At 52.9% G+C, this 142,295-nt stretch overlaps 1 long non-coding RNA gene and 6 other non-coding genes across 7 annotated transcripts; 2 read left to right on the plus strand and 5 right to left on the minus strand.

The window, feature by feature from the left end:
• Window positions 1-1,359: 1,359 nt before the first annotated feature.
• Window positions 1,360-1,433, minus strand: TRNAT-UGU (transfer RNA threonine (anticodon UGU)). The gene has a single exon. It is a non-coding gene; the product is annotated as a tRNA-Thr (tRNA).
• Window positions 1,434-5,841: 4,408 nt separating this feature from the next.
• Window positions 5,842-5,914, minus strand: TRNAF-GAA (transfer RNA phenylalanine (anticodon GAA)). Its single transcript has one exon. It is a non-coding gene; the product is annotated as a tRNA-Phe (tRNA).
• Window positions 5,915-8,726: 2,812 nt separating this feature from the next.
• On the plus strand, window positions 8,727-8,798 carry TRNAQ-CUG (transfer RNA glutamine (anticodon CUG)). The gene has a single exon. It is a non-coding gene; the product is annotated as a tRNA-Gln (tRNA).
• Window positions 8,799-24,548: 15,750 nt separating this feature from the next.
• LOC127041948 (uncharacterized) lies at window positions 24,549-96,569 on the minus strand. The gene is made up of 3 exons (XR_007771788.1): window positions 96,441-96,569; window positions 24,963-25,240; window positions 24,549-24,753 (listed from the first exon to the last, which is right to left on the minus strand). It is a non-coding gene; the product is annotated as an uncharacterized LOC127041948 (long non-coding RNA).
• Window positions 33,780-33,861, plus strand: TRNAS-CGA (transfer RNA serine (anticodon CGA)). The gene has a single exon. It is a non-coding gene; the product is annotated as a tRNA-Ser (tRNA).
• A 14,275-nt stretch (window positions 96,570-110,844) lies between the features above and the next one.
• Window positions 110,845-110,917, minus strand: TRNAK-UUU (transfer RNA lysine (anticodon UUU)). Its single transcript has one exon. It is a non-coding gene; the product is annotated as a tRNA-Lys (tRNA).
• A 3,567-nt stretch (window positions 110,918-114,484) lies between these two features.
• TRNAC-GCA (transfer RNA cysteine (anticodon GCA)) lies at window positions 114,485-114,556 on the minus strand. Its single transcript has one exon. It is a non-coding gene; the product is annotated as a tRNA-Cys (tRNA).
• Between the last annotated feature and the right edge of the window lie 27,739 nt (window positions 114,557-142,295).

Genomic DNA, 142,295 nt, shown 5'->3' on the forward strand with positions numbered 1-142,295 from the left:
CCTCCTTCCCTCCAGCAGCAGGTGCCTCAGACTCCCTCAGGAAGATTTTCTTGCAAGGTTTCGTGTATGAGTCCGCATGTGGATTTTACAGTGCATTGGAAATATGTTGCGTTGCTTGCCAAAATGATCACTTTTGGCTTGTGTTGGATTCCCAGTCTCCTTGTTATTGGGACAGGAGAAATAAAGGGTTGTTATCCTTGTTGTGTGAATCAAGGGCAGCACAACTGTGCTTGGCAGACCCCGACTGAGGGACTCACCTTCAATTCAATAGCACTTGCTAGGCAGGGGACAAGGGTTCCAAGACCAAGTGCGCTGGGGTCCCAATACTAAAATTTAGGTGTTAAACCAGCTTTAGGACAGAGTGGCAGTGGAGGGATGAGTGAGTTCCTAGACAACACAGTGAGTACGGTGCTTTCTTATTTTCCCCCTTTTCCACTCAGGATGGCAGGTGAACTCTACAGAGGCACCTCTGGGCTTGCACTGACTAAGGACAACAGCTGTGAGTGGAGTGCTGGGGGGGGGCTCATGTTTAAGGACTTTTGGTTGCTGGATTTACAAACCGTAGGGAAAAGGACACTGCCCAGTTTATTTGGGGGTGGGTCTTTTCCTCGTGGTTTATGTTTATGTGTTGGGGCTGCTGACATGATTTCTGCTAACCTTGGGCTTACATTGCAATGTAGACATATCCTAAGAGGGCATCTATACTGTGATAAAATCCCGCTGGCCTGGATGATCTGATTTGGGCTCCTGGGAATGGAACTGGAGCCCAGGCTTGGAAACCCTCACTCCTCGTGGGGTCATGGAGGCTGGGCTCCCGAGGCTTTGGCCGTGGGGTGGTAAATTTGCACTGTAGATATCTCAGCTCAAGCTCAATATTGGGCTCTGGGAGCCCTCAAGGTTGGGAGGGAGTTTAGCAAGCAAAAAATGTAAAATGGCAGTTTGGAGTAATGCCCTGGACTCAATGGCATTTCTCCATTGGTCTGTCTGCTTTGGGGCAGGGACAATAACACATCCTGCTGCATTCGTTATTTCAAAGGGTGGTTTAGGATTTTCATTCTCACACATGGTGCATGAAGCAGGGCTCAACCCTTGGTGCAAACTAAATGAGCTGCTCACAGATTCTGGCAGCCACAATGAGCAATTGGTGTGAGAGCCCAGACCTACCCCTGTCCCAGAGGGAGGGGGGTCATCTGTGAGAGGCTGGAACAGCTCTTAACTCCCAAACTTTCAATAATTCTGTTATCAGTGCCTGTGAGTATAATTAAAACTGCCATACTGGGCTGGACCAAAGGCCCATCTAGCTCTGTGTTTTGTCCACTGACAGCAGCCAATACCAGGTGCCCCAAGAGTTAATCAACAAGGCACCACTGGGAGTTGAACCCAGGATCTCCTGTTTACAGGACAGGTGCTTTAACCAGCTAAGCCCTGGTGCCCACCTGTGCCTTAAACACAGTGTCTGCCCACACCTGACTCCCTGCCATCCTCACTGGGGCCTGAAAAGCTTTGCTTGTGTTTGGAGTCTGCAAAGCAAAGAAGCAGGTGAGCTTTTCCTTGCAAGCTGTGTGTGTGTGATTCTTTGGCCAGGTCTGCATTACAAAGTTATTTCAGCATCATTATATCGCTCAGGTGTGTGAAAAACACACAATGCTCCCTCGGTCAGCAGTGTAACCCTTCTGCCCCTCTGAGTTGGCAGCAACAAGGGCCGGGTTCAGTATCCAGGGGTTCCGTTTCAGTAACACAATGCATAACCGGCTCGAGCCCCCACCCAGTGACCTGGGACACTCATACAACACACCCCCCTGGGCGCCTCTAGGAGGCAATACTTTCCCTCTCGCAAGCACGGAGTCTGAGTGTAGCAAAATCCTTTTAATAAAGGAAGGAATCAATGTGGCATCCCATTGGAGAAACACCACAAACAGGGTTATAACACAAACCATAAACAAAAAAAACCCACCTCCAAGTACGTTTGGCACTGTCCTTTTTCCCCTTAGGGTTTTAAGTCCAATCACCCCAAAGTACAGCAACCCAAAAGTCTCTGGTCAATGCCACCCCAGAGTTCGAGAGTTTATCTGTAGAGGTCCCGCCCCCCAGCCTGGATAGAAAGGGGCACCTTACGTGGTCCGGGGCCAACTGCCCTGCCTCTCCGTGGGTTCTGCTTCTGCCTTCTCCACGAACTGCTCCACTTTACCAGCTGCTCCACTCTGCTCCTCCAGCCATCCTCAGAAACTGCTCCGCTCCACCAGCTGCTCTGCTCCATGAGCTGCTCTGCAGACTGCTCGGCTCCGCTCGCTCTGTGGGCTGCTCCTCCCGTCCCACAGCTACTCCGCTCTGCCAGCCGCACTGCTGCATCAGCTGTCCCGTGATCCGCTCCAGCCGTCCCCACAACTGCTCCACTCCGCCAGCTGCTCTGTTCCACAGTATAACTTCAGGATCCCCCACTGGTTAGCACAGTACTCAGTGCTCTCAGCTCAGTTATTTCAGCTCTTTAGTGATCTCAGGTCTTAGTGGGGGAGCCCCAGTGCTAGTGCATCATTAGCCCAAAGTGCGTTCAGCTCAGTAACCTGTATTTAGATTCTTGAGGAAATAAAAAAAAATCAACTCTGACATTCCACAGTGGAGAGAGGAGGGGGTGGAACTGGTGCTTCTGGCTCTACAAGGAAACTGCACCACCAGACACAGATACCTGTCCCCAACCTCTCTCAATTCACTGGGTTTTGGAACCCATGTCCCTTGTCTAGCAAGTACCACCCAACTGAGGGTGAGTCATTTGTCACCAAGCAGTCCCACAGCTCAGCAGTCTGGGATAGGGTAGGCGTGCCTATGCAAATACATTCTCTGAAATTCTTTCCACCAGATGTCAGGGTAGAGCTTATCCTGACTCTGCTTACAGCAGCTTTTGGCTGGTGCACACACTGCAATACCATGTCTGGCGACAAAACTGCCCTGTTTTGGTGACAAAATAAAACCACCTCGACGAGAGGCCTAGAGATTTGTGCAGCAAACTTAAAGTGACAAATTGTCAGTGTAAATGTTAATGGTCATTATATCACCATAACTGGCCTCTACCAATATCCCATAATGCCCGCCATGAACTCACCTGCCCTGCATTCCTGCAACAGAGGCTGAGCCCCTCCTCTTTCATAGTTCCAGAAAGTTCTGAGAGCTGAGCCGCTATCTGCCCTGGGATTAGGTTGATAGAACTGCATTGCCAGCCTAAGTAACGTAATTACACCAACCTAATTTTATAGTGTAGACTTGTCCAAAGAATCACACACACACACCTTGGGAGCAAAACTTCACCTGCTCCTCTGCTTTACAGAAGCCAAACACGATCAACGTTTGTCAGGGCCCAGTGGGGATTGGCAGACAGTCGGGTGTGGGCAGACACGATGCTTTAAGTAACAGCAGGTACTATGGCTCAGATGGTTAAAGCACCTGTTTTGTAAACAGGAGATCCTGGATTCAACTCCCAATGGTGGCCTTTGGGGCACCTGGCATTGGCTACTGTCAGAAGACAAGATTCAGAACTAGATGGACCTATGGTTTAAATTACACTCACAGGCACTGATAATAGAGTTATTGAAAGTTTGGGTGTTAAGAGCTGATAGGTCAGTGGTCCAGTCCCCTCAATGTGGTTTTACCATTTCCACTTGCTAAACTCCCTCCCAACCTCTATAAAATTACAGTGCAGACATATGGGCTCGAGCCCAACCTCTGAGGCCCCACGAAGGGTGAGGGTTTTTTAACCCAGGCTTCAGTGTGAACACAAATATCTGCAGCACAGTTTTTACCCCCTCAGCTTTATGTCTATAAGCCCAAGTCAGATGACCCAGGGCAGCCCTGCTGCCATCTTTATCCCAGGAGAGATGGACTCTAAGGGTACGTCTCCATTGCAATGGAAGCCCAGGTGTGGCACGCTGTGCTCAAAGCAGCACCCTGGAAGCCCCACATTCACCACTCTCATATAATGATCATATGGTTTGTACAAGTCTGCCTTGTGAGGATGGACACTGCTTGATTCACATCCTAGCAAAGGAGCTTCCTAACAAGATGGAGAAACTATGAAAGAAGGGTAGAGATACCATGACTTGGCCTCTCTCCCCCATAACTCAACAGCTGGAAACACACCTGGAGGACAAAGACTGAGCGGAACTGATTCAGAAATCAGAAGAGAATACTAATCATACATTCAAACCAAATTCCCCAACCAGACTAGTATTGGTTTTTCAGCAGAATTCCTGGGCCCAGCCTTGTTGGGGTTACAAGGACTCTGCCACACATGAGAGCAGAAAGAGCGTCTTTGGGGTCAGGCAGGCCTCTGGTAAGGGGATGGGGACTCAGATCCTTTCTCTGGCCAATTGCACCAGGGTCATGTATAAACCAGGGAAGTTTCCCACAATAGCCAGACCAGAACCCCCTGTACACTTGCCCTCTGTACTCACAGCTTCTCTGTCTCTCTTCCCCTCATCTCTGCTGGTCTCCCTCTGAGCTTTCTTAGGACCTGGCCCCACAGCGCTTCCTGCCAGCCAGAGACTGCTTGTTCTAGGCCTGTTCCTGTGGATGTGGCCTCTCTCCTGATTCCTGAGGAAAGGAACCTTTCCAGGAAATGGCCATGGATTCTGGGAATCAGCATGTGGCTGGTGGACAGCACCAGGAATCATTTGGCTCCTGGCACACAAGGCAACTTAAAAGCTGAGCACCCAGACAAGGGCTTGAATCCTGGACCTTCAGAGTAAGAGCCTGATGCTCTACCAACTGAGTTATCTGGGCTTGTTAAAACCATCTTCACCATTCACCACGAGAGCGAGCAGGTAGGCAAAAGAGAGGCAAAAAAACGTTCTAGGAACCCCTCATGTGGCCTAATGGATAAGGTGTCTGAGTGTGAATCAAAAGATTGAAGGTTCATGTCCCTTGGTGGTTGTGTTGCTGCAGTTTTACCTTTGTGCTTAAAGTTCTGCTCCCTTTAGGGCTGGAACCTCTTCTTGGCTGCTCAGGCCAATGCTTTGGCTTCAGCTAGAGCCCCGGGAAGGAGTTGGGGGTTGGGTGTCACAAAGGCTGGGGCATGAGCCCCAAGTGCTTCCAGTCTAGCCTTTGCTGTTCCTGACTTGCCAAAGAAAGTGGGCAGCTGCCCAGGCTGGCATGTGCACCTGTCCCTGTGCTGGAGGGTACTTGCTACATAGAGTCTTCGGAGCCTGGGTGTTTCTCTGCTTCTTGCCAGCTCGGGAAAAGCCTCTTGGGGTAAAATCTCCTGTCCCACTGCAAAAGTGAGCACCTTGAGTGGGAACAGACAGAGGCCAGCCCTGTTTTCCTACCATCTTGTGATGTTGGCCACAGAACATCAGCAGCTGCCCTTCAGTGGATGTTTGGCATGGCAGGGAGCAGCCTGGCTGGATGTTTTTGTGCCTCTCTGAAGGCCACACCTACACATGGTCCTGCCCTCCTCTAGCCCTGACCTCAGTTGCTCTGGGGCTTTTAAGCCTTCCCTTGGAGCTATCAGCACCAGCTGCCTCTGCTCTAGGTGCCCAGAGGAGGAGAGGTGTGCTGGGTCACTTTTACAGATGCACCTTCCCTGGTACTGCCATTGCTCAGCTGCACAGAGGAGTTTTCATCCCCACTCCCTGCCTAGCAGCCCTCTGGCACCATTCCTAAGGGCTGCCCTGCCTCACTTTCTTCCTACCATATTGGGAAAGACAGCTCCCATCATTAAAGGTCAGGTGGGCCAACTAGGGGCAGAAGCCAATTCTATGTTTTCCTACTGTAAAGCCCAAGCTCAGGAACTCACCTTGAGTGCAGATATTGTTATGTTCCCAGAGAACAAGCCAGCCCCACACAAACAGGGGCTGCCAAAGCCCAGGATTGAACCAGGGACCTTTAGATATTCAATCTAACGCTCTCCCAACTGAGCTACTTTGACACCTGCATGAGAGCATTTTGGCCTGTTTCTTCTCTGTCTGGGATGTTTTTGTCAGCAGTTTCACACAGAAAGGACAGGAAAATGAACAGCTGCTTCACACCCCCACTGGAGGAACCCGGCACCCTTAGCTGTGGTGAGTAAGAAGTGTCTGTTGGCTGGCAGGACCTGTCCCCCAGGAGCTGGAACAGCAGCTGCCGCCTCTCCCTTGGCTCCAGGCTGTGGGAAAAACTCATTGCCTGGATGCATGCTGCTCCGTGCTCTGGAGAGCGTCTGTATGGTCTGTCAACCCCCCGTCTTCACTGAGCCAGTCTGGTAATGTCCCAAGTGCCCCCTCCAGCTTGGCAGCTGAGAGTCTGTGCAGACATCAGGCCCCCTGCCAGCCCCACAGGAAGAAGCAGCGCCAGCCCCCCCAGCACCACAGGGGCACTCAACGCACTTCCTGTGGGGAAATGGCTCCTTGACATCCAGCTGCTAGAGTGAGAGCCAGGAGAGAGCAGTGTCTGGCTCACCGTGCGAGAGAGAAGAGACCTCATGAGTGTGGATCTCCCTCAGTCTCCCCCGCAATGCTGGTCAGTTGTATTGTCACTGTAATAGTCAGTGCTTCCCTTCAGGGCCAGCCATAGAGGGGTCTGGGATCCGGGACAAATCCCCACTTTCGTCCCCAGGCCCTGCCCCCACCCCACCCCTGTCCCATCTCTTCCCATCCTGCACGTTCCTGCCCCATTCCTCTCCCATCCCCACCTCTTCCCGTCCCTGCTCCTCCCCCTCCCCACCCAGCGCCTCCTGCACCCCACTGAACAGCTGATCACTGGCAAGTGGGAGGTGCTGAAGGGGAAGAGGAGGAGCTTGTCAGCAAGGCCTGTAGTGGGCTGGGGGGGAGCTGGCTGCCAGTGGGCGCTGAGCACGTATTTTTTCTCTGTTGGTTCTGCAGCCCCGCAGCTCCCGTGGAGTCGCTGACTTGGCTTCTTTTGCACTCTAGAGAGAGGAGCAGAACCAGGACTATGGCTGATCCATGGGGCACCAGGTGAGTGGCAGAGGCTTCAGGTGCTGAGAGTTTGCCTGACCCCTCAGGGACACAGTGTGAGGTGGTGCCACAGGGATCTCTATGAAAGGAGCAGAACAGGATTTACTTGGGGTGGGGAGAGAATTGAGAGTGTCTCAGGGGGGTGTACAGAGGTGTTGCCCGAGTTAGAGATTGGCTAAAACACAGGCCTCACTGTGAGCAGATTCAAACCTGCACAGGGAAACCCTATTAGACTTGAACTCCCACATCTTAACCACTCAGCCATCACAGCTGTGAGTGAAAAACTACCCTAATGCCAGAGAAACTGAAAGAATCACAATGACCAGGTGTGAAGTCATCTGAACTACAGAATTCCCACCGCAAACCTAGCTCCCAAAGCACGGGGGGCGGGGGATTTGGGGTTTGTTCTCTTTGCCTAACCATGTGCAGTCGCACAGAGAGCGCGTTTAAAAGTCTCCCCTCCCACAGAGCGGGAATGGGAAATGATTCTCAACTTGAAGCTTGATGTAGGGTGACCAGACGTCCCGATTTTATCGGGACTGTCCTGATATTTTCTTGTTTGTCCCGCATCCCGACCGATGTTTGGTCGGGACCCTGGAGAAACAAATAACTTTGTCCTCTTCTCCAGCACACAGGCATAGTCTGGAGGGATACTTGCCCTCCCTCCAACTCCGCCCCCTCATTCCCCCATTGGATCCCTCCCCAAATCCCAGCCCTGGCCCTGCCCCCAGCCCCACTCCCTCACTGCCCCATTGGATTCCTCCCCAAATCCTCGCCCTGGCACTGCCTCTTCCCCAAGCACGTGGCATTCTTCCTCCCTCCCAGGTTTGCACATGGGCCATGGCCATGGCCGGGAGAGCAGCGCGGAAGCTGCTCCAGCCCTGCAGCCTGCGGGGCAGCGCAGTGGGGCTGGGGGCAGCATGGAGCAGGCAGGGCCCAGGTGGGCGGGGGACAAAGACACACGTGGGGCGGACACACTCCTGTTGGGAGCTGCCTGGTTCATCCCTTGCCCAGGGGGCTGCAGAAGAGGCCCGGATCATGGCTCGGCTGCAGTGCTCGGAGCCCAGGCTGGGCCCAGGAGTGACAGGATCGGGGAGCTGGGGGTGCAGCGGGGGTTGGCGCCGAGAGTTGGTTGGAGATGGGGCTGTGCCACTGCCGCTTGGCGGCGGGGGTGCCCTCTGGCTTATTTTTTTGCTCCACCCCCCGCGTCCCAATATTTCATTTTTGACATCTGGTCACCCTAGCCTGATATGAAGGAGGATGTCTGGACCAAGGGGCCAGGGACTGGCCTTTGCTAGAGAAACCACTGTCAAGTTTTAGCCAATTAGGACCAGTCAGCAAATAAGAACAACCTCAGGTATCAATAACTGTTACAAGTTGCAAATTCCTACATGCAACAATTTCTGGCACTACACCTGCACAGCTCTGCTCCCCGGCTCTTCTCGGGCTCCTGCTCTCTCCTTAGCTCTGCCCCACTCTCGCCCAGGCAGTTCCAGCTCACATGGAGGATGGGACCCCCTGGCCTGGTGACTCCCTCATTACACTGCCTGGCCTGTCAGTGCAGCTAACTTGGAGCTTTGGCCAATCCCCATTGTCCCTGGGGACTGTCAGTCTCAGGGTCCTGATTTCCTATTGATCCTTCCCCCTTCTATTGGTGCTGGGAACTAGCCAACCAACCCCCCCGCACACACACACACACACACACTAAGTTTTAGTAAAGGGCCAAGAGCCCCCTTACACAAGCAGCCCCATGAGGGTCACCGATGTGCAGAGAAGGCAGCACAAGCTGCTCCCATGGTGTAATGGGCAGCACTCAGGACTCTGAATCCTGTAATCTGAGTTCAAATCTCAGTGGGACCTTGTGTTGGCTTGTGGTCATAGGCAGCAGGTTATATACATTTGCAGTGCTCGGGCTCCAGCAATATTTGGAGCTGAGTCTCTTCCCCTGGCCCCTGCATGTCCCCCCCTGCCGTGCTGTGTCCCTGCCTGACAAAAAGCAGCGTGCGCCTGTCCCCTGCCTGTTCCTGCTGCTGGAGTAGAGGGATATTGGGCAGAACTGCTGTCTGATTCCCCCTGGGTAATAGTGCCCACCGACCACAAATGGCAAGGCAGACTGCCCTGAGCCTCATCCCTCTGCCCCAGTCCTGAGCCCCCTCCTGCATCATGAATCCCTCATCCTCAGCCCTGCACTCTCTCCCAGAGTCTGCACTTCTCACCCCTTCCTACAACCCGAGCCTGCACCCAAACTCCATCCCAAAGCCTGCACCCTAATCCCCAGCCCAGGATCAGCACCCCAGACCTCCCCCTCAAACCCCTTCCCAGAGCCTTAGGCAGGTGGGGGTGGAGTTTGGGGAGCGGAGTTGGTGGGCGGGTTCTGGGCACCACCAAAATTTCTACAAAAGGTCCACCCACGTTTGTGGTAAAGCCCCAGAGCTCAACCTGCCTGTCTCCAGCTGTGTAAGAGTGAATCTTTCCCCTCCTGCTGGGTGACTCACACCTCCTAGAGCCAGGTCTTTGGCTGGGGTGGCCACAATGGGTTAGGGCTCTAGAATTTGCTACCCTGATAGTTGGGATTCTTGCTGCTGCACCTAATGTTCACAAGCTTGGCCCTTGTGCTTCCTACCACACTTTTCCTCTGGCCCACATGGCGCTTGAAGAAAGGAGTGCCAGGGCTGGGATTAATAGTCAGGCCTTGGCAGGAGGGAGGAAGAGTCCCAGGCTGGAGCCCCACACACCTTCCCTCCTCCGGGCACCTAGAGCAGAGGCAGCCCAGCTCTGTCCGCTGGATACCTCAGCAGAGTAGGTGAGTTCATGTAAATACAGTCTGGTCCCAAAACCTCCACCCAACCCTGGTCATCACTAGCTGTCAGGGGAGAGCTCATTCACACCTCGCTTACAAATCATCATTTGAAATTCTAAGGTTGGCCAACACTGCCGAAGCCAATGCACCGACATTGTCAGCAAACACAACAGCTGGGTGAGGAAACCCGGCTTTGTCCAGACTTTCCAAACCTATTTTACTTTCTCAGGTACAAGTAGTTTTCATACGTTGTATCTACTTTTAAAGTGTGTGTTAACGTTTCAATTTCCATTCAAATTTGCAACCAATGACAACATTGGCAGCGCTGCATGTAACTACCTGACCACTGAGGGAGGGGGTGTTGGGGAAATTCAGGGAAGGGGGTGCACAGCCCCCTGACTGGGGGGCATATAGGGAACGCCCAGTTTCACTGAATTGAGTCTCCTACTGCAGCACCTCAGTAGGTTACATCAGAGAGGAGCTGCAGTGTCTAGGCAGTGGGATGCCTGTGCCTTTAAGAGCCCAGCCCTGGGAAGTCCAGGCTAAGAGGTGCTGCCTGTGAAAGGGGAAATAAAAAAGCCCTCTGCTCCCCCGCACCCATTTTTGCAAACACTGGAGTTTCAGCCCACCGAGATAACTGTTACCCCTTGGTCCCTGCCTGTGCCGGGGTTTAACCCTCTGGCAGCGCCTCCCTCTGGGCTTAACTCCGGTTCCTTTCCCCCTCCCTGACTTTGCCTTCAGCCCCTCTCCTAACTCTGCCTCCAGCTGCTTGACCCCCCGACCAGTCAATTTCCACCCCCTGCTCAGACCCTGGCCACCCCCTCCTCTGATTTGCCCCCCTATGCCCCTTTTTAATCCGTGTAAAAAGTAGGGGGTGCTGGGTCCCATTCTCTGAAGGGAGGGCTGGGCGCCTGGCCCCTGCCTGCCCAGTGCTCAAAGTGCCCCATGATCTTGTGGATGTTTGCGGAGTGCTGCAGGGTCACCCGAAGGGGGAGAGAAATGCAGTTAGGAGGTGATGCAGCCAAGGGTGCCTCACCCAACACTGAGATGCAGCCACCTCTGGGGTGAGTTACACAAGTCAGCAAATGAATATGGAAGAAGAAACACATTGAAAGGACCAAGGCAGCTGCAGGAGGTGGAGAAAACCAGAAAAAGCAGTATCCTTGGATCCAAGCCCTGCCTCTCTCCCACTCTACCCCCTAATCTCCACTCCTCTCCCACATTTGACGGGAGAACCCAGGAGTCCTGGTCCCCAGCCTTGCCCACCCCCATATTTTGATATGGCTCCATCCAACAGCTGCCCCCACAATTGCAGGGTAGTGCCATGGGGCACACCGGGGCCTGCCTGTTTGCACAGGATGGGCAATGTCAGTGCTCCAGGATGGGGAGAGATGATGCTAAGGGAGAAGCAGGCAGCAGACAGCTCCCATGACAGAGAAAGAAATGCTGGGGGGGTGCTGTGCTGCAAAGAGTGAAGGGGGTTGGCAGGGAATGGGAGGATCTTCCCTCACACCAGGTGTGTCTGTCTCCCTCCCAATTCCTCCCCAGCCCAGGCAAATCCTGGCCCAGCTACCAGGGTTAAATTTGGCCTGGATTCCCCAGCTGCTGGGGGTGGGGCATGGGTCTGGGAAGCATGAGCCTCTACTCCCCCTTCCCCAGACACAGTTGCATGGGCACAGACCAAAGGAGCCTGCAGCACTGCTGCCTAGAGGAAACTGAGGCACCACCACTGACAGACACATCATGGCTCTCCTCATCCTCATCCTCTATTCCATATACAACCTGGCCAGGGGAGGGGGGGGTAAACTCAGGGCAGTTGCATAGTTAACCTGTGGAACTCCTTGCAAGAGGATGTTGTGAAGGCCAAGACTATAACAGGGTTCAAAAAAGAACTAGATAAGTTTATGGTGGATAGATCCATCAAGGACTATTAGCCAGGGTGGGCAGGGATGGTGCCTGTAGCCTCTGTTTGCCAGAAGCTGGGAATGGGCAATAGGGGATGGATCACTTGATGATTCCCTGCTCTGTTCATTCCCTCTGGGGCACCTGGCAGTGGCCACTGTCAGAAGACAGGAGGATACTGGGCTAGATGGACTTTGCGGCTGAACCAGTCTGGCCGCTCTTATGTCTCCCTTGGAGCAGCAGTGACACCCAGTGGTCAGTCAGAGTAATGCACAGAAGGTGTTTTGATTGGCGCAGCAGTGACACCCAGTGGCCAATCAGGGTAACACACAGAGTATGTTTTCCTTGGAGCAGCAGTGACACCTTGTGGTCATTCAGGGTAATGCACAGAAGGTGTTTCCCTTGATACAGCAGTGATACCCACTGGTCACGTGGTGTAATGCAAGCATGTGTCTGCCCTCTACGAGCAGTGACACCCACGGACCAGTCACGGTAAGGCACAGAGTGTGTTTCCCACCAATCTGGGTAAGGCACAGAGCATGTTTCCCATGGAGCAGCAGTGACACTCAGTGACCTGCAGGGGTGGCATCAGACTCTTCTCCTTTAGTGGGGGACTGAGGCTACATCTACGCTACAGGATAAATTCGAATTAGCTTAAACCGATTTTATAAAACAGATATTTTTAAAGTCGATTGTGCGCATCCACCCTAGGCACATTAATTCGGTGGTGTGCATCCATGGTCCGAGGCTAGCATTGATTTCTGGAGCTGTGCACTGTGGGTAGCTACTGTAAAATAATGAGGCCAATAACGTCAATTTGCGTCCACACTAATCCTAATCTGATATAGTAATATTGATTTTAGCGTTACTCCTCTCGTTTTGTAGGAGTACAGAAATCGATTTAAAGAGAACTTTAAATCGATATAAAGAGCAGTGTAGTGTGGACGGGTGCAGCGTTAAATCGATTTAACGCTGTTAAAATCGGTTTAACAGCGTAGCGTAGACCAGGCCTGAGATGGGTTAGACAAAAAAAAATTGGGGGGCTGTGCCCCCCATCACCTGGCCTCACCCTTCAGGGGGGCCATGCCTCTGTTCCTTCTCAGTTAAAGGCCAGGCTCATCTCCTCTCCCCCCAGCTAGGGTTTAAAGCAATACAAACTTTATTAAAATAAAATAGTAAACAGGGTTTACTTAAAATATTCTAAATCTGTCCAAATTTTAGTACTGAATCCAAGGTTCTCTTAAAGATCCCATCAGTAACCAAAACCTAAATGAAAAATTGAAACCAAAAACAAGGCTTAATTAAAACCCAAACATTAAGAAAAACTTTGTTTGTAAAAATAAAAACTAACAAATGCTGTAAATTAATAATTTCAACATTTTATCAAAAAAGTGTGCTACAGCAGAATGATAAAATAACATCAAATAAATAAGCATGACCACTAAAACCTCCTCTAAAGGAATTGAATCCTTGAATACTGGTCAAATCGTAATAAAATATGCAGAACTATGTCAAAACTGGTGTTGCAAGTCAGCCATTTGAATCCAGCAAATGTCAATTAAAAGCTCCATTCCAATTAAAAACAACAAAACAACCCAATAAATGAAAATGGTCACAGCCTGAAACAAACCTACACAGAAGCAAAATTAAACCTGTACCAACATTGGAACAAATGATGCAAATTTCTAATTCTAACTTCTTGTTTCTCCCAGGAGGAAGGTGTTTTGCATCTCAGAAACCAGGCTGTCACTGCAGCTTTCCTTTCACTAAATAAGATTTGTACCAAATATAAATTGCCCTTCAATTTCTCTAAGAGAATTGTATCTTTGCACTAATATCCCAAGTGTGCAAATCCATCCCCTCAGAGCAGCCCCACACCCCGAGGCCAGGGGAGAATCCCAACTGGTTTGTGCATTTGTAACCCTGGGGCCTGAAGCTGATGAGAGAAAGGGAAGTGAGCCATCTTGGAGCTTTCTGATACCACCTGTGGGGAGCACAGGGATTTGACTGAGTGACATCCTGGCTAATTTTCACCTTGTTCTCTGCCAGCAGGCTCCGCTGGAGAGTTCGGGAGTGACTTGACCATGGCAGCACCCTATTTACATATTAAAAGCCGGCATTTTGGGGCCAATGGGGTGAAATGTGAGTACTTTTGGGGTTGGGACCCACATGAGAAGGGATGTGGACAAACTGGAGAGAGTCCAGAATAGGGCAATAAAAATGATTAGGGGACTGAGACACATGACTTACGAGAACCTACAGGCCATATCCTGTATGTTAAGCTAAGGCAAAGTTAGCATATCTATATTGTGACCTTTTACTCAGAGAGGAAAATCGACCTTTATCATGTTACTTAAATAGATAAGTACCCATGCCTGTCCAAGACCTTTACCTAGACCAATCAACAATGGAGAATGGCATAGGGTTTTAATCAGTGTTGTACCCACAGATTTAACAGGTACACCACAAGGTAACTTATGTGCATATGTACATGTCATCAAAAAGCACAAACATACTAGCCTATGAAGTAAATGTACCCTAATGTTTTGTGGGTGAGGAATGAAATTTGGGCATAGGAGGAAGGATTTCCAGCCCTTGTGCCCTATAAAAGAGGTAACCCACCTTGCTAGAGCACTTTGCTCTATCATTCTGACTTACATCCTCCACTCTCTCTGTATGTACTATCAGAAGGCTGTACTTGTTCTTAAACTTTAAGTTTCAAGGGAACTAGGCTAAGTTCGGTTTCCCTAAGTTTTTAGTCTTTATTAGGTTTTGATTTTAAGTTTAACATAGTCAAGTAAACCCTAAGTAACAGTAGCTTTTTCTAAGCACTGCATCTTTCACTTAAGAATTGAGAAACCTGAACTGCAAGGCTGGTCCTGTGTCTCTTACCACCAGGTTATCAAGGAAGGCTGTGAGTATATTAACCAAATCTTTGTTGCATATAATGCCATATGTATCTTTTGAATAGCAGTAATGCAAATGTAACTTTGTAACTCAATTAAATTAAATAACATGTAAGCTAATCAATTAAATTTTCATCAAATTATCCAAATTAATATTATTAGTACACCCTACATCAGGCTACATGGGACAGAGAGTTGGAGTGCAGAGGGATGAAGGCACTGGTTCTAGAGGTGCTAACTCTGAGGTGGGGTTAGAATGAGACATTCAGAGTACAGTAGAGAACTCAGGGTTAGGATAGAGTATTGGGCTGTGAATGCTCTGGAATGAGACCAAGGAATAGAAAACTGAGATGCAAGAGACAAATCAAGCTAGACCAAAAACCAGAGAAGAAATGTGCAATATGAGCTGCAGAGAGAAAAAAAAAAAACCTCTACTTGTCCCCTCTCACCAAAGCATCTAAGAAAAAGATGAGAGACATCTCTCCCCCACTGCAACAACAATTCCAATTGACCTGGACTGAAGAAGAAAATCTTCTCTTTTACAACACTAGCAAACCTGGACTGAGTCATGAACACCTCCCCCACTCCAACCTGGTGTTCCTGGCCTGGGACACGGGAGTGGCTCCTCTCTTCTCCATTTAGGACATGGTGGGATGAGAGAAGTGACAGGGCTTTACGGGAAATCATTATTTGCCTGATTCATGTGCAAGTCCTAGTCCTTGTTAACCCAAACAAATGGTTTATCCTGCATGCTGATGCCAGTTTGGAGGGTCTGGGAGCAGTCTCGTACCAGGAAGTGGAAGGAAATGTAAATCTGTAGGCTTTGCCAGCTGAGGACTGTCTGATAGCGAAACTTGCTATCCCATCCACCAGCAGCAGTTCTTGGTCTTGTAATGGGCCATCACTGAGAAATTTTGAGACTACTTGTGTGGTGCTCAGTTTCAGGTATGGACAGAGAACAGTCCACTGACTTATGTGTTAACAAGGACTAAGCTGGATGCTACAAGGCAGAGATGGGTGGCTACTTTTGCTAGCCACAACTTCGCATTCAATACCAATGAGTTGGTATAATAGGGAATGTGATTTATCAGGACCACCAATTCTTGGCTTGGGGGAGGATGTAAGCAGGGTGAGAATGAACTCTACCCTGCCATCTGTTGGTGATCTGTTGTAAAGGCCTTTTGAGGCTGATGTCATTTGTATGGTTCCACCCACCCCGGATTGCATGATGGGGATGCTTGTCCAAAGGGTCATTTCGGCTGCTGTGGGATCCCCAGTCTCTTTCTTATTAGGGCAGGGGTAATAAAGTGCAGTTATTCCAGTGATATGAATCAAAGACAGCAGAACGGAACTTAGCAGTTCATGGTTTTGGGACTCACCCGAACCTACATAAAACTCATTAGGCAAGGGACATTGGTTCCCAAGCATAGTGAAATAAGAAAGATTGAAAAGGAATATTTGTATTTAGTACAATGGATTGTTTGTGCAATCTCTAAATGCACATTTTATGTTGTTTGTATTTTTCTAGTTTAAAAACAGAGCTTTTAATATTTCTAATACATGTTTGGTTCTATGCCGCAGGTGTAAAATCTTTAATAACTAAATACAATTTTTAGACATATATAAGCTGTTGAGTTCTGATCTCATTTCCACACTGCAAGTTATAAACAATTCCATAGTTGGGGAAAATGTTCTATACCACTCAGACAGCAAGAAAATTTAGCAGATTGGACTCTGGGAGATCAGCTGTGGGACACAGCTTTTGTGACACACGAATGATTTCTGAAATCAGATTAGCAGCAAAGAATCCTGTGGCACCTTATAGACTAACAGACGTTTTGGAGCATGAGCTTTCATGGGTGAATACCCACTTCTTCAGATGCATGTCTGAAGAAGTGGGTATTCACCCACGAAAGCTCATGCTCCAAACCGTCTGTTAGTCTATAAGGTGCCACATGATTCTTTGCTGCTTTTACAGATCCAGACTAACACGGCTACCCCTCTGATACTTGAAACCAGATTCTTAGTCACAGGTCAGCAGGTGGGTTTATGCAAATTCTGGACTCTGGGACCAGAGCTGGGGTGGGGGCACAATTTTTGTGGCACATGCACCACCTCTGCAGCCAACCTTTGCTACCTCACTCCATAACACCCCCCACACACAGAGCAGCCTTTTACCTTTCAGAACCAAAGTACACCCTGAAAAATATCAAACAGCATAAGCTTAAGGCAAACAACTGAAGCACTAATAACAACTCAAAGAGATTCATAAACACTTTTGTTTTCACACACTAGGAACAGCAAGAAGGAAACCAGCAGGCACAAGCATGGGCCAGCAAGAACCAAACAAACATCTATTACCATCTTCCACAAGCTTTGGGGCTTTGGAATCCAGACCCCTTAATGGATGAGTACTTTTCAGGCGAGGGTGAAGCCCTCAGGCCTCAAATGCCAGGTACAGTTACACTCTCCTTGATCCAAAACGAACAGGAAAATACACTGCATTACTCCTGCCCCAATAACAAAGAGACTGGGGATCCCACAGCAGCTGAAATGACCCTCTGGACAAGCACTCCCATCATGCAATCCGGGGTGGGTGGCACCATGCAAATGACATCAGCCTCAAAAGGCCTTTACAACAGATCACCAACAGATAGCAGGGTAGAGTTCATAGCGACCCTGCTTAAACTAGATTGTGGCAAAGATTCAAAAACACTGAACTTTCAAACTCACCAAATGCGGGTCAATCCATCCTCATCCTCGTATCCGCTCGTTATACTCCACACCTGAACTTAGCCCTCACATGGACAACACACCCTCCTAACTCAGTGTCTGTACGTTAACCTTTTACCCCCAGTCGGGGCTATGGCAGATTAGGTATTCTTTATGCCACCCAATCTTAAACCGAACTTCGCACCCCCTGGGTAATCTGTACGTTGTTCCCTGATCACCAGAAACTTCGGCGCCTAAACGCTGTGCCATACACTTCTTTTTTTCTTTCAACGTCATCTTAATAAAATGTTGACATTTGTTCGAGATCCCGGCTCCTCTTCCTTTGCAAGGCGTGTGCGTTTGCTCCGGGTTTACGTCTGCTAAGACAGCAATGAGGGCCGATTGAGCCAGCGGCGCTTGCCTGCTGCAGACACGGATCCAAGGCTGAACCTCGTCCCCCACGAGCTGAAGGCTTAACTGAAAACAGTTTAAGAAGTGCTCCCGTCTCCGGCACTCAGCTACCCAGCTCCCAGTGGGGTCCAAACCCCAAATAGATCCCTTTTACCCTGTAGACGCTGTAAAATCCTGTGACCAGGGCAGCTGCCTAGTAGCCTGTGCATCTGTCTGCCAGCGCGAGCTCGTAAGGCACTAATCTGGATAGTGCCGGCTGGGTGGCAGGCCTGTGAAGAGCCAGCAGAGTGATGCAGTGGAAGCGTGCTGGGCCCATAACCCAGAGATCAATGGATCGAAACCATCCTCTGCTACGCGTGCGCTTGTTTCTTTTCCCTCTGGGCCTTCCAGCGAGGTGCAGAGCAGCAAGAGGTGGCTGAGGTGGCTGCCTGCCAGGGAACTCCCTGGTACCTCTGGCTGCCTGGGCTGAAGGCAAGAGGGAGGTCGGGGTGTGGCAAGGGCCTCCTGTCCCAGAATGAGGCTGCAGTGCTTCCTGCTCCCCTTTTCCCACCCACCCCGGCGGGCTGTGGGAGAACACCAGGGAGGCTCTCGGGGCACTGGGCAGCGCTGTGTGGCTGTCAGGGGAAAGAGCCGAGGCTACCGACTCGATCTGCCATTGGCTCACGTGGCTCTGCGCACTGTCAGCCGGGGCGGGCCAGATTGCGCACGTGACTCAGGCTTGGGCAGCATGGCCGCTCTTTCCTGACGAGGCATGAGGCAGGCCAAGAGCTTTGCACAGCCTACAGGGAAGTGGGAGGGAGGTGTCTTTCAGCTGGCATGTCTTGTCCGCTTCTCTCTTGCCACTTGGGCGGAGGCGGGAAGGGAGCAAAATGTTCCTGGCTGAAAGTTTTTGTGCTCGGCCTCGAGGATTAAGCCTGAGCCTCCGGCACGGCTGCTGGGAGATGGGTTTCTGAATGGCCTCCAGCATGCTCTTTGGGCCACCAGCTGAAAGCACTGAGGCCAAGAGGCAGCAAAATGGGACTTTGGAGGCTCCACACAGGCCTCAGAGAAGCAAAGAAGTAGCACGGGCTTATCACCGTCCCTGGGTGGGCTCAAACCACCATCCTTTCAGTTAACAGCCAAACACGCTGACCCATTGCGCCACAGGTGGGCAAAGCTGTATGGAGCCCAAAAGTTGGGAACCAGCTCTAGCATATGCATGCAGCTCTTAGACAAGCAACAGCAAGGAACTGGACTGGTATGCAGTGAAAGTTCTGTGGGAAGGAACCGAAAAGAGCACGGGGGCTGCGGTACAGCGATTGCACATACTTTCTTTGGCCTGTTTTGCTGCGAGATTTAGTAGGGCGAAATTCTTAGTCACAGGTCAGCAGGTGGGTTTATGCAAATTCTGGACTCTGGGGCCAGAGCTGGGGTGGGGGTGGGGGGCACAATTTTTGTGGCACGTGCACCACCTCTGCAACCAACCTTTGCTACCTCACCCCATAACAACACACACACACACACACACACACACAGCAGCCTTTTACTTCTCAGAACCAAAATATACCCTGAAAGAGATCGAATGGCATAACCCTAACCCTAAGGCAGTGGGACTCCTCATGGTTGTGTGTGTTCCACAGTTTGATTTTACCCACCATGTATCAAGTGTGAACTTCTCAGGCAGTAGAATAGCCTTAACATGGAGTCATAGACATTCTCCTTGGGCATCCTAACTTTATCTTGCCACCGAGGTGTTGAAGCAGCTGGGATTCTTTTCGTACGCTTGGAAGGCATGCTGTCTCCATGAAGTCCAAGCAGCATCTGGCGGGAGGGAAGTTTCTTCCTGACAGGGATTTTTATTCCATTCCCCCAGAGCTCAAGCTGATGGGGGCAAGTGTTTGTGGAGGTCTCTGCCTCCTGGTGGGTGCATGACGGGGAGCAACCAACCAGGTCTTTTGTCCACAGATGATCCACAGTGGCTTGTCTGATGTCTCAGTCAGGGCCTTCTCTTGTTGGAAAGGAGACGATGCCTCTTCTGGTAACCTAGCATTTTACACTTCATAATGATTCTCTCCTGACTGGTGGCAGCGTGGCGGCAAGGGGGTTTACAGCTGTAGTGCCAATGCTTATAGATCACCTTACAACATGGGCTACGGCTATTATAGGTGAAAATAATACATGCAGCAACTCACGAGCTTATCATAAACTCTAAACACTAAACACATTTTTATGAATCTAATACCTGTTTTAATAACACTAACAAACAGGTGAGCAAGACTAGTTTCCAGCCATGCATTTGTCACTTTTCAGTAAGGCCTAGGGGCCTTGGCATGAGCTGGCACCTGGTCTGCCATTGTCAGAAGAGGATTTTCCCTCTCTTATCCCCAGACATCTGTACTGGGAGCAGTACTGTTCAACTTATTCATAAATGATCTGGGGAAAGGGGTAAACAGTGAGGTGGCAAAATTGGCAGATGATACAAAATTGCTCAGGATAGTTAAGTCCCAGGCAGCCTGAGAAGAGCCACAAAGAGATCTCACAAAACTGGTTGACGGGACAACCAAATGGCAGATGAACGTCAGTGCTGTTAAGTGCAAAGTAATGCACATTGGAAAACATAATCCCAACTATCCCTATAAAACGATGGGGTCTAAATTAGCTGTTATCACTCGAGAAAGAGGTCTGGGAGTCGTTGTGGATATTTCTCTGAAAACATCCACTCAATGTGCAGCAGAGTGTTGGGAATCATTAAGAAAGAGATAGGTAAGAAGACAGAAACTATCATATCGCCTCAATATCAATCCATGGTACGCCCACATCTTGAATACTGCGTGCTGATGCAGTCTCCCCAATCTCAAAAAAGATCTATTGGAATGGGAAAGATTCAGAAAAGGACAATAAACATGATGAGGGGATATGGACCAGTTTCCATCTAAGAAGACATTCATAAGATTAGGACTTCTCATCTTGGAAAAGAGACGACTAAAGGGGGATACGACAGAGGTCTATAAAACCATGACCAGTGTGGAGAAAGTAAATAAGAAAGAAAAAAACGCTGTGGCTCTTTGGCGGCAGCTCAACCATACTGCTTCTTCTGCGGCAGTTTGGCGGCGAGTCCTCCCTCCCTTCCTCTTTGGTAGACATTTGGTGACAGCTCAAAGACTAAGACAGGGAATGGGGGACTCGCCGACGAATTTCTGCTGAAGACCCAGACGTGCTGCATCGATACCTGACGGGCCGTCCCTTTGAATTGGCTGCTCCAAGCACCTGCTTCCTATGCTGGTGCCTGGAGCCAGCCCTGCTCCCGTGACAAGCAGAGGCTGGTGCAGAGCGTGGAAGGGCAGGGAGATGACATCTCCTCTAATTGCGAGGCCCTTTCACAGCAAGGGCAGCACCTCCCTGGAGTAGTACAGACCCACCTACTCCTCCTGTTTTCTCCTGACACCAGCACCACCCTTCGCGGCACTGCCTCACGGCAGCACCTGCTTCCAGACTTGCACCAGAAATGGGAAGTCTGGGCCGGGCCTGGCAGCAGCTGTCAGGAAATGGAAGCAGGAGACACAACCACTCCCATGGTGCTGTGGGGTCTGTCCTGGCTCGTGGGAGATGGAGGCAGTGGACACTACCACCCCCATGGTGCCGTAGGGTTTTCAGGTGGGGTGCCCTCCCCAAGGTTCAGCTCCAGGGGAGGTTTGGCATCTTAAGGGACTTGGGGGGAGGCTTGGAGGAGGTTTGAAGACCAACAGTGAAGGGGAAGTTGGACACTGGCCAGAATACCAGAGAGACAAGGCAGGTGAGGTGATACCTGTTACTGGACCAGCTTTGGAGTCACACAGGGTCTTCTTCATGGAAGGAGAAAGGTGCTCAGAGCATCATAGTTCAATAAAAGGTGGAACGCTCTGCCCCGAACACCAGATTTTCCCCTACTTCCTGGAATGGGGTGGCTGTCCCCACTATCCTGTAAACAGCCCCACCACGTAACCCAGAGGTGGCTGCATTTTAGCACCAAGACACCAGTGGTCACTGCTCCAGAGGAGATGGTACATACAGGCCACTGCCCTACGTGGCCACCAGACGTCACAGACTGTGCACTGTCTTAGCTGGCCCCACACGTTACTGCCCCAAGAGGTGAGGTACACACAGGCTACTACTCAAACTGGGCACCTGGGGTCACTGCAGCAATGGTTGGGGAGGATACAGGCAGGGCACTGCCGCACATGGTCACCAGGTGGCACTGCTGCAATGGTGCTGGTGGGGGGGAGATGATAAACAGGCCACTACCTGACGTGGCCACTACCACAATGGCGTGGGGAGAGGGGGAGGGAGATACCAATAGGGCACTGCCACACCAGGGCACCACGGGGAGGTCACTGCTCCAATTAGTAGAGATACACATCGAGTAGTGCCCCAACTGGGGGCCCTACCCCAGAGACAGAGGGGGCTGGGGAGAGAAGAGGAAATCAAAGGCCACTGCCTCACTTAGCCATCGGGGTCACTACCTAAATAGGGGACACACACACACAGGGCACTGCCCCACCTGACCAGCAGGGTCACTGCCCCAATTGGGGGATATACAGAGGGTATTGCCCCACAGGGATGCCAGGGATTAGTGACTGCCATACCTGGCACAGGGGTAGAGGGGATAGGGTGACCAGATGTCCTGATTTTATAGGGACAGTCCCGATATTCGGGGCCTTTTTCTTATGTAGGTGCCTATTATCCTCCACCCTTTCCGAATTCTTCACACTTTCTATCTGATCACCCTGCAGGGGCGGGAGAAAGGGGGCTACATAAAGGGTACTGCCATACTTGGCCACCAGTGCACATTCCTAGTGGGGGAGTGATACACACCAGAAGCAGGGCTCACTGCCACAAAGGGGTTGGAAGATACCCAGGGCACTGCTTGACACAGCTACCCAGACACCCTGCCACCTTGGGAGAGGTGAAGAATACACCTTGGGTACTGACTCCTCTGGCTACCAGTGGTCACAGGCCCAATGCAGGGGTTGGGGGGAGTAAATACACACAGAGGACTGCCCCAACTGGGCAACACAAGTCACCGAGATGAGAGTGGGATACGCAGAGGGCTCTGCTCCAATGGCTGATATTCATACAAGGCCCTGCCTCATCTACCCACCAGCGCTCACAGGCACAATAACAGTAGTGGGATCACATAGACAACTGACCTCAGTTGCCACCAGGGGTCTCTGCAGCAATGCTAGGGGGGATACATGCCAGGCGTTGCTGCCCCTCGCCACCAGGAGTAACTGCTCCTACAAGAAGGCACCTACAGGACACTCCCATGCCTGGCCAGCAGGGGTCACTATCGCTGGGGAGAGGCTATGGGGAAGCAGAGAAAGAGCAACTAACTGCAGTGGGGAAAATCATAATCTACCGGGGAGAAAGAACGGACTCCACTAGGACATCACACCAACTCCAGCCAGGCTGGATACCAGCAACTCGGGGCTGGAGCAGCTCCAGCTAGAGGCTGGGTGGAGACAGGTGACCTCGGTTTCTGCGCTGAGCAGGCTGCTTTGGCACCGAGGAGGGACAGGGAACCCCCCGGCCAGGGTGTTGCTGCCCAAGGAGGGGGAGATCTGCGGCACTCTTTGGAGTAGCTGGTTAAGCAGCCGCGAGCCACATGCTTCTCCCTGCCTGAGCTCTCCAGCAGCACATTACGTACAGGTGTGCACTGGATGTAGGCACCAGTGTAACAACAGGGCCAGACACTGCTGAGTGCTGCCTGTGAGAGACAGGGGCAGAGTCAGACGGGCAGATGGAGGCAGGAGATGACAGAGTCAGCGGCCATGAGCTGAACCCATCACAAGTCCAGCCTGTGACACCACTATCCGTCCCTACTGCTCTCCATCTGTCCTGCTGTCTGTCCAATCCTCAACCCCCCATCCATCCCCAATGTATGCCACACCCCCCCCCTTCACTCATCTGCCTCACACACTCATCTATTTCCTCATGCATCCTGCTGTCCCTCTGATTGTCCCTGCAGTGCCCAGCACAAGGAAGCATAGTGGACCCTGAGTGAGGCTTTTGGGTGATGCAGTAATGGAGCTAGCGGGTGAAAGGGGCATCTCTAATCCCAGCCCCACTTCTCCTCTGCCCAAAGCCATGAACGTGAGCCCACTCCTCTCAGTCTCAGACCTCACAGCCCCAAAGACATGACTGGCCACTCACACTGTGACCCAGTTACAGCAATGAGGTCTTCCCGAAGATAGGGGGTGGGAGGAGCAACCCCCTTATCCTGGCAGGCAGGACACATCCTTCTCAGTATGGCAGAGATCCTGCCCTTGGGCAGATAGACCAAGATGAGCCCACAGGAGACTGGGGGAGGGGGAGCAGAGGAAGAGAATGCAGGCAACTGAACATGACAGGTGTCCATGAAAGGAGAGAGAGAGAGTTTGAGTGAAAGTTGGCCAACACAGAGAGAGAAACCTAGGAGGACGAAAGAAATTCACAACAGGGAGTCATCCTCATGGATCCAACTTTCTGCTAGGGAGCACATACCACTCCTGGCCAGAGAGATGATCAGCTCTCGCAAATGGCAACATCATCTCCCCTGAAGCCACAGCTAGTCCGGAAACCCACACCCAGGTAATGGGAAGTCCCTGCCTGGAGCCAGGAGGGCTGTGACCAGAGCCCTTCCCAAACCAGATACACATCTCACAGACAGAGATGGTTATTCTTGTCCCAGTTGGGCAGCTCTTGCCTGGCATCAACAGGATTCATGCTGTCACTGCTCTCGATCACTTTCCATCTCACTCAGGGCTGGACTCCATCCCCGCAACTTCTTTTCCCTTGCTATGAAACACAACACAAGAGGAAAAGAAAAAGCAGTGGTGGTGAGGTTCCTCTTCTTGCTACTCCCGCATACCAGGGCTTCGGCTTCAACCCTCCTCCCATTCTGTCATCACAGCTATAATTAGAAATCTGAGCCCGGGGCTCACACCTGCTTGTCTCCCCAATCCTAGGCCCTGTCCAGCATGTCTCCCTCCACAGAAGTTACCTGGCCTCATCTTACACTCCATCTTCATATTGCTCTTCTCCTTCCCAGAGCTCCTGCTCTGCTCCTCAGACCTGTCTGTCCTCAGCTCTGCAGGCAGAGGGGAAGGGGCATGATGGGAACACACATGCCTCATTCCAGACACCACACAGCATCCACAGGGCTACCAAAACACCTCATCTTCGGCCAAAACCACACCTCACCCCAAGGGAGTAAAAAGCCTTTGTGAGCACAGCATACACAAGACAGGAAAAGATTAACACCCACACCCAGCCCAGCCAAAGTGGGAGCTTCCTCACCTTCCCGGCCACAGGTCCATGGGGCTCATGGATGGAGAAGTTTGCTGGGCTGTGGGGGTCCCTGAAGAACTAGCTCAGCATGTGAATGACTGGGATGTATGTGGAGGCCTGACTGTGGGTTGGGGTGTCCAGGAGGACCTAAGGGAAGGGAATAGGGGGATTAGGGATAGAGGAGGGTGGGGTTACAAAGGAGCATTGTGGGAATGTGGGATTTAGAGAGCCCAGAGTGGATGGGTGGCGGCGGGTTGGACAACCCCACAGTGGTTGAAAAGGGGAACCTGGCAGGTTTGGGTGTAGCAGAGATTGAAGATGAGGAACCTCATACCCTGGGAATAGACTGGGGGAGTGGGAGGATGGGAAAGTGGGGCCCAGCAATGAGAAATGGATTGGAGGCAATTAGGGGTGGGGTGCTGAGGAGGAGGATGGGGGGGAGGAGGAGGGGGGCAGGGTGCTGAGGATGGGAAGGAGGATGTGGGAGATGAGGCAAGAGGAGATCGGTGTCAGGGTGCTGAGAGTGGGGGGGAGGAGGAGGTCGGGAGCGAAGGGAAAGGCCAGGTAGAGTGTACACGACGGGGGAGGGGATGCTGGGGGCTGAGGGATCCCCACAGATGGAGGTGAGGCTAGTGAGAGGGTCACAACAGATGAGGGGAGAGTCACAGTGGCTGGGAGGGACACTGGGGGGCAGGTTGCGGGGGGCTTGAAGGGGCTGCTGGGGCCCTACAGAGGGAGAGGAGGGGGTGGTGCTGGCAGGAGAGTCACAGCGGACGGGGGGGGATACCGGGGGGCAGGTTGGGGAAGGTTGAAGGCCCCGCGGCCCCAGGCTGCCGCTTGTGGGGCTGCTCCCAGACAGCTCAGCCCCCACCCCCGTTATCCCCCCAGGCCCAGCGGGGGGGTGAAGCCCTTTCACTCGTGCTGCCTCTGCCCTGTGCCCCCCCCCGCCCGGCTCCCACGGGCCCGGGGCTGCTCCCGGGGCAGGGGCTGGGCCTGGCGCCTGGAACTGGGTGTCTGAGCCCCCGGCCCCCCCCCCGTGGGGAGCCGCCTCTCCCTGTCCCGCCTCAGCGCCCCTCGGCCCCGCCCCGCCCCCCGGCTGCCCCCGAGCCTGCGTCCCCCCCTCAGCGCCAGGCGGGTCCCACTGGTGCCCCCCCCCCGGCTCCCCGTGGGGAGGGGGCGGGGGCAGCGAAGCCTCGGGGCGAGGGAACCAGGCCCGCACCCCATGTGCCGAGTCTCTGTCCCGCGCTCCCTCCACCAATCAGGGAGCGGGGAGGGGTGCGGCGAACTGACGAGATACGGCCCCTCCTCCAATAGAGGCCGCGTGCGAGAGGGAGAACTACGCTTCCCAGTGTGCACCGGGAGGGGGCGCGCTGCCTGTGCAACCTTGCGTCAGTTCCGCTCTGAGACGAGCCAGGAACTACAACTCCCAGCCTGCCCCGGGGCGCTTCCGTCCTCTCGAGCCCAGGAGAGGGCGGGTCCCTGGGTCAATCGCACACCTCCCGCCCCGCCCCCAGAGATCCCCGGCCCCGCCCTCCCCAAGCTCCGGCTCGTGACGCGAACTCTCGTGTCCCGGGGTCTCGCCCTGGCCCCGCCCCCGCAGCGCGGCGCCCCCCACTGCGGTGGGGGCTGCCGGGCGCCTGCTCCTCCCCTGAGCTCGTCTGTGCCCGCCCCGATGTGCCCCGCAGGGCTGCACCGCTCGGGGGGGGGGGGGCGTTGGGGTTAGAGTGGGGGAGGGGCAAGGCTGGGAGCCAGGACTCCTGGGTTCTCCCCCCAGCTCGGGGAGGGGCAGGACTGAGAGCCAGGACTCCTGGGTTCTCCCCCCAGCTCGGGGAGGGGCAGGACTGGGAGCCAGGACTCCTGGGTTCTTCCCCCAGCTCAGGGAAGGGGGGCTAGGGATTAGAGTGGGGGAGGGGCAGGACTGGGAGCCAGGACTCCTGGGTTCTCCCCCAGCTCGAGGAGGGGCGGGGCACGGCTGAGAGCCAGGACTCCTGGGTTCTCCCCCAGCTCGGGGAGGGGCGGGGCACGGCTGAGAGCCAGGACTCCTGGGTTCTCCCCCCAGCTCAGGGAAGGGGGGCGTTGGGGTTAGAGTGGGGGAGGGGCAGGGCTGGGAGCCAGGACTCCTGGGTTCTCCCCCCAGCTCGGGGAGGGGCAGGACTGAGAGCCAGGACTCCTGGGTTCTCCCCCAGCTCGGGGAGGGGAGTGGAGCTTAGGGGGTAGAGTGGGGGAGGGGCTGGGGTGTCTCCTGCCCAAGAGGCAAGTCCAGGAGCTGGTGTCGGGCAGCAGGTCACTTGTGGGCCCCGAGTGTTTGATCTGGAAACAGCTGCCTGTCCCCATGCCTGGGGCTGCGCGTGGCTGGCAACCGTCTCCTTGTACCTGAGAATTATCCATACACCCCAGGGGTGTGAGCCCTGCGCTCCCCTGTCAGTGCCTGGGGCACAGAGCCATGTGTACGAGTCACTCTCTGTGCGAGGATGTCAGTTCGTACAGACTTTGCTGGTGCTTTTTCTGTAGCCTGTGGTAAAATGAGGCAATTAACTAGATGCGTTGATGGAAGTTCTCTGCGTCCCCTCAGGGGTACACATACCCCTGCTTGAGAACCACTGACGTAGGGGAACCCAGGCCCACCCCATTATTCTGACTTCCAACCCCATACCCTGGGCAGCTGGTTCAGCTTTGCTTACCTTGCATCAGCCTCAAGTCAGCTTCACTGGGTCACCAGTTCCACCATGGCCAGACATCAGAGAGAGGAAGTTTCCTTTCAGCTGTAAAAGCAGCAAGGGCTCCATGAGGGGTCGGTGATGGTGGAGCAATTATTGACACTTTCTCTAGTCTCCTTTTCAGATTTTGCCCCATTTTCTCTTTAATTCTCCAATGTTAATTTAACAATTTCAGATTTGGGATATTTTCACACTCGTTTGACCTGCAGCAAATTTCCTTCCTTTCTTTGGGAAATTGTCCTGAATCATTCCCCAGATGAGAAGGGGCTTAATGGATGCAGTTTGCAGAGCCCTGAGACACAGCTGCCTCTGGGGTGGGCTGGGGGGGCCTTTCTCTGCTAGCAAGGAAGGGGACAGGAGGAAAAAGTCCCCAGTGGAGACTGTCCAGCACAAGTTACGCAGTCCTGGCTACTGCTACCCCCAACTGCCAGTCACCTACCTGCCCCTGCTTCTGCCTCCTTCCCACTGCCAGGAAGTTTTCCTGTTCCACGCTCCCCTCACATACCCTCTTAAAGCACCTCCTCAAAGGGCTCCCTGCTGCCGTGTGAATGGTGTGGGTGTGTGTGTGTGTGTGGGGGGGGAATTATTGCTGTCTGTTAATTGAACTTCCACTGTCCTATTACTCTCACTTAATATAAAATATCTTCATATTCGGGTGGTTTTCTCTCATTAGCAAATATTTCTTTTTAGACCCATTTCTTCCCCAGTTCTCAAAGATAGATATAAAATATCCTGTGTGCAGCGCAGTAGTAGGCAGAGTGGTCCCAGGGTACTGGAGGCTTCCCCCTTGGTTTGTATGCAAATGTTTGGTGTTATTCTCCAGCCCATTCCTTATGAATACTAACTTGATGTTAACTGTTTTGCTGACAGCTGTGAATTGAGGGGATCTTTTCACTGATCTGTCTACAGCAACATGCAGATCCCGTTCTTGGGTTGTGTAGCCGATAATCTGTTCTGCTGCCGTCGCTAGGTGTAATGCATGTTCAGTAGGGGTTTCTCCCCTCTTCCCTTTTTGTATTTCCTCTCCCTACTAGTGTTGGAGTGTCCTTCTCCTCAGGTTAGTGTATTAATGATCTCATCTTAGGGTCATATGTGTCAATTCGTTGCTACGACTTCAGAGAACTATCCATGATGACTCCAAGATCTCTTTCCTGATTAGTTGTAGCTAAATTAGCCCCCATCATATTGTATGTTTTCCCAATGTGACATTTATCCACGTTAAATTTCATTTGCCATTTTGTTGCCCAATCATCTAGTTTTGTGAGATCTTTTTGAAGTTCTTCGCAGTCTGCTTTGGCCTTAACTATCTTGAACAGTTTAGTATCGTCTGTGAACTTTGGCACCTCACTCTTTACCCCTTTCTGCAAATCATTTATGAATAAGTTGAATAGGATTGGTCCTAGGGCTGACCTAGGAAAATGACAGCAGCAAGATGGAGTCTGGAGTCACATGGGCAGGTCACATGTCCATGCATGATTCAATTTGCAGGCCTACGACATTGTTTACATGTTAGTTTGAATGTTCCCAGGAAAGCTCAGATGTGGATTGGCATTTTCCAAAGTCCATTGTCAGTGAAGCGTTTCTTGATTAGGCACTTACTGAGAATAGTCCTTTCTCAAGAAGCTGACCAAATGCGTCACTGAGGCTACTTGAAATCAAATACATTTGAGATACAAGTACATAGCCCATATTCATAATTTCAAATACAAAAATGGAACACACATACAGCTAGTATAATTATAACCAGCAAATCATAACCTTTTCATAGACACCTCACATTACAACTTTTGCACAATATTTGTTGCAAATATATAATAGTGGTGGCAGCAATGATCTATATGGTCCCAGTTGATATTAATAATGTCACAGCCTACAGAGAAGTGAGAGGGAGGTGTCTTCTAGCAGGCGTTTCTCCTACATTTCTCCATTGCCACTTGGGCGGAGGCGAGAATGGAGCAAAACACGCCTGGCTCAAGGTTTTGCGTTCAACTTTGAAGATTAAGCCTGAGCCTCTGGCATGGGTGCTGGGAGATGGATTTCTGAGTTGCATCCAGCACAGTCTTCGGGCCTGAGCTGAAACCACTGAGGCCAAGAGAGACGGGTTTCAGGTAGCTTTTGAGGCTCCCAGCAGGTCTTGAGGAGCAAGGGGTTCCCGCCATCCCTGGGGGAGCTCAAACCACCATCCTTTCGATTAACAGCAAAACACAAAGACCCATTGCGCCACAGAGACACATGTCTGCTGTTCCCAAGGCTGCTGCCTAGCAGCGTGCGCATCTGCCTGCCAGCGCTAGAGCTCGCAAGGCAAGTGTGGGTGCTGGAGGTAAAGAGCCAGTAGAGTGACACAGCAGCTCTAAAGGGGGGTGAAGGCCAGGAGTGAGGGGTTCAGGGCATAGGAAGGGGCTCTGGGCTGGGGCAGGGGGGTAAGGATGCGGGAGGGGGTGAGGGCTCTAACAGGGGATGAAGGGCAGAAATGAGGGGTTCAGGGTACAGGAAGGGGCTCCGGGCTGGGCAGGGGGTTGGGGTGCAGGAAGGGGTGAGGGCTCTGGCTGGGGATGTGTGTAACCTTCCCCTTTCCATAGCCATGTGTCTGAGCCACCAGGGCCAGCATGTACAAGGCCTCGCTGCCGAAGCGCTGACAGTGTCCAGTGACGCTACACCTGGCCCTCTACTGACAGCTCAGGGGTTTGGCGTCCTCTGGCACTGAGACACCACAATAATTACAGGGTTATTTCTAATGGGTTAAAGCATAACTTGTGCTGAGATTAACACGTCACTCGTGGGTCTGGGGGTTTTACAGCATGAACTGGCTCTGCGTGTGGGTACTGTGCATGTGTTTGAGTGATACTAACATGGCTGAAACACATAACTCCCCATCCTGGGGGTTTCCATCCCCCTGATTCCTTCCACGGGGGGCGCTGACCCGGCTCCTCTACGGCCAGATGCCCTGATGGGCAGCAGTCGGGATGTTGGGAGAGGTTCTGTTTTCTGTGGCTAGTGACAGCCCCAAAGTGACTCCCTCCAGCCCCCATTGCCTTGCCCTGCAGCTGCCAGTCTCTGAATCCTGGCCTGGAATTCGATTGGAACGAGGCCCCTGGGAGCTGGATAGACCACGGGTCAGACACTACAACATTGTAGCCAGAACATCCATGTCTAGATTTTAAGGCCAGTCAAGACAACTAAATAATCCTGTCTAACCCCCATGCACGTGACAGGCCACAAAGTCACCCCTGCACTGAGCCCAACCACTGGGATTAAACCAAAATATTCCAGCCCTTAGGAAAATATCCTGTTGTGTGCCACAGACGGAGCATAGGAGAGGCAGAGGGGTACCAATACTGGAGGACCCTGAACTGGAATTGATTTGGTGAGATGTACCCAGCTGATCTGGGCAAGTGACTTGTGCCCCATGCCAGAGAGGATGACAAAAACTCCAACATCCCTGCAAGTGTGAGCTGGGGGAAATTCCTTCCTGACCCCAGCAATGGAGATCAGGGAGACCCTGAGCATGAGAGCAAGGCCACCAGCGAAGCACCAGAGAGAAATGGTTTTCTATCTCACCCGAGAGCACTTTCTTCAGCACCCCCTGTCCCCTCTTGCCACCCCCATGTGGGGTGCAGAATCCATCATTGCCCTGGGTACTTTGTTCCAATGTTTAATCACCCGATTGCAAATGTGTCCCTTATTTCTCATTTTACTTTCTCTGCCATTAACTTCCAGCCACTGGTTCTTGTTCTGCCTTTTGCTGCTGGGTTAAAGAGCCCTTCCATACCCAGGATTTTCTCTTTGGGAGGGGATTTACACACTGTCATCAAGTGACCTCTTGGTCTTCTCTGTGATAAACTGAGCAGACTGAGCTCTTGTCTCGCACTGGAAGGCAATTTTTCAGCACTTTTTTTTCTCTTCTCTGCCCCCCATCCAATTTTTCCTTCTTCGTCTTAAAATGTGGCCAAGACGACTGTGTGCAAGAGTCCAGTGTTGGTCTGACCAATGTTCTACAGAGATAACACTAGTGCCCTATATCTCATCACTGTTCTTCTGTCTGTACATCCAAGGACGACCACAGCATCGCACGGGCATTTCATGCTTAGTTGTTTGTTCATTATGACACCTAAACCCTTCTCCGAGTCACAGCAGTCTGGCCTTGCTTGTTAGTAAAGCTCAGTGTGTTTGAATGGGCACAGCTTCCCAAGTGCTCCGTAACATGCACAAGGGATTCCCCTCCTCAGTCACCTTCACCTGCTGCTGGTCTCTTGTCTCTTTCTTCTTCTCCAGGATCCGCATGTGTCATTGTGGGGGAAGTTCTCCTCCTCTCTTTGCCTGGGAGCGATGTGACCCCCCGGATGGACTGACCAAACCCAGGATTCCTTCAGCCTGAAAGCAGAGGGGAGCCTTCACCCGCTCCCTCTTTAAGGCTCCAGTCCCAGGTCCTAAATTTCCTGCCAAAGCACAAAAATCCACCCTGAGCCCAACTCCTCTCTCGGTGGTGATTTCCTTTCTCCCACAAATCTGTCTTGAGGACACAGCCCTGGGAACAGGTGAACACAACCCCGGAGATTTCCCTTCGCAGCCTGCAAGGGGCAGTTTGCCCTATTAAACAGCTTGGGAATGTCGTCTTTTTCTTTTCTCCTTTCAAAAGTAATTTCTTGTATTTCTAGTCTCTTTATATGATCCCCCGATTTGCCGCTTCCAATTCTCTGCTGTACACGCCAGCACTGGATCAGGTGAGGTGCCTGGAGCCATCCTGTAATGGGTACATGGGGGACTTGCAGGATCAGACCCTAAAATCGCTTTGGAGGGAAATTCTAAGCCCACCCAACCCCGACCTGTTCCTGGGAGGTGTCGGTATTGACCCAGGCCGTTGAGAACAATGGAGTGAAGAGACCAATTTTATCAGTAAGTCAGACCCCCCGGCTGCCCACTGACTGGATCACCTCCCCCCAGGTGATGCAAGCCACCCTCCAGAGCCATTGCTGGGCCCCGGGGGGCAGGCACACAAGCCATGGGGATGGGCAGCTCCCAGGAATCTCAGCAACGAATCTCCAGGCCGGAGGGTTTCCCCTAGTGCCGGATCCACCCTCAGGGTCCAGCCAGGCAGCAGCTTCCACTCAAGGCTAGTGCGCTAACAGCAGCAGCATTGCTGGGGGGCTCGGACGGTGACTGGGGCCAGTCACTTGAGCATGAACCCAGCCGGCCCCAGGAGATGGACCCGGGTCACCAGCCCAACCCACCACGCCGCTGCTGCCGCTACCCCGTTAATGCGTGAGCTCCTATGGACCACGCTAGGGAGATCCCCCAGCTGCAGGGTAGATATCCCTGAGCGCCTGGCAGGGCACAGCTCCTGACTGACCTGCTCTGCTGAGTTCTCTACTAGGCTGGGTGGATCTGGGGCCAAGGGTGCTGGGTAACAGGGGGGCGCTGGCTCTGGGCTGGGACTGTCACTCCCCCCCTGCCCATCCAACAGGATCACAGCAAACGAAACCAGCTCAGCCTGCAGGGGAAGAGTTCAGTCCAGGGCCTGGTGCATTCTGGGAGCAGGGACGGTGCAGAGAAAGGGCAGATACAGGGCACCTCTGAACACTCTGCGCAGAACTGCCTGTCCTGACCCACAGCCCCTGTTATCCCAGCCCTGGGCTCCCCTCTCACTGCTCTGCCAGTGCCCCTCACTCCCGATCCACAGACCGCCCCCGCTGTATCTGTGACTTCTGCTAATGAACCACCAATGCGCTGACTCCTCTTGTGAGACATTTCTCTGCACAATACTGCTGCTATTCCAGTTACTGACTCCAGGGAACATTTTCCTTAGCCTGGTTCCGTGTGTCACTGGTTTCTATAGCAAAGACCAGTCCCTGGCCCCTTGGTCCAGACATCCTCATTCACATCAAGCTTCAAGTTGAGAATCATTTCCCATTCCCGCTCTGTGGGAGGGGAGACTTTTAAACGCGCTCTCTGTGCGACTGCACATGGCTAAGCAAAGAGAACAAACCCCAAATCCCCCCTGTGCTTTGGGACCCAGGTTTGCTGTGGGAATTCTGTAGTTCAGACGACTTCACGCCTGGGCATTGTGATTCTTTACCAGTTTCTCTGGCAGTGAGGTAGTTTTGTGCTCACAGCTGTGATGGCCGAGTGGTTAAGGGGTTGGAGTCGAAATCCAATAAGGTTCCCCTGCGCAGGTTCAAATCCTGCTCACAGTGAGGCCTGTGTTCTAGCTAGTCTCTAACTCGGGCAATACCTTTCCACAACCCCCGAGACACTCTCAATTCTCTCCCCACCCCAAGTAAATCCTGTTCTGCTCCTTTCATAGAGATGCCTGGGACACCACTTCTCAGCACCTGAAGCCTCTGGCACTCACCTTGTGCCCCATAGATCAGCCATAGCCCTGGTTCTGCTCCTCTCTCTAGCGTGCGAAAGGAGCAAAGTCAGCGATTCCATGGGTGCTACAGGGCTGCAGAAAAAAAAAAGGTGCCCAGCAGCCACCTCTGCCCCGGCACCTCCCACCTAGCAGGCCTGGCCGACAAGCTTCTCCTTCTGCGCCTCCTGCTGGCCATTGATGGGGTGTGCTGGAGGAGTGAGGAGAGAAAGAAGTGGGGCAGGGTCGAATAGGAAGAGATTTGATGGTTTGGGGGCAGGGCCTGAGGTGGAGCAGGCATTGAGCTCAAAGTCAGCGGCTCTGAGTGCAGAAGCCTTCCCTGAGTCTGAGCTGCCAGGATCCCTGCTGCAGAGCAGGTGCCACAAGTCTCAGCCTCTGTCCCACACATGGCTCTGGGCACCACCAGGAATCATTTGGCTCCTGGCACACAAGGCAACTTAAAAGCTGAGTCCCTGGACAGCAGCTCAAACCCTGGCCCCTCCCATTAAGAGCCTGATGCTCTACTGACTGAACTAGTCAGTCTTGCTAAGAATCTCCACCCCTCCTCTTCTTCTCCACGGCCACTGCCAATTCTTCCTCCCTCCTGCACCTGAGGATCACTACATCTCCTCACCTAGACAGCCAGCCCGTCCACTGCATGCCAATCCCCCATGCCTGAGCCTCCCTGCCAAAGTCCCGCATCTGGCTCCATAGAATTAATTCTCACGTGTTGCTGGGAACTCTACTTCTTGTGCCCAAAGAGTCTCAGCCCCCCTCAGTAGAAGGCCCGAGAAACACAGTGTCTGCCTTTTCTAAAGAAGTGCTTGGAGGGGCTTTTCTCATGTGGCCTAATGGATAACGCATCTGACTTCAGCGCAGGAGATGAGAGTTCAAGTTACTTCATGGTTGTGTTGCTGCAGTTTTACCTTCGTGCTGAAATTCCTGCTCCCTTCAGGGATGGAACCTCTTCTTGGCCGCTCAGGCCAGTGCTCTGGCTTCAGCTAGAGCCCTGGGAAGGAATTCAGGGGTGAGTGTCACAAAGACTGGGGCATGAGCCCCAGGTGCTTCCAGTCTAGCCTCTGCCCTTCCTGACTTGCCAGAGAAAATGGGCAGCTGCCCTGGCTGGCGGGTAGAGCAGTTTCCCTCTTCCAAGAGTGCGCCTGTCCCTGTGCTTGAGGGGGTTGCTACATAGCGCCTTGGGAACCTGCATGTTTCTCTGCTTCTCGCCAGCTGGGGAAAAGCCTCTTGGGGTAAAGTCTCCTGCCCCACGGCAAAAGTGAGCACTGTGAGTGGGAACAGACAGGGGCCACACCAGGGGGCTGGCCCTGCTTTCCTAGCTTCTTCTGATGTTGGCGACAGAGCATCAGCAGCTGCCCTGCATGCTGGTCTGCGGGTCACTTTCAGTGGGTGTTTGGCATGGCAGGAAGCAGCCTGGCTGGGGGTCTTTGTGGCTATCTGCTGGCCATGCATAAGCATGGTCTTCCCCTCCTCTTGCCCTGCCTTCGGTTGCTCTGTGGCTTATAAACTTTCCCTTGAAGCTGTCAGCACCAGCAGCCTCTGCTCTAGGTGTCTGGAGGAGGGAAGGTGTGAGGGGCTCCAGGCTGCGCTCCACCTCCCTCCTGCCAAGCCCTGACTATTAATCCCGGCCCTGGCACTCCTTTCTTCAAGCACCTTGTGGGCCAAAGGAAAAGTGTGGCAGCAAGCACAAGGGCCAAACTTGTGGGAATCAGGTGAAGCAGCAAGAATCCCAACCACCAGGTCAAACCACAGGACTACAGGCAGCCGTAGCCACTTCTACACCCCAATCCATTGCAGCCATCTCAACCAAAGACCTGGCTCCAGTGGGTGTGAGTCACCCAGCAGGAGGGAAAAGACTCACTCTTAAACAACTGGAAACAGGGAAATTGAGCGCTTTGAGCTCCAGGGCTTTACCACAAACCAGCACAAGGTCCCACTGACATTTGAACTCAGACTCTAGGATTCAGAGTCCCAAGTGCTGCCTATTACACCATGGGACCAGCTTGTGCTGCCTTCTCTGGCCATCGGTGACCCTCACGGGGCTGGCTCGTGTAAGGGACTGTTGGCCCTTTACTAAAACTTAGTGGGGTTTTTGGTTGGCTAGTTCCCAGTCCCAATAGAAGGGAGAAGGGTCAATGGGAAATCAGAACCTTGAGACTGACATGCCCCTGGGGCAATGGTCACCAACTGGTAGGGAACACGTGAGAATTTGTTAATGGAGAAAAATTCTTGGTGAAAATTGGCAAAGCTGTGGAGATTCTGAAAAGTTCCAGTGAATATACACATGAAGATACAAACAGAGAGACAAACACACACAGAGAGAAAGAGAAAATCACACACTGCACAGGCCCACACAGACATAAACAAAAACCAAACCCACACAGCGCACAGAGCCATATACACATAAGGGAAAGCCACACAAAATATAGAAAGAACAAATCCACACCAAAAAATACAGCAAAAGCCCACAACAAGAAAGCACAACAACCCCATACCGAAAGAATACTAAGGAAAAAAACAATCTGTATGCAAAAATCATACACACACACACCCAAAACTATGCCAGGCATCCACCAAAATCACACAGGACCCACATGCAGATCAACACAACAAACGAAAACCACATAAACATATAGAAAGCCAGGCAGGGTTGGAGTCTCACAGAGAAGAGAGTGAGCACACAGGTGGTTTGGGGAGCAAAGACTGAGGGGGAGTGAGGGGCAGTGCTCTGCCTGACCCCTCCTGACACAGGTGACTGGTGGAGAGCAGAGCCTGGTAGATCTGTGGAATCTGCCCTGCTCTCTGTAAAGCAAGGGGACCTCCGTGTCTTCTGAGCTGGAATTGTATTTTCTGCAGGACAAAATGATTGGCAGAAGCCATTTGCTTAAAGAAAACTAGTGCTTTAGGTGAGGTTTAAACTCACAGCTTCAGCATCATTCCCCTCAGCACTGCTACTATAAGTCCTGTCACTAACCCCTTGCACCTCTGCTGCCCAACTGAGGGTCTTGTCTCCTTGATTCATGGATGGATTAGGGGCTGAGGGGGTTGCATTAGGAATGGTCAGAGGCCCCACCTGCTTTCCAACCACCTTGTGATGCCGGCCGCAGAACGAATGCTGGTCTGTGTGTGGCCTTCAGTGGGGGTTTGTCATGGCATGGAGCAGGCTGGCCGGGTGTCTTTGTGGCTGTCTGTTGGCCACACATAGGCATGGTTATCTCCTCCTCTTGCCCTGCCCTCGGTTGCTCTGTGGCTTATAAACCTTCCCTTGGAACTGTCAGCACCAGCCGCCTCTGCTCTAGGTGCCCAGAGCAGGAAAGATGTTGGGCTCCAGCCTGGGACTCTTCCTCCTTCCTGCCTAGCCCTGACTATGAAGCCTGGCCCTGGCACTCCTTCCTTTGAATGCCATGTGGGCAAGAGGAAGAGTGTGGCAGCTGCAGGGACCAAAGTTGTGGACATCAGGTGAAGCAGTGAGAAACAACCATATGGTCAACCGCAGGGCTCTCCAGCCAGAGTGTTAAGTTCAAGGACCCCAACCTATAGCAGCCAGCCCATTGAACTGGCCGGACCAAAGACCTATCTCCAGTGGGCATCAGTCACCCAGCAGGAGGGAAAAAACTCACTCTAGTTCACCCTGAGAGAGAGGAGCCAAGCACATTGAGCTCCATGGCTTTGCAGGAAACCAGCATTGCTCCAGGAGGTCTCACTGAGATTTAAACCCAGGATCCAAAGTCCTGAGTGCTGCCCATTACACCATGGGACCTGCTGCCATTTCATTTTCTAGACCCCAGTGACTCTCAGCTGGCTGGTTTGTACCCTGCACTTATTGCTTCCCACTAGCAGCTTCCTCTTGCGGGACTCTCTCTCCTCCTCCAGCGACTGTGGTCCTGCACTATCAGATCCGCAGGTCCTGCCCTGAGTCCCCGCATTCCCCTGCTTTGTCTCCATTCCCTGCAGGCTGCAAAAATGTTAGGGGAGCTGCCTCTCCCTTCACTCAGTGCTCCCGCTCATATTGGCCAGCTGCAGCCTCCTGGAACTCGGCCAGCTGTCATTTGATCTGGTCATAGAGTCACATGCTGACTGGCTCCTCAGCATGGATGCTCTTGTGGAAACCCCACAGGTGACGCTGCAGGACCTGGTACCGTTGGTTTCTTTAATGTTGTGGTGTTTCCCCAGCCGCTGGAACAAAGCCGCCAACAAAGCAGGGGGGGCGGTGGCAGGCTCCAGGATGGAGTTTGGGTGTGGATGGGGTGCGGAATCTGGGCTGGGGCAGGGGGTTGGGGTGCAAGGAGGGCAGTGGCAGGCTCTGGGAGGGATTTTGGGTGCATGAGGTGAAGGTTCTGGGCTGGAGCAGGGAGTTGGGATGTGGCACATATCTCAGGCAGCTCCTGAAAGTGACCCACACCCCCCTCTGGCACAACTCTTACATGGAGGAGGCTGGGGGAATCCCCTGGCACCACTGCCCACAGGCACCACCCCTGCAGCTCCCATTGCCGCAGTTCCAATGGCAGAGTTGACAACTGGGGTGGGGCAGCGTGCAAGAGACACACCCCACAGGGGCCGCAGGGACGTACCAGATACTTCTGGGAGTGGTGCGCCGTGTGAAGCGAGGGTGGGCAGGAATCTGCTTTAGCCCCACTGTGCTGCCGGTAGTGGTGGCAGGAACCCCCGGGTCCTTTCAAATCACCCAGGGCCAGCTGCTCAGGCTTTCTGATGAGGAAGCAAAGGGAAGCCACAAGAGTGGTCATGCACCCCTCGTGAGCAGTTCTGGGGAGTCTTTTGGGAGCTCCTGGAGTAAGCAGCAGAGAGGTGCAGCCTCACCACAGAGTCTGTTTCCCTGGAAGGGAGATGGGGCTGCAGGGTGATATCCCACCTCTGAGCATCCAAGAGCCTCTGCTCCCCTCCACATTTATTTATTAGCAAATAAAATTTGCAGAATTTTAAACTATTGTGCACAGAATTTTTATTGTGCAGAATCTCCTGAGGAGTGAAACCGACTCAGGGAACCTCCTTGAATTGTTACTGCTTGGTTAACCACTCAGCCACCACACCAATGCACAGAGAGAGTGCCAAGCCCTACTGTTATATGGGGGTGGGGGCTGGGGTCAGGTCATACACATTCAGACTGTACGCTCCCCCAGCTACAAACCACTGCTGCTTTCCCATTTAGGACATTAGCCCTTACTGACAAGGTTTGTCTGTGTTCTTTTTTTATCTCATGCTGCTAGTTAGAAGGATATTATTTTTTATTTTTTTTTCAAAAATACACAACTCCCTAAATCTGCTTTTAGCAATCAGAATAATGTAGTGTCACCTTATTTTTGCCTGCTCCAGTAGAAAAGAAGAGGCTTTTGTGGGTTTCCTGACTCAGAGGATGAAAACAAACATGTGTCGGTCCCAGGGGTGGCTCTAGGCACCAGCAAAGCAAGCAGGTACTTGGGGCAGCCCATTTGCAGGGGCAGCAGCTAAGAGGGATCCAGCTTGGGAGCGGTGACCTAGAATCCTACTTTCATCGTCTCCAACTCAAAGAATACTTCCAACACACCTCTGAACAACATCCTAACCCACAGAATCCTTCCTACCAACGTTATAATAAAAAGGATTCTGCATAGACTCCTCCTGAGGGTCGAAACAATAGACTGGACTTCTACATAGATTGCGTCCATCAATGTGCACAGGCTGAAATTGTGGGAAAGCAGCATCACTTGCTCCATAACCTAAGCCGTACTGAACACAATGCCATCCACAGCCTCAAGAACAACTCCGACATCATAATAAAAAAGGCTGACAAAGGAGGTGCTGTCGTCATCATGAATAGGTCGAAATATGAACAAGAGGCTGCTAGGCAGCTCTCTAACTCCACATTCTACAGGCCATTACCCTCTGATCCCACTGATGATTGCCAAAAGAAACTACACCATCTGCTCAAAAAACTCCCTGAAAAAGCACAGAAACAGATCTGTACAGACACATGGCTAGAACCCCGACCAGGTGTATTCTATTTGCTACCCAAGATCCATAAACCTGGAAATCCTGGACGCCCCATCAACTCAAGCATTGGCACCTTAACAGCAGGATTGTCTGGCTATGTGGACTCTCTCCTCAGGCCCTATGCTACCAGCACTCCCAGCTATCTTCGAGACACCACTGACTTCCTGAGGAAACTACAATCCATCGGTGATCTTCCAGAAAACACCATCCTGGCCACTATAGATGTGGAAGCCCTCTACACCAACATTCCACACAAAGATGGACTACAAGCCGTCAGGAACAGTATCCCCGATAATATCACGGCTAACCTGGTGACTGAACTTTGTGACTTTGTCCTCACTCACAACTATTTCACATTTGGGGACAATATATACCTTCAAGTCAGCAACACTGCTATGGGTACCTGCATGGCCCCACAGTATGCCAACATCTTTATGACTGACTTAGAACAACACTTCCTTAGCTCTCGTTCCCTAACGCCCCTACTCTACTTGGGCTACATTGATGACATCTTCATCATCTGGACTAATGGAAAAGAAGCCCTTGAGGAATTGCACCGTGATTTTAACAATTTCCATCCCACCATCAACCTCAGCTTAGACCAATCCACACAAGCGGTCCATTTCCTAGACTCTACTGTGCTAATAAGCGATGGTCACATAAACACCACCCTATACTGGAAATCCACTGACCTCTATACTTACCTCCATGCCTCCAGCTTCCATCCAGGACACATCACATGATCCATTGTCTACAGCCAAGCTCTAAGATACAATCGTATATGCTCCAATCCCTCAGACAGAGAGAAACACCTACAAGATCTCTATCAAGCATTCTTAAAACTACAATACCCACCTGCTGAAGTGAAAAAAACAGATTGACAGAGCCAGAAGAGTGCCCAGAAGCCACCTACTACAGCAAAGAAAATAACAGAACGCCACTAGCCATCACCTACAGCCTCCAACTAAAACCTCTCCAGCACATCATCAAAGATCTACAACCTATCCTGAAAGATGATCCCTCACTCTCACAGATCTTGGGAGACAGGCCAGTCCTTGCTTATAGACAGCCTCCCAACCCGAAGCAAATACTCACCAGCAACCGCACACCATGCAACATAAACATTAACCCAGGAACCTAACCTTGCAACAAAGCCCAATGCCAGCTCTGTTCACATATCTATTCAAGCGACACCATCATAGGATCTAATCACATCAGCCATGCCATCAGGGGCTCATTCACGTGCACATCTACCAACGTGATATATGCCATCATGTGCCAGCAATGCCCCTCTGCCATGTACATTGGCCAAACCAGACAGTCTCTATGCAAAAGAATAAATGGACACAAATCTGACATCAGGAATCATAACATTCAAAAACCAGTGGGACAACACTTCAACCTCTCTAACCACTCAGTGACAGACTTGAAGGTGGCAATTTTGCAACAAAAAAAACTTCAAAAACAGACTCCAAAGAGAGTGCTGAACTCGAATTAATATGCAAATTAGATACAATTAACTCAGCCTTAAACAGAGACTGGGAACGGCTGAGTCATTACACTAATTGAATCTATTTCCCTATGTTAAGTTCTCCTCACACCTTCTATGGGTCATCTTAATTATCACTTCAAAAGGTTTTTTTCTCACCTGCTGATGATAGCTCATCTCAATTGATTAGACTCTTCCTGTTGGTATTCATACTTCCACCTTTTCATGTTCTCTGTATGTATAAATATCTCCTGTCTGTGTGTTCCATTCTATGCATCTGAAGAAGTGAGCTGTAGCTCAGGAAAGCTCATGCTGAAATAAATTTGTTAGTCTCTAAGGTGCCACAAGTACTGCTGTTCTTTGCGGATACAGACTAACACAGCTGCTACTCTGAAGCCTGGGAGCTGAACACCAACAGGGGGCCCTGGGAGCTGTAGTTCCTTGGTTAGCTCCCTGCCTATAGAGCCGGCCCTGGAGCAGGGAAAGAACTATATTTCCCAGCATTCCCTTGGCTGCTATCAACAGGGAAGGGAGGAGAAGGGAGTATGGTAGCTGAAACCTCATGCTGCAGCTCGCTGTGGCTCACTGCTAGAGCGGGGTGGCACTGTGAATGGGGAACAAATGTGCCCAAGGAGTTTGGCCCAGATACCCCCTTCAGAAGACATCCCCAGACTGGCTTAGGGACACTGGTGTGACCTCACCTTGCAGCCCCCAAAGAAGGAATTGGGTGGACTAAATGGACAGTGCCCCTCTCTATCTGAAGCCTAGCAAGGGAGGTATGTGGGTCCCACTAGAATTTAAAATGCAAAGTAAGGGAGGGGAGGCTCTACTGGACCTGGGCAGCTTTAGATACAATACCAGGCACATAGAAGGATTTCCACTTCTGAGCCATGGAAGCAGAAATTGACTTTTCCTTTCCAGATTTAGCTAATATTCAGAAAGGGAATCTAGCACCTGCCTTCCAGATTTGAACACCTCAAAATTCAGGAGTGCTCAAGCTCAGTTTGGGCAGCTGGTACTTCATTTCTCCCAAATCAAATATACTGATCCACTGTAGAAAAAGTAGGATGAAATTGAGCAAGAAATGCTTCCCAGAGGTTTTTAGGACTGGAATTGCTATTTTCAACAGCCTTTTTGTTTGTTTAAAAGGAAGACAGTGATATTGCACTGGCAAATTCCCCAGAGAAGGGTGGAAGAAAGAATAATAAAGGCACCTCAACTTTTCCTCATTGATGGAGGACAGTCTTACAATATGCATCCAGATATCTTCCAATCACACAAGCTGAAAATTGTTCCACTTTACTGCAGCTTTGTAACCATGTGGGAACCAATCCTGTCTGTGTTCTGTGCACATCCAAAATTCCTGCTGAATGACCCACCCTGGGAGCAAGTTACCAGTGATCCAGGGCTGGGGCAGAAGGAGTGTGCAGGTAGAGGGAGGAGCCCAGGGCTGGGGCGGCAGGGGGTGCAGGTGGAGGGGGCAGAGCCCAGGACTGGGGCAGCAGGGGGTGTGTGGGTGGGGGAGCATTGATGGGGGGAGATCCCACAACTGGGGTAACATGGGGTGTGTGTGTGCGAGGGCCCAGGGCTGGCTTGTCAGGGGGTGCGGGTGTGGGGAGGAGATCCCAGGGCTGGGACGGCAGGGGGGTGAGGGTCACAGGATAGAGCCCAGGGCTGGGGCAGCAGGGGGGTGAGGGTCAGGGGGTAGAGCCCAGGGCTGGGGCAGCAGGGGAGTGGGTGTGAGGGGAGGCCCAGAGCTGTGGAGGCAGGGGGTGTGGGGTGTGGGGAGAGCCCAGGGCTAGGGCAGCAGGGGGATGGGGGGACAGACAAATTTTTTTTTGCTTGGGACAGCAAAAAACCTAGAGCCAGTCCTGCCTCTACATACCGTAAGGTAGGTAGGAGCGGATCATTATTATCCCTACTTGAAAGAGGGAGAAGCTAAGGCTGAGAAAGGAGAATTGACTTGTCTTAGGTCACACAGCCAGCCAGTGGCAGAGTTGGGAGTAGGACCCAAGAGCCCTGATGTTCAAACTAACCATTGGATCTTGAATTTCAGAGATTGAATGACCTGAGTAAAGTGCTCTCAGATGAGCTCCAGACCAACAACAGTGACAGTAACTATTCAGCAAGTATTTGAGGAGAACTGCAATGTTAGAGAGAATCGTGAACTGCTCAGAGACCATTAGTGCAGAGAAGCAGCAAAATTCATCAAACATATAAGTGATTCTGACTTATTTACTTGGTCTTCAAAGAGAACAACAAGGACCTGAGTCTCCTCCCTGTCAATAACCCCCAGCTCAGCCAATCAGGGTAGAGACTGAGGATGAAAGGCTGAGTGTTCTCACCAGAGAGCCCAAAGGATGCCCAGATCACTGGTGGGAATCACTGCCCAAGCACTATTTCAGCCCCACATTTTTGGGTGGACCTCCCATAGTGGGAGTTGCCGAGCACTCCCCTGCAACACACACACACACCAGAGGGGACACCAGAAGCAAGAGAAGAAGAGAAAGGAGGGAGGGATGGATGGAGGAAAAGGTGAAACGAAAAGGACAAACCGTAATGTTCCCAGTGATTCTAAGGGACAAAATCCCAGGTACAGAATAAAATTCTGCCACCTTAAGCTCGTGTTTTCCATGCCTAGAATTCAACTGTCACCAGATGGATCAGACTGAACAGGTTTCAAACCTCGAGGAGGCTCTTACCTTCTAAACAGGGACGGTTGTTTTCTAGTAAAATCAGGAAAAGGGAAGGAGAAAACTCAAAAGAGATTCCTCCTGGTGCTCACGTACCTGAACCCAAATACTTTCTCAGTCCTCAAAGAGAGACCTGGAGAAGGAGAATTGCTGAAGCAAAGCCACAGGGGTCTCTGAGGTTTCCCTGGCCCTTCTCCCCTGTGCTGCCTGGCTGATGTCAGCATCTCTCTGTGAGGTCACCACCTCCCCACCACCTTTGACCAATAGTCTGAGGTCCTGCAAAAGGCCTTTGTGATGTCACTGCCACACCCCTCCCTTTCTGTGCTAATGTCCTGCCTCTGGCCAGGCACTTTGGAGGTTTGAGCTATTCCCTGTGGTCACCCCACTCAAGGAGCATTCGTTCTAGGAAGCAAGCCGGCTAGACAGGAAAACATCAGATGCTGCTGCCAATGCTACACTCCGTTTTTCAGAAATTAGTCAACTTTATGGCCAGAAGAGATGATTAGAGCATCTAATCTGACCCCCTGCATCTCACGGGTGATGGATAAATCGATGAATTAAAGATAGGTAAATGGATGAATTGAAAATTTGTTGTATGCAATACTAGCCTATGACCTGCTGTCACTATGACCTACTGTCACAAGCACTGGTCGGTAAACACTGTTAGTACTATGGTCAAGGAAAGCAACGTGGAATGTAGACATCAGCAGGTAAATAAACCTATGTACTTACGACCCCTGACTCAGGATGACTCAGGAAAAACATGTTCCGACCAGTGTGGTCTGATATGATGTGTAAAATGCTATAAATATACAATGTAAAGCTTGTCTCGGGGTGCCCTTCCTCTGGCATTAGTCGAGGGGGACACCCGCTCAGCTGATCGTACAATAAAACAGTGAAGCTCTCTGTGTCTCTCTTTGGAGTAATTGGGTAGCTCCGGGGAGAAAGAGCCTAATTTGGCTAACAAATTGGCGACCGCGGCAGGACTCTCCCTGTAGAGGGCGCTGACGCTATCGGTGGCTAGTATGTTGGTACCGAGAAAAGTGGCCACCCCGAGCTGATTGTGCGGCTCGTGTTCTCGGACCACTGCCGCCAACCGGGGCAGCGGTGTCCTCTCTAGAGTAAGTCCCAAAAGGACACAAGAGCACTGAGTTTTTGGTTCCTCAACGTCCCCAAGCCGGACGCGGCCACTCCGGGTGGTAAGTGCATTTCCCTCCAAAGGGTTGAGGATTAGCGCCCCCGAAGTGTGGGTTGGACGACGGAAATTGCAACGAGAAGGTATACTACTGGTAGCATTGTTATAGTTTTGTGAATAATTTGTGTGGTATTAGTTTATGGGTTGTTTAACACAACTCTTAACCCTTTTGTGCCTGCTTGCACTTTTCTTCCTTCTCCTTATTGTATATTGGAAGTTCAACTCGTGTATAAGCATTTGGTGTTTCTGTGTGGAAGGCGAGTGATTGCTACTAGTTACATCTGGGACTAAGCTGACTCTAGCCGCTCCAAGACTCCTGCAAGGGGAAACCCGATGACCAGGATATCTTGATTGCAAGGGGGGTCAGCCGAACCTCAGTGAATATCTGTTGTGAATCTGTATGTATATAACATTTGAGTCTTAAGTATGGGGTCTATAGGATCCACTCACAATTCTTATTCAGGAACACCCCTAGGATGCATGTTAAATAACTGGACAGCATTTAGGCGCCAGGCAGATTATGGGACGGTATTATGTAAAGAAGATCTGATAAAATTTTGCACGATAGAATGGCCAACATTTAAGGTAGACTGGCCAGATGGTGGTACATTAAAATTAGATATTGTACAGGCTGTGCATGGTATTGTGACCCGAGATGGGCATTGGGACCAGTATCCGTACATAGACATTTGGCAGGATCTGGTAGCCAATCCCCCTCCCTGGTTACAAAAATGTAGGCAGAAAACCCTTAAGATTTTGTTGGCCCGAGCCCCGGTTAAGAAATCCAATACCCCCGCTAAAAGGCCATGCCCTCCCCCTGTAATCCCACAACCTCCAGAATATATGATTCCTCCTCCTCCCTTGTACCCAAACCTTTCTCATCTGCAGGCAGGGGAGGGCACTAGCACCCCTTTCGTGTCTACAGGGGACAAAGAGGATAGAAGAGTAGAACAGGACTCTATCAGGATTTCCCCTGACTCCACACAGAAAGGGCCCATATATACTTATGAATTAAGAAGTAAGGACCAAGGTGGCTCAGCATATCTAATGCCTCTACGTGAAACTTTAGGAGAAGATGGTAAAATGACCATGGTATATGTCCCATTTACTACAAGTGACTTATATAATTGGAAACAATAAAATCCGTCTTTCTCGGACGATCCAGCCCCCCTTACAACAGTCTTTGAAATGCTAATAACAGCTCATAACCCTACATGGACTGATATGCAAATAGCTTTGAGAACATTACTGACAGCAGAGGAAAGGCGAATGGTTGTGGCAAAAGCCCGTGAGTGGGTCGCAGAGACAGACCAGTTAGCCTCAGTGGCTAATCGAGTGCCTGAGTGCGACCCTGGATGGTCATATACCGAAATAGGACGAGCTGAACATGCTCGATATGCCGCCACCATAGTGCAGGGTATGAAACGTTGCATTTGAAAAACCCCCAATTGGGCCAAACTATATAATATCAGACAAGAGAAAAATGAGAATCCAGCTGCTTTTTATGAGAGACTTTGTAATACCTGTAAAAGATACACAGACTTGAACCCAGAGGATGAAAATGGGAAATGTGTGTTAATTCCTCTCTTCATTGGTCAATCCTATGAAGATATTAGAAAGAAATTGCAAAAGTTAGAGGGAGCATCCGGAAAGAATATAGAGGAGCTATTACAAATCGTTCTAAAGGTATATGATAGACGGGAAGATGAAGAACGTAAGAAGGGAGCTCGGACCCTAGCAATGGCTTTAAGAAAGGGAAACGAAGGCGTTGGATATGTTGGGGAAAGAGGTAGGAAAAGACTTCCCCACTTAGGGCGCAATCAGTGCGCCATCTGTAGAGAGGAGGGACATTGGAAAAATGAATGTCCTAAAAGACGATTTATGGAAAAGGGACGTAAAAATGAGGCTCCAGCACTTCCAATTTACTATAACACAGCAGATTCGGACAGTGCTTCTCCCCAATAGGGGGGCCGGGGGACCCCGCGGCCCCTCTTAGCAGCACAAGCTGCTGAGTTGGATCCCACGGTACAGATTCAGATAGGGGGCCGCCAAATAGAAGCCCTAATAGACACCGGTGCTGCCCTTAGTTTACTCCCTAGTGTTGAGGCCCCCCAAAGGAAGGCTGTAGGACATGAAATAGTACAGGGAATCGAAGGACAGAAGATGGCATTAAAGAAAACATTGCCCCTTTTAGTTAAAATAGGAGACCATCAGATCTCTCATCAGTTTGTCTGTAGCCCCTCATGCCCCATTGCCTTGCTAGGACGAGATATTCTCACTAAATTACAGGCAGAAATCTCGTTCAGCAATGGAACTATTGAGGTGAGGCTTCCAAAAAAACAAGCTTCAAATTATCAGATGGCCTTATTGTCTGCCAAAAATACAGAATACCAGAGTACAGAAGGGGACCTGATACCAGTGATTAATCCTGAGGTCTGGGCAGAGAAGGGAAGTGTCCCACGGGCTCGGAATGCCTCCCCAGTACGGATACATCTTAAGGAGGGGAGCAGTCCAATCCGTGTCCGACAATATCCTCTGAAGTTGGCTACACAAATTGGTCTAAAACCCCTAATTCTCAAATTTGTGCCATGTGGCTGGCTCAGGGAAGGCACGTCCCCATACAATACTCCAATAATAGGGGTGCCTAAACCTAATGGACAGTATCGATTGGTACAAGACCTAAGACTGGTGAATAAGCAAATAGAAGCCCCCTTTCCAGTAGTTCTGAATCCCCATACTATCCTTAGTCAGATTCCCAAGACTCATAGCTGGTTCTCTGTAATAGATTTAAAAGATGCCTTTTTCTCTATTCCTCTACACCCTGACTCACAAAAGCTGTTTGCATTTGAATGGGAAGATCCAGACACCCATTACAAGGCTCAGTATCTGTGGACTGTCATCCCACAAGGACTTACATGTGCACCTGAGATTTTTGGCAGCCAACTAAAAAGAGACCTTGCCCCATTCCTTGCTAAACACCCCTCATGTAACATAGTTCAGTATTGCGATGATCTGCTTTTAAGTACTGACAACGAGACATCTTGTAAAGTGCAAACAGTAGAGCTCCTTAATTACCTCGGGTTGCAGGGGTATAAAGTTTCAAAGGAAAAAGCCCAATTAGTGAAGCAACAGGTCACTTTTCTTGGATATCATCTATCCAAAGGAAATCGCAGATTGGGAGAAGAAAGAATCCAGGCCATACTCGCTTGTCCCCAACCACGAAATCCCCGGGAGTTAAGGGCTTTCTTAGGATTGACCGGATTTTGTAGACTCTGGATCCCTGACTATGGGGGAAAAGCCAAATCCCTATATGAATCCTTAACTAAAGAAGGTTTGCTCTATTGGAAATGGACCAGGGAGATGGAAAAAGCATTTCGAGAGCTTAAGACAGCTTTAACTCAGCCTCCTGCTTTGGCTTTTCCAGATCCTCGAAAGCCATTTATCCTGTATGTCCATGAGAGAAATGGAGTAGCAGCAGGGGTCCTGTGTCAGCGCTCAGGACCAATCTGGCAACCAACTGGTTACTATTCAAAACTATTAGATCCTGTTGCCAGGGGATGGCCTGCCTGTTTATGAGCTGTTGCAGCAACCAGCCTCCTTGGTCAGGAAGCTGAAAAGTTAACCCTGGGTGGGGACACTGAAGTTGTGGTTCCCCATGGAGTGCCTCAAATATTAGGGACAGGAGCCGGAGAGAAACACTTAAATCCCAGTTGGCACTCACAGTATGAGGTAGGGCTTTTATTAGCCCCCAATCTAACGTTTAGGGCTGTTAGCTCTCTTAACCCAGCAACCTTGTTACCAGACCCTCGGATTTCTCAGGAATTCAGTCCCACTCATTACTGTGTTGAAGTTTTGCAGCAAGAAACTAAACCCCAACCAGACCTCTCCGATGTGCCCTGGTCAAACCCTGATATCGAAGCATATGTAGATGGGTCTAGTTATATGTTAAATGGTAAGCGGCATACTGGGGAAGCAGTGGTGGTTAAAAACAAAGGAGTATATAAGTTCAAATTGAGCCCTAACATATCTGCTCAAGCAGCAGAATTAGTAGCCCTTATCGAAGCCCTTAAAATGGGAGCTGGAAAGGTTCTTAACTTATATACTGATAGTCGTTATGCTTATATGGTGGTGCATGCCCATGGAACTCTGTGGAAAGAGAGAGGATTCATTACGGCTTCAGGCCAAAAGATTGCACATGGGGGTCTTATCAAAACCCTCCTAGATGCCCTGATGCTTCCCCTGCGGGTCGCCGTAATCCATGTGCGTGCCCATGGGAAGACCCCTCAAGCTGAACAATGCAAATATAATCAACTAGTTGATCAAGCGGCAAAAGAAGCCGCATGAGAAGGAGCCGCATGGCTCCTCTTGACACAAGATACTGAAGCTAAGGCCTCGCCTCCTCAGTATACAGCGGAGGAAATACAATATGCCCAGAGCATAGGGGCTCAACAGATCTCCTCAGGATGGTGGAAACTACCCAGAGGAGAGATCTTTGTTCCCCGGCCCATGTTGAGAGAAATTCTTACGCTCTTACACAAAGAAGGACATATGGGATCGGGAGCAATGGTTGATTTGACCACCCAAACTCTTAAGGGACTGGGCATGCATATGGAAGCCCAGAGAATTGTTATAAATTGTCCTACTTGTCAACAAACAAATCAAAAAGGATGTGGTCCGCCTGCCCCTATGGGCGGCCGACCATGGGCCACATACCCTTTTCAGAAATGGCAAGTCGATTTTGCTGAAATGCCCCCATGCAGGGGCTACAAATACATACTTGTTTTTGTTGATCAACTCACTGGGTGGGTAGAGTGCTTCCCCACCAGACATTGCCAGGCCCGAGCTGTTACTAAAGCTTTACTGCAGGAAATCATTCCTCGATATCACCTCCCGGAGGTTATCGATTCTGATCAAGGAAGTCATTTCCTGTCAAAGGTAACACAACAAATATCCCAAGCTTGTGGTATACAATGGAAGTTGCATACCTCATGGAGACCTCAAAGCTCTGGGCAAGTAGAAAGAATGAATCGAACTTTGAAGGAAACTCTTACTAAATTATGTATGGAGTCTGGATTAAAGTGGCTAGATGCTTTACCCTTGGCCTTGACTAAAATTCGAAGGACTCCACGTAAGGGATTGAAATTATCACCTTCGAGTTGGTTTTTGGCTTTCCCCCTCGTATTCTTATTCCAGGATTTCACGAGGATGTAACTTGGGAGGTGGGAAAAGATATTTTATGGAAACAGGTTTCTGTTCTACAGACTGTCTTGTCCCGATTGCATCGCTACGCAGCAGGCTTCCAATCTCTTCCATTGGACCAGCCTGTACATCCATTCCAGATCGGTGACCAGGTTCTTGTTAAGAAATGGAAACATGATCCTATAACAGCACGGTGGGACGGTCCATACACAGTCTCGCTTATCAGCCAGGCTGCAGTTAAACTCCTTGGAAACAGTAAATGGATACATCACACACGGGTAAAATGGTACGTAAACCCTGCTTTAGGTTCTGAGTTTCCAGTAGAGGACACCAGCCCTTTGCCCTCCCCGGCACCGGAAGCCCGAGGAGGCACAGGTGAAGCCTCTGACGATTGGATCAGCCCTCTGTCCGCCCCGGCTCCGGAGGCCCGGGGTGGCACAGGTGAAGACTCTACCTGGGAGTATCAAGGACTCGACGGATTAAAAGGACTCTTTAAGAAAAAGAGACAATGAAGCAATCAGTAATATTTTTGTTTCTGTATTTTCATTATAATTATGGTTGGGAAAACAGGTTTATACAACTAGGGAGAATTATAGCAAATTCCTTTAATCTTAGCAACTGTTGGGTATGTGGGGGACCGGGAGAATTAGATGAATGGCCTTGGGTAGCCCAGCCAGTGCAACCCAAGTGGTGGATTAGTAATTTAAGTATAGTGCACAATGGAACAGGAATATGGACAGCGGATAGTAGTCCCTGGCGGCTCTGTTCCTCTGCAATGGGCTTCTTGTGTCTCAATCGAACAAAACAGGAGGGAATATATTTGGGAACAAGTAAGTGTGAGTGGACCCTAGCCCTCGGATTTGATTGTTACCAAACCCACTGCCACCCGTATGACTGCTCTAAATATCAAGGAAGATGGAACCATACACATGTCAAACTTACTAATAATAGCTGGGTAGAATGTTCCTACCAGCATCATACAGGTGCAGGTTGCAAGGCAGTAGGACAAGATGGGTTTTTTGATGCTCTCTTTTTAAGTTGCCAACGAGATAATACTACAAGCAAAGAGCACGTAGTACGGTGTTTTCAGTGGGCATTGCAGCACCATAATGGCACCCGCACCCACTTTAAACACTTTTGGTCTAGCACTAACAACCCGGAGTGGGGCTGTAATTGTACTTGGAAAGCAGGGGCTGGGGCATGGAAATGTGAATATTGTGCTTCCGACGGCTCACACACCATAGTAGGGGGGCCCTTAGGGTCAGGGAATTACTTGTATTATGAAGAACCATTGGACCCTGAAACCTGGGATGGCCCTTTTGCTAATGGAACCTGGGCCTTGAAAGGCCATTACTGGATTTGTGGGCAATATGCCTACCGAAGGTTGCCTCCAAATTGGTCAGGAGTATGTTACGTTGGGTATATTAGGCCCCTATTCTTTTTATTACCCCAAACGCAAGGAAATAAATTGGGAATTAAAGTATATGATGATTTAGTTAGAGAAAAACGATTCGTAGACTCCACCCTAGTTGCCGGAAGCTCCCAAACATGGGAAGCTCAGGAATGGCCCCCTGAACGAATTATAAAACATTACGGTCCAGCGACTTGGAACCCAAATGAATTAATATCAGGGGCCAGAGAACCTATTTATAATTTAAATCGGATAATCAGGCTACAGGCTATTTTAGAGATAATAACTAACCAAACAGCCGCAGCTCTTGATCTGTTGGCCGATCAATCAACTCAAATGAGAAATTCGATCTATCAACATCACATGGTCCTCGATTACTTACTGGCTGAGGAAGGGGGAGTCTGTGCGAAATTAAATGAATCTAACTGCTGTATACAAATCGATGATAATGGAAAAGCAGTAAAACAGCTAACAAAAGAAATGAGAAAATTAGCCCACATCCCAGTTCAGACATGGGGAGGGTGGAATATGGATTGGTTTACGTCCTGGTTACCACAAATAGGGTGGCTCCGAAAGGGCTTCCTTATCAGTGCAGTCTTTATTATAGTCCTATTGACTCTAGCTTGCTTTGCTCCCTGTTTAATTGCAGTAGTTCGGCGAATTGCTAACCAACTTGTCTATCAACGAATAATGGTGCTATATCAGCCAATAAAACCTGAAGATTGGGGAGTTTAGCTCTCGCAATGCTTTATTCAAAGGGGGGATTGATGGGTAAATCAAAGAATTAAAGATAGGTAAATGGATGAATTGAGAATTTGTTGTATGCAATACTAGCCTATGACCTGCTGTCACTATGACCTACTGTCACAAGCACTGGTCGGTAAACACTGTTAGTACTATAGTCAAGGAAAGCAACGTGGAATGTAGACATCAGCAGGTAAATAAACCTATGTACTCACGACCCCTGACTCAGGATGACTCAGGAAAAACATGTTCCGACCAGTGTGGTCTGATATGACGTGTAAAATGCTATAAATATACAATGTAAAGCTTGTCTCGGGGTGCCCTTCCTCTGGCATTAGTCAAGGGGGACACCCGCTCAGCTGATCGTACAATAAAACAGTGAAGCTCTCTGTGTCTCTCTTTGGAGTAATTGGGTAGCTCCGGGGAGAACGAGCCTAATTTGGCTAACACAGGCCTCCTGTATGACACAATAGCTACTTTTGGGGCAAACACATTCCAGAAAGGCATCTAGTATTCATTGAATGACATCAGGAGATGGCAAATCCACCACTTTCCTTGGTAGCTTGTTCCTGTGATGAATCATCCTCGCTGTTGACTATTTGTGCCTTAAGTGTAATATGAATTTGTTTCTTTTCACCTTTCAGCCATTGGGTCTTGTTATGCTTTTCTCTGCTAGATTCAAGAGCCCTTTAATAGCGAATCTTTTCTCTCCATTAAGGAACGTCACCTTTCAATCTTCTTTTGATAAGCTAAACAGGTTGAGCTCTTTCAGTAGCTCACTAGAAGGCATTTTTTCTCCAGACCTCAGAACATTTGGTGGCTCTTTGCTGCCCCAACTCCAATTTCACAACATCTTTTTCAAATGAGGACACCAAAACTGGAGGCAATATTCCAGTATCAGCCTCACTGATGCTGTGTCACCTCCTGTGATGTTATTGACATATTCTGTAACTATAGATCACTGTTGCAACCACTTATATATTTGCACCCAATATTGTAGAAAGGTTGTCGTGTAAGGGGTGTATGGAGAGGTTCTGATTGGCTGATTATAATGATGCTATCTCTAGATGTGTAGCATTTTTGTTGTTGACTTTATGATTATTGGCTCTATGCTGCCCATATTTCAAACTTGTGCTATGCTTCCCGGGAACACCCAAGCCAGAAAGTTGGTGTCAGTTCTGCCTAGCCTGCTTGATGACTCATTAAGGACTACTACCCCATGCTACTCATCCATGTGGGCACAAATGATACTGTGAGGTGTGACACTGAGCAGATCAAGAGTGACTACAGGGCTCTGGGAGTAAGGGTGAAGGAGTTTGGAGCGCAGGTGGTATTCTCTTCGATTCTTCCTGTCGAAGGTAGGGGCCCGGGCAGAGACAGATGCATCGTGGAGGTGAATGCCTGGCTGCGAAGATGGTGTCGCCAGGAGGGCTTTGGCTTCCTCGACCACTGGATGCTATTTGAGGAAGGACTGCTAGGCAGAGATGGCCTTCACCTTTCGAGGAGGGGAAAGGCCTTATTTGCGCACAGACTGGCTAACCTAGTAAGGAGGTCTTTAAACTAGGTTCGACGGGGACAGGTGAGCAAACCACACAAGTAAGTGGGGAACAAGACCTGGGAGATGGGTCGGAAACAGGAGGGAGCATGGGCTATAATGGCAGAGAGAAAGGAGGGTCAGGGCAAAGCTGGGAGGCAAGATCAAACCAGTATCTTAGATGCCTATATACAAATGCAAGAAGTATGGGTAATAAGCAAGAAGAACTGGAAGTGCTAATAAATAAATATAACTATGACATTGTTGGCATTACTGAAACTTGGTGGGATAATACACATGACTGGAATGTTGGTGTGGATGGGTATAATTTGCTCAGGAAGGATAGACAGAGGAAAAAGGGAGGAGGTGTTGCCTTATATTTTAAAAATGTACACACTTGGACTGAGGTGGAGATGGACATAGGAGATGGAAGTGTTGAGAGTCTCTGGGTTAGGCTAAAAGGGGTAAAAAACGCAGGTGATGTCGTGCTGGGAGTCTACTACAGGCCACCTAATCAGGTGGAAGAGGTGGATGAGGCTTTTTTCAAACAACTAACAAAATCATCCAAAGCCCAAAATTTGGTGGTGATGGGGGACTTCAACTATCCAGATATATGTTGGGAAAATAACACCGCGGGGCACAGACTATCCAGTAAGTTATTGGACTGCATTGCAGACAACTTTTTATTTCAGAAAGTTGAAAAAGCTACTATGGGGGAAGCTGTTCTAGACTTGATTTTAACAAATAGGGAGGAACTCGTTGAGAATTTGAAAGTAGAAGGAAGCTTGGGTGAAAGTGATCATGAAATCATAGAGTTTACAATTCTAAGGAAGGGTAGAAGGGAGTACAGCAAAATAGAGACAATGGATTTCAGGAAGGCGGATTTTGGTAAGCTCAGAGAGCTGATAGGTAAGGTCCCATGGGAATCAAGACTGAGGGGAAAAACAACTGAGGAGAGTTGGCAGTTTTTCAAAGGGACGCTATTAAGGGCCCAAAAGCAAGCTATTCTGATGGTTAGGAAAGATAGAAAATGTGGCAAAAGACCACCTTGGCTTAACCATGAGATCTTGCGTGACCTACAAAATAAAAAGGCGTCATATAAAAAATGGAAACTAGGTCAGATTACAAAGGATGAATATAGGCAAATAACACAGGAATGCAGAGGCAAGATTAGAAAGGCAAAGGCACAAAATGAGCTCAAACTAGCTATGGGAATAAAGGGAAACAAGAAGACTTTTTACAATACATTAGAAGCAAGAGGAAGACCAAGGACAGGGAAGGCCCACTGCTCAGTGAAGAGGGGGAAACAGTAACGGGAGACTTGGAAATGGCAGATATGCTTAATGACTTCTTTGTTTCAGTCTTTACTGAGAAGTCTGAAGGAATGTCCAATATAGTCAATGCTTACAGGAAGAGGGTAGGTTTAGAAGATAAAATAAAAAAAAGAACAAGTTAAAAATCACTTAGAAAAGTTAGATGCCTGCAAGTCACCAGGGCCTGATGAAATGCATCCTAGAATACTCAAGGAGTTAATAGAGGAGGTACCTGAGCCTCTAGCTATTATTAACACGGCTGTTAAAAAAGCAAATGCGATTTTGGGATGCATCAGGCGGGGTATTTCCTGCAAGGATAAGGAGGTGTTAGTACCGTTGTATACGGCGTTGGTGAGACCCCATCTGGAATACTGTGTGCAGTTCTGGTGTCCCATGTTCAAGAAGGATGAATTCAAACTGGAACAGGTTCAGAGACGGGCTACGAGGATGATCCGAGGAATGGAAAAACTGCCTTATGAAAGGAGACTCAAAGAGCTTGGCTTGTTTAGCCTGGCCAAAAGAAGGCTGAGGGGGGATATGCTCGCCCTATATAAATATATCAAGGGGGTTAACGTTAGGGAGGGAGAGGAATTATTTAAGTTTAGTACTAATGTAGCCACGAGGACGAATGGGTATAAACTGGATATTAGGAAGTTTAGACTTGAAATTAGACGAAGGTTTCTGACCATTAGGGGAGTGAAGTTCTGGAATAGCCTTCCGAGGGAAGTAGTGGGGGCAAAAGACTTTCCTGGCTTTAAGACAAAGCTTGATAAGTATATGGAGGGGATGTTATGATAGGATCGTCAATTTGGGCAATTGATCTTGAATTACCACCAGACAGGTCTGCTCAATGGTCTGCGGGGAGATGTTGCATGCGATGGGTACTGAGTTGCTGCGGAGAACTCCTTCTTGGGTGCTGGCTGGTGACTCTTGCCCACATGCTCAGGGTTTAGCTGATCGCCATATTTGGGGTCGGGAAGGAATTTTCCTCCAGGGCGGATTGGCAGGTGCCCTGGAGGTTTTTCGCCTTCCCCTGCAGCGTGGGGCACGGGTCGCTTGCTGGTGGTGTCTCTGCAGCTTGAGGTCTTCAAACCATTTTTGAGGATTTCAATAACTCGGTCCTGGGATAGGGGTTGTATAAAATTGGATGGGTGGGGTTCTGTGGCCTGCCTTGTGCAGGAGGTCAGACTAGATGATCAGATTGGTCCCTTCTGACCTATGAGTCTATGAGTCTATGAGTCTATCTCTGGGAAATCATGGGAGATGGGGGAGATTCCAGAAGACTGGAAAAGGGCAAATATAGTGCCCATCTATAAAAAGGGAAATAAAAACAACCCAGGAAACTACAGACAAGTTAGTTTAACTTCTGTGCCAGGGAAGATAATGGAGCAAGTAATTAAAGAAATCATCTGCAAACACTTGGAAGGTGGTAAGGTGATAGGGAATAGTTAGCATGGATTTGTAAAGAACAAATAGTGTCGAACTAATCTGATAGCATTCTTTGATAGGATAACGAGCCTTGTGGATAAGGGAGAAGCGGTGGATGTGATATACCTAGACTTTAGTAAGGCATTTGATACGGTCTCGCATGATATTCTTATAGATAAACTAGGAAAGTACAGTTTAGATGGGGCTACTATAAAGTGGGTGCATAACTGGCTGGATAACCGTACTCAGAGAGTAGTTGTTAATGGCTCCCAATCCTGCTGGAAAGGTATAACAAGTGGGGTTCCGCAGGGGTCTGTTTTGGGACCGGCTCTGTTCAATATCTTCATCAACGATTTAGATGTTGGCATAGAAAGTATGCTTATTAAGTTTGCGGACGATACCAAACGGGGAGAGATTGCAACTGCTTTGGAGGTCAGGGTCAAAATTCAAAATGATCTGAACAAATTGGAAAAATGGTCTGAGGTAAACAGGATGAAGTTCAATAAAGATAAATGCAAAGTGCTCCACTTAGGAAGGAACAATCAGTTTCACACATACAGAATGGGAAGAGACTGCCTAGGAAGGAGTATGGCAGAAAGAGATCTAGGGGTCATAGCGGACCACAAGCTTAATATGAGTCGACAGTATGATACTGTTGCAAACAAAGCAAACGTGATTCTGGGATGCATTAACAGGTGTGTTGTAAACAAGACACGAGAAGTCATTCTTCCGCTTTACTCTGCGCTGGTTAGGCCTCAACTGGAGTATTGTGTCCAGTTCTGGGCACTGCATTTCAAGAAAGATGTGGAGAAATTGGAGAGGGTCCAGAGAAGAGCAACAAGAATGGTTAAATGTCTTGAGAACATGACCTATGAAGGAAGGCTGAAGGAATTGGGTTTGTTTAGTTTGGAAAAGAGAAGACTGAGAGGGGACATGATAGCAGTTTTCAGGTATCTAAAAGGGTGTCATCAGGAGGAGGGAGAAAACTTGTTCACCTTAGCCTCCAATGATAGAACAAGAAGCAATGGGCTTAAATTGCAGCAAGGGAGATTTAGGTTGGACATTAGGAAAAAGTTCCTAACTGTCAGGGTAGTTAAACACTGGAATAGATTGCCTAGGGAAGTTGTGGAATCTCCATCTCTGGAGATATTTAAGAGTAGGTTAGATAAATGTCTTTTAGGGATGGTCTAGACTGTATTTGGTCCTGCCATGAGGGCAGGGGACTGGACTCGATGACCTCTCGAGGTCCCTTCCAGTCCTAGAGTCTATGAGTCTATGAGTTTATATCAGTAACATCACACCTTCCCAGCTCTACTATGGGACTGGGGAGCAGCCGTTTCAGAAGGAGTAGGGCGCTGCCTTCCCTCCCCAGCTCTGCCAGGGGAGTGGGCAGCGGGAGTTCAAGCGGGGGCGGGGAGCTGGGTTCCCTCCCCGGCTCTGCAAGGGGACTGGGGAGCGGCTGTTCCTGAGGGTGTGGGGGGCTGCCTTCCTTCCTAAGCTCTCGAGGGGAATGAGGAGTGGCAGTTCCTGTGGGGGCGGAGCGCTGGGTTCCCCACCCAGATCTGTGAGGGGACTGGGGAGTTGTCGTTCCTGCGGGGGTCGGGCACTGGGTTCCGTTCCCAGCTCTGCGATGGGACTCTGGAGGGGCCGTTCCAGCGGGGGGAAGGCCCAGCGTTCTCTCCCCACCTCTGCGAGGGGACTGGGCATCGGCAGTTCAAGCGGAGGGAGGGTGCTGGGTTCCCTCTCAGCTCTGTGAGGAGAGTGGGGAGCGGCCGTTCCAGCGGCGGTGAGGCGCTGCCACCCCACCCCAGCTCTGCCAGGGGACTGGGGATTGGCCGTTAATGCAGGGGCGGGGTGCTGGGTTCCCTTCCCAGCTGTGCAATGGGACTGAGGAGCGGCTGTTCCAGTGGGGGCAGGGCGCAAGGTTCCCTTCCCAGCTCTGCGAGGGGACTGGGTTGTGGACGTTCCTGCAGGGGAGGAGCGCTGCCTTCCCTCCCCAGCTCTGCAAAGCCACTGGAGACTGAACGTTCGTGCGGGGGTGGGGTGCTTTTTTCTCTCCCCAGCTCTGCGAGGGGACTGGGGAGCGGCCATTCCTGCGAGGGCAGGGCGCTCCCTTCCCTTCCCCGCTGTTCCAGGAGACTGGGGAGCAGCCTTTCCTGCGGGTGCGGGGCGCTGCCTTCCTCTCCACCTCTGCGAGGGGACTGTGGGGCCATCATTTCTGCAGGGGTGGGGCGCTGGGTCCCCTCTCCAGCTCTGCGAAGGGACTGGGGAGCGGCCGTTCCTGATTGGGCAGGGCGCTGGGTTCCCTCCCCAGCTCTTTGAGGGGACTGGGCAGCGGCCGTTCCTGCAGGGGGGGGCGCTGACTCCCCTCCCCAGCTCTTTGAGGGGAATGGGATGCTGTCTTTCCTGCGGGGGCAGGGTGCTCAGTTCCCTTCCCTGCTCTGCCAGTGGACTGCGGAGTGGCCATTCAAGTGGGGGTGGGGCGCAGGCTTCCCTGCCCAGTTCTGCAAGGCCACTGGGAGTGGCCATTCCTGCGGTGGTGGGGCTCTTCCTTCCCTCCCCAGCTCTTCCAGGGGACTGAGGAGTGGCCGTTGCAGTGAGGGCAGGGCGCTGCCTTCCCTCCCCAGCTCTACGAGCAGAAAGGGGAGCTGCCGTTTCTGCGGGAGCGGGGCACTGCGTTCCCTCCCCGGCTCGGGGACGGAAGTGGGGAGCATCCGTTCCTGCTGGACTGGGGCGCTGCATTCCATCCCCAGCTCTGGAAGGGGAGTGGAGAGAGTCCATTCCTGATGGGGCAGGGCACTGGGTTCCCTCCATAGCTCTGCCAGGGCACTGGGAAGCAGCAGTTCAAGCTGGGACGGGGCACTGGGTTCCCAATGGACAGGGCAGGGGCAGTTCCAGTGGGGGCAGGGCGCTGGCTTCCCTTCCCAGCTCTGGGAGAGGCCTGGGGAGTGGCGGGTCCAGCGGGTCAGGGCGCTGGCTTCCCTCCTGTTATAAGCAGATAGTTAAGGGTTTAATGTCTCTTTTATCTATAAAAGGTTAAGAAGTTCAGTGAACCGGCCAGACACCAGACCAGAGGACCAATCTGGGGACAAGATAATTTCAAATCTTGGTGGAGGGAAGTCTTTGTTGTGCTGTTTGTTTTGTTCTTTGTTCGCTCTTGGGGCTAAGAGGGACCAGACGTGCAACCAGGTTTTCTCCAATCTTTCTGAATCAATCTCTCATGTTTCAAAGTAGTAAGTACAGCCAGGAAACGTGGATTAGTCTTATGTTTGTTTTCTTTACTTGTAAATGTGTCTTTTGCTGAAAGGATTTTTACCTCTGTTTGCTGTAACTTTGAATCTCAGGCTAAGGGAGGGAGGAGGTCCCTCTGGGCTATATAAATCTGAATACCCTGTAAAACATTTTCCATCCTGATTTTACAGAGATAATTTTTACCTTTTCTTTCTTAAATTAAAAGCTTTCTATTTTAAGAACCTGATTGATTTTTTCCCTTGTTTTAAGACCCAAGGGGATTGGGTATGAACGCCCCAGAAATTGGTGGGGGAAAAAGGAGTGGGGGAGAAGGTTAATTCCTCTTTGTTTTAAGATCCAAGGAGTTTGGATCAGTGTAGCCTTTTAGAGTAACCCAGGGAGGGGAAAGTGTGGGGGGAAAAAGAGGGGAGGGAAGGCTAATTTCTCCTTGTATTCAGATCCAAGGGGTTTGAGTCTTGGGTTCCCCAGGGAAGGTTTTGGGGGGACAGGAAGTCTGCCAAACAATATATTTTTGGCTGGTGGCAGAGTACCAAATTTAAGCTGGTAGTTAAGATTAAAAGTGATCATGCAGGTCTCCACTTTTTGAGCGCTAAAGTTCAAAGTGCGGAAAAACCTTGATACCGCCCCAGAGTGAACCTTGCCTGGGCGGACTCACTGTGGGAAGCGCACAGAGGGTCAGAGGATGCTGATTGCTCCAAGGAGAGACCCAGGAGGTGAAGACGTTTGAGCTGCTTGCCCTAAAAACGTCTGCTCCAAGGGAGAGGAGGCTCCTGAAAGTCCTGACTGGCTTGGTGGGGAGCAGTTCCAGAGCATTGCCCGATGACTCCGTGACAACTGGTGGCAGAGGTGAGATGTACTGCACCCCGTGAATGGCGCTGCTTGCAGTAAGTGACTGGGGAGCAGTAAAACAAAGGGGGGATAATGAGGACCAGGTGTGCTGAAGGCTCAGAGAGGAACGGTTTCAGGGAGCAGTTAACCTCTGGGAGTGTGTGACCAGCAAGAAGGACTGTTGGAGTAACAGGGTCCCCCTGAGGAGTGCAGCGAGCAGTCTTGGGGCGGAGGAGCTTGCCGCTCTGCCCTGGGAGAGACGATTTTTGCAGTAGCAGAGTCCCCTGGGGATGGCAGGAGCAGTTCCAGGGGTGGAGGAGTCTGCAGCTCGACCCTGGCAAAGAGGTGGTGATCACGAGAAGGGCTGGAACACCAGGGGTTCTTCCTGGAAACCATGGGGGAGCCAAGTGCACACAGGCCTGTGAGTCCAAAGCCACCTGGGAATGGTGAAGTGATGGCCTATCACCATCTCCTTGAGAAGGACATTGTGATCCTGTGTACAAAGAGGGTTAAGCATGGGGAAGTTCACCAAGGCACAGTTAATCGTGAGTAGGAGGAGAAGGACACGTCTGAGGAGGAGATTCCTGACCCAGATGGGGCTACAAGAGGATCTGGGAGCAGCTGAAGCAGCAGCCAGGCCTCCCCGAGAGTCTGGTCCCCAACCAGATGAGAGTTTTCATGATCGGGTTCCCCATCAGGGAATCGGAGACGTATGGGATGGGAGCAGAGCCTGAGAATGCAAGAGGATCGTGAGAGAGAGCAAGAGCCTGAGGAAAAGCTGCAGGAGAAGCATCAGCAGCATGGACTGGGGATGGTGGAGTGGAGAGACATAGGGGACTGCCCAAGGGTCAGTGAGGAAACACTCCTGGGGTGGCGAGACCATGGGACAGAGAGAACTGTGGTGGTACAGCCGCAGATGCTGAGGGGCTGTGGGACCTGGGTGATGGTCCCTGGGGTGAAGCCCCTCTTCCTGCATATGGCCCGGATCCCTGTGCAGACCCAGGAGGGTTCTGGCTGGCTGGTCATTGGAGTTCTCCAGGATATTAGCTGGGAGGCCCTTTTGGGGGGTGACTGTGTCTCTTTGGGACAGGATCCGGGCCCTGCTCCTGTAAAGGCCGAGGATTTGAATTCAATCCAGGGAACCAATTGGGTAAGACAGAAATGGTCAATGAAAATGCAAATAACCTGGCTGGCAGGGGGGAGGGGCTGCTGGGCGCAGGGTTCCTGCCTTCCTGTAACCAGCCTCCTGGGGCTGAGTGGGAGGGAGAGATGCTCCCCACTCCCCCTGCACACCGGAGAAGGGGCTCATGCTGGCTCTGAGGCTGTAACCAAAGCAAGGAGTTCGCTGCCTGCCCCCACTCGAACCGCCACTCCCCAGACCCCTTGCACGCCTGGGGTGGGGAGCCAGCTCCCCGCCCTCGATCGAACCGCCACTCCCTAGGCCCCTTCCAGAGCTGGGGTGGGGAGCCAGCACCCTGCCCCTACTCGAACAGCCGCTCCTCGCTACCCTCCAGAGTTAGGGTGGGAGTCCAGTGCCCCTCCCCCACTCGAACAGCCACTCCTGACCCCCCACAGAGCTGGGGAGGGATGCCAGCGCCCTGCCCCTGCTGGAACCGCCACTCCCCACGCCCCTCCCAGAGTTGGAGACAGAAGCCACCTCTCCCACAGGAACCTCTCCTTGCAACCTCTCCTCATGGACTGTACCGCACTGAGGTCAGCCAGGTCCCTTGGTCTCCACAAGGAGGGATCTTTCTGCAACTCAACCTGGAACTCAGCAGCTGGCACAGGGATGGGGACCTGCTCTGTCTCGTCGGCTGGGTCTGAGGCCGTAGCCTCTCTGAGCCGTGTCCCTGGGCATTCCCTCCCCAGCAGGTTATGGTCCTGCGCCTCGGGCACAGTACCTTCTGCGTTGTCGGGGCACAGTGCCCTGCGCTGACTCTGACTACGGAACACGAGCAGGGCACCCCGGGTGTTGCTTGGCCAAAGCTCCAGGTCCCCCCCCCATTAACACCTCCATGGGCAAATGTGGGTGTACCCAAGCGTCCTTGGGGCCCTCCTTGGCCCCCCACTTCAGGTGTACCCTCGCCACAGGCACCTCGAATGGGGTCCCGCCCACACCCATCAGGGTCAGGTAAGTGTCGGGCACCATCCAATCTCAGGCCACCTCCTCGGGCCGTACCAATTGTCACCTTTGCGCCCATGTCCCAGTGCCCAGTGACCTTCCTCCCATCTACCTCCAGGGAAACAAGGTACTCTCTCCAGAGGGGCAGCCCTGCGCCCACCCTGTAATCCAAAAACTCGGAGCCTGGAGCATCCAGCCCCCCAGAGGAGCTAACTGGGGACCTCCTCCCTCTTTCACCACTGGAACGCTGCCAGCCCCCCTTTCCTGGGAACGTTGCCCCTCATCCGACTGAGTCTTTACCCAGTCAACCCTCTGCGGGTTGGGTCTGCTCGGTCTGTCTCTGAGCTTGGGGCACTGGGCCCGTATGTGGCCTCGTTGGCCACAGCGATAGCAGCCCATGTCTCATGAGTCCCCTTGAGTGGGACGGATGGACCTGATTCTGGATGTTCCCCTTTGGTGGGGGTTCTCAATAGGCCCCCGCTGGGAGGTCCCATGGTGACTCTCTCTCTCTGCGTTGAGGCAGGCCTGCTCCTTCGAGACTCCTCCCTGTTATCCCCTCCCCGACAGTCCACAAATTGGTTGGCCAGCTGGCCTGCGTGCTGCAGGTTCTCCGGCTTCTGGTCCATCAACCACAGCCTCAGGTCGGACAGGCACTGCTCGTACAGGTGCTCTAGTATGAATAGGTCAAGCAGGTCCTCTTTAGTTTGGGCCCCAGCTGTCCACTTGCGGGCATACCCCTGCGCCCACTTGACCAGTTGTAGGTATGTGACCTCATGGGTTTTACGCTGACTCCGGAACTTTTTCCGGTACATCTCAGGAGTCAGCCCAAACTCGCGGAGCAGGGCCTGTTTGAACAGCTCATAGTCCCCTGCCTCCCCCCTTTCATTCGGCTGTACACCTCCACGGCTGTGGAGTCCAGTAAGCGGGTGAGAAATGAGATTCTGTCTGCAGGGTCAACCTTGTGCAGCTCGCAGGCATTCTCAAAGGCCGTCAGGAAGGTGTCTATGTCCTCCCCCTCCTTATGCCGGGCCAGGAAGCACTTATCAAAGCTCTTTGTAGGCTTGGGTCTCCCCCTCACTCGTCTCAGCCAGGCTAGCTCCAGCTCATGCTTACGCTGGATCTCCTTCTCCTCCCGCTCATGCTGGCGCTGGTTCTCCTCATGTTTATGCTGGTTCTCCCGCTCCTTCAGTTCTTGCCTCCTTAACTCGAGCTCTTCTCGTCTCAGTTCCCTGTCATGTCCCATCCACATCCATTCTGGGGACAGGGAGCTCTGCCGGGACGATCCACTGCTGGCCACCGGGGTCAGGGTGCCCCCAACCTCTTTCAAGGTATACGTGGGCAGGGTCTTGAGGTGTCCTCGGCAGCAGTCTGGCCCTTCCCAGCCATGTCAGGCCCCGGGGCCCAAGCTGCGTCCGCTGGGCAGCTTCCCTCATGGACCGAGCTCCGTTCACCAGAGCGATCCTTTCCCTCCAGCTGGGCAATTAGCTGTTCTTTGGTGGACCTCCCAATGCACAGCCCCCTCTGCCTGCACAGCTCCACCAGGTCTTTCTTAAGGTGTTTAGCATATATCTTCCTGCTGGCCACTCGCTGGCCTGTGTTCTCAGCTTCCACTGGTTCCAGGGAGATCCCTCGTGCACCAGCCCTTTTTCTGGTCACCCCCTCTCCGCCAGGGTCGAGCTGCAAACTCCTCTGCCCCTCGGACCGCTCCTGCCATCCGCCCGGGGGACCCTGTTACTGCAAAGTCCTTCTCTCTGGTCACACACTCCCAGGGGTTAATCACCCCCTGACCCCGTCTCTCTCTGACTCTTCAGCCACCTGGTCCGTGTCAGTCCCCCTTTGTTCTACTGCTCCCCAGTCACTTACTGCAGGAAGCACCGTTCACCGGGTGCAGTAAATCCCACCGCTACCACCGGTTGTCATGGAGGGTGTGGGAGTCGGGGCCCTGCACCCCTTTTCCTGTGATTCACCAGGACTCTCAGCCAACCAGTAAAGCAGAAGGTTTATTTAGATTCCAGGAACACAGTCCAAGACAGGTCTTGCAGTCCCAGACAACAGGTTCCCCCCAACTAGGTCCATCTTGGGGCCCCAGGAGCACCATAGCCCCATTTGGAGTGAGGGGTCAGAGCCCTGTCTCTCCTTCCCTTCCTCCCCCAGCCAGCTCCAGACTGCCAAACCCCCTCCAGCCCCTCTTCCTCTCTCAGTTGCTTTCCCCGGGCCAGGAGGTCACCTGATCCCTTTGTCTCCAACACTTTCAGCTGGCACCTTTACAGAGGAGGGGCCCAGGCCATCAGTGGCTAGGAGACAGAGTGCCAGGCATTTTGGTGAACTGGCCCTTTGCTTTGCTAGATACTTAAGAACTGCCATGGGGACACTGAGGCACCAACACAGTATTCACAGACCACAGTAAGAACAGTCCCAGTTCGTCACACCACCTGGCTGCAGGGAGACAGGGATGTGCTGGGCTGAGGGAGGCCAGGCCTTAGGCCCTGAGAGTTTCCGGTGCTGGGTTCAACTCTCAATAAACCCTCCTGTTTTATGCTGGCTGAGAGTCACCCCGGGCTAGAGAACAGGAGGCATCAACCCCTTCGGAGGTGAGGAGGCCCAGGGGGTCCAGAGCCTGTGGACTCCCTGAGGGGGCCCACAGAAGAGACAGACGTGCTAAGGCTCAGAGAGGTGTGGCTCCAGGAGGTGGAGGGGCCTGACCCAGAGTGAGAGTGGACCCCCGAGAAGGGCTATCACACTGAAAGGGGCACTCCCCCATGGACCACAGGGGCCACGGGTGGGCACGATCTGTGAGTCTGTGACAGAGGGTACGTGAAGGGAGTGTGGAGCAGGACAGGGGGGACAGGTGAGGATCAGATGTGAGGGGGAGGCGGGATATAGGGGCCGGTTGGATCTGGGGTTGTGAGATGCTGGGTGGTTGGACCTGAAGGGGTGAGATGTGGGGCAGGGGGCGGTTGGACCCTGGGGCGGGGCAAGTCATGGGGCAAGGGGGCAGGTCAGACCCGGGCAGGGGGCAGGTCACAGGGCTGGGGGGGCGGAACGTGGGGCGGGGGGCACTTGGACGCAGATGAGGTGGGGGGCGAGGTGGACCAGGGAGGGGCGGGACACGTGGGGGAGGATGCCGAACACAAGAGTTTGCGGGAAGGTGCCTGGGGGCAGGGGTTTGAGAGGTGCTGTCCGTGAGGTCTCTGCAGGGGGAGGGGATGAGCGTGGGGGTCTGAGAGGAGCTGGCTGGGGGATCCCTGCAGGGGGGGCTGAGCAGGGAGGTGTGAGAGGGGCTGGCTGGGGGGTCTCTGCAAGGGGCGGTGATCAGCAGGGGGGGGTCTTAGGTCGGGTGTGCTAGGGGGCACTGACAGGCTGCATGTGGGAAGGATTATGCAGCCCGAACCCTTTTGCCACCCCAATACCCCTGGGGTTCAAACTGGGATTGGGTCTTTTCCCAGCACTCTGGGCTGCGATTGGGGCTTTCCTGGTTAAGAGCCCCCCATCTTGGCTTTTGGCCAGCTTTGGGTTTGGGTAGCCGCTTCCCACCTATTGGCCCAGATTCAACACCTCTGCCGTCCCCACATTACACTTTTCAGCTTTTAACATCAGTCCTGCCTCCTTGAGGCAGCCCAGCCCCCTCTTCACCTGGGACACCTGTTCCTCCCAGGTCTGGCTAAAGACACACATGTCATTGTATGCCAGGGCCATGTTCTCCATTCCCCTAAGCTTGTCTAGAATCTCTCCAGGCCTAGGGATGGGGTAGGCATTGGACACCATGATGGCTTTAAGCTTTCGATAGTCCCCACTAAACCAGATCATCCTGTGTCCCTTGGGGATCAGCCCCACGGATGAGGCCAATGGGCTGTTGAATGGCTGGATGCCATCTAAAGCCAGCATGTCCTTTACCTCTCTCTCCAGGTTGTGGGCTGCTTTCCCAGTGACTCTGAACAGGGAACACCTGACGGGGAGATTGGGTCCCACCTCAGGGAAAAGATCCCCCAGGGGGTCTTCCCCCTTCTCCTCCCAATCCTCCCCTTCCAGGTTCAGGGGTCCCCTCACGCTCCTCCCATCCAGCAGCTCGAAAGGGAAGAACCCTGTGGATTCCTGGGGCATCACCAGCTGCGTCTCGATTCCCCCCAGTTCTACTTCCCGTTGGGGAGCCCATTCCCAGTACAGGAATCCATTCTCCCACAGGACTCTGTCCCTGCAGCCTTCCCCAAGGGGGTTTGCAGCGCCATGGCCTGCAAGTTCCCTCAGCTTCTCCAAGGAGGGATCCCTCTGCAGATCACCGCAATGTTTGGGAGAGGCCTGGGGAGTTATAGACTCATAGATTCATAGATTCTAGGGTCAGAAGGGACCAATGTGATCATCTAGTCCGACCCCCTGCACAAAGCAGGCCACAGAACCCTACCCATCCACTTCTATAACAAACTCCTAACCTATGCCTGAGTTATTGAAGTCTTCAAATTGTGGTTTGAAGACCTCAAGCTGCAGAGAATCCACCAGCAAGTGACCCATGCCCCACGCTGCAGAGGAAAGTGAAAAACCTCCAGGGCCTCTGCCAATCTGCCCCGGAGGAAAATTCCTTCCCGACCCCAAATATGGTGATCAGCTAAACCCTGAGCATGTGGGCAAGACTCACCAGCCAGCACTCAGAAAAGAATTCTCTGCAGTAACTCAGATCCCATCCCATCCAACATCCCATCACAGACCACTGGGCATACTTATCTGCTGATAATCAAAGATCAATTGCCAAAATTAGGTTATCCCATCATACCATCCCTTCCATAAACTTATCAAGCTTAGTCTTAAAGCCAGATATGTCTTTTGCTCCCACTACTCCCCTTGGAAGGCTGTTCCAAAACTTCACTCCTCTAATGGTTAGAAACCTTCGTCTAATTTCAAATTTAAACTTCCTAGTGTCCAGTTTATGCCCATTTGTTCTTGTATCTACATTGGTACTAATCTTAAATAATTCCTCTCCCTCCCTAATATTAATCCCTCTGATATATTTATAAAGAGCAAGCATATCCCCCATCAGCCTTCTTTTGGCTAGACTAATCAAGCCAAGCTCTTTGAGTCTCCTTTCATATGACAGGTTTTCCATTCCTCGGATCATCCTAGTAGCCCGTCTCTGAACCTGTTCCAGTTTGAATTCATCCTTCTTAAACATGGGAGACCAGAACTGCACACAGTATTCCAGATGAGGTCTCACCAGCGCCTTATATAACTGTGCTAATACCTCCTTATCTTTGCTGGAAATACCTCGCCTGATGCATCCTAAAACCGCATTAGCTTTTTTAACGGCCATATCACATTGGCGGCTCATAGTCATCCTATGATCAGCCAATACTCCAAGGTCCTTCTCCTCCTCAGTTGCTTCCAATTGATGTGTCCCCAATGTATATCTAAAGTTCTTATTATTAATCCCTAAGTGCATGACCTTGCACTTTTCACTATTAAATTTCATCCTATTACTATTACTCCAGTTTACAAGGTCATCCAGATCTTCCTGTATGATATCCCGGTCCTTCTCTGTGTTAGCAATACCCCCCAGCTTCGTGTCATCCGCAAACTTTATTAGCACATTCCCGCTTTTTGTGCCAAGGTCAGTAATAAAAAGGTTAAATAAGATTGGTCCCAATCTTGGGAGGGGCCTGGGGAGTGGCAGTTCCAGTGGGGCCGGGGCGCTGCATACTCTCTCCAGCTCTGGCAGGGGACTTGGGAGTGGCCACTCCAGCGGGGGCAGGGGGCTGGCTTCCCTCCCCAGCTCTAGTAGGGGGCTGGGGGGTGGCGGTTCCAGCAGGGGCGGGGTGCTGCCTTCTCTCACCAGCTCTAGTAGGGGAGAGGGGAGTGGCAGTTCAAGCAGGGGCGGTGTGACGGTGCTGCCTGTGGGAGCCAGCTGAGGTCACTCAATCAGGGTGAACTGCAAACAGAACGGGGCAGACAAACCCCAAACGCTGGTGGTTATTTCAATACTTAGATTTACCAACCAGCACAAAAGAGCTTCTATAGTACCTCACTGGTCACTTAGAAGTCCAAACCATGCAGTTCCCTTAAGGTGCCCAGCCTCAGGCCTCCGTCCAGACACACCTGTCAAACATATGATGATGATTCCTGTAAATCTGACTTCATCATATAAAAGAAAAAGTTCTTCCAATCCCAAAGGATCAGCCACATTCCCAGGTCCAATTACAACTTAGATCTTACCCAAAATACACGCTTATAGCCAATTCTTATTAACTAAGCTAAAATGTATTAGAAAAGAAAAGAGAGAGAGTGTTGGTTAAAAGATCAATACACATACAGACTTGAAGTTAATTCTTGAGGTTCAGATACATAGTAGAGGTGAGCTTGTAGTTGCCAAAAGTCCTTTTAGAAATAGTCCATAGGTTATAGTCCAGTGTCCAGATTCAGGGTGGCTCCAGTCAATGACTGGGGATCTCAATCCTCATGGCTTAAGGTTTCCCACTCTTGAAACCCAAAGCAGATCTGAGATGAGAAGGATCGTGTCCCAGGCTTCTTATACATTTCCAGCAGCCTTTTGGCCTGAGAAAACAATAGGCTTAACTCCTTCTCCCAAACATCCTGGCAATTAGCACAGAGTAATTTATCCATTAAACAGTTCAGATACAGGTTACCACAACCTTCAAAGAGACATATAGACAATAATACCTATTCACTCAAGTATGATCTTAAATGCTAATATTCTCTTTTTTGATCTTTGAATTAAAAATATAGCAATAGAAAAGACCTGTTTGCTGACATCCCAAGACCTGAGCAAACATCTATCCTTCTGCCTCCAACAATGCAGACTTGCATTTCAAAGCTCTATTCATTTACATATCTTGCTAATCAGTCCGTAATGTTCACCCATGGGTCAGGTCAGTCGGTGAGGTGAGTTAATTAACTCTTTCTGGCCCTGTCCCCTTTCAGTGGGATATTATATTATACTCATAACATCACAGGTGGGGCGCTGGTTTCCCTCCCCAGCTCCGGGAGGGGAGCACAGAGTGGCGGTTCGAGCGGGGGCCGGGCACTGGGTTCCCTCCCCACCTCTGGGAGGGGCCTGGGGAATGGCGGTTCCAGAGGGAGCAGGGCACCAGCTTCCTTTTCAGTTCTGGGAGGGGCCTGGGGAGTGGCGGTTCGAGCAGGGGAGGGGCGCTGGCTTCTCTCTCCACCTCTGGGAGGAGCCTGGGGTGTGGTGGCTCCAGAGGGGGCGGGGTGCTGTGTTCCCTCCCCAGCTCTGCGACGGGACTGGGAACTGTCTGTTCCAGCGGGGGCGGGGCGCTGGGTTCCCTTCTCGGCTCTGCTAGGGTACTGGGAGCGGATGTTCTAGCGGGGGTGGGGTGCTGGGTTCCCTTCCCAGCTCTACCAATGGACTGAGGAGCGGCCGTTACAGTGGGGGAGGGGCTCTGGGTTCCCCTCCCATCTCTGCCAGCGGACTGGGGAGAGGTCATTCCAGCGGGGGCGGGGCACTGGAGTCCCTCCCCAGCTCTGCCAGGGGACTAGAGAGCAGCCATTTCAGCAAAGGAGGGGCGCTGGTTTCCCGCACCATCTTTGCCAGGGGACTGAAGAGCGGCTGTTCCTCCGGGGGCGGGGCACTACATTCCCTCCCCAGCTCTGGGAGGGAACTGGGGAGCGGCCGTTGATGCAGGTATGGGGCACTGGCTTCCCTCCCCAGATCTGCCAATGGACTGGGGAGCTCCCGTGTCATAAACAGATAAGTAAGAGTTAATAGAACAAAAGAGCTTCATATCTCTTTCGCCTGGAAAGGGTTAACAAGATCAGTGAGCCTGGCTGTCACCTTACCAGAGGACTGATCAGAGGACAGGATACTTTCAAATCTTGAGGGAGGGAAGTTTGTGCGTGCGCTGTTAGTGTTTGGTTCTTGTTCACTCTGGGGGCCCAGAGGGATCAGACGTGCAACCAGGTTTCTCTCCAATCTCTCCAATACAGGCTCTTATAAGGTCAGAATAGTAAGTACTAGGTAGATGAGGCGAGTTAGGCTTATGTTTGTTTTCTTTATTTGCAAATGTGTATTTGGCTGGAAGGAGTTCAAATTTGTATTTTGCTGAAAGGATTTTAATTTGTACTTGAATACTTAGGCTGGGAGGGTATTCCCAGTGTCTACAGCTGAAAGACCCTGTAACATATTCCATCTTAAATTTACAAAGATAATTTTTACTGTTTTTCTTTCTTTAATTAAAAGTTTCTTGTTTAAGAACCTGATTGTTTTTTTTATTCTGGTGAGACCCCAGGGGACTAGGTCTGGATGCACCAGGTAATTGGGGGGGAGAAAGGAGGGAAGGGGGAGAGAGAGATTAATTTCTCTGTGTTGGGATTACTGTCTCTCTCAGGAAGAGTCTGGGAGAGGGAGAGAGGAGGAGGGGGGAAGGTGGATTTTCCTCTCTGTTTTGTGATTCAAGGAGTTTAAATCACAGTGATCTTCCAGGGTAACCCAGGGAGGGGAAGACTGGGAGAGGCAATGGTGAGGGAAAGGGTTTACTTTCCTTGTGTTAAGATCCAGAAGGTCTGGGTCTTGGCGGTCCCCGGGCCAGGTTTTGTGGGGACTAGAGTGTACCAGGCACTGGAATTCCTGGTTGGTGGCAGGGCTACAGTTTCTAAGCTGGTAATTGAGCTTAGAGGAATTCATGCTGGTACCCCATCTTTTGGAGACTAAGGTTCAGAGTGGGGAATTACACCATGACAGCCCGTTCCAGTGGGGGAGGGGCGTGGGGTTCCCCTCCCATCTCTTCCAGCGGGGGCGAGATGCAACTTTCCCTCCCCAACTCTGCAAGGAGTCTAGGAAGCTTCCGCTCCAGCGGGGACGGGGAGCTGGATTCCCTCCCCAGCTCTGACAGGGGACAGTGGAGCAGCCGTTCAAGTTGGGGTGGGACGCTGCCTTCCCTCCCCAGCTCTGCGACGGGACTGGAGACCGTTCATTCCAGCAGGGGCAGGGCGCTGGGTTCCCTCCCCAGCTCTGCCAGGGGACTGGGGAGCGGCCGGTCCAGCAGGGTCGGGGCGCTGCCTTCCCTCCAGAGCTCTGTGAGGGGACTGGGGAGCGGCCGTTCCGGCGGGGGCAGGGCGCTGGGTTCCCTCCCTGGCTCTGCTAGGGGACTTGGGAGCAGCCTTTCCTGCGGGAGCGGGGCGCTGGACTCTTTCCGGCTCTACAAGGGGACTGGGCAGTGGCCGTTCCAGCAGGGGCGAGGCACTGGGTTCCCTCCCCAGCCCTGCAAGGGGATGGGGGAGCGGCCATTCCTCTAGTGGCGGGGAGCTGCCTTCACTGCCCGGCTCCGCGATGCGACTGGGGAGCCATTGCTCCTACTGGGGCGGGGCGCTGGGTTTCCTCCCCGGCTCTGCGAGGGGATTGGGGAGCGGCTGTTCCAGCGGGGGTCGGGGCGATGCCTTCTGTTGCCGACACAGAGGGTGCCCGAGGCAAGCAACAGTGGTTTGTTACCCAGAGTGGGAAGCGCCAATGAACACACACCCGGGTGGAGAAGCAAGCAAAGTTTATTGGGATCTCAAATCGGTGAAAGGAGACGAATGCCTCAAATCATGCTCCCCTACGCAAGAGGCTTGACCCTTTTTATAAGTATTTTTTCTTTTTCTTCTTTCTTCCCCCACCCTCCTCCTCCTCCTTCCTCCCCCTGTAGCAGTTACGTAAGCACAGGTGCATTAAGTAATCTTGGCCGCGGCAGCTCGTTAGTAAGTTTTCCTTCTGTAAGTTACCTTGTCCTTCTGCTAAAGGTGCACAGGCCTTATCGCTACTGCTTTAGACCGGTTTTAGCTGTGCTGCAACTGATAACTTACTGTTACACATTTCATTTCACAGCTGCTAGCTTTCTAGATCAAGTAGAGTTCAACATGGAAGAGCCTTTGTTCACTGAGGCCTAGATTTATGCCTAGTGACACCAACATCCCGATGGTACTGCCTGTGAACAGCCCCCGCTACGGTCTGCCCAGTCCTCCCCCCCTGCTGTGTCCCCTCCCCCAACTCCCACCCTGCCCCCCCATGCTACTGCCTCTGAGCAGCCCCCTCTACTGTCTGCCCAGTCCCTTCCCCTGGCTGTGTCCCCTCCCGCAAGCTCCCGCCCTGCCTCCCCCCCTGCTATTGCCTCTCAGCAGCCCCCCCTACGGTCTGCCCAGTCCTCCCCCTGCTGTTTCCCCTCCCCCCTAGCTCCTACCCTGCCCCCCATTCTACTACCTCTGAGCAGCCCCCCCAACAGTCTGCCCAGTCTTCCCCCTGGCTGTGTCCCCTCCCCCCCAGTTCTGACCCCTGTCACATCCCCTCCTCTACACTTTCTCCCTGCAGCTTGCCCAATTCCCTGCTGAGTCCCAGCCTCACCCCCTGACATCTCTCCAACCCCACCTCCCCCCATCACAGCCCTTGCCCCCCTAGTGCCCTGGACCCTGCTCCCCGGGGTGGGCTTGAGAGGCCCCCACTCCCCGACCGCTCCACTCTCCAGAATTGGAAGCTGCTGGCATTGAGGAAGGTGGGGTCTGGGCTGGCCCAGCTGCTTGGGCAGATCCTGGTAAAAGAGAGAAGAGCGGGCAAGGCTGAGGACCCTCCCTTGTCCCAGGGGGGGCAGGGGTCCCACAATTTAGCTCAGTGTCACCCTCCCACATACAGAGGAGATGTCAACTCCCAGCAGGCCGTGCTCCATCTCCAGCCCCGCTGGGATGAGACCACAATCCCCCAGTGCCCCACACCCTGCCACTGCCATCAGCAGTCAAGCCGGGGAATCGCCCCCCTTTTCCCCTGCGAGGGCTGCAGGACTCCCTGCCCCCTCCAACACCAGCCTCCCTGCCATGTATCCCGGGGTGGGGTCAGATAAGGGTGGATTTATTCTTTCCATTGCCCAGATCTAGCCCTCAGCCCCGGTCTGCCCATACGGGATCCAGGGTCTGGAGCAGTTGGCTGCTTACTGAGGGCTACAAGGATCCACCAGGAGAAGGGAGTAGATTCTCCACAGTTTTGCATCCGCTCACACTGGTACCTGTCTCACCCATGGGGAAACTGAGGCACCAGGGAAGGTGATATGGCCTGTGCCAGCTCCAATTGGGAGTCTGTGGAAGAGCCAGGAATAGAAACTAGGAGTCCTGGCTCCATGGGCAGCTTGGGACTCCTCCATTTGGGGGGCCTGGGTGGTCCCGGACTGCGGCCCTGCCCCAAGGCCCTCTCCCACTCAGCCTCCTCCTGCCGAAGCCCCCCCACACTCCCCCTTCAGCCCCGCCCGCACTCCACCCTCAGGCTACCTGCATAACTCCCCCGTCACTGCGCTGCCGGAGCCCCTCACTCTTGACCCGCAGCCCCTTACTTCCGACCCACAGCCCCTGCTATCCCAGTCCTGACCTGTTGACTCTCAGTTCTGCTGGTGGCCTTCAATCCAGATCCGCAGCCCCCTGGGCTTCCCCCAGGTCTACCAGTGCCCCTCACTCCTGACCCGCAGCCCCTGGGCTCCCTGCAGCTCTGACGGTGCCCCTCACTCCCGACCTGCAGCCCACTGGACTCCCCGCTGAGCTCCTAAGTCACCGCACTGCCAGAGCCCCTCACTCTCAACCCGCAGCCCCTCCTATCCCAGTCCTGACCTCCAGACTCACAGCTCTGCTGGTGCCCCTCACTCCCAACCCGCAGCCCCTGCTAACCCAGTCCTGACATCCAGTCTCACAACTCTGCTGGTACCCCTCACTTCCAACCCTCAGCCCTCTGGATTACCCACAGCTCTAGTGCTTAACCTCACTCCCAACCCGCAGCCCCTGCTATTCCAGTCCTAATCTCCAGACTCACAACTCTGCTGATGCCCTTCACTACCGACCCGCAGCCCCCTGGGCTCCCAGCTGTGCTCCCCAGTCACTGCACTGATGGTGCCTCTCACTCCCGACTCGCAGCCTCTGCTATCCCCGTCCTGAGCTTGAGACTCACAGCTCTGTTGGTGTCGCTCACTTCCGACCCTCAGCCCCCAGGAGGTCCCACAACTCTACCGATGCCCCTCACTCCCGACCTGCAATCCCCCGGGCTCCCCCCAGCTCTACAGGTTCCCTCACAACTGACCTGCAGACTGCTGTGCTCCCTGCTGAGCTCCCCAGTAACTGTGCTGCCTTTGCCCCTCATTTCTGACCACTGCCCTCTGGGCTTCCCCCAGCTCTACCGGTGCCCCTCACTCCCAACCCGCAGCCCCATGGGCTCCCTGCTAGGCTCTCCAGTCACTGTGCTGCCGTTGCCCCTCACTCCCGACCCGCAGCCCCTGCTATCCCAGTCCTGAACTCCAGAATCACAGCTCTGCTGGTGCCCCTCACTCCCAACCCGCATCCCCCTGGGCTCCCTCCAGCTCTGATGGTGCCTCTCACTGCAGCCCCGCAGCCCCCTGAGCTCCCCACTGAGCTTCCCAGTCACTGCGCTGCTGGTGCCCCTAACTCCTGACTCGCAGCCCCTCCTGTCCCAATTGTGACATCCAGACTCACAGCTCTGCTGGTGCCCCTCACTCCCGACTTGCAGCCCCCGGGGTCCCTCCAGCTCTACCGGTGCCCCTCACTCCTGACCCGCAGCCCCCTGGACTTCCCCCAGCTATAGCGGTGCCCCTCACTCCCGACCCACAGCCCCCTAGGCTCCCCGCTGAGCTCTCCAGTCCCTGCGCTGCCGGTGCCCCTCACTCTCTACCCGCAGTCCCTGGTATCCCAGTTCTAACCTCCAGACTCACAGCTCTGCTGGTGCCCCTCACTCCCGACCCGCAGCCCCTTGGGCTTCCCCCAGCTCTGCTGGTGCCCCTCACTCCCGATCCACCGTCCCTGGGCTCCCTCCAGCTCTACCAGTGCCCCTCATTCCCGAGCCACAGCACCCTGAGCTCTCCGCTGAGCTCCCCAGTCACTGCACTGCCTGTGCCCCCACTCCCGACCCACAGCTCCTGCTATCCCAGTCCTGACCTCCAGACGCTCAGCTCTGCTGGTGCCCCTCACTCCCGACCCATAGTCCCCTGGGCTCCCTCCAGCTCTGCTGGTGACCCTCACTCCCAACCTGCAGCCCCCTGGGCTCCCCGCTAGGCTCCCCACTCACTGCGCTACCGGTACCCCTCACTTCTGACCTGCAGTCCCTGCTATCCCAGTCCTGACCTCCAGACTCACAGGTCTGCTGATGCCCATCACTCCCGACCCGGAGCCCCCTGGGATTCCCCTTGCTCTACTGGTGCCCCTTGTGATGGAGTATGACCTGTCTGTGTGGGGGATGGGAGAGCCGGGAGTGACTTTAGGTGAGAGACAGGACCTGAGCCTGTAACCTGAGTGATGCAGGGGCGACGGGAGTTCAATACCTTGGCCCGAGAAGGTGGACAAAGGCAGAGAGCTGACTAGAGAGGGTTTGGGCAGTTTCAGTTTTACGGCTGGGCGATTGGAATTCAGGGAATCCCAAGCTGGGGACAAAACACTCTGAACCCCCAGAAGGACCAGATTGAGGGGTCCTGGTCGTGCCTACAAGCTCTGCTGTCACCTGCGATCCTGTTGTCCAATAAACCTTCTGTTTTACTGGCTGGCTGAGAGTCACTGTGAGTCCCAGGAAGAGGGGTGCAGGACCGGACTCCCCCACACTCTGTGACAACTGGTGGCAGCAGCGGGATCTACTGCACCCTGTGGACGATGCTTCCTGCAGTGACTGGGGAGCAGTAAAACTAAGGGACGATTGTAGGGGTGATTAAGCCCTGGGACTGTGTGACCAGAGAGAAGGACTTTTTCAGTAACAGGGTCCCCCGGGGGATTGCAGTGAGTGGTCTCAGGGGTGGAGGAGTCTGCGGATCAACCCTGGCAGATGGGTGGTGACCTCAAGAAGGGCTGGTGCACTAAGGGTCTCCCTGGAAACCGTGGGGAGCAGTGAGCATCCCGGCCTGGGAGTGGCCAGCAGGAAGATGTATGCCAAGCGGCTTAAGTGCGACCTGGTTGGGCTGTGCAAGCAGAAGGGGCTGCGCAGAGGGAGGCTCACCGAAGACCAGCTGATTGCCCGGCTGGAGGAGGGAGATCACTTGAATGAACTGATCACTGTCTCTGAGGGAAGCAGCCTGATAGATGCAGCGCAGACACCAGTGTCTGTCCCCACTGGGAGTGGTCAGCCGGCGGCTGAGGGCCTCCCGAGACCCCCCCTTCCTATGCCTAGGGGAAGGGTCAGGAGGAGCCCAGCAAATATCAAGGGCACCGTGACACCTCCAGCCAGCAGAGGATCCTCCCGGCAAAGCTCACCCACCAGCAGGGGATCGTCCCGGCGACGCTCGGCATCCGTGGAGCAGAAGCGGCTGGAATGGGAGAGAGAGCTAAAACTGAGAGAGCTGGAGGATCGTGAGCGACAGAGAGAACATGAAGAGAGACAAAGACAGCGAGAACAGGAGGAAAAAGTGAGAAAGAGGGAATATGAAGAATAACAGCGTCAGTATGAGCTGGAACTGGCTTGGCTGAGGAACAGCGGGGCCCCCAACTGCAAGGAGTGAGGGGGGGCCCAGGACTGCGCGGAACTTTGGTAGGTGCATTCTGACTCAGCGTAAGGAGGGGGAGGACATGGATGACTTCCTGGTTGCCTTTGAGATGGCCTGCGAGCTGCACCAGGTAGATCCTGCGGACAGGCTCCAAGTTCTCACTCCCTTACAGTACCCCAAGGCCATGGCATTGCACCGCCAATTGGGAGATGCTGAAAAAGGGAACAATGAACTATTCAAACAGGCCCTGCTGTGCGAGTTCAGGCTGACTCCTGAGATGTACCAAGAGAATTTCCGGGGTCAGTATAAAACCCCTGAGGTCTCATATCTGCTACTAGCCGTCCGCATGGAGGGATACACCAGCAAGTGGGCCAGTGGGGCCCAGATGAAGGGGGACCTGGTTAAACTGCTAGGACTGGAGCAACTGTATGAGTGGTACCCATCCGACCTGAGGCTGTGGTTGAGGGACCAAAAACCAGAGGACCCGAGACATAGAGGGCGGCTGGCCAATGAGTTTGTGAAGATCCGGTCGGGAGGTAGCAGGGAGGAGTCCCAAAGGAACAGGCCCACAGCGATGCCCAGAGAGTCTCATCCTGGGACCTCCCAAAGAGGTAATAGGGAGAATCCCGTCCCAAGGAGAACGCCCAGGGACACGGCTCAGAAAGGCTGCGGCCTCAGAACAAGCCAGCTAGAGAGAGAGCATGTCTCCATCCCTGTCTCAGCTGCTGAGTTCCAGGCTGAGTTGCAGAAAAATCCCTCATTCTGGTGGTAGATTTCGCCACTCGCTACCTCGAGGCAGTGGTCTTGTCCTCTATCGAAGCAGACACTGTGGCAGATGTGCTGCTGACCATTTTCAGCCGGGTGGGGTTCCCCAAGGAAGTCTTAACGGACCAGGGGTCCAACTTCATGTCGACCCTGCTCCGGTGCTTGTGGGAGAAATGTTACAGCCGGGCCTTAGCGTATCACCCCCAGTCCAACGAGCTGGTGGAAAGATTCAACGAGAGGCTGAAGATGATGCTAAAAACATTTATGAACCAGCATCCGCAGGACTGGGACAAGTACTTACATCAACTGCTGTTTGCGTATAGGGAGGTACCCCAGGAATCTACTGGGTTTTCGCCTTTCGAACTGTTATATGGAAGGCAGGTAAGGAGGCCACTGGACCTGATGAGAGATGAATGGGAGAGGAAGGTCACTAACGATGGGGAGTCAGTGGTGGAGTATGTCCTGAGCTTCCGGAAAAGACTTGCCGAGCTCATGGGCCTGGCCAGGGAGAATATGGCCGGAGCCCAGAGGAAGCAGAAGGTCTGATATGACCGCACGGTGCGGGCCCGCGCCTTCGCCACCAGGGATCAGGTGATGGTTCTCATCCCCATGAGAAAGAACAAACTTCAGGAAACCTGGGAAGGGCCCTTCAAGGTTGTCAAGCAACTAAATGAGATAAACTATGTGGTGGAGCTGTCGAACTGGACGCACCACCGCCAGGTGTACCATGTGAATATGATGAAACCATATTATGACAGGGGGAATGTGGTGTTGGCTGTGTGTGGACATTGGGAGGAGCAGGGAGATGACGCTTTAATGGATCTGTTTCCTGGGACAAAAGCTGGTTCCTCGCTGGAGGCAATTCCCCTCTCTGATCAGCTAACCCCAGCCCAGCATGCTGAGATCACAGGGGTGCTGCATCTATACCAACAGCTGTTTTCCAACCAGCCTGGATGCACTAATTTGATTGTCCACTGGGTGGAGACCGGGTCACATCCTCCTATAAGATGCTTCCCTTCTCGGGTCACCGGGAAAACTGCCCAGAACCTAGAAAGAGAGTTCAGGGACATGCTGGCTTTGGGGGTGATCCAGCCGTCTTCCAGGCCTTGGACCTCTCCAGTGGTGCTGGTCCCCAAAAGGGATGGGTTGATCCGGTTCTGTGTGGACTATCAAAAGCTCAATGCCATCACCGTATCTGATGCTTACCCCATGCCCAGGCCTGATAAGCTCCTAGAGAAGCTGGGAGGCGCTCCGTACCTCACCTCCGAGGATCTTACAAAGGGCTACTGGCAAGTGCCACTGGACTCAGATGCCAGGCTGAAATTGGCCTTTATCACCCCTCTGGGGCTCTACGAGTTTCTGACCCTGTCCTTCGGCCTCAAGGGAGCGCCAGCCACCTTCCAGCGCCTTGTGGATCAACTACTGAGGGGGATGGAGCATATTGCCGTGACGTATATTGACAACATCTGCGTCTTTAGCCGGACCTGAGAGGACCACATGTCCCAGGTTAAACAAGTGCTGGACCAACTGCAGGAGGCTGGGTTAACCGTAAAGGCTGAGAAGTGCAAGGTGGGGATGGCTGAAGTATCTTATCTGGGCCATCGGGTGGGGAGTGGCTGCCTAAAGCCGGAACCAGCCAAGGTGGAGGTGATCAGAGACTGGCCTGATCCCCAAACCAAAAACCAGGTCCAGGTCTTTATTGGGATGGTGAGGTACTATCGAAGGTTCGTGCCCCACTTTTGAGCCATAGCCACCCCCATCACTGAGCTGTGCAAGAAGGGGAAGCCAGACAAGCTGGTCTGGACCGAGCAGTGCCAGCAGGCTCTCCGGGAGCTGAAGAAGACTCTAGTTAGTGACCTATTTCTGGCAAACCCAGATTTCAACAAGCCCTTTATGGTGTTCACCGATGCCTCAGACACGGGACTGGGGGCGGTGTTAATGCAGGAGGATGAAAAGGGGGAGAGACACACCATCGTGTACCTGAGCAAGAATTTACTACCGTGGGAGCAGAACTAAGTGGCCATCGAGAAGGAATGCCTGGCCATGGTGTGGGCCCTTAAGAAACTGGAGTCAAATGTCTTTGGGCGACACTTCACTGTGTACACCGACCACTCTCCCCTGACTTGGCTGCACCAGATGAAAGGAGCCAAAGCCAAGGTCCTGAAGTGGAGCCTGCTCCTGCAGGACTATGACATGGACATGGTCCACGTGAAGGGAAGTGCCAACTGATACCAGACGCGAACTTCCCCAGGTCAATGGTGAGAGTTACCCCGCTCAGTTCAGTCTCGAAGGGGGGAGAGATTTGATGCAGTAGGGACTGTCTGTGTGGGGGGATGGGAGAGCTGGGGAGGACATTAGGTGAGGGACAGGATTTTTAAGCCTGTAATTGAGCCAGGTACGTGGGGAGGGTGTCATCACCTTTGCCCAGGAAGCTGGACAAAGGAATCGGCCAGCTGGAGGAAGGAGAGTTCAGTTTCTGTTTTGGGCTGGGTGGTTGGAATTCAGGGTATCCCAAGCTGGGATCCAACTACCCTGAACACCCAGAAGAACTAGATTGAGTGGTCATGGTTGTGCCTCCAAGCTATGCTGTAACCTCCATTCCTGTGTCGAATAAACCTTCTGCTTCACTGGCTGGCTGAGAGTCACTGGGAGTCCAGGAAGAGGGGTGCAGGACCGGATTATCCCACACTCCGAGACAGGAGTGGTGCTAGGTCGCTGTCTTCCCTCCTCGGCTCTGCGAGGGGACTGGGTAGAGGCCGTTCCAGTGGGAGGCGGGGTGCAGGGCTCCCTCCCCAGCTCTCCGAGGGGACTGGGCAGCGGCCGTTCCTGCGGGGCGGGGCGCTGCCTTCCCTCTCCGACTGTGCTAGGGGACTGGAGAGCAGCTGTTCCTGCGGGGGCCGGGCGCTGGGTTCCCTCCCCAGCTCTGTGGGGGGACTGGGGAGCGGCTGTTCCAGCGGGGGTCAGGGCGATGCCTTCTGTTGCCGACACAGAGGGTGCCCGAGGCAAGCAACAGTGGTTCGTTGCCCAGAGTGCGAAGCGCCAATGAACACACACCAGGGTGGAGAAGCAAGCCAAGTTTATTGGGATCTCAAAGCGGTCCAAGGAGATGAACGCTTGAAATCATGCACCCCTACACAAGCGGCTTGACCATTTTTATAAGTTTTTTTTCTCTTTCTTCTTTCTTCCCCCACCCTCCTCCTCCTCCTTCCTCCCCTGTAGCAGTTACGTAAGCGCAGGTGCATTAAATAATCTTGGCCGCAGCAGCTCGTTAGTAAGTTTTCCTTCTGCAAGTTACCTTGTCCTTCTGCTAAAGGTGCACAGGCCTTATCACTATTGTTTTAGACCGGTTTTAGCTGTGCTGCAACTGATAACTTACTGTTACACATTTAATTTCACGGCTGCTAGCTTTCTAGATCAAGTAGAGTTCAACATGGAGGAGCTTTGGTTCACTAAGGCTTAGATTTATGCCTAGTGACGCCAACACTGGGGAGCGGCCGTTCCTGCAGGGGCGGGGCGCTGCCTTCCCTCCCCAGGTCTGCGAGGGGACCAGGAAGCGGCCTTTCCTGCTGGGGCGAGGCTCTGGGTTCCCTCCCCATCTCTGCCAGGAGACTGAGGAGCGGCCGTTCCAGCGGGGGTGGGGCGATGCCTTCCCTCCCCACATCTGCGAGGGGACTGGGAGTGGCTGTTCCTGCCGAAGCGAAACGCTTGGTTCCCTCCCCAGCTCTGCCAGGGGACTGGTGAGCGGCCGTTCCAGCGGGGATGGGGTGGTGTGTTGCCTCGCCAGCTCTGGGAGGGGACAGGGGAGTGGCCGTTCGAGATGGGGAGGGGCACTGGGTTCCCGACCCAACTCTGGGAGGATACAGGGGAGGGGCAGTTCCAGCTGGGGCAGGGCGCGGACTTCTGTTCCCAGCTCTGGGAGGGGCCTGGGGAGTGGTGGTTCCAGCGGGGCGGGGCGCTGGCTTCCCTCCTGTCATAAACAGATGGTTAAGGGTTAATGTCTTTTTACCTGTAAAGGGTTAAGAAGCTCAGTGAACCTGGCTGACACCTGACCAGAGGACCAATCTGGGGACAAGATACTTTCAAATCTTGGTACAAGGAAATCTTTGTTGTGCTGTTTGTTTTGTTCTTTTTTCGCTCTTGGGGCTAAGAGGGACCAGACGTGAAACCAGGGTTTCTCCAATCTTTCTGAATCAGTCTTTCATGTTTCAAAGTAGTAAGTATAGCCAGGAAACGTGGATCAATCTTTTGTTTGTTTTCTTTACTTGTAAATGTGTCTTTTGCTGGAAGGATTTTTACCTCTGTTTGGTGTAACTTTGAATCTCAGGCTAAGTAAGGAGAGGAGGTCCCTCTAGGCTATATAAATCTGAATACTCTGTAAAACATTTTCCATCCTGATTTTACAGAGATAATTTTTACCTTTTCTTTCTTTAATTAAAAGCTTTCTATTTTAAGAACCAGACTGATTTTTTCCCTTGTTTTAAGACCAAGGGGATTCGGTCTCAACGCACCAGAGATTGGTGGGGGGTAAAGGACGGGGGGGAGGTTAATTCCTCTTTGTTTTAAGATCCAAGGAGTTTGGATCAGTGTAGCCTCTCAGGGTAACCCAGGGAGGGGAAAGTCTGGCGGGGAATTGAGGGGAGGAAGGCTAATTTCTCCTTGTGTTCAGATCCAAGGGGTTTGGGTCTTGGGTTCCCCAGGGAAGGCTTTGGGGGAACAGGAAGTGTGCCAAACACCATATTTTTGGCTGGTGGCAGTGTACCAAATTTAAGCTGGTAATAAAGATTAAAAGTGATCATGCAGGTCCCCACTTCTTGGACTCTAATGTTCAAAGTGGGGAAAAAACCTTGATACCCCCCCAGAATGGACCTTGCCTGGGCAGACTCACTGTGGGAAGTGCACGGAGGGTCAGAGGATGCTGAATGCTCCAAGGAGAGACCCAGGAGGTGAAGACGTTTGAGCTTCTTGCCCTAAAAACTTCTGCTCCAAGGGAGAGGAGGCTCTTCAAAGTCCTGACTGGCTTGGTGGGGAGCAGTTCCAGAGCATCGCCCATGGTCTCCATGACAACTGGTGGCAGTGGCGGGATGTACTGCACCCCGTGAATGGCGCTGCTTGCAGTAAGTGACTGGGGAGCAGTAAAACAAAGGAGGGATAATGAGAACCAGGCATGCTGAAGGCTCAGAGAGGGACGGTTTCAGGGAGCAGTTAACCTCTGGGAGCGTGTGACCAGCGAGAAGGACTGTTGCAGTAACAGGGTCCCCCTGAGCACTGCAGCGAGCAGTCTCAGTGGTGGAGGAGCTTGTCTCTCTGCCCTGGGAGAGAGGATTTTTGCAGTAGCAGGGTTCCCCTGGGGATGGCAGGAGCAGTCCCAGGGGCGAAGGAGTCTGCAGCTCGACCTTGGCAAAGAGGTGGTGACCACGAGAAGGGCTGGCACACCAGGGGTTCTTCCTGGAAACCATGGGGGAGCCAAGAGCACACAGGTCTGTGAGTCCAGAGCCACTTAGGAATGGTGAAGTGATGGTCTATCACCATCTCCTTGAGAAGGACATTGTGATCCTGTACACAAAGAGGGTTACGCACTGGGAAGTTCACCAAGACACAGTTAATCATGAGTGGGAGGAGAAGGGCACGTCTGAGGAGCAGATTCCTGACCCAGATGGGGCTACAAAGGATCTGGAAGCAGCTGGAGCAGCAGCCAGACGTCCCCGAGGGTCTGGTCTCCAACCATATGAGAGTTTTCAGGATCGGGTTCCCTAACAGGGGATCGAAGACATATGGGATGGGAGCAGAGCCTGAGAGTGCGAGAGGATCGTGAGAGCAAGAGCCTGAGGAAAAGCTGCAGGAGAAGCAGCAGCAGCACGGACTGGGGATGGTGGAGCAGAGAGACATAGGGGGCTGCCCAAGGGTGAGTGGGGAAACACGCCTGGGGTGGCAAGACCCTGGGACAGAGAGAACTGTGGTGGTGCAACCGCAGATGCTGAGGGGCTGTGGGACCTGGGTGAAGGTCCCCAGGGTGAAGCCCCCCGTCCTGCATATGGCCTGGATCCCTGTGCAGCCCCGGGAGGGGTCTGGCTGGCTGGTTGTTGGGGTTCTCCAGGATATTGGCTGGGAGGCCCTGTTAGGAGGTGACTGTGTCTCTTTGGGACAGGATCCAGGCCCTGCTCCTGTAACGGCCGAGGGATTGAATTCAAATCCAGGGAACCAATTCGTTAAGTTGAAAATGGTCTGTGAATATGCAAATGACGTGGCTGGCAGGGGGGAAGGGCTGCTGGGCTGAGGATACCTGCCTACCTGTAACCAGCCCCCTGGGGCTGAGTGGGAGGGAGAGATGCTCCCCGCCCCCCCTGCACACCGGAGAGGGGGATCACGCTGGCTCTGAGGCTGTGACTAAAGCAAGGAGCTCGCTGCCTGCCCCCACTCGAACCGCCACTCCGCAGGCCCCTCCCAGAGCTGGGGAGGGAACCTAGCTCACCACCCCCGCAGGAACGGCTGCTCCCCAGTCCCCTCGCAGAGCCAGGGAGACAACCAAGCGCCCTGCCCCTGCTCAAACTGCCGCGGCCCAGTCCTCTGGCAGAGCCAGGGAGGGATGGCAGCACCTTACTCCCGCAGGAACGGCCGCTTTACATTCCCCTTGCAGACCTGGAGAGGGAAGGCAGCGCCCCTCCCCTGCAGGTCTGCACACTGGCCATGGCCATGGCCAGGAGCGCAGCGAAGAAGCTGCTCCAGCCCTGCAGCCTGCGGGCAGCGCAGTGGGGCTGGGGGCAGCATGGAGCAGGCAGGGCCCAGGTGGGCGGGGGGCGGAGACACACGTGGGGCGGACGCGCTCCTGCCAGGAGATGCCTGATTCACCCCTTACCCGGGAGCTGCAGGAGGGGCCCAGATCATGGCTCGGCTGCAGAGCTCGGAGCCCAGGCTGGGCCCAGGAGTGAGGGGATGGGGGAGCTGGGGATGTAGCAGAGGTTGGAGCAGAGAATTGGTTGGAGATGGGGTTGTGCCACTTCCGCTTGGTGGCAGGGGGGGCCCTCTGGCTTTTTTTTTTGCTCCACCCCCCGCAACCCAATATTTCATCTTTGACATCTGGTCACCCTAGCCTGATATGAAGGAGGATGTCTGGACCAAGGGGCCAGGGACTGGCCTTTGCTAGAGAAACCACTGTCAAGTTTTAGCCACTTAGGACAAGTCAGCAAATAAGAACAACCTCAGGTATCAGTAACTGCTACAGGTTACAAATTCCTACATGCAGCAGTTTCTGGCACTACACCTGCACAGCTCTGCTCCCCGGCTCTTCTCAGTCTCCTGCTCTCTCCTTAGCTCTGCCCCACTCTCGCCCAGGCAGTTCCAGCTCACATGGAGGATGGGACCCCCTGGCCTGGTGACTCCCTCATTACACTGCCTGGCCTGTCAGTGCAGCTAACTTGGAGATTTGGCCTCTCCCCATTGTCCCTAGGGACTGTCAGTCTCAGGTTCCTGATTTCCCATTGATCCTTCCCCCTTCTATTGGTGCTGGGAACTAGCCAACCAACCCCCCCCACACACACACACACTAAGTTTTATTAAAGGGCCAAGAGCCCCCTTACACAAGCCAGACCATGAGGGTCACCGATGTGCAGAGAAGGCAGCACAAGCTGGTCCCATGGTGTAAGGGGCAGCACTCAGGACTCTGAATCCTGTAATCTGAGTTCAAATCTTAGTGGGATCTTGTGTTGGCTTGTGGTCATAGGCGGCAGGTTATATACATTTGTGGTGCTCGGGCTCCAGGAATATTCAGGGCTGGGGGCCCTGCTCCAGCAATATTTGGAGTTGGGTCTCTTCCCCTGGCCCCTGCCTGTTACCCCTCCCCCTGCCGCGCTGCGTCCCTGCCTGACGAAAAGCAGCATGTGCCAGTCCCCTGCCTGCTCCTGCTGCTGGAGTAGAGGGATTCTGGGCAGAACTGCTGCCCCAGAGTCCTAGTGCAGGCTGCCCTGAGCCTCTCCAACACCCCCAACCCTGAGCTCCCTCTGAACCCTGATACTCTGCCCCAGTCCTGAGCCCCCTCCTGCATCATGAATCCCTCATCCTCAGCTCTATGCTCCCTCCCAGAGGGTGCACCCATTCCCACACACTCCTTCCCACCCCCAGAGCCTGCACCTCTCACTCCTTCCTACAACCCCACCCCCTGCCCCAGCCTGGAGCCTGCACCCAAACTCCATCCTAAAGCCTGAACTCTGCACCCCTTCTGCACCCTAATCCCCAGCCCAGGATCTGAAGCCCAGACCTCCCCCCTAAATCCCCTCCCAGAGCCTTAGGCAGGTGGGGGTGCACTGTCAGCAAACACAACAGCTGGGTGAGGAAACCCGGCTTTGTCCAGACTTTCCAAACCTATTTTACTTTCTCAGGTACAAGTAGTTTTCATACGTTGTATCTGCTTTTAAAGTGTGTTAACGTTTCAATTTCCATTCAAATTTGCAACCAATGACAACATTGGCAGCGCTGCATGTAACTACCTGACCACTGAGGGAGGGGGTATTGGGGAAATTCGGGGAAGGGGGTGCACAGGGGGGCGTATAGGGAATGCCCAGTTTCACTGAATTGAGTCTCCTACTGCAGCACCTCAGTAGGTTACATCAGAGAGGAGCTGCAGTGTCTAGGCAGTGGGATGCCTGTGCCTTTAAGAGCCCAGCCCTGGGAAGTCCATGCTGAGAGGTGCTGCCTGTGAGAGGGGAAATAAAAAAGCCCTCTGCTCCCTGCCCCTGACTTTGCCCTTCAGTCCCTCTCCTAACTCTGCCTCCAGCTGCCTGACCCCCGACCAGTCAATTTCCACCCCCTGCTCAGACGCTGGCCACCCCCTCCTCTGATTTGCCCCCCTTTGCCCCTTTTTAATCCCTGTAAAAAGTAGGGGGGGCTGGGTCCCATTCTCTGGAGGGAGGGCTGGGCACCTGGCCCCTGTCTGCCCAGTGCTCTAAGTGCCCCATGATCTTGTGGATGTTTGCGGAGTGATGCAGGGTCACCTGCAGTGGGGAGAGAGACGCGGTTAGGAGGTGATGCAGCTAAGGGTGCCTCACCCAACATTGAGATGCAGCCACCTCTGGGGTGAGTTACACAAGTCAGCAAATGAATTTGGAACAAGAAACGCACTGAAAGGACTAAGGCAGCTGCAGGAGGTGGAGAAAACCAGAAAAAGCAGTATCCCTGGATCCCAGCCCTGCCCCTCCCCTAATCTACCCCCTAACCTTCACTCCCCTCCCACCTGTGAGGGGAGAACCCAGGAGTCCTGGTCCCCAGCCTTGCCCACCCCCATATTTTGATATGGCTCCATCCAACTGCTGCCCCCACAATTGCAGAGCAGTGCCATGGGGCACACCGGGGCCTGCCTGTTTGCACAGGATGGGCAATGTCAGTGCCCCAGGCTGGGGAGAGACCATGCTAAGGGAGAAGCAGGCAGCAGACAGCTCCCATGACAGAGAAAGAAACGCTAGGGGGTGCTATGCTGCAAGGAGTGAATGGGGTTGGCAGGGAATGGGAGGATCTTCCCTCACAGCAGGTGCATCTGTCTCCCTCCCAATTCCTCCCCAGCCCTACCCCAGCCCAGGCTAATCCCAGCCCAGGTACCAGGGTTAATTTTGGCCTGGATTCCCCAGCTGCTGGGGGTGGGGCGTGGGGCTGGGAAGCCTGAGCCTCTACTTCCCCTTCCCCAGACACAGTTGCATGGGCACAGACCAAAGGAGCCTGCAGCACTGCTGCCTAGAGGAAACTGAGTCACCAGCCAGTGAAAGATACATCATGGCTCTCCTCATCCTCATCCTCTTTTCCATATACAACCTGGCCAGGGGAGGGGGGGTAAACTCAGGGCAGTTGCATAGTTAACCTGTGGAACTCCTTGCAAGAGGATTTTGTGAAGGCCAAGACTATAACAGCGTTCAAAAAAGAACTAGATAAGTTTATGGTGGATAGATCCATCAAGGGCTATTAGCCAGGGTGGGCAGGTATGGTGCCTGTAGCCTCTGTTTGTCAGAAGCTGGGAATGGGCGGCAGGGGATGGATCGCTTGATGATTCCCTGCTCTATTCATTCCCTCTGGGGCACCTGGCACTGGCCACTGTCAGAAGACAGGAGGATACTGGGCTAGATGGACTTTGCGTCTGAACCAGTCTGGCCGCTCTTATGTCTCCCTTGGCGCAGCAGTGACACCCAGTGGGCAGTCAGAGTAATGCACAGAAGGTGTTTTCCTTGGCACAGCAGTGACACCCAGTGGCCAATCAGGGTAACACACCGAGTATGTCTCCCTTGGAGCAGCAGTGACACCTCGTGGTCATTCAGGGTAATGCACAGAAGGTGTTTCCCTTGATACAGCAGTGACACCCACTGGCCAGGTGGCGTAATGCACAGCGTGTGCCTCCCTTCTAGGAGCAGTGACACCCACGGACCAGTCACGGTAATGCACAGAGTGTGTTTCCCACCAATCTGGGTAAGGCACAGAGCATATTTCCCATGAAGCAGCAGTGACACCCAGTGACCAGCAGGGGTGGCATCAGAATCTTCTCCTTTAGTGGGGGACTGAGATGGGTTAGACAAAAAAATTGTGGGGCTGTGCCCCCCATCACCTGGCTCCACCCTTCATGGGGGCCATGACTCTGCTCCTTCTCAGTTAAAGGCCAGGCTCATCTCCTCTCCCCCGGGCTAGGGTTTACAGCAATACAAACTTTATTGAAATAAAATAGTAAGCAGGGTTTACTTTAAATATTCTAAATCTGTCCAAATTTTAGTACTGAATCCAAAGTTCTCTTAAAGATCCCGTCAATAACCAAAACCTAAATGAAAAATTGAAACCAAAAACAAGGCTTAATTTAAAACCCAAACATTAAGAAAAACTTTGTTTGCAAAAATAAAAACTAACAAATGCTGTAAATTAATAATTTCAACATTTTATCAAAAAAAGTGTACTACTGCAGAATGATAAAATAACATCAAATAAATAAGCATGACCACTAAAACCTCCTATAAAGGAATTGAATCCTTGAATACTGGCCTAATCTCTATAAAATATGCAGAACTATGTCAAAACTGGTGTTGCAACTCAGCCATTTCAATCCAGCAAATGTCAATTAAAAGCTCCATTCCAACTAAAAAAAACAAAACAACCCAATAAACCAAAATGGTCACAGTCTGAAACAAACCTACACAGAAGCAAAATTAAACTATACCAACACAGGAACAACCGATGTAAATTTATAATTCTAACTTCTTGTTTCTCCCAGGAGGAAGGTGTTTTGCACCCCAGTAACTAGGCTGTCACTGCAGCTTTCCTTTCACTAAATAAGATTTGTACCAAATAAAAATTGCCCTCCAATTTCTCTAAGAGAAATTGAAATTGTATCTTTGCACTAATATCCCAAGTGTGCAAGTCCATCCCCTCAGAGCAGCCCCACACCCTGAGGCCAGGGGAGAATCCGCGCTGGTTTGTGCATTTGTAACCCTGGGGCCTGAAGCTGATGAGAGAAAGGGAAGTGAGCCATCTTGGAGCTTTCTGATACCATCTGCGGGGAGCACAGGGATTTGACTGAGGGTACTTCTTCACTAACCGCCATATCGGCGGGAAGAATCGATTGCTCGGGGATCGATATATAGCATTTCATCTAGACGTGATATATCGATCCCCAAACGAGCTTATATCGATTCCGTAACTCCACCAAGCCGAATGGAGTTGCGGAATCGACAGGAGGAGCCGCGGACATCGATCCCGAGCAGTGAGGAGGATGAGTAATTCGATCTTAGATACTTCGACTTCAGCTACGTTATTCACATAGCTGAAGTTGCGTATCTAAAATCGATTTTCCCTCATAGCGTAGACCAGCCCTCAGTGACATCCTGGCTAATTTTCACCTTGTTCTCTGCCAGCAGGCTCAATTGAAGAGCTCTGGAGTGACTTGACCATGGCAGCACCCTATTTACATATGAAAATCTGGCATTTTGGGGCCAATGGGGTGAAATGTGAGTACTTTTGGGGTTGGGACCTACATGAGAAGGGATGTGGACAAACTGGAGAGAGTCCAGCAGAGGGCAATAAAAATGATTAGGGAACTGAGACACATCACTTATAAGAATCTACAGGCGATATCCTGTATGTTAAGCTAAGGCAAAGTTAGCATATCTATATTGTGACCTTTTACTCAGAGAGGAAAATCAACCTTTATCATGTTACTTAAATAGATAAGTACCCATGCCTGTCTAAGACCTTTACCTAGACCAATCGACAATGCAGAATGGCATAGGCGTTTTTTCAGTGTTATACCCACAGATTTAACAGGTACACCACAAGGTAACTTATGTGCATATGTACATGTCATCAACAAGCACAAACATACTAGCCTATGAAGTAAAAGTACCCTAATGTTTTGTGGGTGAGGAATGAAATTTGGGCATAGGAGGAAGGATTTCCGGCCCTTGTGCCCTATAAAAGAGGTAACCCACCTCGCCAGAGCACTTTGCTCTATCATTCTGACTTACTTCCTCCACTCTCTCTCTATGTACTATCAGAAGGCTGTACTTGTTCTTAAACTTTAAGTTTCAAGGGAACTAGGCTAAGTTCGGTTTCCCTAAGTTGTTATTCTTTGTTTATTAGGTTTTGATTCTAAAGTTTAACATATTCAAGTAAACCCTAAGTAACACCAGCCTTTTCTAAGCACTGCATCTTTCAATTAAGAATTGAGAAACCTGAATTGCAAGGCTGTTCCTGTGTTTCTTACCACCAGGTTATCAAGGAAGGCTGTGAGTATATTAACCAAAACTTTGTTGCATATAATGCCATATGTATCTTCTGAATAGCAGTAATGCAACTGTAACTTTGTAACTCAATTAAATTAAATTAAATGTAAGCTAATAAATTAAGTTTTCATCAAATTATCCAAATTAATATTATTAGTACACCCTAAATCAAGCTACATGGGACAGAGAGTTGGAGTGCAGAGGAATGAAGGCACTGGCTCTGAGGGTGCAGACTCTGGGGTGGGGTTAGAATGAGACATTGAGGGTGCACTAGAGGACTCAGGATTAGGATAGAGAATTGGGCTGTGAATGCTCTGGAATGAGACCAGGAAAGAGAAAATTGAGATGCAAGAGAGAAATCAAGCTGGAGCAAAAAGCAGAGAAGAAGTGTGTGATTTGAGCTGCAGAGGGAAGAAAAAACCTCTGCCTGTCCCCTCTTACCAAAGCATCTAAGAACCAGATGAGAGACATCTTTCCCCCACTGCAACAACAATTCCAGTTGACCTAAACGGAGAAAGGAACTCTTCTTCTCTGCAGCACTAGCAAACCTGGACTGAGTCATGAACACCCCCATCCCCCCGTCCCCTTTGGTGTTCCTGGCCTGGGACATGGGAGGGGCTCCTCTCTTCTCCATTTGGGACATGGCGGGATCAGAGAAGTGACAGGGCTTTACGGGAAATCATTATTTGCCTGATTCATGTGCAAGTCCTAGTCCTTGTTAACCCAAACAAACCGTTTATCCTGCATGCTGATGCCAGTTTGGAAGGTCTGGGAGCAGTCCCGTACCAGGAAGTAGAAGGAAATGTAAATCTGTAGGCTTTGCCAGCTGAGGACTGTCTGATAGCGAAACTTGCTATCCCATCCACCAGCAGCAGTTCTTGGTCTTGAAATGGGCCATCACTGAGAAATTTCGAGACTACTTGTGTGGTGCTCAGTTTCAGGTGTGAACATAGAGAACAATCCACTGACTTATGTGTTAACAAGGGCTAAGCTGAATGCTACAAGGCAGAGATGGGTGGCAACTTTTGCTAGCCGTAACTTCGCATTCAATACCAATGCGTTGGTATAATAGGCCACGTCCACACTACAGAGTAAAAGCAAAATTAATAAAATCAATTTTATAAAACAGGTTTTATAAAATCAATTTTACGCATCCACATTAGGGCACATTACTTCGGTGGTGTGTGTCCATGGTCCCAGGCTAAAATCGATTTGCGGAGCGGTGCACTCTGGGTAGCTCAGTAAAAGAATGGGACCAATAACTTCGATTTCTGTCCACACTGACGCTAAATCAATATAGTAATATCGATTATAGGGTTACTCCTCTCGTTGAGCAGGAGTACAGAAATCGATTTTAAGACCCCTTAAAATCGATTTTAAGTGCCTTGTAGTGTGGACGGGTACAGCGTTAAATTGATTTAACGCTGTTTAAATCGATTTAACGCTGTAGTGTGGACCTGGCCATAGAGAATGTGATTTATCAGGACCGCCAATTCTTGGCTTGCGTGGAGGATGTAAGCAGGAAGAGAATGAACTCTACCCTAACATCTGTTGGTGATCTGTTGTAAAGGCCTTTTGAGGCTGCTGTCATTTGCATGGTTCCACCCACCCCAGATTGCATGATGGGGGTGCTTGTCCAAAGGATCATTTAGGCTGCTATGGGATCCTCAGTCTCTTTCTTATTAGGGCAGGGGTAATAAAGTGCAGTTATTCTGGTGACATGAATCAAGAACAGTAGAACGGAACTTAGCGGTTCATGATTTCGGGACTCACCCGAACCTACACAAACCTCGTTAGGCAAGGGACATGGGTTCCAAAACATGGTGAAATAAGAGAGGCTGTAAAGAAATATTTGCACTTAGTGTTATGGATTTCTTGTGAAATCTCTAAATGCACATTTTATGGTCTTTGTGTCTCTCTACTTTAAAAATAGAGTTTTTTATATTTCTAATCTGTATTTAAATTTATACACAGATAAAAAGTGGTTGGTAACTAAATGCAGTATTTAGGCATTCCTAAACTGCTTGGCTGTGATCACTTCTCCACACTGAATGTTGAAAATAACTCCATAGGTGGGGAAAAGGCTCCCCACCACTCAGACAGCAAGAAAATTTTGCAGATTGGATTCTGGGAGTTAAGCTGTGGGACACAGCTTTTGTGACACACTCTGAAACCAGATTCTTAGTCACAAGTCAGGGGGGTCAGTTTACACAAATTCTGGCTTCTGGGACCAGAGCTGGGGGGGGCAGGGCAGAGCAGGGCAGGCCCAGCCCCCACAACTTTCGTGGCACATGCACCACCTCTGCAATCAACCTTTGCTACCTCACTCCATAACAACACACACACAGCAGCTGCCTTTTACTTCTCAGAACCAAAACGTACCCTGAAACAGATCCAATGGCATAAGCTTAAAGCAAACGACTGCACCACTAACAACAACTCAGAAAGATTCAAAAACACTTCTGTCTTTATACAGCAGGAAAGAAACCAGCAGGCACAAGCACGAGCCAGCAAGAGCCAAACAAACATCCAGCCAAACCTCCCACAAGCCTTGGCCATTGGGAATCCAGACCCCTTAATGGGTGAGTACTTTTCAGGCAAGGGCGAAGCTCTCAGGCCTCAAATGCCAGGTACAGTTACTCTCTCCTTGATCCAAAACGATCAGCAAAATACACTGCATTACTCCTGCCCCAATAACAAAGAGACTGGGGATCCCACAGCAGCTGAAATGACCATTTGGACAAGCACTCCCATCATGCAATCCGGGGTTGGTGGAACCATGCAAATGACAGCAGCCTCAAAAGGCCTTTACAACAGATCACCAACAGAGTTGGCAGGGTAGAGTTCATAGCGACCTGGCTTAAACTAGATTGTGGAAAAGATTAAAAAACACTGAACGTTCAAACTCACCAAATGCAGGTCAATCCATCCTCATCGTTGTATCCGCTCGTTATACTCCACACCTGAACATAGCCCTCACATGGACAACATAGCCTCCTAACTCGGTGTCTGTACGTTAACCTTTTACCCCCAGTCCGGGCTATTGCAGATTATGTATTCCTTACGCCACCCGATCTTAAACCAAACTTTGCACCCCCTGGGTAATCTGTACGTTGTTCCCGATCACCAGAAACTTCTGCGCCTAAACGCTGTACCATACCCTTTTTTTTTTCATTGAAGGTCATCTTAATAAAATGTTGACATTTGTTCCAGATCCCGGCTCCTCTTCCTTTGCAAGGCGTGTGCGTTTGCTCCGGGTTTTAGTCTGCTAAGACAGCGAGGGGGGCCGATTGAGCCAGAGGCGCTTGCCTGCTGCAGACACAGATCCAAGGCTGAACCTCGTCCCCCACCAGCTGAAGGCTTAACTGAAAACAGTTTAAGAAGTGCTCCCATCTCCGGCACTCAGCTACCCAGCTCTCAGTGGGGTCCAAACCCCAAAGAGATGCCTTTTACCCTGTGGACACTGTAAAATCCTGTGACCAGGGCAGCTGCCTAGCAGCCTGCGCATCCGCCTGCCAGCGCGAGAGTGCGTAAGGCCCTAATCTGGATAGTGCCGGCTGGGTGGGAGGGCTGTGAAGAACCAGCAAAGTGGCGCAGCAGAAGCGTGCTGGGCCCATAACCCAGAGGTCAATGGATTGAAACTATCCTCTGCTATGTGTGCGTTTGTTTCTTTTCCCTCTGGGCCTTCCAGCGAGGCGGTGACCAGCAGAGCGGCAAGAGGTGGCTGAGGTGGTGGCCTGCCAGAGAGCTCCCTGGCACCTCTGGCTACCTGGGCTGAAGGCAAGAGGGAGGTCTGGCTGTGGCAAGGGCCTCCTGTCCCAGAATGAGGCTGCAGTGCATTTCCTGGTCCCCTTTTCCCACCCACCCCGGCGGGCTGTGGGAGAACACGAGGGAGGCTCTCGGGGCGCTGGGCAGCGCTGTGCAGCTGTCAGGGGAAAGAGCCGAGGCTACCGACTCGACCTGCCATTGACTCGCATGGCTCTGCGTGCCGTCAGCCGGGGCGGGCCAGGCTGCGCACATGACTCAGGCTTGGCCAGCATGGCTGCTCTTTCCTGACGAGACATGAGGCAGGCCAAGAGCTTTGCACAGCCTACAGGGAAGTGGGAGGGAGGCATCTTTGAGCAGGCTTGTCTCGTCCGCTTCTCCCTTGCTGCTTTGGCGGAGGCGGGAAGGGAGCAAAATGTTCCCGGCTGTAAGTTTTTGTGCTTGGCCTCGAGGATTAAGCCTGAGCCTCCGGCACGGCTGCTGGGAGACAGGTTTCTGAATGGCATCCAGAACACTCTTTGGGCCACCACCTGAAAGCACTGAGGCCAAGAGGCAGCAAAATGGGACTTTGGAGGCTCCCTGCAGGGCTCAGGGAAGCAAGGAAGTAGCACAGGCTTATCACCGTCCCCAGGTGGGCTCAAACCACCATCCTTTTGATTAACAGCCAAACGCACTAACCCACTGCACCAGAGAGACATGGATGGGCAAGGCTGTTTGGAGCACAAAAGTTGGGAATCAGCACAGGGTGCACTCTAGCATATACATGCAGCTCTTAGACAAGCAACAGCAAGGAACTGGACTGGTATGCAGTGAAAGTTCTATGGGAAGGAGCCGAAAAGAGCACGGGGGCTGCGGTACAGCGCTTACACACACTTTCTTTGGCCTGTTTTGCTGGAAGAGTTAGCAAGACGAAATTCTAAGTCACAGGTCAGCGGGCGGGTTTACGCAAATTCTGGCCTCTGGGACCAGAGCTGGGGCAGCAGGGCAGGCCCCCACAACTTTTGTGGCACATGCACCACCTCTGCAATCAACCTTTGCTACCTCACTCCATAACACCACACACACAGCAGCCTTTTACTTCTCAGAACCGAAATGTCCCCTGAAAGAGATCCAATGGCATAAGCTTAAGGCAAACGACTGCACCACTAACAACAACTCAAAGAGATTCAAAAATGCCTCTGTCTTTACACACCAGGGACGGCAGGAACGAAACCAGCAGGCACAAGCACGGGCTGGCAAGAGCCAAACAAACATCCATTCCAGCCTCCCACAAGCCGTGGGGGTCCCTGAAGAACTAGCTCAGCATGTGAATGACTGGGATGTATGTGGGGGCCTGACTGTGGGTTGGGGTGTCCAGGAGGAGCCCAGGGAAGGGAATAGGGGGATTAGGGATAGAGGAGAGTGGCGTTACCAAGGTGCATTGTGGGAATGTGGGATTCAGAGAGCCCAGAGTGGATGGGTCTCGGCAGTTGGACGACCCCGCAATGGTTGAAAAGGGGAACCTGGCAGGTTTGGGTGTAGCAGAGATTGAAGATGAGGAACCCTGGGGATGGACTGTGGGAGTGGGGGAATGGGAAAGTGGGGCCCAGCAATGAGAAATGGGTTGGAGGCAGTTAGGGATGGGGCGCTGAGGACGGGGATGGGGGGGATGAGGAGGAAGGGGGGGCGGGGTGCTGAGGACAGGAAGCAGGATGTGGGGGGTGGGGCGAGAGGAGGAGGTCGGTGTCGGGGTGCTGAGGACAAGGACGGGGAGGAGGAGGGGGGGTTGCTGAGGATGGGAAGGAGGATGTGGGAGATGGGGCAAGAGGAGGTCGGTGTCAGGGTGCTGAGAACGGGAGGAGGAGGAGGAAGGGGGTGTGGGGGTGAGGACAGGAAGGAGGATGAGGGAGATGAGGCAAGAGGAGGTGGGTGTCAGGGTGCTGAGGACAGGGGGGAGGAGGAGGAAGGGGGGCGGGGTGCTGAGGACGGGAAGGAGGATGTGGGAGATGAGGCAAGAGGAGGTCGGTGTCAGGGTGCTGAGGACAGGGGGGAGGAGGAGGAAGGGGGTGTGGGGGTGAGGACAGGAAGGAGGATGTGGGAGATGAGGCAAGAAGAGGTCGGTGTCAGGGTGCTGAGGACAGGGGGGAGGAGGAGGAAGGGGGGGCAGGGTGCTGAGGACGGGAAGGAGGATGTGGGAGATGAGGCAAGAGGAGGTCGGTGTCGGGGTGCTGAGGACGGAGGGGGAGGAGGAGGTCGGAGCGAAGGGAAAGGCCAGGTACAGTGTACACGATGGGGGAGGGGATGCTGAGGGCTGTGGGATCCCCACAGATGGGGGTGGGGCTGGCAAGAGGGTCACAACAGATGGGGGGACACTGGGGGGCAGGTTGTGGGTGGCTTGAAGGGGCTGCTGGGGCCCTACAGAGGGAGAGGAGGGGGCGGTGCTGGCAGGAGAGTCACAGCGGATGGGGGGACACCGGGGGGCAGGTTGGGGAAGGTTGAAGGCCCCGCGGCCCCAGGATGCCGCTTGTGGGGCTGCTCCCAGACAGCTCAGCCCCCCCCACCCGTTACCCCCCAGGCCCAGCGGGGGGTGGGTGAAGCCCTTTCACTCGTGCTGCCTCTGCCCTGTGCCCCCCCCCGCCCGGCTCCCACGGGCCCGGGGCTGCTCCCGGGGCAGGGGCTGGGCCTGGCGCCTGGAACTGGGTGTCTGAGCCCCCGTAGGGCGCCACCTCTCCCCGTCCCGCCTCAGCGCCCCTCGGCCCGGCCCCGCCCCCCGGCTGCCCCCGAGCCCGCGTCCCCCCCGCAGCGCCAGGCGGGTCCCACTGGTGCCCTCCCCCCCCCCCGGCTCCCCGTGGGGAGGGGGGGGCAGCGGAGCCTCGGGGCGAGGGAACCAGGACCGCACCGCACGTGCCGAGTCTCTGTCCCGCGCTCTCTCCGCCAATCAGGGAGCGGGGCGGGGCGCGGCGAACTGACGAGATACGGCCCCTCCTCCGATAGATGCCGCGTGCGAGAGGGAGAACTACGCTTCCCAGTGTGGTCCGGGAGGGGCGCGTTGCCTGAGCAACTGTGCGTCACTTCCGCTCTGAGACGAGCCAGGAACTACAACTCCCAGCCTGCCCCGGGGCGCTTCCGGCCTCTCGAGCCCAGGAAAGGGCGGGAACCTGGGTCAATCAGACACCTCCCGCCCCGCCCCCCAGAGAGCCCCGCCCCCCGTGCAGTGTGTTACCTGCTCCGCGTGGGAACGTGCCGCGCCGCTTCGCCCCTTTCACCCCCGCACAAAGCAGCTGATCGGGGCGGGGGCGGGAGCGGGAGCGCGGGGGGCGGAGGCCGAGGACGGGGGGGGGCAGGTCAGTGCCGGGTCTGTCTCTGCCCGGTGACTCGGTACATTTGTCTGCACCGCGGGGATGTTCCCAGCGCCCCTTGTTCGCTGGGGCTGGAACCCCCCGTCTGGGTGTGAGCTGGTTTCTGGGGGTGTCCGATGAGCCTTGGAACCGGCTCCTTGTCACTCCCCGAACTCCCGCTGTGCCCGGCCACCCAGCCCCGTCCTCCTCCCTCGGGTGAGCCCGGCTTTAACCCCCCTGCAGTGCCAGTGTCACCCGCAGACAAACCTGCCGCTGAACCGAATTAATCCTCCTCATTCCCCGAGCTCCGCCCTCCCCCCAAAGCCCTGCCCCTGCCCCCTCCTCCTGGGGTCCTGCCCCCACACTGCCCCTGCCCCCTCCTCCTGGGGTCCTGCCCCAACACTGCCCCTGCCCCCTCCTCCTGGAGTCCTGCCCCCACCCTGCCCCTGCCCCCTCCTCCTGGGGTCCTGCCCCCACACTGCCCCTGCCCCCTCCTCCTGGGGTCCTGCCCCCACCCTGCCCCTGCCCCCTCCCCCTGGGGTCCTGCTCCCGCACTGCCCCTGCCCCCTCCTCCTGGAGTCCTGCCCCCGCACTGCCCCTGCCCCCTCCCCCTGGGGTCCTGCTCCCGCACTGCCCCTGCCCCCTCCTCCTGGGGTCCTGCCCCCACCCTGCCCCTGCCCCCTCCCCCTGGGGTCCTGCTCCCGCACTGCCCCTGCCCCCTCCTCCTGGGGTCCTGCCCCAACACTGCCCCTGCCCCCTCCTCCTGGGGTCCTGCTCCCGCACTGCCCCTGCCCCCTCCTCCTGGAGTCCTGCCCCCGCACTGCCCCTGCCCCCTCCCCCTGGGGTCCTGCCCCCACACTGCCCCTACCCCCCTCCTCCTGGGGTCCTGCCCCCACACTGCCCCTGCCCCCTCCCCCTGGGGTCCTGCCCCCACACTGCCCCTACCTCCCTCCTCCTGGGGTCCTGCCTCCACCCTACCCCTGCCCCCTCCTCCTGGGGTCCTGCCCCCACACTGCCCCTGACCCCCTCCCCCTGGGGTCCTACCCCCACACTGCCCCGCCCCCTCCTCCTGGGGTCCTGCCCACACACTGCCCCTACCCCCTCCTCCTGGGGTCCTACCCCCACACTGCCCCGCCCCCTCCTCCTGGGGTCCTGCCCCCACACTGCCCCTACCCCCGACGTCCTGGCCTCACATCACCTGTTCCCCTAATCCCTGCCCCATTCCCCAAAGCCCTGCCCCTGACCCTTCCTCCTGGGGTCCTGCCCCCACATTGCCCCTACCCCCGACGTCCTGGCCTCACATTTCCTGTTCCCCTAATCCCTGCCCCATTCCCCAAAGCCCTGCCCCCCTCCTCCTGGGGTCCTGCCCCCACACTGCCCCTGCCCCCTCCTCCTGGGGTCCTGCCCCCACACTGCCCCTGCCCCCTCCCTCTGGGGTCCTGCCCCCACACTGCCCCTACCCCCTCCTCCTGGGGTCCTGCCTCCACCCTGCCCCTGCCCCCTCCTCCTGGGGTCCTGCCCCCACACTGCCCCTGCCCCCTCTTCCTGGGGTCCTGCCCCAACACTGCCCCTGCCCCCTACTCCTGGGGTCCTGCCCCCACACTGCCCCTGCCCCCTCCTCCTGGGGTCCTGCCCCCGCACTGCCCCTGCCCCCTCCCCCTGGGGTCCTGCCCCCACACTGCCCCTGCCCCCTCCTCCTGGGGTCCTGCCCCCACACTGCCCGTGCCCCCTCCTCTTGGGGTCCTGCCCCCACACTGCCCCTGCCCCCTCCTCCTGGGGTCCTGCCCCTACACTGCCCCTGCCCCCTCCTCCTGGGGTCCTGCCCCCACACTGCCCCTGCCCCCTCCTCCTGGGGTCCTGCCCCCACACTGCCCCTACCCCCCTCCTCCTGGGGTCCTGCCCCCACACTGCCCCTGCCCCCTCCCCCTGGGGTCCTGCCCCCACACTGCCCCTACCCCCCTCCTCCTGGGGTCCTGCCTCCACCCTGCCCCTGCCCCCTCCTCCTGGGGTCCTGCCCCCACACTGCCCCTGACCCCCTCCCCCTGGGGTCCTGCCCCCACACTGCCCCGCCCCCTCCTCCTGGGGTCCTGCCCCAACACTGCCCCTACCCCCGACATCCTGGCCTCACATCACCTGTTCCCCTAATCCCTGCCCCATTCCCCAAAGCCCTGCCCCTGACCCCTCCTCCTGGGGTCCTGCCCCCACATTGCCCCTACCCCCAACGTCCTGGTCTCACATTACCTGTTCCCCTAATCCCTGCCCCATTCCCCAAAACCCTGCCCCCCTCCTCCTGGGGTCCTGCCCCCACACTGCCCCTGCCCCCTCCTCCTGGGGTCCTGCCCCCACACTGCCCCTGCCCCCTCCTCCTGGGGCCTGCCCCCACACTGCCCCTACCCCCTCCTCCTGGGGTCCTGCCCCCACACTGCTCCTGCCCCCTCCTCCTGGGGTCCCGCCCCCACACTGCCCCTGCCCCCTCCTCCTGGGGTCCTGCCCCCACACTGCCCCTGCCCCCTCCTCCTGGGATCCTGCCCCCACACTGCCCCTACCCCCGACGTCCTGGCCTCACATCACCTGTTCCCCTAATCCCTGCCCCATTCCCCAAAGCCCTGCCCCTGCCCCCTCCTCCTGGGGTCCTGCCCCCACACTGCCCCTGCCCCCTCCCCCTGGGGTCCTGCCCCCACACTGAACCTATCCCCTCCTCCTGGGGTCCTGCCCCCACACTACCCCTGCCCCCTCCTCCTGGGGTCCTGCCCCCACACTGCCCCTACCCCCAACGTCCTGACCTCACATCACCTGTTCCCCTAATCCCTGCCCCATTCCCCAAAGCCCTGCCCCTGACCCCTCCTCCTGGGGTCCTGCCCCCACACTGCCCCTCCCCCCTCCCCCTGGGGTCCTGCCCCCACACTGCCCCTACCCCCTCCTCCTGGGGTCCTGCCCCCACACTGCCCCTGCCTCCTCCTCCTGGGGTCCTGCCCCCACACTGCCCCTACCCCCGACGTCCTGGCCTCACATCACCTATTCCCCTAATCCCTGCCCCGTTCCTCAAAGCCCTGCCCCTGTCCCCTCCTCCTGGGGTCCTGCCCCCACACTGCCCCTACCCCCTCCTCCTGGGGTCCTGCCCCCACACTGCCCCTACCCCCGACGTCCTGGCCTCACATCACCTGTTCCCCTAATCCCTGCCCCATTCCCCAAAACCCTGCCCCTGCCCCTTCCTCCAAGGTGTTGCAGACACAGCAGTGCCAGAGGCAAGCAACAGTGGTTCGTTGCCTAGAGTGCTTAAGCACCAATAAACACACCAGGGTGGAGAAGCAAACAACCAGATATATTTGAGCTCAAATAAGGTGCCAGGGAGAAATAACAATCTCAGATCCTGCACCCCTAAAACAAGCAGTTTCTTCCTTTTATATCCCAGTTGTTTACTACAAAACTTTCTTGCTGACTAGCTGATCTTTCACTGCCCTGTACTTTCCCATCCAGCTGCAGTATCCTTTTTCAGTCAATCTTTTGACTTCCCTCTCTCAGCTGCTGAGACATGTATACAGTATCTTAAAACGACCTTGAACGTGCTCTAGCCTAGCTTCAATGTGTTACAGCAGAGAACTGGCTATTACAATCAAAAGCTAACTGCTAATACTACATTTTTGCAGCTATTGGTACATTAGGTTACACTAGGTTACACAAAGTGTTTAACATGGAGGAACATTGGTTCATTAAGGCCTACAGCAGAAGGGCTTCATTGACACTTGTGGTCTATCACCTTTCCGAGTTACTTAGGGTTATGCCAGAGTGACACCAACAACTCCCTCCTTTGAGAATACTCAACATACTTTTGGCTGAGTGTTCTCACATTTAAAGGATAACGTGATTAAGCTCTAGGGAGCTGGAGTGCTTTACAGCAAGCAAGCAAGAGAAGAGTAACGATACACAACACCACACCAGTGAGCAGGAGGTGAACAATACCGTTCCTTAGTTCTTCCAGGTTGATCAACCAGCCCCAGGGGGAATCAGAAATAGTAGGTTTCTTTTCCTGGGCCTTCCACTGTTCAAAAGCCTGTTTGGCTGACAGGATGTGCTTGTTAATATCCTGTGCGCTTTCCGGGACATAAGTACAGTATTCATCCCCTATAAGGGCGCACACCCCGCCCTGGGAAGCCACACTTCCACCCAGGAAGTGTCCACGTATGTCTCGATGATCACAGATCAGATGGTATTCCTGATGCGTCTGTAAGGGCAGTGGGCCAAGTCTGGTACTCAAGATTACTCCGAATGGCCATTAGCTGGTCATTTAGGAAATTGCGAATTCCTAAACATACTAGATCCCACTGCAATGCCTTCCCAGCCTCAGTGATATTCAATACCATCTTTCCTTGGTGTAGTACTATAATACACCTGTTATTTAACTATTCTTAGGTGCTGTCAAAAGGCATTCCCATTAAGAGCATACATTATTAGTCATTGGAATGGTTTCAATATGGGTAAAATTTCTAGTAGCAGAACAAACTTTTGGGTACTTGTTATTTAAAATCCAATTAAAGAGAGCAATACATGCTGAAGGATTTATCCAGAACACAGGGCGCAGCCCTGTAGAATAAACCCCAAAATCCATTCAATACCACATTCCCAAGCATGGGTCCCACAAATGTCCTCCCGCCAGTGTATAATTCTTTGTTTCTTCACCAGGGTCAGTTCTTAATGTCCTTTCTAGTCAGGAATTCCTGGACTTTGGCAATTTCAGTGGAGCGAGTGTTACTTTTTCTTTCCCAAAACAGTCGTGATGCAGCATCCTCCAGGGCAGAGGTTGCTAGCACATAACCCTGTAATGGTTTTGATTCTTCTAGAAAAATTCAAAGGCACAGTAGATCTGTCAGTGGATAAGGGAGAGGTTACTAGCACTTCACCTTGTACTTTTTCCCTGCTGTCCAAAAGGCACAGTGGAGCTAGAAGGTGAAATAAGCTAATCATCAGTAGGAGAATTCTCCCGACGTGGAGTGGGTCTTTTTGCAGTGAGAATCTTGGGTCCAAGCAGTCAGTCTTTGGCACTTTACAGCAGTGTTGCTAGTCACCGGGACTTAAGGGCCTTTCCAGCATGGAGCCAAAGCAGTCTTTCGTCGGTGGACATTTACATCAATCCCGTCTCCTGGTTCCAAGGAGTGGCAGGGCTGCTAGGGTTTTTGGGTAGCACTTCTTTACCTGTGAGAAAAGAAACTTACACATTTCATTAGTGCCTGGCAGTGTTTTTTAGATTTCATAGCTGTGTGGGCAAATTCAAGCTCTCCTTTTCCTAGTTGTTAGCCAAGTCTTAACTGTGAGCAGTGTCCTTGAATGGAGTCAGTGTCTTATCTATAGCCTGAGCTTGCTAGCTAATTCTTTTTTTTTTACCGTAAACTCATTCTGTGCTTTGTTCTTCTTTCTTTCTTGTCTTCTTTTAACCTGCAAAGGAAACTTCCACTTTTTACTTATACACCTTTTTCCCAACAATGAAGACATAAACATTGTCATTATACAGTAATTAGTCTTATTATTTAATATATGCCACACACACCCTTTTACTAAAATAATCTTATTACAGAGCTTTGGAGCAACAAGTCAGGACAAGCACACCCACTTTGAGGAGTTCACTCAATACAACCTCTAGTCCAATAGCCTTCCACCATCCCCAGCCCTCTGGCTAGAAATTTGAGGTAGCCAGAAAGATCCCATGTACAATATGGGGAGTGGGTTAACTTTTCATGTCCTTGCTTTCAAAGACTGTTGGTATGCAAATTTTAACAACAATTTTTCAATTAACAGTTTGACCAAGTTTCTTTTCCTTGAGGAAATGCATTAGACTTTAGTATATTACATTCTTCTGATTTACCCAGACACTTTGTATTCCAAGTTGAACAAAACAAGTATCTGCATTTTAATTTAACCTTTTTGTTTGATTTTAAACTAGACTATTTTATAAAAATATTAAACACAAAAATTCCGACCACAAGACAAACACCACAAGACAGAACATAGAACACAAAACATAATTTCTATTGTGCCAGTAAATGCATGGTATGTTGAATGCTGTTCAGCTGGCATCAGTTTTCTCTGATTATCTGAAAGACAAAAAAACAAGAGGTCTACCCACCCTTTCTGGGCAGACAATCATCACTTGAAATATACAAATACCCTTGTTGACTTCAGGCAAAAACAGAGGAATGACCCCATATTTTCTTGTATTTGTTTCATAAGCAGCCCAGGTTTTCAATTATATAACACTGTATACATTCTTCAGCTAATTTAACTAAATTGTTCATAGCCAAACCAAATGATTGCAATCCAATAATTTCTTTGCCTGAATTTATTTACAAACATTTCACAAACACCAAAAACCTTTTTTTCTTTAGCATTTTTACAAAGTTCAACTGCTGTTTTCTCCAGCAACTACAGAGTTAACTTCTCACTCTCCCTTAAATCACTTGCTTGTCTTCCAACATCCACTTTTATCAACTCAAATCACCATTCCAAGTAAGTCCTGGGTATTTGAAATCTCCATGCTTACACTTAGTGACTCCTTCCTTCCACTACACCCTTAAAGTTTTCCAACCTGTTTTCCAATATCTCTGTCTGCTGCCTGCCAGCCTGGGCCCAATCCTGCTTTTTTGGCTGAACTGTCCCTTCCATGGGCACCAACTTGTTCCACTACCAGTTTAGCTAGGAGGGTGGGCTTTTCAACTAGCCCCCACCCTTCCTGGTCTCTTCCCTTAAACATTCTTACTTACAAGACTACCCGAGTCCTCCTTCATGAGGCTCGTCACCTGGACAAAAACATATGGCCCATTGGGCAAAGGCCATTTACTTAACATATAATTTAAAGGACTATTCTTAGAGGGTTTACCCAGAGACTCATTCATCTGTTTGACACTTAAACAGAAAAGAGAATTAAACAAAGAGCAGAGGGAATGACAGTCTAAGCCAGACTTTCCCACTTCTATACACTGACCGCTACAGGGGACAGGACAGAAGGATCTCAATTCAACCTCAGAGCTTTCTCGCACGCATGGCTTCCACTCGGAGGAATTACGAACGAGAGGTTCAGTTCCGCCCACACTCCTAACGTCCAAATGAACACAGCAGAAAAACAACAGTAACCGGTTAAACAGGACAGAACCAGAACCAGATAGTGTTTCCTTATCCTATTAGGACTCACTTTTACTCATGCAATTCTCAACATATAACACCAACAGTACCAAGCAAAGCAAACACAAAATAACAAGGGTAAAACAAATAGATGGTGTAAATTCTGCAGGGCTCCCCCCTTCTTAATTGCTCACCAAACTGTGACAAATTTCTGTTACCAATCTATCCCTCATGTCAGGTGACCAGGCTGACACTACAGGATCGTTGGGGGAAGATAAAGAAAACACACGATATAACTGAATTTTAAAGCTTCATTAATAAAATAATAAAACAACAACGGAGAGTGTTGGGAACGCTCCCACATCACTCAGGAAAACATTAATGCCCCAAGTCCCTTTCATACCCACAAACATACGTCCAGACTGGCCACTTCTGTGTATAATGTTCAGGGAAGGGGGAGAGGTGGACAGGAGATTATCCTGTATGCAGCTTGTCCAGAATTTCCAACATGCTTTTGCTCTTGGGAGGGCTGTTCTCTTACACCCTGGAATCTCCTGCGGCGTCTCTTTCAGAGATTCCAGTCCAGGTCGGCTACCTGTGGCTTCTTTGGTGTCACCAAGCCACACCGGCTCTGGGGTCACAAAGGCACACTGTTGGATCTTACTGGACAGTTAAGCTTTGCAAATGTAATCTCAGTTCTGTAACTTGTATTGGCTTTGGTTCTCCTCTGTCTATATTTTTTCACAGCCAGCTGGGGCTGAAAGCAGCCCCTCCCTGCACCAAGCACAGTCCGCGCCGATTCCTGACCCTGAATGCAGAGCAACCCCTCCCTGCCCCTTCCATCCCTGGGCCAAGGTGATTTTTAAATTAACCCGTTCCTTTCCTCAATAGACAAATTTGCTCACGCTGTGTCAGGGCTTTTTGGTGATTAAACGCTCCTCTTCGATGTATGACCTTATCTAGATTAAAGTACCTTCTAGTGGGCATTGTTTAGATGGATTTTCACGCATGTAAATATTCCAATTCTCTAAATACCTGCAGGTTGTTGAACCATAATGTACATACATGTAATATGTTGGGGTACTCTTAGGGGGTAAGATGGAATTTTTAGACTGCCCCCACCCATTTTCCACTTACACACACAGGGAGGGTGACCTGTCCGCGCTAGCGGCTCATAAACTAAGGATTTTTCCCTACAGGGTACTCACACAGGAGAGGCTAACGAGGATGGCCACGACCCTCCTACACCTCCCTTCAGCAAAGAGCGTCGGCTAGTCTCTGGGAGACGGCGCCGCTTACTCTGATTGCATCCAGTGAGATAATCAGACTGCCAGTAGCCCACACGGAAAGGAAAGGGGGAGGAAAGATGGGTACACACACTCCTAGACCCAGGTAGCTTCCTCACCGGACGATGCCAGGCCAAGTCAGCCCACCATGGGTCGGACCTCCTAAAGATCCACTAGTTACCGGGCTTGCGTTAGAGTAGTCCTGGTCACGAGCTTTTGCTTCACAGGGTACTCTGGGCGTCTTCCGGTAACAGTCACTCATACTGGCCCCCTTTTTTTTTTTTTTTTTTTGCAGCCACAACAGGGAGAGAGTGCACTAGGACATAGGGTCTCGCCTTCCTAGACAGGTCCCTCCTTTGTCCCTGAACTATCCCTAACCTGCTTTTGGATCCTTGCACTCCGTCAGACGGGGGAAGAACAGGAGCTACGGTTTGGTTTTTGGTTTTTTTTTTTTTTGGTTTTTTTTTTTTGGTTTTTTTTTCTTTTTTTTTTCAAGAGCTTTTCATACAAACAGTTTCAGAACCTACCTGTTCACTGACAAAACAGGAGTAATTGTACTGTAATTTACTGATCCTTCAGGTGGCCACCTTTCCTGACCCTTTAATTTGTACTGAGGCCAGTCCACTGTACAAAACCTTTGTAACCTATTTTTGGATAACGGATCTGATCCAAACACCTTCCAATTCTCCAGAATGCATTCTAGTGGGGAGCACCTTGCCTTCCCCACCTTGCTCTGCCCCTGCCCCGTGTCGCAGGTAGATGCTGGGCATCCCCAGATCTTAACAGAGAGAGTCTGGACAACCGGACTGTTCCTACCTTATCCAAGGGACCGGTTCCACACCGTCGCCGAGGACCGGTTCCACACCGTCGCCGAGGACCGGTTCCACACCGTCGCCCACATCTGCTTCTCCACTATTTGAGCGCGTTGCACCGTTGTGCCCTCTGGGGTCGCTCACACCGCGTCTCCGCCGAGGCCCCCGGTGAAGTCATCGGTGTGCACTGGGCGTCGGTCATCACCGCGATCCGTTGACCTCCAGAAAGGATCCAGGCAAGGCTAATTTTCGCCTCAGCCCACCCAGGGACACAAAAAACTGTTGCAGACACAGCAGTGGCAGAGGCAAGCAACAGTGGTTCATTGCCTAGAGTGCTTAAGCGCCAATAAACACACTAGGGTGGAGAAGCAAACAACCAAATTTATTTGAGCTCAAATAAGGTGCCAGGGAGAAATAAAAATCTCAGATCCTGCACACCTAAAACAAGCAGTTTTTTCCTTTTATATCCCAGTTGTTTACTACAAAACTTTCTTGATGACTAGCTGATCTTTTACTCCCCTGTACTTTCCCATCCAGCTGCAGTATCCTTTTTCAGTCAATCTTTTGACGTCCCCCTCTCTGCTGCTGAGACATGTATATAGTATCTTAAAACGACCTTGAACATGCTCTAGCCTAGCTTCAATGTGTTACAGCAGAGAACTGGCTATTACAATCAAAAGCTAACAATACTACATTTTTGCAGCTATTAGTACATTAGGTTACACTAGGTTACACAAAGTGTTTAACATGGAGGAACATTGGTTCATTAAGGCCTACAGCAGAAGGGCTTCATTGACACTTGTGGTCTATCACCTTTCCGAGTTACCTAGGGTTATGCCAGAGTGACACCAACACACTGACAATTTGTCACTTTAAGTTTGCTGCACAAAGCTCTAGGCCTCTCATCGAGGTGGTTTTATTTTGTCACCAAAACAGGGCAGTTTTGTCGCCAGACGTGGTATTGCAGTGTGTGCCCCAACCACAAGCTGCCAACCGAGGGAGCGTTGTGTGTTTTTCACACACCTGAGCAATATAATGATGCTGAAATAACTTTGTAGTGCAGACCTGGCCAAAGATTCACACACACACACACGGCTTGCAAGGAAAAGCTCACCTGCTTCTCTGCTTTGCAGAATCGAAACACAAGCAAAACTTATCAGGCCTCAGTGAGGACGGCAGGGAGTCAGGTGTGCGCAGACACTGTGTTTTAGTCACAGGCAGGCACCATGGCTTAGCTGGTTAAAGCCACTGCCTTGTAAACAGGGGATCCTAGGTTCAACTCCCAATGGTACCTTGTTGATTAACTCTTGGGACACCTGGTATTGGCTACTGTCAATGGACAAAACACAGAGCTAGATGGGCCTTTGGTCCAGCCCAGTATGGCTGTTTATATTATACTCACAGGCACTGATAACAGAATTACTGAAAGTTTGGGAGTTAAGAGCTGTTCCAGCCTCTCACAGATGGCCCCCTCCCTCTGGGACAGGGGCAGGTCTGGGATCTCACACCAATTGCTCATTGTGGCTGCCAGAATCTGTGAGCAGCTCATTTAGTTTGCACGGAGGGTTGAGCCCTGCTTCATGCACCGTGTGTGAGAATGAAAATCCTAAACCACCCTTTGAAATAATGAATGCAGCAGGATGTGTTATTGTCCCTGCCCCAAAGCAGACAGACCAATGGAGAAATGCCATTGAGTCCAGGGTATTACTCCACACTGCCATTTTACATTTTTTGCTTGCTAAACTCCCTCCCAACCTTCTGGGGTCCAGAGCCCAGTATTCAGCCTGAGCGGAGATGTCTACACTGCAAATTTACCACCCCACAGCCCAAGCCCTGGGAGCCTGAGCTTGCATAGGGCAGCCCTGGGTGTTTCATTGCAGTGTGGACATATCCTACATTATGTCTGCACTGCCATTAACACACCCAAGTCACTATTCTCAAACACTGGGTCAGCTAATTGACGCTTGTGGGGCTTGTGCTGCAGCGTTATAAAATTACAGTGTAGACACTTGGGCTTGAGCCCAGCCTCCAAGACCCCACGAGGGGTGAGGGTCTCTGAGCCTGGGCTCCAGTCTGAGCCCCAGGAATCTAAATCAGATCATCCAGGCCAGAGATGCCACAGGGATTTTGTCACAGTATAGATGCCCTCTCAGGTTATGTCTACATTGCAACGTAAGCCCAGGGTTAGCAGAGGTCATGTCAGCAGCCCCAACACATAAACATAAACCATGAGGAAAAGACCCACCCCCAAATAAGCTGGCCAGTGTCCTTCTCCCTACGGTTCATAAGTCCAGCAAACAAAAGTCCTTTAACATGAGCCATCCCCTCTCTGCACCCTACTCACAGCTGTTGTCCTTAGTCAGTGCAAACCCAGAGGTGCCTCTGTACAGTTCATCTGCCATCTTGGGTGGAAAAGGGGGAAAATAAGAAGGCACCGTACTCACTGTGCTGTCTAGGGACTCACTCATCCCTCCATGGCCACCCTATCCTAAAGTTGATCTAACACCTAAATTTTAGTATTAGGCCCCAGGCCCCAGCCCACCTGGCTTTGGAACCCCTGTCCACTGCCTAGCAAGTGCTCTTGAATTGAGAGCAAGTCCCTCAATCGGGGTCTGCCAATTACAGTTGTGCTGCCCTCAATTCAAACAACAAGGATAACAACCCTTTATTTCTCCTGCCCCAATAATAAGGAGACTGGGAATCCAACACCAGCCAAAAGTGATCATTTTGGCAAGCAACCCAACATATTTCCAACATACTGTAAAATCCACATGCAGATTCATACATGAAACCTTGCAAGAAAATCTTCCTGAGGGGGTCTGAAGCACCTGCTGCTGGAGGGAAGGAGGGAGCTGTGGGTTGGGATTGAGGGGCACTGGGAATAGGAGGGGGCTGTGGGTTGGGATTGAGTAACAGCGTGAGGTCGAGGGGCCTGTGGGTTGGGATTGAGAGGGCTGTGGGTAGGGGACAGGAGAAGGAGGAAGAGGAGTAGGGTCTGGTTGGGAGTGAGGAGCAGTGTGCATAGGAGGGACTGAAGTTTGGGATTGAGGGGCACTGGGAAAAGAGGGGACATGGGTTTAGGCTGAAGAGCATCCTCGTTTGGGGATCCAGCAGTACAGGGGAAGGCAGCAGATGATTGTAATTCCTTAGGGATATTCTGTGTTTGTATGTGTGTGTGTGTGTGTGCAAGGAAGGAACATGCTATATGCCCAGAGGCCTTTATTCTTCCAGGCTGCAAGGACAGAGGGGCTGTCAGGAAGTTGACCCTTCAAAGCCACACAAAAAAAAGGCCCTTCTGAGGAAAGGGAAAATCCTGAAGAGAAAAAGTACCATCAAAGAGGACTCCAGAAAGACACTCTAAGATCTTAGTGAATAGTTTATTGTCTGACCAGGGACTTAAACCCTAGTCCCTCAGAATAAAAGTCTGACGTTCTACCAACTGAGCTAGCCAGGCTCCCAAGGAGCAAAAGCAACTTGGTGCAGAGAAAAAGCTAGTGAAGAAAACAAGTGCAAGAAACAATAGGGGGAACCTGCTGCTCTCGCTGGCCTGGTCAACACTACGAGTTTATATTGAATTTAGCAGCATTAAATCACATTAACCCTGCACCCGTCCACACAACAAAACCCTTTTTATCTATATAAAGGGCTTTTAATACCGATATCTGCACTCCTTCCTGACGAGGGGAGTCATGCTGAAATTGGTATTGCCATGTCGGATTAGGGTTAGTGTGACCATAATTCAACGGTATTGGCCTCCAGGCACTATCCCACAGTGCACCATTGTGACCACTCTGGACAGCAATCTGAACTTGGATGCACTGGCCAGGTAGACAGGAAAAGCCCCATGAACTTTTGAATTTCATTTCCTGTTTGCCCAATGTGGAGCGCCGATCAGCACAGGTGACCATGCTGTCCCAGAATCAAAAAAGAGCTCCAGCATGGACCATATGGGAGATACTGAAGCTAAGGCTTTTTCTCAGCTCATTTCACCACCCTCTATCCTGCTGCGGTTGAGTTTATCGCAGGTGTTACCGAAAATTCGGCCAGCTAGTTAGTGTAGAGAGGACTAATGACCCACCAGAGTTTGGCAGAAAGCAGCACGTTTATTATACTGACAGCAAAGCTCAAAAGAAGAAGGGGGGGAGTGTCACACTCACAGGACAGGCACAGCACTGGAGATGTCAGGATTCTGCAAGGTAAGTCTCCCACAGCGCAGCTATGGACGGTGCGAGGAAGGTAAGTGTTCCTGAGGCACAATGAAATACAACGCAGAGAACCACTGGCCAGGTGGTCCGGGCAAAGGGCATTCACTGGAGGTACAAGCTTGTGAATGCACAGCTGAGAGCATGGTCCCTTCTCCTTTTAAGGACCTGCACCTAATGGCCTGTGATTAGAGATGACCTGGCAGCATCTGGTTGGTCACACTCCACCTTGGGCAATGTCCATGCTCTGGGGGTGTGAGTGCTCCCTAATTAGAGTCCCAGACACCTTGTCTACCTGGAAGCTCTTCTGCTCTTCAACCAGAACATTCATCCCTCAAGTAGTCCAGGAGGGAGCGGGAGGGGAAAAGCCACTTCACTGGCATTCAGAGAGGGAGAGGAGACAAAAGTGGGAGCAAGGGAAGTATAACAGACCTTTTGAGCATAGAAATCACTGCTGCTCCTACAACAGCAGGGACAGGCCAATAGTAGCTGGGAAAATTAATCCCTCATGTTTCTGCCTGGTTTTAAACCGGAGACCTTCTGCATGTTATGTAAACATGATAACCACTACACTACAGAAACTCTGTCCCAGGGTTCTGCCCCTCCCTTCATAAGGACATAAGAATGGCCATACTGGGTCAGACCAAAGGTCCATCGAACCCCACATCCTATCTGCCAACAGTGGCCAATGCCAGCTGCCCCAGAGGAACTGAACCTAACAGGTAATGATCAAGTGATCTCTCTCCTGCCATCCATCTCCACCCTCTGACAAACAGAGGCTAGGGATACCATTCCTTACCCATCCTGGCTAATAGCCATTCATGGACTTAACCTCCATTAATTTATCTGCAAAAAGAACCAGGAGTGCTTGTGGCACCTTAGAGACTAACAAATTTATTTGAACATCAGCTTTCCTGGGCTAAAACCCACTTCATTGGATGCATGCAGTGTAAAATACAGAAGGAAGGTATGTTTGTATATTTATATATTCACAGAGAACATGAAAAAATGAGTGTTGCCATACACGCTATAACGAGAGTAATTAGTTAAGGTGAGCTATTGTCAGCAGGAGAAAAAATCTGTTTTGTAGTGATAGGATGGTCCATTTCCAACAGGAAGGTGTGAGTAACAGTAGGGGGCAAATAAACATGGGGAAATAGTTTGACTTTGTGTAATGACCCATCCACTCCCAGTCTTTATTCAAGCCTAATTTAATGGTGTCCAGTTTGCAAATGAATTCCAATTCAGCAGTCTCTTGTTCGAGTCTGTTTTTGAAGTTTTTTTGTTGTAATATTGTGACTTTTAGGTTTGTAATCGAGTGACCAGGGAGATTGAAGTGCTCTCCGACTGGCTTTTGAATGTTATAATTCTTGACATCTGATTTGTGTCCATTTATTCTTTTACGCAGAGACTGTCTGGTTTGGCCAATGAAGGAATGGGCTGGATTCAATGGATCCTTCCAGTTCTAGGAGATAGGGTACATCCATAATCTTTTTTTTTTTCTTACTGCACATCAGACCCAGGACTTTCACCTAGCAGTTCTTGGGGCCGTGGGACAGAGCTGAGCTTCAGTGGCAGCAGAGGGAGAACGGTTGGGACTGAGCTGTCTGGGGAATATTTTAATCCTTATTTAATTTTCAGAGGATTAAATCAATGCAGCTTCGACTTCTCCGTCTTTCCCAAGGAAATAACGTTTCTGTGTGAAGTACCCAAACCTTTTAACAATAAGAAGTGAAATGAAATGGCCACATGATGGCAACAGAATCTAAGAAATTTGTTAGTCTCTAGGGTGCCACACCTACTCCTGTTCTTTTTGAGGAAACAGACTAACACAGCTGCTCTTCTGAAACCTGAGAAGCCATTTTCTTGTTCAATGAGCATTGAAGCTGAAAAGGGAGATGTTTTCTCTTTGACTTCTAGGCCCCCATCTCTAATCCACTAGACACCCCTTTCCTCCCACAGCCAGGAATAGAACCCACAGTCATGCTAATAGCACCCTCTGGCCTGATGAAAGAGAAGCTCTATGACCCCATGCTGTTCCATCACCCCCTTACCTGCATTGCCCTTGAAACCCAATGGGGTTTCCTTGGGCAGCTTTGACTCACTCTCAGAAAGGGTGCACTTTTAGGAGCAGGTTCCAAATAGTGCAATTAACCAGCCAGAAAGGGCAGCAGGTGTCAGTGTAGGAGCCATTGAAATAACTCTGCACTTACTTAGATGCAGACATAACAAGCTCTGTGGTTGGTAAACTTACAGAGATTCTGCTCCTGCTCATGAACTAGCAGCCCATGACCTGTAAACAGTTGCCATTTGGATTCATCTGAAAGTTACAAGGAACAATGATCTGTGTTACAGGAAGGTTAACATTTGTTAGAGCCCCAATTGATACTGTGCGCAGAAAGAGAGGTTTGAATATGTCACAGGGAGTTTGGTAAATCTTGGTTACTTTATTTTTGCAACAGGCTCCTATCCATCTCCAGTAGAGTTTTCAGTCCCCATGGCAACTTACTTACCAAATGTAATAGCAACTAGTCCATTCCTCTCAAGTGGATGTGGTTCTTTTTCTTCTGCACATTGTAGCCCATGGAGGCCAAGGACCCGCAAATGAGTTTTCACGTGCCTTTGTTTAATTGATGAAAAGAAACCTAGACACTTAGAGGATTGGAACTGATTTCAGCAGAGGAACATGTTTGTTAGGTTTTTATGCATTTGTACAGGAAAGCATTGAGTGTGTCCATTCATTTCAGGGACCCCTGTTTAGTGGAGCTCCTGAACATACTGAAAGCAGAATTATTTTTAATTGAAAGAACAGGTTTGTAAGGGAGCACTTGGGTTTGAACCAAGGACCACTTGACCTGCAGTCAAACACTCTACCACTGAGCTATACTCCCATGACATTTACAAAGGCAAGTCAGTGATCTTAAGGATTTTGAAGGACAGGCTCTGCCTCAGAGAGCTGCTTTTCTATTCCCAGACCACAGGGGTTTTAAAAATGGGGTTTGATTAAACTTTATATACACATGTAGACACCACAGCTTGCACATACACCAGCATAGCTTCCCCCAGTGACATAACTACCACCTCTCGAGGAGATGGATTAACTGCACAGATGGGACAGCTCTCTCCCCTCCACTTAGAGCATCTTCATTATTTATAAATAGGTGGGAAATAACCTCCTGAATGGACAGGAACCAATTTATCAAATATTGCTGTGTCTGCATTCAATATGGGGAACTGGTCATATTGGGTTAGGTTAGTAGGAGCGTTGCAAGCAGATGGAGGGAAGTGATTATTCCCCTCCATTCAGCACTGGTGAGGCCACATCTGGAGCATTGCGTCCATTTTTCTCGCCCCCCCCCAATACAGAAACAAATTGGAGAGAGTCTAGGGGAAGGCAACAAAAATGATTAGGGGACAGAGGAGTTACAAGAAGAGTCTGAGGGCAGGGCCGCCCAGAGGGTGGCCGGTGGGGCTATTTGCCCCAGGCCCTGCAGGGGCCCCCATGAAAATATTGTATTCTATAGTATTGCAACTTTTTTTTATGGAAGGGGCCCCGGAATTGTTTTGCCCCAGGCCCCCTGAATCCTCTGGGCAGCCCTGCCCAGACCAAGGTGCTGTCCCCCCACTCCACCCCCTTCACTCATTCTCCTCCCTCTGAGGCCCCACCTGTGCTCTGCCCTCACTCCCATTTGGCCACTTCCCACCCCTGCTCTTCCTCTTTGGCTGAGGCCTGCTGGTCCACCTTTCGCTCGCTCCTCTCCTCCCCCAAGGCCTCCTCGCACCTCTCCACCCCCTACCCCAAGGTCTGCCTGCTGCCCACACCTCTCTGCCCCCTCCCCTGAGACTCACCCTACCCATCGTCCACACCTCTCTGCCTCCTCCCCTGAGACCCGCACTGCCCATTGCCCACACCTCTCTGAGCCCTCCTCTGAGACCCGCACTGCCCACACCTCTCTGCTCCCTCCCCTGAGACTCACCCTGCTCATTGCCCACACCTCTCTGCCCCCTCCCCTGAGACCTGCCCTGCCCACACCTCTCTGCCCCCTCCCCTGACACTCACCCTGCTCATTGCCCACACCTCTCTGCCCCTCCCCTGAGACCTGCCCTGCCCACACCTCTCTATCCCCTCCCCTGAGACCTGCCCTGCCCACACCTCTCTTCCCCCTCCCCTGAGACCCCCCTGCCCACACCTCTCTGCTTCCTCCCCTGAGACTCACCCTGCCCATTGCCCACACCTCTCTGAGCCCTCCTCTGAGACCCGCACTGCCCACACCTCTCTGCCCCCTCCCCTGAGACTCACCCTGCTCATTGCCCACACCTCTCTGCCCCCTCCCCTGAGACTTGCCCTGCCCACACCTCTCTGCCTCCTCCCCTGAGATCCTCCCTGCCCACACCTCTCTGCCCCCTCCCCCGAGACTCACCCTGCTCATTGCCCACACCTCCCTGCCCCCTCCCCTGAGACTCACCCTGCCCATTGCCCACACCTCTCTGCCCCCTCCCCTGAGACTCACCCTGCCCATTGCCCACACCTCTCTGCCCCCTCCCCTGAGACTCACCCTGCTCATTGCCCACACCTCTCTGAGCTCTCCTCTGAGACCCGCACTGCCCACATCTCTCTGCCTCCTCCCCTGAGACTCACCCTGCCCACACCTCTCTGCCCCCTCCCCTTAGACTCACCCTGCTCATTGCCCACACCTCTCTGCCCCCTCCCCTGAGACTCACCCTGCCCATTGCCCACACCTCTCTGCCCCCTCCCCTGAGATCTGCCCTGCCCACACCTCTCCGCCCCCTCCCCTGAGACTCACCCTGCTCATTGCCCACACCTCTCTGCCCCCTCCCCTGAGACCCACACTGCCCACACCTCTCTGCCCCCTCCCCTGAGACTCACCCTGCTCATTGCCCACACCTCTCTGCCCCCTCCCCTGAGACCAACACTGCCCACACCTCTCTGCCCCCTCCCCTGAGACTCACCCTGCCCATTGCCCACACCTCTCTGAGCTCTCCTCTGAGACCTGCCCTGCCCACACCTCTCTGCCCCCTCCCCTGAGACTCACCCTGCCTATTGCCCACACCTCTCTGAGCCCTCCCCTGAGACCAACACTGCCCACACCTCTCTGCCCCCTCCCCTGAGACTCATCCTGCCCATTGCCCACACCTCTCTGCCCCCTCCCCTTAGACTCACCCTGCTCATTGCCCACACCTCTCTGCCCCCTCCCCTGAGACTCACCCTGCCCATTGCCCACACCTCTCTGCCCCCTCCCCTGAGATCTGCCCTGCCCACACCTCTCCGCCCCCTCCCCTGAGACTCACCCTGCTCATTGCCCACACCTCTCTGCCCCCTCCCCTGAGACCCACACTGCCCACACCTCTCTGCCCCCTCCCCTGAGACTCACCCTGCTCATTGCCCACACCTCTCTGCCCCCTCCCCTGAGACCAACACTGCCCACACCTCTCTGCCCCCTCCCCTGAGACTCACCCTGCCCATTGCCCACACCTCTCTGAGCTCTCCTCTGAGACCTGCCCTGCCCACACCTCTCTGCCCCCTCCCCTGAGACTCACCCTGCCTATTGCCCACACCTCTCTGCCCCCTCCCCTGAGACCCCCCTGCCCACACCTCTCTGCCCCCTCCCCTGAGGCCTGCCCTGCCCACACCTCTCTGCCCCCTCCCCCGAGACTCACCCTGCCCACCACCCACACATCTCTGCCTCTCCCCTGAGACCCACCCTGCCCATCGCTCACACCTCTCTTCCCCCTCCCCTAAGACTAGCCCTGCCCACCACTTGCACCTCTCTGACCCTCCCCTGAGACCTGCCCTGCCCACTGCTTGTACCTCTCTGACCCCTCCCCTGAGACCAGCCCTGCCCACCACCCACATCTCTCTGCCCCCTCCCCTGGCCTGACCTGCCCACCGCCCACACCTCTCTGCCCCTCCCCTGAGACCCACCCTGTCTACCTCTTTCTTTGGTCATTCGTTATTCCTTGAAACATCAAGGATGGAATAAAAAGTTGAGTTTACTCCAGGGTGAGGAAAGAAAGGAGCCACCAACCCCCTGGCAAATCCCTGGGGATATGACGGGAAGGGGACTGTCTGAATGATCAAGGCAGGAAATGGACAAGCTACAGCAACGTCATTAACCACGAACACACTCTCCTCATGCTCCAGTCAGGAGGGAAAGGAGCAGGAATTCTTGCTGTTCAGCCATGGACACACTTACACAACGGCACAGCAGTGTGTGTGTTGTGGAAGCTGGTCTGAGGAAACCACTGGAATTGATCACTCAGTGAGAACAGAACTAGAGTGCAGTGAGAGCCATCTGTCAAGCAAGTAGTTGTGGCTGAATGGTTAAGGCAATGGGCTAGAAATCCATTGTAATTTCCCTGTGCAGGTTCAAGTCCTATCAACTACAGAGGAAGTTGTGATCCTTAAATTTCAATGGAGCTGGGTCTTGTCTCACTCTCAAGCTATATCTACATGAAAGAGTAATGTGGCTTTAGTTAAAGTGTTTTAATTGAACAGCTGTTGCATGTCCATCCTGTGTCACCAGAGCACATCCATGCTGGCATCTCTTGGATGGCCACAGAGAGCAGTGCACTGTGGTAGTTATCCCACTCTACAACTGGCTGCAGGGTGCTTTGGGAAGGGTTTGCAATGCCTCACGGGCTGGTACAGCATCACATGATACAGTTTTCTATCCCATTGTTCCGTGGGCATCCTACTAGATTGCCAGCTGCTTTTCAACTGCAATGTGCGTGCTGGGGTAGAGAGCGTGTGTGTGTGGGGAGGAGAGACAGTGTGTGTGTTGCGGAAGAGTAAGTGTGTCGGCACACTGTCTCTAAGTTCAGACAGCGGCTGGAAGCAACCAGTCCTGAGGCAGGGGACAGCCCCGATATCAGTCCCCCTTCTCTCACTGGCTCAACTCAGCACAGCACAGCACTCTCTGTCACACACACACACATACACGTACACACTGCTGCCTGCTTAGCTCTGTGTCAGGGGTGCTGGAACATGGGGGTTAGAGGGCCATGGCCCCATCACTCTTTGCTGGCTGTTAGGACAAGTGATGGAGGGGGGGGAAGGGTGCAGTCTTGGGGAAGAGACATTCTGTGGGTGTGGCCTCGAGGGGAGAGGTGCTGTGAGTGGGGGTCCTTAAGGAAGGAGTGTCATGGGGGTGCCACAGTTCGGATAACAGTTCCCCCCCCCACTGTAAGGAAGCTTCTACCGCCCCTGCTCTGTATTCACAGAGTGGGAGAGAGCAGCATCCACTGCAGTGATTTGCTCCCCGGGTCTCTGGCAGGGGGGCTTGGGAGGTGATTTAAAGGTCCCGGGGCTCCGACCGCAGCAGGGAGCCATGGACCCTTTAAATCACCAGCCTGAGGAAGACGGGCTGGGCTGGCACAGCGTACTGGCTCTTGCCAGCACCCCATACCATAACATACCGGCTTACTTTCACCTCCGGAAGGTCCTCACATGGATCAATAACTGGTTAAAAGATTGGAAACAAAGAGTAGAAACAAATGGTCAGTTTTCAAGATGGAAACAGGTAACCAGTGGTGTCTGTACTGGGACCAGTACTAGTCAATATATTCATAAATGATCTGCTAAACAGTGACCTGACAAAATTTGCAGCTGATCCAAAACTACTGGCTTGCTTCCTAGAATGAACGCTCCTTGAGTGGGGTGATCCACAGGGAGTAGCTCAAACCTCCAAAGTGCCTGACCAGGGGCAGGACATTGGCACAGCAAGGGAAGGGTGTGGCAGTGACATCACAAAGGCCTTTTGCAGGACCTCAGACTATTGGTCCAAGGTGGTGGGGAGGTGTTGACCTCACAGAGAGATGCTGACATCAGCCAGGCAGGAGAGGGGCGAGGGGCCAGGGAAACCTCAGAGACCCCTGTGGCTTTGCTTCAGCAAGTCTCCTTCTCCAGGTCTCTCTTTGAGGACTGAGAGAGTATTCAGGTTCACGGACGTGAGCACCAGGAGGAATCTCTTTTGAGTTTTCTCCTTCCCTTTTCCTGATTTTACTAGAAAACAGCCATCCCTGTTTAGAAGGTAAGAGCCTCCTCGAGGTTTGAACCCTGTTCAGTCTGATCCATCTGGTGACAGTTGAATTCTAGGCATGGAAAACATGATCTTAAGGAGGCAGAATTTTATTCTGCACCTGGGATTTTGTCCCTCAGAATCACAGGGGACATTAGGGTTTGTCCTTTTTGTTTCACCTTTTCCTCTATCCATCCCTCCCTCCTTTGTCTTTGTCTCTTGTTTCTTTTGTCCTTTCTCCTGTTTCCCTCCCAACACCAGGAGCGAGGGGTGTGTGTGTGTGTGTGTGTGTGTGTGTGTGTGTGTGTGTGTACGCGCGCACGCGCAGCTCCCACTGTGGAAGGTCCACCCAAAAATGTGGGGCTGAAATAGTGCTCAGGCAGTGATCCCCACCGGTGACCTGGGTCATCCTTTCGGCTCTCTGGTGAGAACCCTCAGCTTCCCATCCTACGTCTCTACCCTGATTGGCTGAGCAGGGAATTATTGACAGGGAGGAGACTCAAGTCCTTGTTCTTCTCTTTTAAGACGAAGTAAATAAGTCAGAACCATTTATATGTTTGATGAATTTTGCTGCTTCTCTGCATTAATTGTCTCTGATCAGTTCATGATTCTCTCTAACATTGCAGTTCTCCTCAAATACTTGCTGAATAATTACTGTGCACTGTTGTTGGTCTGGAGCTCATCTGAGAGCACTTTATTCAGGTCATTCAATATCTGAAATTCAAGATCTGATGGTTAGTTTGAAAATCAGGGCTCTTGGGTCCTATTCCCAGCTCTGCCACTGGCTGGCTGTGTGACCTAAGACAAGTCAATTATCCTTTCTCAGCCTTAGCTTCTCACTCATTCAAGTAGGGATAATAATGATCCGCTCCTACCTACCTCACCCTGGGTGGAGGATGGGGATCCATTGGAGAGTGTCACTAGGAGTAGTGCATATTATGAGGTGTCCTATCATGTTTACTCAGAGCAGATTATGACATAATAAAATAGCTGAAATAGTCTTTTTTATTTGTATTTTTTTATTTTGAAATTAAGAGCAGCAACTCCTTAGCTCAGACTGAAGCATGTTATCTAATTTTTGAGATCTAAGTGTCTCCCCTTTGTGTGCGAAGAGACAATTTAACACACTGTGACAAACAGGAGATACTTTCGTTTTGCAACAAAATATTTTTGCAAAGAACTTTCATCCCACTTGTTTTGATTATGTGAAACAAACTGGTTTAGTCTGAAGGGGATTTTCTGAAAGAAATGGTTTCAATGAAATTTCCCCACCATCTCGATTCCTGGGTTCTATCTCTTCCTCTAGGGGGGTCTGCTGTTTGTTAGAACAGGAGTCAGGACTGGGTGGCTTCTTTTTCTGGCTCTGCCACTGCCTTGCTGTGTAGGCCCTTGGGTAGGTCACTTCCCTTCTCTGGAACTCAGGGTCCTCCCCATCTGTCCAATGGGAACAGGGACAATTCTCAAACTCTGGGCAGTTGTGAGCCTGAGTGAGATAAGGGGCGTTAAAACCCTCTGTGAAGGAGAAAGGGGAGTTTCATGGTGTTTAGTACCAAGGAATTCTAAAGTTTGCTAAAATGTCTAGTCTGTGGAAACAAGAAATGGTTGGGGCAAAACTTTTTAACCACTGCCTTTTTTAAAGCCTATTCAGGGATGTGAGTCCCTGACTCTTAGGTACCTGGGGTTCTTTGCCAGGAGGAGAGAAGAGGTTCCTGCCTCTGTTTTTGTGGCCTTAACAAACCAGGTGTTGTGCTCCAGTTCTCATATGAGATCCCTGAAAAAGAACATCTTCCCACCCTTCAACAAGACAGGACCTATCTTTAAAAGGGAACAAAGAGAACTCTGAGACTTACTAGCTCGCCTCACTTCCATAGCTGGAGAGATACTGGAGTACATTCTTAAACTATCAGTTTGTCAGCAGCACCAACAGGATAGTTTGGTTCTTAGGACTAGTGAGCATGGATTTGTCAAGAACAAATCATTCCAAACCAATCCTCTTTCCTTCTTCGGCAGGGTTCCGGGCCTAGTGGAGGTGGGTAAACAGTAGATTGGATCTAGCTCGGTGTTACTAAGGCTTTTGACACAGTCCCGTAGGACAGTCTCACAAGCAAACAAGGGAAATGTGGTCTAGATGCAATCAGTGTGATGTGGGTGCAGAGCTGGTTGAAAGCCCAGACTCCAAGAGCCCTTCTCCATATCTGGCTGTCCAACAGAGAGGATGTACCTGTTGGGTCTGGCAGGGATCAGTCAGGGGTCTGGTACTATTCAATATTTTCATTACTGATTTGGAAAATGGAGTGGAGAGCATGCTTCTAAAATTTGCAAATGACACCAAGCACTTTGGATCACAGGACTGGAATTCAAAATGCCCTTAACAAACTGGAGAATTGGTCTCCTTGAGCCAAACTCCATGGCTGAGCCCCTCTCTCTAGATTGGGATGAAGTGAAACTCCAGAGCCAAACACTCCTCCTCCTGAGCAGTGCGCTCCGCCCTTGAATGGTCAGATGCTGCTTAGCACTGTCAGAGCAGCTTTGTCTGGGAGATTCCCAGCACTTTTCAATAGCGGGAAAGTATTAAATCCGATCAATGGAACTCAGGAGTCCTGACTCCCAGTCCCCTGGTCCAGTGTCTCCAGCGGAGCACACTCCCTCTCATAGGCAGGGGGAGTGGCCATGAGGGCCTGCTTGTAATTGCCAGCTGTGGGAGGGAGTGTGCAGCAGTGGTTAGCGAAGGGGCCTGGAAAGAAGGACTGCTGGGTTCCATCCATACTTCTGACACTTGGTGTGACCCTGAGTCAGTAGCTTCCCCTCCCCAGGTTTGTTTCTCATCAGTAGGGTTGGGGGTGCAGTCCCAACAGCCCAGGGGGATTGGGAGGCTCCAGGAAGGTGTGTAAAGTGCTGGGATTTCAGGATCCCGGAGGCGCTGTCACCCCTGCACTAGGGTGATGTTCTGCACCCCCTGATGTTGGCCAAGTTTCTCCTTTCCCTGGCAATAAGACAGACTCTTGTTTTCACAGCCAGCTGATCGCCCAGTGTCATCACCCTGCCTGCTGGCTGGGCAGGGTAACTCCTCAGGTCACCACCCTCCTCTCCAGCCTGTCTTGGGCTTGGAGAGTGAGGAGAAGGGTGAAGGATGACATTGAACATCCTCCATCCATCGCTCCATCACCAGAGCAAGTGAGTGGCATTAGGGTTCCTTGGTGGCGTCCCCTGTCTGCCTGGGGAGAGGCAGAAAGAGGGGAGAGAATCTCTCCCAAAGGACATTAGATTTGTGAACAGCCCCCAGGAGCCCCTCACTCTCAGACTGGGGAGGGGCTTCTCCAGAGCCGTCTCCAGCGTGTTTGGCAAGGTCCCAGCAATGGGGCTCCCAGCCCTTCCCTTGTGGGAGACTGTTCCCCAGGCTGAGAGTCTCTGAGCTGGGCCAGACCCGGTGAGCTGCTGAGCATGGAAATCAATGGGAAATGAGGGGCCCTGGCCTTGCTATGTCTAGGGACTTTGAAGTGGGGAATGGTTTCCCAGGAGAAGTCTGGACTCCTGGGTTCTGTTCCTTCTCTAGCCTGGGCGGGGAATGGGGGGGAGGAAGTGTGAGTGTGTCCTGGGCTGGCAGGAGGGAGCTGCTTGTCCAAAGTGACAAGTGGTCTTTGTGACTGACCCCAGTGCTCGAAAAGGACGAGACTCCCCGGTTCTTGCAGCCCCAGGGATCAGGAGGGGGAAGGTTGAAGGGGAGCAGATCATGCAATGAACTCCTGCCAGTGTGTGTAGCTTGCACTCCCTGCTCCCCCGTGGGGGGAGGAGGAGCTGCTCTGGCTGGGGCAGGGATGGGGAGAGACCAAACAAGTTGGTAAGTGAGAGGCTGCCTTGACCCCAGACTCACGTCTGCTCCCCGCTCGGTTCCAGGATGGCCAGGCTCCTGAGGATGTTCAGGAAGAAGGCTCTGCAGGCGGCCCCAGAGCCTGTGGGAAGCAGCTGCCATCTTCCCCAGGAGCGGAGCGGCCCCACCGTCCCCAGTGGCGGGGAAGGAGTTCTCGGCCGGGCCAGGAGGTGGAAGTGCCCAGCCTTCTGGAAGAGGAAACCTGCTCCTGCCACAGGCGCCGAGGTGGGAGAGGCACCATCAAGGCCAAAATGAAGCTGGGCCAGGATGCAGCTGGGCAGGCAGGACCCAGCCCAGGAGCGGAACCGGGCAGGGTGGTTCCGGGGCTTGTTGTGTGGGCAGCAGCGGCCCCAGGAGCCCAGCCCCAATTTCCAGCAGGAGGCATCGCCCTGCCCAGTCAGTGGGGACCTTCCAGCCTTCCCAGGGCAGGAGGTGGAGGATCCCTCTCCCAGCCCCAGCAGCTCGGCCCGCTTCCTGTGGGACAACAGCAGCACCTGGGACGTGGACAGCAGCGAGGCCGACGGACGCTTCTGCATTATTCCAGGTGAGGAGCCAGGCTGGGCTCGGAGGGGTAAGGAAGGGGCTGTGAACACTCTGGGCCCAGGCCCTCGAGCAGTGCTATGGGGGTGGGTCCCCAGCTCAGGTATCTGACCTGAGCCACTGAACCCCACTGACACTAGATGCTGCCACTTTATTCCTTGATGCGCCATTGGGTTGGGGGGGAGTGTGGGAGGCACCTCCCAGGGAGTCCAGGATTGTGGATGGAGGGGTCTCTTTGCTATGGACTCCTGAAGGAGTTGGGGGCTGATGACACTGTGGCTACTTGGAATCAAATACATTTGAGATATAAGTACATAGCCCATATTCATAACTTCAAATACAAAAATGGTGCACACATACAGCCAGCATAATTATAACCAGCAAATCATAACCTTGTCATAGACACCTCACACGACAACCTTTGCACAATATTTGCTGCACATATATAACAGTGGTGGCAACAATGATCCCTACGGTCCCAGTTCATATTAATAATGTCACAGAAGGCTATAGAGAAGTGGGAGAGAGGCGTCTTTCAGCCGGCGTGTCTCATCCGTTTCTCCCTTGCCGCTTGGGCCGAGGTGGGAAGGGAGCGAAACGTGCCTGACTGAAGGTTTTGCGCTTGGCCTTGAAGATTAAGCCCGACCCCCCGGCATGGCTAGGTCGGGGTTGTCCTGGGCTCTGGGGGCAGAGGGCTGAGCTGGGAGAAGGGGCAGACAAGGGGATTTTGTCTCTGATAGATAAGGGCTTTGTCAGGAGGAAGCTGTAGGTCACATGCTGGGGGTGTCAGTGAGATTTGAGCTGGGGTAGCAGCAGCAGGGAAGCAGTGTGTGTGTGTGTGTGTGCGGGGGGATTCACTTGGTAAAAATGAAACTGCCAAGCCACTCCCTTTGCTGGAGCAAAAGCCTCTCATTTATCTCCTCAACTCCCCTCCATGAAAATCTCCACCCCTCCCCCTGTGCTGAGAGACCCCCTCTTACTCCCATGGAGATTTGTAATTGTTCTAACTCTTCCTTGGCCTTGTCCAAATAGTTTTCCCAGAAAAATGATCAAGGACATTTCAAATGAGAAAATCAAAACAAACCAGAGAAACCCGCACCACACACAGTTTGGGTCTGAATTTTTCTACTGAAATTTGGAGATAATAAAACTCCTTCCTCTGTTGGCCAGAAACCAAAGCTAGATCTCCCCTCCTGTAGCTGTGACTTCTGCTACTGAACCACCAATGCTCTGACTCCTCTTGTGAGACATTTCTCTGCACAATACTGCTGCTAATCCAGTTATTGACTTCAGGAAACATTTTCCTTAGCCTGGTTCTGTGTGTCACTGGTTTCTAGTCTCTCCCTCACATGTCCCAGGCCTCCTTCGCAGGCCCTGGCTGTGCTGCAGGGACACCACGGGCTGGACACTTGCTCTGGCAGTGGCCACATGCTCTACGTGACAGGACCCTTGTTCCCAGTGTCAGCCCCCATGTAGGGGACCTCTTGATGGGTGGCATCTCCTTGCACTGGGCCTTCTGCCCACGGTCCCCCTCGCTCTCCCTCACTGCTCACTGCACCCACCTACAGCCCCAGTGCTGTTGCGGCTCTGCCTCCAGCTCCCTGGGCTGCTCCTCTGGCTTCACTTGCTGCAGCTCTTCTCCTAGCGCAGATCTGCTCCCTGGGCAGCTTCTATGGCTCATGCTGCTGCGGCTCGGCTCCCAGCACAGATCTGCTCTGGTTCTCCCTGGCTGGTGCAGATCTGCTCCCTGGCTCTTCTCAGTCTCCTGCTCTCTCCTTAGCTCTGCCCCACTCTCGCCCAGGCAGTTCCAGCTCACACAGAGGATGGGAACCCCTGGCCTGGTGACTCCCCCATTACACTGTCTGGCCTGTCAGTGCACCTAACTTGGAGCTTTGGCCTCTCCCCATTGCCCCTGGGGACTGTCAGTCTCTGGGTCCTGATTTCCCATTGGCCCTTCCCGCATCAGTTGGGACTGGGAACTAGCCAACCAAAACCCCACTAAGTTTTAGTAAGGGGCCAACAGTCCCTTACATGTGCCAGCCCTGTGATCGTCACCACTGTGCAGAGAAAGCAGCTCAAGCTGATCCCATGGTGTAATGGGCAACGCTCAGGACTTTGAGTCATTCAATTTGAGTTCAAATCTTAGTGGGACCTTGTGTGGGCTTGTGGTAAAGCCCTGGACTCACAGTGCTCAACTTCCTTGTTTCCAGCTGTACAAGAGCAGATCTTTCCCCTCCTGCTGGGTGACTTGCCCACTAGGGCTGGGTTTTGGGTTGTGATGGCCAAAATTGGTTGGGGCTCTAGAACCTGCTACCCTGATTGCTGATGCCTGCAGTCCTGTGGTTTGACCTGGTGATTGGGATTCTTGCTGCTTCACATGGGGCCCAAAAGTTTGGCCCTTGTGCTTCCTGCCACACTTTTCCTCTTGCCCACATGGTGCTTGAATAAAGGAGGGCCAGGGCCAGGCTTGATAGTCAGGGCCAGGCAGGAGGGGGGAAGAGCCCCAGGCTGGAGCCCAGCACACCTCTCCTCCTCTGGGCACCTAAAGCAGAGGTGGCTGGTACTGACAGCTCCAAGGAAAGGCTTAAAATCTACAGAGCAACTGAGGTCACGGCCAGAGGAGGGGAGGACCATGCCTATGTGTAGCCAGCAGACAGCCACAAAGACACCCGGCCAGCCTGCTCCCTGCCATGCCAAACCCCCCTGAAAACGTGCTTAATCCACCTGCTGATCAGGAGGAAAACCTGTCAAAATCTGTGTGCGAGGAGAACCTCTTTTTTCCCCTCTACCTTTCATCTGTGAAAACAGCTGTGTGAAAGGTGGAAGGGATTTGAGGGCCCAGGAGGAAGCCCTTGATGTTCAGTGCCTTAGAGAAGCTGGACTTGGACGTGGTGGGTGTTGGGAAAATGCACATTGATGAGTTTAGGGTGGATTGATAGGCAGAGGGTGATTGCAAGAAGGGCGAATCTCTCTGGTCCTTCATGCCAGGGAAGAATGATGGGGTTGGAGTCTTGCTCTTCACATTTGCAGTGTGAGCACAGAAGGGGATGGAGCTCCGATCAGGGAAGGCATTACTGGTGGGGTTTGTGCTCTGCAGCACTGGTTGCAGCTATATTAGTGTGTATGGTCCCCAGTTAAGGCATGAATGGAAAGATCAGTGGAAGGAACTGGCTCCTTTCCTCTGGACAGTTTGGTGTTGGGGGGATTTTAATTGTGTCAGGTGGACTGCTGGTCCTGTTTTCCTGACTGTCAGAGGACACATTTTTACACTGAGCACTACCTGGCGCAGGTCTGTAGTGAGGTCAGCTTAGAGGCGCTCACACCAGCCCCAGAGGGGGTTCACCTTTCTGCCGGGACAAGCCAGGAGTCGCACTGACCGGATTTACGTGAAGGAGAGCACGTCGACAGCCCAGTGCAGGTAGTGCCTATGGACTCTTCGGATCATGCCACTTTCACCATGTGCTCAATGTGGGCAATTCCCTGACCAGGGGCGGCTCTATTTATTTTGCCGCTCCAAGCACGGCAGTCAGGCAGCCTTCGGTGGAATGCCTGCGGGAGGTCCTCTGGTAACACAGATTCGGCGGCATGCCTGCGGGAGGTCCTCTGGTAACGCAGATTCGGCAGCATGCCTGTGGGAAGTCCTCTGGTAATGTGGATTTGGCATACCCGCTGCCGAATTGCCACTGAAGCCATGGGACTGGCAGAGCTCCCACAGGCATGCCACCTAATCCGCATTAGCAGAGGACCTCCTGCAAGCATGCTGCTGAAGGCAGCCTGACTGCCACCCTCACAGTGACCGGCAGGCCGTCCCTCGCAGCTTGCCATCCCAGGCACAAACTTGCTGCGCTGGTGCCTGGAGCCGCCCCTGTTCCTGACCCAGGGCAGAGGATATTGGAAGCTGAACATCCAGAGCTTGCAAGATAAAGGAGCAGGGGGGTGAAGCCTGGTGTTGTTGGCAGAACGGGAAAGCATCAGAGGGTTCTATGGCAATCAGAGGGATTGACGGGAGTCGGTGAGGGAGGAGTTGGCAGCTTTGTTCCAGTGGTCAGGCAAACACCACAACATCAAAGAAACCAATGGTGCCAAGTCCTGCAGTGTCGCCTGTGGGATTTCCACAAGAGCATCCAGGCTGGGGAGCCAGTCAATGTGTGACTGTATGATCGGATCAAATGACAGCTGCCCAAGTTCCAGGAGATGAGGCTGCAGCTGGCCGATATGAGCGGGAGCACCGAGTGAAGGGAAGGGCGGCCTCCCCTGACATTTTTGCAGCCTTCAGGGAATGGAGACCAAGCAGGGGGATGTAGGGAGGCAGGGCAGGACCCGCAGATCCCATAGTGCAGGACCACAGTTGCTGGAGGAGGAGAGAGAGTCAGTCCTGTGAGAGGAAGACACTGGTGGGAAGCAATAAGTGCAGAGTGCAAACCAGCCAGCCGAGAGACACAGAGGTCTAGAAAACAGAACAGCAGCACCTTCCATGGTGTAATAGGCAGCACTCAGGACTTTGAATCCTGGAATCTGAGTTTAAATCTCCGTGGAACCTCCTGGAGATATTGTGGTTTGCTGCAAAGCCTTGGAGCTCAATGTGTATGGTTACCCTCTACCTGGGTGAACTTTAGCAAGGTTTTTTTCTCCTCCTCCTGGGTCACTGATGCCTATTGGAGATAGGTCTTTGGTCCAGCTGGCCGCTATAGGGTGGGGTCCTGGAACTTAACAGTCTGGCTAGAGATTCCTGCGAGTTGACCTGATGGTTGGGTTTCTTGCTGCTTCACCTGATGTCCACAACTTTGGTCCCTGTAGCTTCAACTCTTCCTCTTGCCCACATGGCATTTAAAGGAATGAGTGCCAGGGCCAGGCTTCCCAGGCTGTAGCCCAGCACACCTCTCCTCCTCTGGACACCTAGAGCAGAGGCGGCTGGTGCTGACAGCTCCAAGGGAAGGCTTAAAAGCCACACAACAACCGAGGTCAGGGCAAGAGGAGAGCAGGACCATGCCTATGTGTGGCCTTCAGACAGGCACAAAAACACTTAGCCAGCCTGCTCCCTGCCATGCCAAACACCCTTGAAGGCCACCTGCAGACGAGCATGTGGGGCAACTGCTGATGCTCTGTGGCCATTATCAAAGATGGTAGGAAAGCAGGGCCAGCCCCCCCAGTAGGGCCTCTTACTGTTCCCACTTAAGGTGCTCATTTTTGCCGTGGGGCAGGAGATTTTACCCCAAGAGGCTTTTCCTGAGCTGGCGAGAAGCAGAGAAACACCCAGGCTCCCAAGGTGCTATTCACCAAGCCCCCTCAAGCACAGGGACTGGTGCACATTTGGAAAAGGGAAATTGCTCTACACGCCAGCTGCCCATTTTCTTTGGCAAGTCAGGAATGGCAGAGACTAGACTGGAAGCACCTGGGGCTCATGTCCCAGCCTTTGTGACACCCAACCCCCAACTCCTTCCCAGGGCTCTAGCTGAAGCCAGAGCATTAGCCTGAGCAGCCAAGAAGAGGTTCCAGCTCTGAAGGGAGCAGAACTTTTAGCCCAAAGGTAAAGCTGGACAAGCACAACCACGAAGGGACTCAAACCCTCAGTCGTCTGATCCAAAGTCAGACGCCTTATCCGTTAGGCCACATAAGAAAGGGCCCTCCAGGTGCTTCTTTGGAAAAGGCAGACACTGACGCATCCGATGAAGTGGGGATTCACCCACAAAAGCTCATTCTCCAGTATGTCTGTTAGTCTGTAATGTGCCACACTACTCTTTGCTGCTTATGCAGACGCCGTGTTTCTCAGGTCAGCTACTGAGGGGGCCGAGACTCTCTGGGCACAAGAAATCAAGTTCCCAGTGAGATGTGAGATTTAATTATCTGGAGCCGGGTGAAGGGCTTTGGCAGGGAGGCTCAGGCATGGGGGATTGTGGTGCAGCAGATGGACTGGCTGTCTAGATGTGGAGATTTAGTCTCACTGAGGAGGAGGAGGAATCCTGCTGATAGGCAGTGTTTAGGGCCGGTGCAACCGCTAGATGAGCTAGCTGGCCGCCTAGGGTGCAAAGTGGTTGGGGGCACCAAAAATTGCACTCAGGGGAGGCGATGGAGTGGAGGTGAGCTGGTGCAGGGAGCTAGGGGGAGGGCTGCCTGCAGCAAGTAACGGGGGCAGGGGCATGCAGGGGAACTGCTCCCTGTCCCAGCTCACTTCTGCTCCGTCTTTTCCCCTGAGCATGCAGCCCTCTCTCTAATTCTCCTCCTCTCCCAGGCTTGCCGCACTAAACAGCTGATTGACACCGCAAGCCTGGTAGGCAGGAGAAGTGGAGCGGCGCCGGCGTGCTCAGGGGAGAAGGCGGAGTGGAGGTGAGCTGGGGTGGGGAGCTGCTGCAGGGGGGGCTGCCTGGCTCTTCCCCATGGCTCCCGTCCCTGCTCTGCCCCAGCCCCGCCCCCCCCTGCACTCACTGCATGGTAAGTGGAGTGACCCAACCTCAGCCTGGTCCACTCCCCTGGTTCCCAGCCACGCCGCCGGCGAGTGCTGTGGGGCGGGTTCCCCCTCCCCCAAAACTGGGGAGCCAAGGGAGGTCTATGGGCCTGGGTCTCTCATCCTTCCATCCCGTCCCCTGCCCCCAATATCCCTCTTGGGCGCTGTGGGACTGGGTCTCTCTCCATGCCCCTGTGCTCCCCCCTGCACAGCATGTCCTGGGAGTGACTCAGTTTCCCTGGACCAACATTTCACCTCTCCACACTTGTCTCTTCTGTCCCGCAGCTCCCTCCACCCCACCCCATTTCCTCTGCATCCCAGGCTGGGTCTCTGCCAACTCCATCTCCTCTCTTCCTGACCCCAATATCCTCTGCCCCTATGGATCTATGGGGCTGGGTCTCTCCCTCTCCTATTCTCCCCCCATCCCCTCCCCCAGTATCTCCCTGCCCCAGGCTATGATGTGCCATGATGTGTTCTGGGGCTGTGACGTGCTGGGGCCAGGGCTGGCTCCAGGGTTTTTGCCACCCCAAGCAGCAGGGAAAAAAAACAGACCACGATCGCAATCGGCGGCAGCTCCACTGTGCCGCCTTTTTCTTCAGCGGCAATTCGGTGGCAGGTCCTTCCCTCCTAGAGGGACCGAGGGACCCGCCTCCGAATTGCTGCCGAAGAGACCGACGTGCTGCCCCTTCCCCTTGGCCGCCACAAGCACCTGCTTGCTGAGCTGGTGACTGGAGCCGGCCTGGCTGGGGCTGTGACGTGCTGTGACCTGCTCACTCCCCAAGGGCAACTCACTCCCTTGAAACCAGCAGGACAGAAGGTGTCACGTGTCCGTGGGCGGGGTTATGCAGATGAGCAGTGTCTGGCAGCAGTACGGGGAGCAGCGAGATGAACCGAAGGAGCCGGGCAGAGAGAATTCTCTGTGTGTGGACAGAATCCGGTGTGGGGAGTTCGTGTGGGGAGTGCCTGCACTGGAGTCACTTCAGGGCAGTGATTGCCACTGAGCTACGTAGTGACAAAAGGTGTGTGAATGGGGTGCGGTGCCTGGCTGGGAGCAGCTTGTGGTGATAAGAAAAGGGGTGGGAGCAAGAGGTCCTGTCCTAGCAGGGGGTGTATAGCCTGAGAGGGTGTTTTGTGGGTGCAAGTAGGTTTGAGGGCTTCTTGCAATGACAAGGGGTGTCTGCAGCTAGAACCCTCCTAACCCCACTAGTTTTCTCTATGTTGGGGGGGGCAGATTCTGTGATGTCACAGTCCTTGGGGGAGGAGTTTGAATCATAACTCCAGAGTGGGAGAACAACTCCCCCCACTCCTGCTCAGTCTCCACTAGGGGGCTGGGCTGGGCTCTCTAGGGAGGGAAGCACAGGGAAAAACAGTCTCCCCTATGGAACCCAGGAGTCCTGGATCCCAGTCCCCCTGCTCTAGACCCCTTCCACTTCCAGAGCCAAGGATAGAACCCAGGGGTCCTGGTGTCCAGCCCCTCCCTGCTCTGACCACTAAACCCCACTGCCCTCCCAGGGTGGTGCAGGGGTCACTGGGTCTGTGTCCCAGCTCTGCTAAGGGCCTTGACTGATTTTCCCATAGTGCTTCCTTCTGAATCTAGCCGACGAAGTGGGGATTCACTCACGAAAGCTCATGCTCCAATACGTCTGTTGGTCTATAAGGTGCCACAGGACTCTTTGCTGCTTTTACAGATCCAGCACATCTGCCCCCTCTGCCTGGTCACTGCCCACCCCCGTGTGGGGGCACCAGCACTGTGCCGAGTAGTGATGGAAAATTGTCCAAGCTGGCCCAGGGGAGACGTGTGTGTCCCTGCTGCCTTCTGCTGAGCCCTGCTCTGTGTGTGTGTGCGTTTGTGACACTGTATCAGTGTGTTGCTGGGCTAACCAGTAGGAAATGGCTCTGCAGGATTTTTGTATTCTGCAGCAAGTGACTGACACACACACACAAAGGGACTCACACAATCCCAAGAACACTCACACACAACACACCCAGAGGGACATGTTAGTCCAACCCCCACAGAGAGAAACAATCACACCCCCAGCCACACTCACAATAACACACACACCATAACATTCACAGTTGTGCTCAGAGACACAACTGCACGCAGTTCACTCCCACTGCTCCAAATACAAGGACCTCCTGCCCCACACAGCATGTGCCAAGGCCTGTTGAACTCACTGCCACTGGACAGCTACCAATGAGAATGACCCCTTCTTGCTGGATCATCTGCTTGGCCCCCCACTCCCTCTAGGGGCACGCTGTGCAGCATGGCTGGGGATTGTGCAATAGCAGGCTGGGGCCGGGTCACTCCACTTCCTGCAGGAAGTAGCCAGCCCCCTGTCCCCCACAGAGGCCTGGGACCAGCCCCCCTCTGCTTCCCCCCACGCAGGCCTGGGGCCTCAGCCTGCTCTGCTCCCCTGGCTCCCAAGTTTGGGGGGAGGGGGAAACCGCCCCACAGCACTCGCCGGCAGCATGGCTGGGAGCCAGAGGAGTGGACCATGCAGTGAGTGCAGGGGCAGAGAGGGCAGGGCTGGGGCGGAGCAGGGGCGGGGGCCATGGCAAAGATCCAGGCAGCCCCCCCTGCAGCAGCTCCCCACCCCAGCTCACTTCCGCTCTGCCTTCTCTTCTGAGTACGCTGGCGCCGCTCCACTTCTCCCGCCTCCCAGACTTGCGGTGCTAATCAGCTGTTTAGTGCGGCAAGCCTGGGAGGGGAGAAGAATTAGAGCGGGGGCAGCGTGCTCGGGGAGAAGACGGAGCAGAGGTGAGCTGGGACAGGGAGCAGTTCCCCTGCATGCCCCCACCCCCGTTACTTGCTGCGGACAGCCCTCTCCCTGCACCCCCCAGCCCGCTGCCCCAGCTAACCTCCACTCCTACACTGCCTCTTCCCCCAAGACCCCTCCTCCTGCTCGCTGCTCTCGGCCCCCTCCCCACCGTCACTCACCCTTATGGTCATTACAAAGTGGCAAGGCAGAGCCCTCCCATTTTGAAAAGTCCTGGGGTGTTGTTCGCCCCTGTTCAGGCACCCCTGGGTCCCTGCACTTCATGCAGCTCTCCCTGATTTCAGCTGTTAGTGAGAGAGCCTCACTGCTAGCGCAGACTCTGCAGTTTCTTGGATGAGAGACACTGTCCCAAAGCAGGATTAATGCTTAAACCTGGTTATCAGTGATTTCAGATCTGTTGGTCTGCAGTAAGACTCTACAGTGAGTCTCAGTCAGCTCTGTTATTACACAGGGAAGAACAAAAGGGTCAAATGGTGCCTGGAAGCCTTAAGAAGAATCCAACCCACCAAGTACAATGCTTGTTGATACCGGCTCTTAACCTCACTGAGAATGTTTTGGGGTCACGCCTCGTCTTTATTAACCTAGGGGAGTGAGAGAGTAGCAATTAGTAGGTGCTCCAGTGGGGCAATTGGTTAATGCACAGTACTTATAGGGCAGTGCTGAGAGGAGCTATGCTGAGGTTGTGAGTTCAAGCCTCACCTAGAGCACCGGTTTTCATTAGCCAAATGGCTTCAACCCCTCCTTTGGCCCTAGGGAGCGTAGAATTCTAGCCCTGGGGAGGTTGAAGCAGTGTATGAATCAAAAATGCCCCCTTCACTTATTACCTCCTCTCCAGAGTGCAGGTCAGAATCTACAACCCTTTCTCCTGCACCAGCCCCTGTGCCAGGATCCCTCAAGCAGAGCGTGGAGTCCTGCCCATCCTTGACCCCTGAGCCTGGAGGGAGAGGAGCAAGGAGCCATTGTTAGAGGGCTTTCCCTTCCCCTGCCCACTTCCCTGGCTCTTGTCACACAGACAGCAAGCAGCAAAATACCAGAAGTCCGAAGCGCAGACAAAGGGATGTTTACTGGGGTTAGTTTCCAAGCAAGCAGATTCCAAAGCCCTTCACACCAGTCAGGCTTATCTCTATACACTGACAGAGTCCGTTCCCCAGTGTTCCCTACCCAGCTCTGACACCACAGAGCGTTTACCCCACATCGCTACAGACAATTCTTTCCTGGGTGTCCGGCTGGTGAGTCTTGCCCACATGCTCAGGGTTAAGCTGATCACCACATTTGGGGTCAGGAAAGAATTTTCCTCCAGGGCAGATTTTCAGAGACCCTGGGGGTTTTTCACCTTTCTCTGCAGCGTGGGGCACGGGTCACTTGCTGGAGGATTCTCTGCACCTTGAAGTCTTTAAACAACGAGTTGAGGACTTCAATAGCTCAGACATAGGTCAGGGGTTTGTTACAGGAGTGGGTGGGTGAGAGTCTGTGGCCTGCGTTGTGCAGGAGGTCAGACTAGACGATCATAATGGTGCTTTCTGACCTTAAAGTCTATGAGTCTATGAGCTCTGACACTGCAGAGTGTTTACCTCACGTCCCCCTTCCCAGCTCGGACACTGAAGAGCCTTGCCTGTGTCCCTGTTCCCCGTTCCCTATTCCCATCCCCCCGTTAGCAAGCATGAGTCCAATTTCCCCACCCACTGCCTGTTTGACCCCAGTTTATACAGAAATATTCTCAGCGAGACCTTAACCAATCGTTTTACTGAAATGTAATTAACCAATTCTAACCTATTGTAACAGAATTCTCTAACCAATTACATCCCACTCCCCTAATTAACTTACACCCAGCAAAATTAATTCTGCAGCAGACAGAAACAATTAGAGAACTAAACAGATTGACAACAGAAAAGCAGGGGCCATAAAGATAAACCCTACAGAAATGAGGGTTTCACAACCACAACCATTGAGAAGGGCTTTCTTGCCAGACCAGATGCTCCCTTAAGATCATGCATCCGATGAAGTGGGTATTCACCCACGAAAGCTCATGCTCCAATACGTCTGTTAGTCTATAAGGTGCCACAGGACTCTTTGCCCCTTAAAATGTGTTTCTTTATCTGGTGGTGATGGGCACTATGGGGACAGGATCGTCTTCCTAACAGCCCAACCCCACCTTAGTTCAGGGTGACGAGTTTGATAGGTGAGGATGGGACAGTTCGCTTCCCAGTTTATGGCTGTCCTTGCTGCTTAGCCAAAGACCTTAGCCTATGAACAAGGGCTCACACTCTCCTAGGGAGAGAAGGCCCAGACACAGGCAGACTGGGATTTTGGTTCTTTGTTTTATACCCAGTCACTAGCTAAGTGATAAAAAAACACCTAAGTTCTTAAAGTCTAGGCTTGTACAGGCAGCTTGAATACCTCTAATCTAACAGCCATCGGTCCCTGTGGAAAAATGTCTATTCAGGGTTGTCCCTAGACATTTTGGTGCCCTACACAGCACCTCTGTCCCCCAGCCCGAGCTGGCAGAGCGAAGCAGGCTGGGGCCAGGTCAAACAACTTCCCACTGCCCGGTAATTGCAGGGCAGGCCAGACCCCACACTCGCGGGGCGGTGGGAAGTGGAGTGATCCGGCCCCAGCCTGCTGCACTCTGCTCCCAGCCTTGGAACTTGAGGGTTGGGGGGAAACACCCCCCAGCACTCACCAGTGGCATGGCTGGGAGCTGGTGAAGCAGAGCAGGCTGGGGCCAGGTCGTTCCACTTCCCACCGCCTGCTGAGTGCAGGGTGCACCTGATCCCTCCTGCAGTCCACCGGGATGTAGCTCAGGGGAAGGGGCGGAGTGGGGGGGAGGAATGGAGTGGAGCAGGAGTGGGAAGAGACAGCATGGGGGCAGAGCATGGGTGGGGGCTTTGGGGAAGAGGAGGAGCAGGGGCAGCTTTCCTGGCCGTCTCAGCCAGCCGGGGGATCGGGCTGGCCGCTGGAGCAGTACGCAGCTGCGTAGGGCACCAGGAAAAATGGGAAAATTTGGTGCCTCCACATCCCTTCACCAGGCAGTGTTCCTGTAGTGTGTGCTGTCTTCATAGGTCCTTTCTCAGTCTTTCTCACCCTCTTGTCTTGAGTCTCCTGTGTCTCTGCTTTCAAACACAGACTAACTCTGGCTGTTCAGGAGAGGGGAGGACCACGCCTATGTGTAGCCAGCAGATAGCGACAAAGACCCCCGGCCAGCCTGCTCCCTGCCTTGCCAAACACCCACTGAAGGCGACCCGCAGGCCAGCATGTGGGGCGGCTGCTGATGCTCTGTGGCCATTATCGAAGATGGTAGGAAAGCAGGGTCAGCCCCCATGGTGGGGCTTCTTACCGTTCCCACTCAAGGTGCTCACTTTTGCAGTGGGGCAGGAGATTTTTTCCCAAGAGGCTTTTCCCAGCTGGCAAGAAGCAGAGAAACACCCAGGATCCCAAGGTGCTATTTACCAAGCCCCCTCAAGTACAGGGACAGGCGCACATTTGGAAGAGAGAAACTGCTCTACACGCCAGCCCAGGCAGCTGCCCAGTTTCTTTGGCAAGTCAGGAATGGCAAAGGCTAGACTGGAAGAACCTGGGGCTTATGCCCCAGCCTTTGTGACACCCATCCCCCAACTCCTTCCCAGGGCTCTAGCTGAAGCCAGAGCATTGGCCTGAGCAGCCAAGAAGAGGTTCCAGCCCTGAAGGGAGCAGAACTTTCAGCACAAAGGTAAAACTGCACAAACACAATAAGCCTTGAACCCTCAATCACCTGTTCTGAAGTCACATGCCTTATCCATTAGGCCACACAGTCACACAAGAAAAGCTTCTCCAAGTCTTCTTTAGAGAAGACGGACACTGTGTTTCTCAGACTCAGGTCATCCACTGAAGGGGGTCTAGACTCTCTGGGCACAAGAAGTCGAGTTCCCAGTGAGATGTGAGACTTAATTCTATGGAACCAGGTGCAGGACTTTGGCAGGGAGGCTCAGGCATGGGGGACTGGGGTTCAGCGGATGGCCCGGCTGTCTAGGTGCAGAGATTTAGTCACACTGAGGCACAGGAGGGAGGAGAAGGAAGAATCCCACTGATGGTCAGTGGCTGTGCAGAAAAAAAGGTGTTGATTCCCCCATCCTAAATGAGCTGGTTGGCTTGGCCCTTCTCCCCTCTGCAGAGGCTCATGGATGGAGAAGTTTGCTGGGCTGTGGGAGTCCCTGAAGAACTAGCTCAGCATGTGAATGACTGGGATGTATGTGGGGGCCTGACTGTGGGTTGGGGTGTCCAGAAGGGCCTAAGGGAAGGGAATAGGGGGATTAGGGATAGAGGAGAGCGGCGTTACCAAGGTGCATTGTGGGAATGTGGGATTTAGAGAGCCCAGAGTGGATGGGTGTCGGCTGGTTGGACGACCCCACAGTGGGTGAAAAGGGGAACCTGGCAGGTTTGGGTGTAGCAGAGATTGAAGATGAGGAACCTCACACCCTGGGGATGGACTGGGGAAGTGGGAGGATGGGAAAGTCGGGACCAGCAATACAAAACAGCTGATCGGGGCGGGGATGGGAGAGCACGGCAAAGGTCAAGGATGGGGGGGGAGGGGCGAGGACTGGGGTGGGGTGGGGGCGGGGCGGGGGTAGGGGCGAGGTCTCGGGGCAATGTGAGGGCGGGGTCCCAGGTGAATGGGTGGTGTAGAGGCGGGGTCTCAGGGTGAATGTGTGGTGCAGGGGCGGGGTCTCAGGGGGAAGGGGCAGTGCAGGGGCAGGGTCTCGGGGGGAAAGGGAAGCTCAAGGGCAGGAACTCAGAAAAAGGGACAATGTGAGGGTGGGGGTGGGTCCTTGGGGAAAGGGTGCAGGGGAGGGGTATATTGGGGAGGGGCAGTTCAGGAGTGTGCATTTGGGGGAAGGGGCAGAGTGAGGGTGGGGAATTGTGGAAAAGGGGCAAAGCGAGGGTGGTGCCTTGAAGGAAGGGGCAGGGTGGGGCAGGGCAGGACTTTAGGGAAAGGGGCAGGGATTAGGGGGAACAGGTGATGTGAGGCCAGGACCTCGGGGGTAGGGGCAGCGAGGGGCCGGACCTCAGGGGAAGGGGAGAGGGGCAGGACTTTGGGGGATGGCAGAGCGGGAGGGGCTCAGGGAATGAGGAGGATTAATTCAGTTCAGTGGCAGGTTTGTCTGCAGGTGACACTGGCACTCCAGGGGGGGTTAAAGCCGGGCTCACCCGAGGGAGGAGGACGGGGCTGGATGGCTGGGGACAGTGGGAGTTCGGGAAGTGGCATGGAGCCGGTTACAAGGCTCATCGGACACACTCAGAAACCAGCTCACACCTAGGCGGGGGGGTTAAAGCCCCAGCGAGCAAGGGGCGCTGGGAACATCCCCGCGGTGCAGACAAATGTATCAAGTCACCGGACAGAGACAGACCCGGCACTGACCTGCCCTTCGCCAGCGCCGGTGGCGCCTCAGGCGCCAGGGTTTGGGGGCGGCATTTCTGCAGCACGAGCTTCACCCCACCCCAGTCCTCGCCCCTCCCCCCCCGTCCTTGACCTTTGCCGTGCTCTCCCATCCCCGCCCCGATCAGCTGTTTTGCATTGCTGGTCCCGACTTTCCCATCCTCCCACTTCCCCAGTCCATCCCCAGGGTGTGAGGTTCCTCATCTTCAATCTCTGCTACACCCAAACCTGCCAGGTTCCCCTTTTCACCCACTGTGGGGTCGTCCAACCAGCCGACACCCATCCACTCTGGGCTCTCTAAATCCCACATTCCCACAATGCACCTTGGTAACGCCGCTCTCCTCTATCCCTAATCCCCCTATTCCCTTCCCTTAGGCCCTTCTGGACACCCCAACCCACAGTCAGGCCCCCACATACATCCCAGTCATTCACATGCTGAGCTAGTTCTTCAGGGACTCCCACAGCCCAGCAAACTTCTCCATCCATGAGCCCCATGGACCTGTGGCCGGGAAGGTGAGGAAGCTCCCACTTTGGCTGGGCTGGGTGTGGGTGTTAATCTTTTCCTGTCTTGTGTGTGCTGTGCTCACAAAGGCTTTTTGCTCCCTCGGGGTGAGGTGTGGTTTTGGCCGAAGATGAGGTGTTTTGGTAGCCCTGTGGATGCTGTGTGGTGTCTGGAATGGGGCGTGTGTGTTCCCATCATGCCCCTTCCCCTCTGCCTGCAGAGCTGAGGACAGACAGGTCTGAGGAGCAGAGCAGGAGCTCTGGGAAGGAGAAGAGCAATATGAAGATGGAGTGTAAGATGAGGCCAGGTAACTTCTGTGGAGGGAGACATGCTGGACAGCTCCAAGGATTGGGGAGACAACCAGGTGTGAGCCCCGGGCTCCGATTTCTAATTGTAGCTGTGATGGCAGAATGGGAGGAGGGTTGAAGCCAAAGACCTGGGGTGCGGGAGTAGCGAGAAAAGGAGCCTCACCACCATTGCTTTTTCTTTTCCTCTTGTGTTGTGTTTCATACCAAGGGAAAAGAAGTCACGGGGACGGAGTTCAGCCCTGAGGTGAGATGGAAAGTGATTGAGAGCAGTGACAGCGTGAATCCTGTTGATGCCAGGCAAGACCTGCCCAACTGGGACGAGAGTAACCGTCTCTGTTGGTGAGATGTGTATCTGGTTTGGGAAGGGATCTGGTCACAGGCCTCCTGGCTCCAGGCAGGGAATTCCCATTACCTGGGTGTGGGTTTCCGGACTATCTGTAGCTTCAAGGGAGATGATGTTGCCATTTGCGAGGGTTGATCATCTCTGGCCAGGAGTGGTTTGAGCTCCCTAGCAGAAAGTTGGATCCATGAGGGTGACTCCCTGTTGTGAATTTCTTTCTTCCTCCTAGGTTTCTCTCTCTGTGTTGGCCAACTTTCATTCAAACTCTCTCTCTCTCCTTTCATGGACACCTGTCATGTTCAGTTGCCTGCATTCTCTTCCTCTGCTCCCCCTCCCCCAGTCTCCTACGGACTCAGCTGGGTCTATCTATCCAAGGGCAGGGTCTCTGCCATACTGGGAAGGATGTGTCCTGCCTGCCAGGATAAGGGGGTTGCTCCTCCCACCCCCTATCTTCGGGAAGACCTCATTGCCGTAACTGGGTCATAGTGTGAGTGGCCATTCATGTCTTTGGGGCTGTGAGGTCTGAGACTGAGAGGAGTGGGCTCGCGGTCATGGCTTTGGGCAGAGGAGAAGTGGGGCTGGGATTAGAGATGCCCCATATCACCCGCTAGCTCCATTACTGCATCACCCAAAAGCCTCACTCAGGGTCCACTATGCCTCCTTGTGCTGTGCACTGCAGGGACAAACAGAGGGACAGCAGGATGCATGAGGAAATAGATGAGTGTGTAAGGCAGATGGGTGAAGGGGGGTGTGTGGCATACATTGGGGACGGATGGGGGGTTGAGGGTTGGACGGACAGCAGGACAGATGGAGAGCTGCAGGGATGGATGGTGATGTCACAGGCTGGACTTGTGATGGGTTCCGCTCATGGCCGTTGGCTTTGTCATCTCCTGCCCCCATCTGCCCGTCTGACTCTTCCCCTGTCTCTCGCAGGCAGCACTCAGCAGAGTCTGGCCCTGTTGTTACACTGGTGCCTACATCCAGCGCACACCTGTGCGTAATGTGCTCCTGGAGAGCTCAGGCAGGGAGAAGCATGTGGCTCATGGCTGCTGAACCAGCTACTCCAAAGAGTGCCGCAGATCTCCCCCTCCTTGGGCAGCAACACCCTGACCGGGGGGTTCCCTGTCCCTCCTCGGTGCCAAAGCAGCCTGCTCAGCACAGAAACCGAGGTCACCTGTCTCTGGCCAGCCTCTAGCTGGAGCTGCTCCAGCCCCGAATTGCTGGTATCCAGCCTGGCCGGAGTTGGTGCAATGTCCTAATGGAGTCCGTTCTTTCTCCCTGATAGATTATGATTTTCCCCACTGCAGTTAGTTGCTCTTTCTCTGCTTCTCCATAGCCCCTCCCCAGCGATAGTGACCCCTGCTGGCCAGGCATGGGAGTGTCCTGTAGGTGCCTTCTTGTAGGAACAGTGACTCCTGGTGGCGAGGGGCAGCAGTGCCTGGCATGTATCCCCCCTAGCATTGCTTCAGTAACCCCTGGTGGCAACTGAGGTCAGTTGCCTATGTGACCCCACTACTGCCATTGCGCCTGTGAGCGCTGGTGGGTAGGTGAGGCAGGGTCCTGTATGTATATCAGCCATTGGGGCAGGGCCCTCTGTGTATCCCACTCTCATCTTCGTGACTCGTGTTGCCCAGGTTGGGCAGTCCCCTATGTGTATTTACTCCCCCCAACCCCTGCATTGGGCCTGTGACCACTGGTAGCCAGAGGAGTCAATGCCCAAGGTGTATTCTTCACCTCCCCCAAGGTGGCAGGGTGCCTGGGTGGCTGTGTCAGGCAGTGCCCTGGGTATCTTCCAACCCCTTTGTGGCAGTGAGCCCTGCTTCTGGTGTGTATCACTCCCCCACTAGGAATGTGCACTGGTGGCCAAGTATGGCAGTGCCCTTTGTGTAGCCCCCTTTCTCCCGCCCCTGCAGGGTGATCAGATAGAAAGTGTGAAGAATCAGGACGGGGTGGAGGATAATAGGCACCTACATAAGAAAAAGGCCCTGAATATTGGGGCTGTCCCTATAAAATCGGGACATCTGGTCACCCTATCCCCTCTACCCCTGTGCCAGGTATGGCACGCACTGATCCCTGCCATCCCTGTGGGGCAATACCCTCTGTATATCCCCCAATTGGGGCAGTGACCCCTGTTGGTCAGGTGGGGCAGTGCCCTGTGTGTGTGTGTCCCCTGTTTAGGTAGTGACCCCGATGGCTAAGTGAGGCAGTGGCCTTTGATTTCCTCTTCTCTCCCCAGCCCCCTCTCTCTCCGGGGTAGGGCCTCCAGTTGGGGCACTACCCGATGTGTATCTCTACTAATTGTAGCAGTGACCTCCCCATGGTGCCCTGGTGTGGCAGTGCCCTATTGGTATCTCCCTCCCCCTCTCCCCACGCCATTGTGGTAGTGGCCTGTTTATCATCTCCC

Source organism: Gopherus flavomarginatus, unplaced genomic scaffold, assembly GCF_025201925.1.
Source record: "Gopherus flavomarginatus isolate rGopFla2 unplaced genomic scaffold, rGopFla2.mat.asm mat_scaffold_111_arrow_ctg1, whole genome shotgun sequence".
In the NCBI taxonomy this organism is placed as follows: domain Eukaryota; kingdom Metazoa; phylum Chordata; order Testudines; family Testudinidae; genus Gopherus; species Gopherus flavomarginatus.